The sequence below is a fragment of the Mesoplodon bidens genome (assembly GCF_964165515.1).
Source record: "Mesoplodon bidens genome assembly, chromosome: 18".
NCBI lineage: Eukaryota > Metazoa > Chordata > Mammalia > Artiodactyla > Ziphiidae > Mesoplodon > Mesoplodon bidens.
Window position 1 is genome coordinate 52,587,164 of NC_138175.1, and position 141,767 is coordinate 52,728,930.

At 51.9% G+C, this 141,767-nt stretch overlaps 5 protein-coding genes across 14 annotated transcripts in view; all 5 read right to left on the bottom strand.

Moving 5' to 3' along the window:
- Positions 1–3,112, bottom strand: part of MEIS3 (Meis homeobox 3) — a 13,776-nt gene extending 10,664 nt beyond the window's left edge. For 2 of the 8 annotated variants that reach the window (XM_081217599.1, XM_081217598.1), the window contains exons 1-3: positions 2,144–3,108; positions 663–725; positions 192–373 (exon numbers count right to left, since the gene is read on the bottom strand). In XM_081217599.1, coding sequence (XP_081073725.1) covers positions 192–373; positions 663–725; positions 2,144–2,155 — 257 coding nt within the window. In that variant the 5' untranslated portion in view covers positions 2,156–3,108. Of the gene's footprint in view, positions 1–191; positions 374–480; positions 637–662; positions 726–2,143 lie in introns of those variants that run through there. The other 6 variants (XM_081217601.1, XM_081217602.1, XM_081217595.1 and 3 more) reach the window with 6 other exon arrangements.
- Positions 3,113–16,181: 13,069 nt separating this feature from the next.
- Positions 16,182–42,141, bottom strand: SLC8A2 (solute carrier family 8 member A2; the record flags this gene model as incomplete). 3 transcript variants are annotated; one of them, XM_081216404.1, is made up of 9 exons in its annotated part: positions 16,182–16,626; positions 18,367–18,645; positions 23,027–23,126; positions 23,430–23,554; positions 24,940–24,957; positions 25,106–25,209; positions 29,780–30,202; positions 36,030–36,694; positions 41,464–42,141. In XM_081216404.1, 9 exons carry the CDS (start codon positions 42,139–42,141, stop codon positions 16,250–16,252), a joined length of 2,769 nt encoding a protein of 922 aa, XP_081072530.1. In that variant the 3' UTR covers positions 16,182–16,249. The 3 variants fall into 3 exon arrangements, with proteins under 3 accessions (XP_081072530.1, XP_081072529.1, XP_081072531.1); XM_081216403.1 differs by having other exon boundaries at positions 36,030–36,709; XM_081216405.1 differs by lacking the exon at positions 24,940–24,957.
- Positions 42,142–48,625: 6,484 nt separating this feature from the next.
- Positions 48,626–55,905, bottom strand: KPTN (kaptin, actin binding protein). Its single transcript, XM_081216821.1, has 12 exons — positions 55,623–55,905; positions 55,148–55,230; positions 54,960–55,044; positions 54,812–54,866; positions 53,488–53,563; positions 53,293–53,366; positions 52,970–53,079; positions 52,794–52,871; positions 51,929–52,004; positions 51,033–51,168; positions 50,764–50,946; positions 48,626–49,044 (listed from the first exon to the last, which is right to left on the bottom strand). The coding sequence occupies exons 1-12, from the start codon at positions 55,843–55,845 to the stop codon at positions 48,916–48,918; spliced, it is 1,308 nt and encodes a 435-aa protein (XP_081072947.1). The 5' UTR covers positions 55,846–55,905; the 3' UTR covers positions 48,626–48,915.
- Positions 55,906–58,527: 2,622 nt separating this feature from the next.
- NAPA (NSF attachment protein alpha) lies at positions 58,528–84,093 on the bottom strand. The gene is made up of 11 exons (XM_081216527.1): positions 83,856–84,093; positions 73,090–73,169; positions 69,975–70,091; positions 64,902–64,948; positions 63,381–63,458; positions 63,131–63,186; positions 62,959–63,043; positions 61,998–62,102; positions 60,749–60,817; positions 60,253–60,303; positions 58,528–59,296 (listed from the first exon to the last, which is right to left on the bottom strand). Exons 1-11 carry the CDS (start codon positions 83,972–83,974, stop codon positions 59,195–59,197), a joined length of 909 nt encoding a protein of 302 aa, XP_081072653.1. The 5' UTR covers positions 83,975–84,093; the 3' UTR covers positions 58,528–59,194.
- A 4,266-nt stretch (positions 84,094–88,359) lies between these two features.
- ZNF541 (zinc finger protein 541) lies at positions 88,360–113,674 on the bottom strand (the record flags this gene model as incomplete). Its single annotated transcript, XM_081216058.1, is given in 17 exon segments — positions 88,360–88,659; positions 89,505–89,579; positions 89,583–89,691; positions 89,809–89,990; positions 90,174–90,314; positions 94,049–94,137; positions 94,696–94,771; positions 96,010–96,113; positions 96,519–96,661; positions 97,256–97,319; positions 101,340–101,664; positions 102,558–102,725; positions 102,883–103,042; positions 103,254–103,312; positions 105,049–106,918; positions 108,563–108,806; positions 113,368–113,674. Coding segments are annotated over 17 exon segments (4,416 nt in total).
- Positions 113,675–141,767: the final 28,093 nt, after the last annotated feature.

Sequence of the window (141,767 nt, forward strand, 5' to 3'; positions counted from 1 at the left end):
GAGGGGAGGGCGGGGGGCTGGGAAGTATGGTGCAACCGGAAGGTGGAGAGGAGACCCAGAGGGAAGAGGTGGAGAGACAGAGACAGAGTGACACCGAGTCAGAGAAGAGAAACATATAAAGAGAGACAAAGAAACAGGGCGGGGGGCACATCCCGAGACCCCGTGGAGCCGTCAGCCTTGTCCCCACTCACCCGTAGATCTCATCCTTCTCCCTCCTCAGGCCATCACTATCCAAGCCCAGGGGTGGGGGCTGGGGAGGCCGGTGGGGGCCGTAGGGCCCGGGGGCTCTCGGTGCCGCGGACACTGCCTCCGAGAAGCCAGCCAGGGCTGCAGTGCTGTCCACGATGCCGGGGTAGTGGGGCAGCTCATCGTACTGGATGGGGGGAGGTGAGAGGGGAAGAGCCCCAGGGAGGTGTCAGCACCAGCAAGAAACCTCCCTGCCCTCGCACCCAGGAAATGCCCCCTCCTTGCCCCAGTCACCTGCCCTCCGGCCCCCAAGTGTCCCAGCCTTGCTCCCTTAGGCCCCATATGTCCCGTGGAGCTGTCTGGGTGGGACTGAAGGCCCTGTCCTCAAGCCTTCCCTTGGACCCGTGGACTGTGAAAAACGTCCCATCAGAGATTCCCAGTGTGTGGGCAGGAGGGTCCAGGGGAGAGAGACTGACCCAGGTCTTGGATCTGAGGGTCAGGGTTGGGGGGTCAGGGAGTGGCTGGCTGGTAACTGCCAGCTTCTCACAGAGAGTTGGGGGGAGAGAGATTCAGAGGGAGGGAGAGAGATGTGAGAGAAGAGAGAGACTGGGAGGGAGATGCAAGAGAAAGACAGAGGGAAGGAGAGATTAGAGGGAGAGAGAGAGAGGGAGGGAGAGAAACGGTGAGAGAGACAAAAAAGGTGGAGAAAGAGACGAGATAAAGAGAGAGGTAGAGTCAGAGGGAAGAGCAGAGAGGGAGAGAGACACACAGAGAGAAGATACAGGAGAAACAGGCAAAGGGAGACGGGGGCAGAGAGAGAGAGAGAGAGACAGAGAAGGGGAGAGAGAGGAGGGGAGAGAAATCGATTCTCGCTCACGGGCACTGCCCATCAAAGCAGTGCATTGTTTGTACACAAATGTACGCATACAGTCTCCCCCGCTTCAATTTCATTTCACAGATGAATATGCACGTCTGAGTGCATGTTAACTTGTCACACTCCACTCCCCATGTGGACCCACCACACACGCACACACGTACACACACACACAGCCAAAAGCCAGGCGCAGGAATGAATGAATGAATCAATGCATGAGACATTTAGCACAGTGCCTGGCACACATTCAATAAACACTTGTTGAACCAAAGTATAACCCGGCTCAACCACACAAACGCACTTGTGCCAACAGCCCCAAAGAGAAATCACGCGTGAGATTTCTGTGTCCTGTCATCACAGAAGCACACGCACCGGTGAAGCCAGGGGACCTTTAAGTCACCCACGTCCAATCCTTTCCTCGGAGATGAAGAAACTGAGGTTCAAAGAGGCACAGGGACTGGAGAGGGGGAGGCACCAGTGTTCCCGCCGTCGCGGGGGTGCGCACGGAGGGCTCTGAGTGTGTGTGTGTGTCTTGCCTTTCCTCCTAACTTCTCCTGAGCACTGAAGTTGAATCCAACTGCCCCCCACTGTTCATCGCACATCTCAGGGTGTCCTCGAATCCTGCGGTATTCCCGCCCCCCTCCACCCCCAAAGGTGCCTGCTCACCTCCTCGCCTGTCTTTCCAACCCCAAGACAGCGGAAGAGAATCCCTTGGCCCTGCCTAGTGAGACCCACCTCTCCCAGCACTGTCCCCACGCCTAAGCCTCTGGAGGACTTGGAACAAAAGTAGACCAGGGAGAAGGATGGGGGAGGGACGAAAAAGAAGCCGGGGAGGGGGGTAGGATAAAGGGCCTGAGATGGAGGGGAGACCAGGGGCAGAGAGGGAAGACTGAGGGGCAGAGAGAGGGGAGAGCCGGGGTTAGGAAGAGGGGAGATTCAGGGGCACGGAGAGCGGAGGCAGAGAAAGAGATGGTGGAGAGAGCGGGATGGGCTGATGGGGGCCAGAGCTCCCCAGGGAGGAGATGGAAGGACGGGGGATGCGACCACCGGCCGGGGCACAGGATCGTCCGCCCTCAGACCTACCCTCCGGGCCATGGGCTGATGCCGGCGGCAGCTCCCGGGTCCCTCCAGGGCCTGGCCGGCGGGGAGGGCGCAGCCAGGGGCAGCGGCCCCAGATGGCCCGCGGGGCCGACGCCAGGGGGTGGGGCAGGAGGCTGGGTGCCCGGCCCCCCCACCCCCACCGCCGTCAGCGGCAGGCGCCGGGCCGTACGGAGGCTCCGCGCATGGACCCCCAGCCTCCTGCCCCCGCGGGGGTCACAGCTAGGGGCTCCTGCCAGCGAGGGCAGCGGCGAGAAGGCGGGGGAGGGCCGCCCGAGGCCCCCTCCCCGGGGCCCCCAGTCCCTCCCCCGGGTCCTGGGAGGATGGAACCAGCCCGAGATCCACAGACCGAGAGGCGGGGGAGAGGGGGGCGCGAGGGGGCCCGGCCCGGGGGGCGGGCGGCGGGCGGCGGCTCCCAGCGCGGTGCGGGGTCCCGGCGTTGGCGGGCCGGAGGGATGCTGGCGGCTCCGTCTCTCCCTCTCTCCCCCTCTCCCGGTCTCTCCCTCTCTCTGTGGTCACATCCGGAAGTTCCACAGCGGAGATGCTTAACCCACTGTCCGCCGGCGGCTCGGCCGCTGGCGAGGCGGGGCGGGGCGGGGCGGGAGCGTCCGGAGCCCCCTCCCCTCCCCTCCCCTCGCCCTCCCCGCTCCCGGGGGCTGCGGCCGCTCCGGGGGCGGTGTTTTGTATCGGAGTCTCACAGCGTCTGGTCTGCCTCGGTCCCCACCCCTCCTGCCTTCCTCTCTCCACGTCGCGCGCTCTCCTCCCACCGCGCTCGGGTCTTCTCCGCCGGTCCCCCTCCCGGCCGCCCCAGGTCCCCGTCTCTCTCTCTCTCCATCTCCCTGCTTCCCTCTTTTCTCTAGGTCTTCGAGTCTCTCTCTCTCCATTTCTTTCTCTCTTTTTCTGTCTGTCTCTGTGTCTGTGTCTCTCTCCCATCTCTGCCCCTCTCCTGGCCGCCCACGCTCCCACTCAGGCCCTCTGATCAGTGCCTCTCCCCCTCCCCCTTTTCCCTGTTCTCTCTCTCTGACTGGGAGACACAGCTCAGCAGAGAACCAGAGGCTGGAAGTAACCAAACCCTATGCTGTACTTTCTCTTCCTTCTCCAGCGCCCCCCGCCCCACAACTTCTCACCCCGGGAGACAAGGACACTTGTGCGCTTGCCTGAAGCCATCTCTGTGTGTGTGTGTGTCCCCAGCTGTGTCTGTCTGTGTGTCTGGTTGTTGGATCAGGCCTGGTGTGGGTGTTGTTTCTGTTTCTGAATATAGTGGGTGTGTAAGTGGTGTGTGTGCGCGCGCATGCGTGCACATGCCTGGAAATATCACTCTGCCCCTCTGCCAGTTTTTCACCTTTGCCTTTTGGAAGTTTCTTAGCCTGAAACCCCCTCAACAGCTCTCAGGGAGTTTGTTATGAAATCTCCAAAATTGAGGGTGAACGATGTGCCTGGTTACACATCTGCTGGAGAGCAGGTTCACAGCTTTGATCTGATTCCTGGAGGAGCCTGGGACCAAGGCAGCCTTTGAAACTGGTGTTCTAATGAAATAAAGATTTCTGCAACAAAAGTTTATTGAGTGCCTACTGTGTGTTGGGTGACGTTCTGGAGATGTAGCAGGGAACAAAAGACTACCGTTCCTGGTCTCCCAGTGCTCACATGCTACTGGGGATGGTGTGGGGGAGAGAGATTAGTCCGGTAAATAAATGTGTAAGTATAAAATCATGCCTGGAGGTGATAAGTGCTCTGAGACGAAGCAGAATAAGGACAGGGGGATGACAAAAGCGGGACAGGGCAAGTTCTCAGAGGAGGTGACATCTGAGCAGAGACCTGAAGGAGGGGAGGGAGGGAGCCACACTGATGTCTGGGGAAGATCATTCCAGGCAGAGGAATGGCAGGTGCAAAGGCCCTGGGGCAGGAATGTTTTGGAGGCCAGCAAGGGCAGGAGAGGGCATGGTGCTGGGGGGAGGGAGGTTGAGACCCCTGGGATTCATTCTCTCACTGGCTTTTCTACAGTAGTGTCTTTAGCCTCTGGTGGCCGCAGATTCCCGAGGGGATGTATAAGTGGGTATCAAGAGGCCTGTGAACTCCCTCAGGTTGTCTGGCAAATTATGGTCTTGGTGCTTGTGTGTTTTTTTAGGGAGATGACCCATAGTTTTCATCCTATGATCAAAAAGGATACCTGACCCCCCAAAAGTTACAAACCATCACTCCAGAGGAAGAGCTCCAGAGAGAAATGAGACAGAGATCCAGAGAGACAGGGACAGAAATTGGAGGAGGGGACAAAGACCCAGAGAAAGGAGGGCAGAGATGGGAGGGGGAGACAGACAGAGAGAGAGAGGGAGAGAGAGAGAGAGAGAAGGGGCTTGAGAGGGCAGGCTGCCAGCCGTACACCCACCCCTGCTGGGCTGTCCAAGGATATTTTTATGACCCTCATAAACAGCTCCACCTCTGCCACACCCTGCTACTCTTACCTCCTCCCAGCTTGTGGAAATTAAACCAAACCACCCAGGCCAGGGAAGTGGGTGAGAGAGCTAGAGCTACAGCATGAAGGACTGAGGTTAGGACAGCAGCAGCACTTCCCAGAGGGAGAGGGCAAGTTGGAGGGCTCTGGCTGAGGACGAGGATGATGGCCCTGGTCCCCCTCAGGCCTGGGAAAGGCCGTTCCTCGTCCACCCAGGATTCAGCTTCACCTCCAGCCCACCCCTCCATCTCTGTCTCTCCCTGGATCTCTTTCTCGCCGGCCCTCACTCTCTGTCTCATCCAGGATCTCCATCCCTGTCTTTCTCTGTGTCCCTGACTCTTGTCCTCTGACCCCCCACCCCCCGGCACACCACCAACCTTCCTCCCTGGCTATGCCTGGGTCTCCTCCAGGAATCTGGGGTCCAGACCCACCTCACACCAATTCTTCCTTCTCTAAGCCTCAATCTCCCCATCAGCTGGATGAGCCTTGGGCTTGAGGAGTGAGGAGTGATGGTGAAATGGTTAAACTGGTAGGTGCCAGGACTCTGGGCACCTTGTCTGAGTCCGGGGTCTTCAAGCCAATGGGTGCTCCCCCTGAAACTTTCCCACGCACTGTCCCTTGGGTGACGCTGGCCCTTTAAGGCAGGTGGAGGGGCAGGGGAGAGCCTTTAATCACTGCCACACACACCCCGCCTCCCAGATAGGGGTTTTGGGGTTTTGGAGCAGAAAATTTATTTAAATCACTTTTTAATTAAAGATGCAAAGCTTTTCTGGGTGCACCCCCTCCCCTCCCCCTACTGCTCCCAGCCGAGGCTTAGGGTGCAGGAGCCAGGGGTCTGAGCCCCCAGCCTCTCTTTGGGTCTTTGGAGGGGATGTTGAGGTCCCCTGGCCGAAGCTGATTCTGAAAACAAGGAGGGTGGCCTGATCTGATGGTGGGGGGCGGTAAGTGGATGGAGGGGAGGAACCAGCTGTGTCTTAACTGGGTGGCGGCCTTGGTGAAGCCAATGGGGGCAGGGCGGCTGGGGAAAGGCAGAAACAGAGTGGGGCGAAGAGGGAAAGAAGGAAAGGGGGTCAGACTGAGGCCCAGAGCGAACCGGACAGAGGAGGGGTTTGGGGGGAGAGGGAGGGGGGAGAGGGAGGGGGAGAGGGAGGGAGAGACAGAGACAGAGAAGACTGGAGGCAGAGACCAGAGTTACTCCTTGCATCAAAGCCCCCAAACAAGGAAGAGGGGCTTGGACTCTTGGGCATAAATCTTTTTAATTAAAGAGAAGAGCAAGGGGAAAGTAGGAGTGTCTGGGAGAGAACCTGCTGGGGAAGGCAAGACACTGGAGGGAGGAGGCAGGAAGCCGGCTTTCTCACTTCTGCTGCCCCCGTTCTGTCTGACACACACGCAGACACACACTGGCCCGTCTCTCCCCGACCTCAGGCCTCCTCTGCAGAGCTGTCTCCCTTAATTGGTCCTTGGTTAGACATTTGTACCCTTCGTCTCAGGCAGGAGAGGGTGCACATGGGTCCAGGCCCAGCCCTTTGGTTGGCGGGTGCCCTGTAATTGCTGGTCTCGCGTTGGTTGCATCTGTGAGGGGATGTTTGGGCCCCTATGTGCAGGGATCTGGAAGCATCCCAAGTGCACTGGGTGCGTGTATCTGGGTGCGTCTCTTGGTGTGTGTGTGTGTGTGTGTCTGTGTGTGTCTGCGTGTGTGTGAGAGTGTCTGTGCATGTGTGTGTGTGTGTCTGTGTGTGTGTCTGTGTGTGTCTCTGTGTGTGTGTGCATCTCAGCGGGGGCACAGACCCGCACATGAACACCAGCCCCAGGATGGGGTCTCACCCCCTAGCCCCACCCTGCCCCCATTTTATAGATGGGAAGGCCCCAAGCCTAGCCCACCCCATTGAGACCTGCATGAATAGATCTGGGGGACCTCACAGGTCTCCCCAACACCAGTTTCCCCCAGCGTGGCCACCAACCTCTCAGTAGCTGGGCGGGACCCTCTTGCTCTCTTCGGTCCCCCCACTGGAGTGCGAGCCACTGGGACTGTGCCCACCAGGCAGTGGCGACCCCCAGGGAACCCCAGTGGTCCCCAGGGTCTGCGCTCCGAGGCTGTGGGAGCCGAGGGAGTGAGCGAGAACCAGCTCAGGGCCCCCCATCTTCCTGCGAGCTCTCCACCTCAGTTTCCCCTCTTTCTCATCAGCTGTGTTTGCCTCTCCCTCCTCCCCGACTCAGTCTCTCTCCAAGGGTATCTCGGGGGTGGGGAAAAGTGGATCCTATACGAGGGGGCCTCTGTGTCTCTGTTTCGGTCTTGGGTGTCTGTCTTTCCAGCTGTTTGCCTCATGTGTCTCTCCCTCTATCTTTTTGTCTCTCTCTCTCTGTGTCTCTCTTTCCCTGGGTGATCTCTCTGTGTCTCTGTCTCCATCTCTCTCTCTCTCACTCTCACTCCCAGTCTCTCCCCTTCTCTTTCTCTCAGGCCTCCCTCCCTCCCCCACCTCCAGTCCGTCTCTGGGGACCTGTGTCTCTGGGCCTTTGTCTCTCCACCTCTCTGCACCCCCATCCCTGTCCCCGGGTTTCTGCCTTCCTCCACCTGGCTGCCCAGGCCTTTCATAGATGCATCGCACCGAATCCCCAGTTCCTCCCCCTGTGCCTGGCCTGGCTCCAGGAGAAGGAAACATTTATGCTGGTGGGCCCCCTCTCCTCCGCCCCCAGGTCGGCCCTCCGCCTGCCGCCCAGGCCCATCCATCACCAGAGCTGGTGACTCCGGAGGCTCATTTGTCACCCGCTGCCTGCCGCCCCACCAAGCAATCATACCATTAGCCATGGCTGGCCAGAGGCCACCGGGAGGACCGGGCCTGGCGCGCGCGGGGGAGGGGCACAAGGCCGCCGCTCCCCACCCACTTCCCGTCTCTCCGGCCTCTCTCTCCTTTTTCTCCGCATCTGCCTCCCCGTCTCCCCTCTTCACTCCTCTTTTTGCCCATCCCCTCACCCCCACCCCCATTCCTCTTTCACTGTGTCCCTCCCTGTCTTGGGTGTGTGTGTGTCAGTCCATCCATCCGTCTGTCTCATGTGTCTCTCCCTCCATCTTTTTCTCTCTGTCTCCATCTCTCTCTCTCTCTCTCTCTCAATCTCTCCTCTCCTTTCTCTGTCTCTCCCCCCTTCCCCCTCCCCATCTCTCTCCATCTCTGGGGACCTATTTCTCTCCTGTCTCTGTTGCCCTCCCCCCACCCGATGTTATGTTCTGGACCACCCCTCCCCCGCTCCCTCCTCTCCTGACCCCAGCTGCCCCTTTTCAATCCATCATCCTAGACGTTTCCTTCCCTCTCCCCGCAGGGGGAGAAAATTGCAGGGAGAAGGCAGGGGGAGGAGGACGGGTGCCCTGGGAGGCCCGTCCCTTCTCCCCCCACCGCCAGCCTTGAGTGCCTGGAAGTCCCCCCTAGAGTCTGACTTCCGTCCTCAGGGAGACAACAGGATGCAGACGCGGTGCCAGGAGCAAGTCCTCCCTGTTCCCTGGAGGGACCAGAAGCTCTGTGCTCCCAGGTGCGAGGCATGGAGAAGGGGGCTGGGGGGCGTGGGGCAAGCGGAGGGGGAGACCTGGGCACAGTTGTGCCTCCCCTCGTTCCTTGGTGCCCACAGATTTTCCCACGGGAACAGGGATGCCCCATTCACACCCCTCTGACCCAATAGCAGTCCCCACGCCGCCACCTGGGACGCCCCCCACTGAATGAAGCGGCCGTCCCCCTCAGCAGCCGGGGGTTAGTAAATAAACGCCCCAATTTCTTCACCCCGTGTTGGGCCCCCAAAGAGGGTTCTACAGAGTCCCCAGCTGGATCTCATTGTCCACCTGTTTGTCAACACACCCCTTAATGGTTTCCTTCCCTGTCTCCCCGCCAGTGTTTCCCGGAATCGCCTCCCAAACAAGCCACTTGCCTTGGGCTGACTTCTCTGGAGCCCAGCCTGAGACAGCGGCCAGCCAGGGACATGGTGGACGGGCAGAAAGGTGGGCAAGGCGAGAAGAGACGCCCCCCCCCCGTGATGGTTAATTGTATATGTCCACTTGGCTAGGCTATGGTACCCAGTTGTTTGGTCAAACACCAGCCTAGATGTTGCTGTGAAGGTATTTTGCAGATGAGATTCACACTGAAATCAGTTGACTTTGAGTAAAGCAGGTTATCCTCCACAACGAGGGTGGGCCTCACCCAATCAGTTGAAGGTCTTAAAAGGAAAAGACTGAGGTTCTTTGAGAAAGAGGGAATTCTGCTTCCAGACTGCCTTCAGATTTGAGCTGCAACCTCAGTGCTTCCCTGGGTTCCCAGGTTTGGACTTGCCAGACCCCACAATCACATAGCCAGTTCTTTAAAATAAATCCTTTACTATTTGTCTGTCTACCTATCTATCTATACATCCTATTGGTTTCATTTCTCTGGGGAACCCTTACTAATATACTTCCAAAATCTAAATTGCTATGAGCATGTGAGGCATGACAAAGAAATAAAAAGAACATAAGGGTTCAAGATGTAGCACCCTTCGGGGCTTCCCTGGTGGTGCAGTGGTTAAGAATCCATCTGCCAATGCAGGGGACACGGGTTCGAGCCCTGGTCTGGGAAGATCCCACATGCCGCGGAGCAACTAAAGCCTGTGCGCCACAACTACTGAGTTTGAGCTCTAGAGCCCGCGAGCCACAACTACTGAAGCCCGCGGGCCTAGAGCCCATGCTCCGCAACAAGAAAAGCCACCACAACGAGAAGCCCGCGCACCGCAACGAAGAGTAGCCCCCAGTCGCCACAAATAGAGAAAGCCCGCGTGCAGCAACGAAGACCCAACGCAGCAAAAAAAAGAAAGAAAGAAAAAAAAAAAGATGTAGCATCCTTCAACAGATGAATGGATAAGCAAAATGTGGTATTTTCCTCCAGTGGAATATTATTCCTCCATAAAAAGGAATGAAGTTCTGCTCCATGCTACCGCATGGATGGACCTTGAAAACATTACTCATGCTGAGTGAAAGAAGCCAGTCAAAAAATACCACACATTGTAGAATGCCATTTATGTGAAATGTCCAGAATAGGCAAAACCATAGAGACAGGAAGTAGATTAGTGGCTGCCTGGGGGTGGGGTGGGGGGCGAATGGGGCGTAACTCCTAATGGGTATGGGGTTTCCTTTGGGGGAGGTGAAAAAGATCTGGAACTAGATAGTGATGATGGTTGCACCACATCGTGGTGGTACTAAATGCTACTGAATTGTGCCCTTGAAAATGGTTAAAATGGTACATTTTATGTGTATTTTACCACAATTTAAAAAAAGAGTTCAAGATGTAGAGATCCATAGAAACCCAGAGACAAGAGGCAGTGGTGAATTAGCTCTAGAGATGGTGTGTTAATTTCCTGCTGCTATTGTAACAAATTAGTGCAGTCTCAGTGACTTAAAACAACACAAATTTATTCTCTCACAGTTCTGGAAGCTGCAAGTCCAAAATCAGTCCCAACTGGCTAAAATCAAGGTGTCAGCAGGGCTGCAATCCCTCCAGAGGCTCTAGGGGAGAATCAGTTCCTTGCCTCTTCCAGCTTCTGGGGGCTGTGGCATTCCCTGGCTTGTAGCCACATTGCTCCAATCTTCAAGGCCAGCATCCTCAAATCTCTGCCCCGTCTTCACATGGCCTCCTCCTCTGTGTGTAGTATAATCTCCTCTTTGCCTCCCTCTTCTAAGGATCCCTGTGATCCAGGATGATCCAGGATCATCTCCCCATCTCAAGATCATTAATGTAATCACACCTGCAAAATCCTGTTTTGTCATATAAGGGAACACATTCACAGTTTCTGGGAATTAGGATGTGGGTTACTTTTGGGGGCTATTATTCAGCCTACCATGAATGGCCACCGACAATTCCTCCCCTCCTTCTAGGGTGCCCTCTCCATCCACCAAGAGGTGGTGTCTATTACCCTGCCCCTTGAATCTTGCGACTTGCTTTGACCCACAGAATATGGCAGACGTGGCCTTACAGCTTCCACGGTGGCTCTCTTGGAACCCGGCCACCATGCTCCAAAGAAGTTGGTCTAGACAGCTAGGGGAGGAAGGGGGGGCTCCAGGGAGAAGTGAGGTGGCCCAGCCCACAGACAGCGCCCACTGCCAGCCATGAACGAGGGCACCTGGCACATTTGAGCCCCAGCCAAGCTCCAAGATGACTGCAGCCACACGATGACGTCAGCCAACACCACCGCCAACACACAGAATCGTTAAAATCATTGTTTTAAGCCACCAAGTTTCAGGGTGGTTTGTTACTCAGAAATAGATAACTGAAACACACAGACACAGACACAGGGGCAGCAGGCAGGGGCCACTGACATTTGGAAACAGAGAGATAAGGTGTGGAGGGTGGAAGACACAGATCGAGGAAGCAAAGCAGAGAAACAGAGAGAGGTGAAAGGGTCAAAAAGAGACAGAGACCTCTGGAAAGAGACGGGTCAGGGGAGAGACAGCGGTGCACAGACAAGATACAAAAAAAGAGAGAAACAAATTGTCAAGAAAGACAGGGGCTAAAAAAGAAGAAAAAAGAAAAAAGAAAGAAAGACACGTGCTCCTGTCAGCCCCAGCTAAGCTTTCAGCTGACAGCCAGCATCAACTGTCAGCCATGTGAGTGAGTTATCTTACGAGTTAGTGAGTTGCCTTCAGATAACTGTAGGCTCATCTGACAGCTGATTGCAATCGTGAGAGACCCCAAGTCAACCCGTAGAGCCTAAGTCAACTGGAGCCGACCACATAACCATGAGACAATAACTTGTCATTTTAAGCCACCAAGTTTTGGATGGTTGTTATGTAGCAACAGATACCCAGAACAGGATGCATGGAGTGTCACAGAAAGGCAAGTGAGGAAATTGGGGGAGTAGGGGAAGGTTTTAAGCTGAAGATTTAGTTGCAGGAAATAGATTAAGAACTTGGGAAACTGTTAGAAAGATGAAGCAGAGGAAATGTGCATTTCAGAATTTGGGGAAGGTTAGAGGATCAGGACTGGATACAGATGAGGACCTGGATCTCAGAACAGAAGATGCAGAGGATCTAGGGCCCCTTGGCGTTAATTTCAGTGGTGATTTCATCCAGTACCCACAATCTGATCGGTTTTTGGAGCATCAGCTCTGTGAATTGCCTCAAACCTTTTTGCAGAAGAGACTGTTTATTGCCTGATAACCTCCAATTACCCACTTTTCCTTAAAAATTCTCTATGATTTTAGCATAATGACTCAGAATTAATACATTTCCCCCAGCTCTTCTTGCAGCTCAGTGTGGCCAGATGATTCACGTCTGGACACTGAGATGTAGCAGGAATCGCTAAGTGGAACTCCTGGGTCAAAGCCTTACAGAGGACGGTGGATCCGGGACCTCTCCTTCCCTCTCCATCCTTCTGGTTGGAGGATGATGACATGGAGGTGCACCATCCTGGACTAAACAGATGCGGGTCATATTCTAGCTATGTCAGAGCAACAAGGTAGAAGCAGGTTCTGTATTGCTCCCCTGAAACAGGGGTGCCATACCAGACGTGAACTGTTACATAAGAAACTCTTATCTTATTTAAACCACTATTATTTTGGATCCTTGTTATTCACATCTAAACCCATATCTAACTGCTATTAATAAAAATCTGATTAGGAAGCTCTTACGAGGTCTTACATACACCCACCCTCTTCAGGTTCTGGAAATCACCCCCTTCTATTGCCCAGCAGGCTAGGGGTAGTAATAGCTCCCACCTCTGCTAGCCGCAGGGTGCCCCACCATCCCTTGTCTGTTTCCCTGCACTCTGCAGAGCCTCGTTAATATCCCCTTTTACAATTGCCTAAGTCACCCGGTTCAGCGCCATCAGTGTCCTGCTGTGCCTCGCTACAGAGTTCTGGCCCTCACAACTCCCACTGTGACCACCACCTCTGGCACCCTGTTTGGCGTATGTCCTGCCACTACTGTGTAAGCCTCGGGAGAACAGGGCCCAGAGACATTGTGGTCACTGCAGTGTACCCAGCACAGCGCCATACACAAGGCGGGCACCCAATGGAAAAGTGAATTAAAGAAACCCAGGGTCTGGAGAGAGAGAGAGGAAGGAGTACTCCCCCTTGTCTAATTCTTGTCCCCTGGGTTTGGTGACTTAGCAACTGGGACTCAGATGGCAAAGCAGTTCATGGGGAATCTGCATTGCTCTGTCCTTCTGAGGCTGTCTGTTCCAGGATGGCAATGGAGGGGCGTGTGTGTGTGTGTGTGTGTGTGTAAGTGAGCAAGTAAGGGGGAAATACTTGGAAAATAGAAATATTCCCATCTGTTAAGCTCTTACTATGTGCCAGGTGTTATTCTGAAAATATATATGTATCTATTTAATACAACAATTCTGTGAAACAGGTACTATTAGTTCCTATAATTATTATTATCCCCGTTTTCCAGATGAGGGAACTGAAGCACCCGGAAAGTAAATCATTATGTTATGTTGCATCCCATGACAAATAATTCAAATCACTCCCAAGCCGCCCCTTGGATCGCCTTGCATCCCGGTGAGGATCATGGCATTTGGGGTGGGATGAAGGGGCATTTGTAATGTTCCTTGTCTCGTCCACATCCCAAGCTCTGGAGACGGCCCTCTTGGAAGCTGAGACCTCACTCCTCTCCCTGTCCCCAGACTCGCACCTTTCCCTGCTCACGTCTGGTAAAATAGAGGTGTCCTGGTCCCGTTCTGTACCCTGGATGTCATCCTCTTCCATCTCTGTCCTTCCTCGCTGTGACACTCGGGGCAAGTTGCTTCGCCTCTCTGAGCCTCAGTTTCCTCACTGGTAGAAGGGGGGTACTCCGGGGACTGGCAGGGCACTGGACGAGGCTGTGCCCTGGGAAGCCCAGCACAGTGCCGGCATCGTGGGTGCTCCCTAACTGCCCGCTGCCGTTGACACTGTTCTCAAGAGCTTCAGCCCCCTTGCATTCAGTGCCCTCCTGCTTCACACGTCTCCCCACCTTGCAGGAAAAGCCCTCTCAGGTCCCGTAGCTTCCTCCCTTTCTCTCAAGATTCTCCAAAGCGAGGTCTATATGCTCTGACTCAGTTTCCCCAACTTCCACCCCCTCCTCACTCTGTATCAGCCTGACTTCTGCTCCCACACCCTCCCCCTAACTGCTCACATCAAAACCTAAACCCAAGGGTAGCCTCTAAGTTCTCATCTGCCTCCACCTCTCCATGGCCTTGGGTCCTGTTGACCACACCTTCGTTCTGGAAACTTCTCTCGGCTTCAGGTGCCCCAGTCTCCTGGCTTCCCACCTACTTCTCTGGCTTCTTCTCCATCCGCAGGTCTCCCACCTTCCACGTGCCCCTTAGATATTGGGGCTGCTCAAGGCACTGCTTTCTTCTCACACTACCCACGCCCCCGGCAGCCCAACCCCTCCTGCAGCTCGGTAACACCTCATTGCCAACAAATCCCAAATCTCTCTCAAGTGCAGCCTCCTCTACTGAGCTCCAGGTGTCCCCTGGCTGTCTCCCCACCCTGACATCTCCTCTGGATGTCACACAGGAATCTCACGTTCGGCATGTACTCACCTGAATCCAGCATATCCTTCAAACCTGTTCTTTCTACTTGCCCCCCACTTGGCCCCCCAAGCCCCGGGGAGACCTCACTCTCTGGGCTGGAAACTGTCCACAGTGTCCACCCCCTCCCAGATTCACTCCACACTACCCACGTGCCCACACTCGATTCTTGCTTGCAGGATTCAACCACTTGCAAGACTATGAAAAAGTCATTAACTCACAAGGCTGCACACCTTTACATAGGCTGTGCCCTTTACCCGGACACACACACACACACCCCTCCTCTGAGACAGTTACCTGCTTTCTTTAGGAAACCCGCATCAAGCCCGGCTCTCCTGCTCAGGCGACTCAGGGTCCTCCTCTTCTGCGTTCCCAGGATACCATATGAAGCGGAATAGTTTGTGGCTGAGGGAATGGGGGTGTGGCTAGGGAAGCTACTGGGTGATGGATGAGGGCGTGGCTAGTGCAGCTCCTGGGTAATGAGTGGGGGGTGTGGCTAGGGGGAGCTTAGGGCTGATCTTCAGAGTGGCTGGTGCATGCCGGTGTGTCCTGGCAGAGGATGAGGGGAGCATGGAAAAACCCAGATTATTTGGTGTATTTCACAGTTGCCCAAATCTCCATCAAAGACTTCATTAGCCCTCCCCTCGTGAATCCCAACTTCCCACGGGGAGGCTGTGTTTCCAGGCAGGATTTCAAAGTTTTATGGCAACTTTTACAGAAATCACAAAGAAAAGAGACAGCAACTGGTGCTGATGAGCTAGGAGTAGAGAAGGCAGGTGGGCAACAGGTCTGGGACGCTGGGGCCGATGCACGGCAGGACGATAGGACTCTAAAAACCTGTGGGAAGAAGAGTGCTACGGGGGTTGCGGGGTCCTCCTCAGGGTCCCAAGAAGTGGGCAGCACTCCTCGCACCCCAAGTGTGTCCTTTGGGCAGGAAACATCAACAGTAAGAAAATGCACATGGCCGACCAACAGACAGGTGGCCTCCAAAGTTAAAAATGCCCGCCCAGACGCCCTGGCCCCAGCCCCACCCTCCCACCCGCCCCTGCTCCCCATCAGGCAGAGACGTGGCAGCATTTGCTGGCTTAGCACTGGTCCTCTGGGACCCTCGGTCTCCTCTTCGAGGGTCCTGCCCGGATTGGCTGGCACTGAGGGCAAAATGAGCCTTCTAGATAGTCAGGGGAGATTGGCTGCACTCCCGTGGACTCCTGGCCTCCTGCCCAAAGCCAGTTCTCACGGCTGGGGGAGTCTGCTGCCCTCTCAGGAGAAAAGTCTGTCACCCTTTCCCCAAGTCATGCACCCTCCCACGTCCCCCCTCCCCCAAACACACTATGTACACACACAGCCCCCCCACCACCACCTCCAAGGCGTGGCTGGGCTCTCAGAGGTAGTGGAGGCAAGTGAGGGCGCTGGAAGGTGAGAAGTTACAGGTCCAAAATGTGCCTCCTCCAGCTCTGGAACCCCCAATTTCCCCCTCCCTTCTCCAAGCCTTGAGAATTAGTGTCCTCCCAAGGGCCTGAGTGGAGAAATCAGGGAAGGTGTGCCCCCCCTGTGCACATACCCATCTGCTCCTCCCCCATCCCCCGAAGTCCACAGAGCTCCCTGAGGGTTGGGGGAAAGGGCTGAGATCTGTGACCTCCTGGGATGGATCAGCCTCCTTCAAGGGCCCCCCGGGCAGGGCTGAGTTCTGAGGCCCTGGGGCACAGGTCCGTGGAAGTGGTGAGGCGGTCCTCTAGAGGAAGGGGGACTTATGGCATGGAGCAAGGCTGGGTGTCTAGGGAGACACATGGGAGACTCTGTAGAGGATTAAGGATGAGGGAGGGTTCTCTGGGGAGGGGCCTAGAGGTGGAAATTGCTCCAGTAACAAAGTCAGTACCGCACAGGGACGGGCGGGCTGGAGTTGCAGGTAACTGAGGGGGCTGTTCTTCGCAGGAGGCCCTGGGGAGGCTCCCGAGGGGAAGGGAGGAGGCTGTAAGTGGGGACCGAGGAGGGGGGAGATGGCTTCCCAGGAGGAAGGGAGGCCGAGTCCCAGGAGAGGAGGCTGAATCTCTGGAGGACAGAGGAGAGCCAGTCCAGCACGGAGGCGGTGGTCTCGGGGGGCAGGCCGAGTCCCTGGGGAGGACCCTAGAAGCCCCGGATGTGGCAGTAAGCCTCCAGGCTGGCGAACAGGATGTAGAGGAACCAGAGGCCCAGGAAGAGCGCGGTGGTGGCGAGCTTGGGGCCGCGCGGGCCGCCCAGCTCGCCGCCGATGTGCGGCCGGCGCCGGTACAGCAGCACGGCGATCCCCACGAAGGCGAAGACGGTGAAGAGCGTGACGGAGAAAGCCAGCGTGCCGGTGCGCACCTCGAAGGGGCGGCCCTGCACCGCCCAGTACACGGCGGCCACAGACCAGGCCACGCCCAGGCCCAGGAACACGTTCACGGCGTTGGAGCCCGTCACGTTGCCGATGGAGGCGTCGGCGCACTGGTCCTGCAGCGCCGCCACCTTGCTGGCGAACGTGTCTGCAGGGGCAGAGACACCGCGGGTCAGGGGGGCCCCGCGGGCCCCCCCCCACGAGCATCCGCCTGGCTTTGTCAGTCACTTGCTCCCCAGAGACCCACCAGCACCCCGCTGGCCCAAGGATCCAGACTCCGCGCCCCAGTGTCGCGCGGGCCTCGCCTCCCACTCCTGGAGTTCTGTGCCCTTGACCCCACCCAGGGGGCAAAGTCGATCGCCATCTCTGTGCCTGCTGGCTACAGGCCCCGCTGCCTGCTTTCTATGGAACGTGTCTGCATCCAGTGGGATCCACTACCTACTCTCTGGAACTCAGCGCCTCCCTCAATGGGACCTGCTGCCTGCCTTCTATGGGACCCACTACATGGTTTCTATCAAGTCCTCACCTTATTTCTATGAGACCCCTCTCCCATCACCTGTCTCTTCAATGCCCTGCCACATTCTTTCTATGGAATCCATCGTCTGGTTTCTACCGTTTCCCACCGCCTTAGTTCTACAGGACATCCCATTTGTTGCTTTGGGGGAGGATTCAGTTGACATGTTGTATCTGTGGGCCCCCCTGCCTAGTTTCTATTATTCCGCACCGTTGCCTATGTTCTATGGGGTCTGCTGCTTGCTCTCTACAAGACTTGTTGCCCGCTTTCTGTGGGACTCAATCTGCTTTCTGTGGGACACACACACTACCTGATTTTTGTGGAATCCACTCTATTCTATGGGGCTTGCTGCCTGCTTTTGCTGGGAATCACTAGCTGTTTCCCATGAACCCACTGTCTGTGTTTCTACAGGCCCAATTATCCCATTGCCACCTGGCGGGACAAAATAAATGTTAGGCCCCAGCCACGGGGCACCCCTTGCCCATCAAGTCCCCACTTGGCTTCTGTCAAGCATACGGCTTCGCTTCTCTGGCCTCCACCCATTCCTGAACATCTTGCCAAGACTGCAAGTCTCTGGTGTGGAGGGCAGGCTTCACAGACCCATTCACCAATGGTTGCTTTCTACAGGACCCATCACCTGCTGTCTGGGCCTACAGCGCCGCCACCTGGCTGGTGAACACATTGATGTGGAAAAGCAAGGCGTCTGCCTCCACGTGTGGTCTCCTCCCTCCTACAGGAATTTCAGTCTCCTCCACCTGGTTCCTAAGGGACGCTCCCTCAGATTTTGGGGAAAGAGGGGATCACGTACACTGTAGTCTCTGAGGCCTCACTATCTTCTTTCTATGGCACCTCCTCCAACATGTGGTTTCTACTCTCTCATCTTAGTTAAAGCTCTGAGATTCATTGGCCTGGTTCCTATCATGCCCAGCAACAAAGGTCTATGGAATCTTTCATCTGGTTGCTTGGCAGGGGGAGGAAAGGGAAAACGAACATCTTGTTTCTGTGGAACTCACTGCATGGTTTCTATGAAGTTCCCACCTTATTTCTATGCGACCCTCCTTCCAAGACCTGTCTCTTCAATGTCCTGCCACTTTCTTTCCCTGGAATCCATCATCTGGTCTCTACCATTTCCCACCATCTTAGTTCTATGGGACATTCCACCTGCTTGCTTTTGGGGAGGATTCAATTCACATATTGAATCCATGGGTTCCCTCCGCCTAGTTTCTATTATACCCACCTGCCTATTTCCAAGGGACCCACCATATGGGTTCTGTATGATTCCACCACCTTATTTCTGCAGGGCCTTTCTCTTAGGGTCCACCTGCCTGGCTTCTCTGAGACACTCCCCCAACAAGTGGTCTCCTGAGGGGTTACCGGGGATGGAGGTGCCCAGGGCCACGAAGACGACAGCGTTGACAGAGTCCTTGAGGCCAACGGTGCAGCCGAAGTGGGAGGCGAGGTCCCCAATGAGGGCGGTGAGCAGCCCAATGACCAGGATGCAGACACCGAAACAGGCCCAGCCGTGGCAGTACTCGGTGGGGGGCACGCAGGCGAACAGAACCTTCCAGAACACCGTCAGGAAGTGCATGACGTAGTCAAAGCATGACGGCAGTCGTTCCTCCCGGGACCCGTCCTCCTCCTCCTCCTCGTCCCCTGTGGGCACACGACCCAGCTGGGGCACACACCCATGCCTCCTTCCTCGCCTACAGAGCCTCCCTTTTGTTCAACTTCTAGGCAGCCAGTCCCCAACGAATTGCTTTCCCAGAATCCCTTGCAGCTAAGAGAATGTATGGGCCCAGGTAAAAATATTCATTTTCTCAGAATCATTTGAAGCTAAAGGAGGCCATGTGCCCAGATAAAAATATGCAGTTTCCCAGGATCCCTTCTGCTAGGGGTGGCCATGTCCCTAGCTAAAGATATGCCTTTCCCAGAAGCCTCTACAACTACTGACAGCCAGGTCTGCAGCTAGAAATATTCACTTCCTCTGATTCATTGCAGCTGACAGTAGCCACATGCTCAGCTAAAGGTGCTCACTTTCCCAGAATCCCCTGAGCTTAGAGAGAACCATGTGCCCAGCTAACATTAGTCACTTTCCCAGAATCCCTTGAGGCTAGCAACAGCACTGTCCTCAGATAAAAATATTCACTTTCCCAGAATTCCATGCAGCCAACAGCAGTCAGTTCCTCAGCTAAATACTTGGTTTCCCAGAATACCTTGCAGCAGTGGTCGTGTGATCCAGTCTGGCCATGAGACATAAACAGAGGGTTTCTGGAAAGCTCTAGCTTTCCTGATAGGGGTACTGCTGTTATAGATGTGTTTTCTGAGATTTGTAAAGGATGCATCATCCTTAGAGCTGTTTGTGTTACCTACTGTGACCGAATTTGACCCACTTTTGACCTGCAGTGACTTGTGTAATGGGAAAGTGCAAGTGAAATGTCTTCCTACCTCACCTGAAACATAAGCAGAAAGCAATGAATGAGAAGCAATGAACATACTTGAGTGTGCCACGAATTACATCTGGAAGGATGCTGATAAGAAACATTGTAACCCCTGACCAGTTGCTCACAGCAAGTCAGGAAATAAAAGCCAGACCAGCCACCAAGTCATGAAGCCACTTTCCACAGTCCCACCCAACGGTTCCTTGGAACGTCAGGGAGCATAGGACAGCTGGTGGCAGTGGAGGCAGAGAGAGACTGATGGATTTGGGGATTCAGGTGATATATCCCTTTCCCACTTTTCTAGCTCACTTAGCCACTTGGCTTGTTAAAGAAATAAATGGTTGAATTTGTAAATGCTTAACTACGTGGTTTGTGAGGCTTCTCGGTTCTGCATGTTGCATCACAAAGAAAATGTTTTTGCCGCGACCCCAAGTAAAATGCACTTGGAAACTAGAACTGGAAACTCAAACGCAACAGGCACTCTGCCCCTTCCTGCTTCCCTGCTTCCTTTCTTCCTGCCTGGAATGTGGACTTGACACCTGGAGGTACAGCAGCCGTCCTGCAACCATGAGGACAACAGCTGGGAATGGAAAAGAGAAATAAAGAAGGGGCCTGGGCCTTTAATGACATTACTGAGCTGCTGCTAACTCTTTTTTTTTTTTTTTTTTTTTTTTTGCAGTACACGGGCCTCTCGCTGTTGCGGCCTCTCCCGTTGCGGAGCACAGGCTCCGGACACGCAGGCACAGCGGCCATGGCTCACGGGCCCAGCCACTCCGCGGCATGTGGGATCTTCCCAGACCGGGGCACGCACCCACATCCCCTGCATCGGCAGGTGGACTCTCAACCACTGCGCCACCAGGGAAGCCCCTGCTGCTAACTCTTGATTGCCTCCTACAGATTTTTTTTGTTCCGTGAGAAAAAATAAAGTCTAGTGTGCTTAAGCCACTTATGTTTGCCACTGAACGCATCCCTAATTGACCATACTGAGACATGGCGGAGGTCAGAGCAGGGAGGACACACTCTTGGGAGGGAGGGGGCTGCTATTACTCCGTCTCTTGGGGCTTCTTCCTGCCCTGCTCCAAATCCTGCCTTGGCTCCCCCATTGCCCTCAGATCCAGGCCCACACTCCTGAGCCTGGCATTCCAGTACCCACAGGCTCTGGCCTCTGCTGACTTCTCCAGCCTCTCCCATCTAGAGGGAGCCTCACGGGTATGCCTGTGGTTCTGGAGCCGACTCTTTGGTGTCAAACCCTGTGTGACCTTGAATCAGTGTCCTAACCTGTCTGAGCCTCTGAATGTCTATTTGAGAAATGGGAATAATAATCAGACCTGCCTCAGGAGAGGGCTGTGATGACTGCACGAGTCAGGCCATGTAATGTGCTCTCTGTGGGGCCTGGCACATCTCCACTGTGACTGTCATTGCTGCAGCCATTGTTGAAGGCCCCCTCCGGTGCCTGGGGAGGGGGGATTCAAAGATGCCTGAAACCAAGTCCAGCCTGCAAAGAACTTTCCATCGGGAGGTAAAGGAAATACAAAATCACCTCTTAGTGCAAGATGGGACATGATTCATTCCCTAAGGAAGCGAAAACCACCCTTGTTCAGCACCTCAAAAAGCTTTGTGCTCACTTGAAGAACCAAAAGGAACAAAGTACAAAATGATCAAGCCCCAACCCAGGTACTCGGGATACATTCATTAAATGAGTTCGTACAGGAAGTGGACTTCAAAGCTGCCTGGCACTCAATCTGTCTTCATCGTTGTCATCATCGTGATGATTATTACTGTTATTATTACCATAACGGTTTTATTCTTCCTCTACTACTTCCTCTGATCTAATCACTTGCTTTCTATAGACCCCTGGCCTCCACGACCACCATCTCACACCCACAGTTTCAGTTTCATGCAACCCTCTTACATTCACTAAGCCCCTAGAGGGACCTCTCTGGCTCCCCACTGTTCTTGAAGCTCAAATTCCTCACCACATCCTCTCAGACCCTGCAGGACGCATCTCCTGCCAGTTCTGACAGCCTCAACTCACGCCCCATCCCACCCTCTCCCTCTTCCTCCCACAGGCTCTCTCCACTTCCAGGAGTTCCCCTCATTCAAAACACACTCCATGAGGAAAACAAAAGAAAAGAAAAAAGCTCCATGGCTCCCCCACTGCACCTAAAATGACACCCAAGCCCTCTCCTGTGGCCTCTAAGGCCTTTGGGGTCTGAACCCTGCTCATCTCTCATGCCTCATCCCATGCCTTTTCTTCATGCCTGAAACCAATCACCCTCCCTAAATGTGCCATAATCTTGCACATTTCCAGACTCTGGTTTTCCCTCTGCCTGGCTCCCTCCTCCTGGCTAACTCTTATTCCTATTTGAAGACTCAGATCAGAAGGCCCCTCCTCCAGGAAGCCCTCCCTGACCTTCAAGTTGGGTCAGACACCCGATGTGGTCTCCCATAGCTCCCTGGGGACCCCGTTCCAGTCCTGCCCTATCTGGGTTGTCACTCTCTTGTGACAGGTTGTTTCCCCCACTGGACAGTGAGCTCTGTCAGGACAGGTCCTGAGCTGTCATGATCATGTCTTTGTCCCCAGCAATGGCCCTGTATAGGACCAGGTCCAGAGGATCCTTCAGAAGTAGATGTTGAAAGAATGTGGCTTCAGGGGGAGATGCCACTCCATTTCTATTAGGCCTACAATCTGGTGTCTCTAGGCCTGCTACCGGGTACTTTTCCATCCCTGATGCCTGGTTTCTTTTGATCCCACCGACCAGTTTCTTTCCACCCACAATTCCTCGTGTGTTTTCAGTTCCCACCAGCTTGGCCTCCCTGAAGGAAACCTGATGTTATTCAAGGGACAGAAGTCCTGAGTTCCACCCTGGTCCTTTCTGGATTCCCTGAGGGACTTCAGGCCAGTCCCTCTTATGTCTCTTGGCCTCAGTTTCCCCAATTCCTATCACAGATGGCCAGTGTTGATCTCCAAGATTGTGTCTGTGAATCCATGTCATCATACATCTGGCCACAGGGGGGCAGTGTGAGCCTGTCTGAGGCCCAAGTGGGTGAGAACCCGCTCAGGTGGGAGAGCTGGGTGCCCTGGAGACTGTCTCCATAGCAACAGAGGAACCCAGGCTGTGTGGAGGGGCCATGCCTTTTAACCTGTTTCCACCCTTCGATTACCTGAGGCCAGGAGAAAGCCCGGGCTGGGATCCCACCGCCTCACAGCTCTCCACCTCTGCCCGTCTCCACCAACTTTCTGTGTCTGTGTGTCTACCTGCCTCTCTCTCTCTCTGGCCCACTGCGTCTTCATTTTCTACACCTTTCGTGCTTTCTCCGCATCTCTGTCCTTCTCCGGGATTCTGTGTGCCTCTCTGCGTGTCTATCTCTCCTATTTGTATACTTTCCCTATCTTTTCCTTTGTCTTTCTGTATCTGTTTCTTAGTCTTTTTCTTTGAGTATCCCTGTGTCTTTCCTGTCTTCTTTCTCTTCTCTGTTGCTCTCCGTCCTTTTCTCCATGTCCCTCTTTCCCTCTCCCTTTCATTTCTCTTCTTCTGTCTCTTTGTCTCTCCACCCCTCCCTTCTTTCTTCCTCTCTCCTCCCTTCCCACTTACCTGCGCTCACCGTAATTGCCTCTAAAAACTGCTCTCTCCACGAATGGGTCCCAATCACCAAAGCCAAGTTCGTTTTCTTGATGAGTTTATCCACTGTGTTCTGGGGATGAGAGGGTGGGAAGAGACCATGGCCCATGATCACCCCAGGGCAGCCCCACGAAGGGTACTGGGGATGCGGGCTCACACCCCATGCCCAGGGGTCCTCAACCTCCCACATCCCAGTTCTAGCAAGAAGGGACAAGGGAAGCGTGTGCTGTCCATGGTGCTAACGGAGGGACACAGACGGTGGCCTCGGACCTTGGTTGCCCTTCCCTTGCGACCCTCGTGGTTGATCCCCTCCTGGACTCTCCCCGAGGAAATGACCCAGGCAAGACTCCAGGAAGGTGAGGTCCCAGAAAATCACCTTAAAATCATACGACTCCTCAATGATGACCTCCAGTCGACAGTTTTCCCCAAGAACCGGCTTGCCCATTTCTGCTATCCTCCGAGCCTCTTCCTCCTCAGCCGTCAGTTTCCTATCCCCATCCCCTGCAGCATGAGGGATGGGAGTTAGACTCCAAGGAGACCTACCGACCTGGGCCTGCGATGCCTTTACTACCTGTTCCCATTGATAAAGAAAACCCTGTCTGCTCTTCTCTGGGATGCCTCCTTGGTGATGCTTCCCCACCCTGCCCCTGCCTTCCATCTGACCACCAGCCTCCCCAACCTGAGAGCCAGCTCCCAAGGGCTGGTCCACGAAGTTCAGTTGGTGGGCTCTGAGGTTCATGTGGTGGGGGCTGTGTGACCTTGGACAATACCTTAGTCTCTCTGTGCCTCAGAGTTCATATCTGTAAAACGGGCACAATAACAGTACCTACCTCATAGGGTGGTTTCCTATTAACTCCTAGTTAAAAGAGTTAATTCATGTGAAGTGCTTAGAAGAGGGCCTGGCACACAATAACCAAAAATGTTACTTTATTATTATCACCACTATCGTCATTTCCATCACCACCCTGTGGAAGAGGCCTGGTCTTTATATCCAAGCTCTGAAAACATCCTAGAGTGTGTCTGAGGTGGTGAGGAGAGAGGGGGATTCCCGGTTTTGGTACAAATCTTGGACCCAGACCATCTACAGTTGGCTCTGGGCTCACTGACCTCCCTGAAGTATGTTGATCCTTTGCTCCAAGTCCAGCACCAACCCAATCCTAACTCTCATAAGAAAGCCACCCGTCAACCAGGGACAGTCTCAGAAAACTATGCCTGAGTGAGAAATGACTTTTATTGTGGGATTTAGGGGCCTAAATGACTGGGATTTAGGGGCCTATTTGTTATAGTTGCTTGTATTACTTACCTTGACTAATATAATCTTCAGTCTATCCTTAATCTTAACCCCAAACCCCAATTCTGATCTCAGCTCCAAAACTACTCTGTCACTATCTCCAAGCCCCTGACCCTAGTCCCGACTCTCACCCAATCTCTGACCTTGGCCCCAACTCTACCCTCAAATTCCTCAAACTCACCTCAAATTCCGACTTTAGCTTTGACCTAAATCTGACCCCAGTTCTAATCGGATTCCACCACAAACCCAGAAGCCAATCTCCATCTTAATTCTAGCTTTGACCCAGTTCCTAATCCTGATTCCAAATCCCAACCTCAACCCAGTCCTAACCAACCTCAAACCTGGTTCCCTCTGACCCCACCACAAACCCAAATTGGATTTTATACTTACTCCCCCCCCCCACCTTAACTACAACCAAAACATGATCTTGGCCTTTAAACGTCTGTCACCCCCAATTCACACTGGCTCCATCAAATTTATCTCACCTGCAACCTGCCTCAAACCTGACCTTGAGGGGAACTTGAGGCACTGACCCACCCCCAAGACCCTCCCTCCAGTGCCCCCCCCGCCAAAGTCTGGAAGTAACTCCACTCACCTTGATTGAGTAGCAGAGCTGGGGAGAGACAAAGACAGGGAGAAGGTGAGATCTTCCCTGGGAAGCTCAGATCCACGAGCTTGAAGGATTGCCCACAACTGAGCCTCCAAGGGTCCCCCCACCCTGGACCCCTTACCTCTCCCGCAGCCCACCCATCACCCCGTACCTGAAATCCCTCGCTTAAGCCACTGTGGCTGGCCCAGCTCGATGAAGAAATTATCCTTTTTCTCATATTCCTCATCATCAACTATCTTCACCTGAAGAGTTTTCCTGAGCAGAGAGGGAGAGCACGCAGTGTAAGACTCCCTCCCCCTGAATCGCCAATAACCCGCCCATTAGCCACCCAGTTTCTTGAGCACTCGCTCCATCTCAGGCTCTGGAATCTCATTCAACGTCCACAACAACCCCTGAGGGGGAGGCTCTCTTTTTATCCCCATTTGACAGAAACAAGCTCAGAAGCATCGGACGAAGCTGAGTTTGTATTAAGTATCAAGCTGAGGGGGCATCCCGATGAAACCTAGGTTAGATTGGGCGCTTCCTCTGCTCAGAACATTCACCTGGCTCCCATCTCACCCAGAATAAGAGCCAAAGACCCAAGAATGGCCCACAAGAACCCCTGCCATCTGGCCCTTGTTCCCTTTCTGGCTTCCCAGCCCTCTCACCCTCGCTCACTCCCTCCAGCAACGCTGGCCTCCTCGCTCTTCCTTGAACCTACCAGGCCTGCTTGTGCCTCAGGGCCTTTGCACAGGCTGTTCACTCCACCTAGAACACGGTTTCCCCGTGCTTACTCCCTCAGCTCCTCCAGTTCTCTGTTCAGACTTTACCTTCTTTCTCAATGAGACCCACTCCCACCGCATTCTTTAATATTGAAATCCATCCCTACCCCTATCCCAGCATGCTTGGCCCCCTTCCCCTGCTCTATGGCTTCCTTGTTCCAGATCATCTTCTAATACGCCGTCTAATGTGTTTATTTTGTTTATTGTTTGCCATTTGCCTCGTCACATTAAAATGTAAGTTCCACCAGGGCAGTGATCTTTGTTTATTTATGTTCTTTGCTGTATCCCCAACGCCTAGAACAGTGCCTGGCGTATAGTGTGCCCCCCAAAAACAGTTGTTCACTCAAAATTTTCAGTCCGGGAGACCCTTGGCTTCCTGTTCCCTGTCCTGACCACGTTTGGTGTAACAGAGGGCTGACTGATTTTCTCTGCGTCCTCGCTGCCACGGTAACCAGGACGGTGGGCGGGGAGAAACAGCCAAAAGCTATCCATCCCCTTCAGGCATACAACCGACCCCCCTCTATTACGAAGACCCACGACCCCCCAAAGCCCACAGCTCTGCCACTAGCGGCTCTTTCAGCTGTGGGAACCACAAGGCCTGGCCCCAGAACCCAGAAACACAAACACCCAGCCCACACAGTCACCCAGCAGAGGAAGCAGAGCCAATCACACCGCCCACACCCACACACCATCATACCCCGCAGCCATTCCCTTTGCAGTGGCAAAATCACACGGACCAGATGCCAACTAGCGCGACACCCCCTCCACAGCCTGGGCGACATCACCAACCTGTAAGACCCCTGCTGTGGTTCCATGTAGATTCTCCTTCCTTACACCTCACTCTTTATGCCCCTTGGTGTCTGCTTATTCCCTTCAACGTCTCTCTGCATCACAGTCTCTCAATCTTCCTTTGTCTCTCTGCCCATCTATCAGCTTCTCTGTGTCTCTCTCTCTCCATCTCTCTGACCTTCTCTGTCTCAGTCTCTCCCCAGCTCTCTGCATTCCTTTCTGTGTCCTCCTCTCCCCACCTCCGTCTGTCAGTGTCCGAGAGACTGAATGGAACAGAATGGAATAGCCAAAGTCAACACAATCTAAGCAAAGGGGTCTGTTGATTGCAACAGACCTATCTCAACACACGAACGCACAGGACACAGTGACACCCATGCAAAGACAGACGCACACAAGACGGTCACGTGGAGACATACGCCTACTTCCACCTTCACCCACTCCCAGTCTCAAGATATTTAAAATTTTCTGTGGGTGGAAAAACTGGGTGCCCCCCACCTCAGGAGTGGGCTGGGAGCTGTCCGCGGTGCTGAAACACCAGAGCAAGGAGGGGGTCTCCTGACACACACAGACAGCTATTGACACGTTGACACACTGACAGGGTGATACACACACACCTCCGACGCTCACTCTCTCGCAGACACGCCGTGATCCACTGACACACAGTGACTGACACGCAGTGACACACGCGCCAACTGGCGCCCAGACAAGTGTGCCCTCACGGGACCCAAAAGGAGGAGAAACCCAAGTAGCAAGGGACAGCAAGAGGGACTCGAGCTAGACAAGGGCAGGACTTCCTGAGATCAAAGGAAGTAGCCTTAGGAGTATGGGATTAACGGATACACACCATTATATATAACACAGATAAACAACAAGGATTTACTGTATAGCACAAAGGAACTATATTCAATATCCTGTAATAATCTATAATGGAAAAGAATCTGAGAAAGAATATATATACGTATATATACATATACATGTACCTGAATCACTTAGCTGTACCCCTGAAACTAACACAATATCATAAATCAACTATAGTTCAAATAAAAACTAATTAATTATTTTTTAAAAAGGAAACAGCCTTCCTCCCCAGCCTGACATTTTGTCATCCTCACGCCTGCCCTCCTCGTTTCCTGGGAACTCCATTCTAATTGCAGACCCAGTCTCTTTCTTATCCTGTCTCCCATCCTCTCTTGCTGACCCAAACTCTTCTCTGCAGCATCAGGAGGACCTTTCCTTCCCCGAGTCCCACTGAGTTCCTCTCAGTGAGAAGAATGTCTCTCTTTATCTCCCCTGCATGTCTCTTCCTTTTAGTCTTCCTCCCTCTCAGTCTCCCAATCCCGTTTTCCCTCTCTTGATGGGCCTCTGTCACTCAGTTTCTGGCTTCCTTGGTATCTCTAAGTGTGTGTCTTTCTGTCTCTCGTGCTCTCTCTCTCTTCTCTGTTTCTCTCTCTGACTCTCCCTTACTCTGGCTCTGGCTCTCTTTCGCTAGGTCTCTTTTGTCTCTGGGTGCCTCTCTGTCTGTCTCCCTCTCTTGCATATCTCCCCGCCACCCCATCTCTGGGTGTCTCTCTTCCATCTCTGTGTTGATCCTGCCTGGGGCCAACCCTCCAGCCCAGCTTCTTCGAAGCATCTCTAATTAGCGCCTGCCTGTCAGAGGAAGGATGTGTTTCCCTAAACGCTAATTAGCCTCCTGTTCTCCGTCTCCCGAAGCCACAGCTGGAAGCTTGGGCGGGGGTGGGGGACAGAGGGTGTCCCAGCCTGGGGAAGCCATGCGGGGGAGGAGAGGGCCTGTGGGTTTGTGGTGGCAGGCGGGAAGTTGGTTGGAAGCGACAGACTACAAGAAGGACTGGAACAAGTAGAAAGATAACACCCTCCATCCCCTCGGCCTCTTGGGTGGGAGACATGGGGCCTGGAATGGTGCCCTCAGCCCCCAACCTAAGTTCTCAACCCAAGTCAGACAGAGAGAGAGATGGAAAGGTATGGAGAGTTCGTGACTGAAATACAACCCGAGTCAGAGAGCTAGCTGGATACTGGGGACAGAGATCTAGAGATTAACAGAAACCCGGAGGGGAGGTGCCAGGAGCGAGAGACGCAGAGATGCAAACGGAGAGATGGAGAGATAGAGCAGTGAGAAGCTGAGCGGGAGGCCAAGCCACAGAAGCTGGGAGGCGGAGAGGGAAGGGGAGCGCGGTGAGGGCTCTGCTAGGTGGGAGGCGCGTGGGCGGCCGCAGGAGAGAGACAGACTGGCGTGCGGGGGCGGAAGGGAGCGGGCAAAGGAGGGGAGGCACCTTCTGCCTCCCAGGCAGGCGGCCGGTGGGGGGGGGAAGGGGGAGGGGGATGTGAGGCTGCAAGCACACATGGGGGGAACTCGGGCATCTGTGTAAGGGGTGGCCGGGTGTCTGGGCGTGAGAACAGCCCTGACACTGTGTCTTTGACTTGTGTGTGTCCGTATGTGCCGGTGTGCGTGTTGGTTGTGTCTGTGTGTCTACATACGTATTCCTGTGTATCCAGCTCACCTCCCGAGATTCCACACCACCCTCCCAAATCCCAGCCCTCCAGTTTCCCGTGTCTCTTCCTAGGCCCCCAGATTCCTACTCGGCCTCTTCCCAAAGCCTCTCCCACATTCCTCTTAGGTCTCCTGCTATTCCCCCAGGTTCTTCCGCCTACCCAATAGCTTCACCCCTTCCCCCATCCACCTCCTCAGTCTCCGCCCCATCTCCTTAGACCCCGCCCTCTTCCGCTGTCCTTGTCCTTTTCCCTGAGTCCCTACCCAGACCCCACTCGCCCTCCATTTCCACAGACACCTTCCCACCTCGAAAGGAACCTCAGGCCACACTCCTCCCTTCTACAAATTAAGCCTTCCACATTCCTCTCCCCAGGCCCCATCCCATTTCCTCTCCTCTCTCCTCACTTGGCCTTTCTTCCTGGGGTCCCACTCTCCTCTCCCCAAACCAGCCCAGTTCTCCCAAGCCCCGCCCACATCCCGTCCCAACGTCTTGGCCACGCCCCGTCACTCCAGTCTCCTCCCTCCTCTCCCCTGTCTCACCTCTTCCCTGGGCCCTGTCCCACTTCCCCTGACCTCTCCGTTTCAAGAGCAAGGCTCCATCAAGGCCCCACCCCTTTCCAAGACCACGCCTCTCCGAGGTCCACCCACTTCTCGACCTCTCCTATCCAGGCCCCGTCCCGCCCGGGCACAGTTCCGTCCTGGTCCCGCCCCTCTCGCGGGCCGCGCTCGGTCTGCCCCGCCCCGCGGGCTGCCCGACTGGCGCGCTCACATGGTCTCGTCGTCGCCGAACTCGAGCTCGCCGCACGCGTCTTCGTAGTGCACGCCGCCGCCGCGCGCCGTCCCGTCCACTGTGCGGTAGGGGAGGCGCACGGTGCCGCGCGCGCCCGAGCTGCGCACGACGCGCACGTCCACGGTGCCCATGCACTCGCTCACGTGCAGCAGGCGGTCCTGGAAGGAGAAGATGCCCGCGTGGTCGTCGTCCAGGATGGTGACGGTGGCCAGCAGCGGCGCCACCAGCCGCCCCTTGGGCCGCCCGCCACCGTCGGGCTCGAACATGCCCTGCGCGTCGCCCACGCGTAGGTTCAGCAGCCGCACGAAGAAGTGCTCGTCCTCCTCGAAGATGTCGTCGTCGATGATGCCGATACGCAGCTCCTTCTGTGTCTCGCCCGGCTTGAACACCAGCGTGCCCTCGCTGCGGTGGAGGAGAGAGGAAAGAAAGGGGAGAAGGTCGCTCAAAGGCTGTGGGGGAGGTGGGAGGAGTCGGGGGGGCCTCCTAGAGGAGGGGGCCGCACCACGGAAGAACTTACAGATATAAAGGTGGACAGGCAGTAAACAAGTAATACTGAGGGTGAATGAGGGTGGGCTCCGGGGCAGGAGATGCAGAGGGAGAACAAGACAGAGTTGGCCTCTCCCGACATCATCATCTGATGATGAAGGTCAGATCAGGGCAGGCTTCATGGGAGAAGATTTAGTGGGCAGGAGAGCTCCAGGCAGAGGGCACAGCACATGCAAAGTCCCAGGGTGGAGAGGGAGCGTGGAGTGGTCCACAGCCACGCTTCTCCAACTTCCAGGTGCACACGAATTCCCTGGGGCATCTTGTTAAAATGCAGATTCTGGTTCAGTAGCGCCTGGGTTTCAAGACTCTGCGGTTTTAGTTAGCGCCCAAGGGATGTGAATGGTTCTGGCACATGGACCACACTTTCAGTAGCAGGGACATAGGGCCCAGAATTGACCTTGCCATGCTTCTCATAAAAACCATTCTGTGCTCCCAGGTATACCCAAGAGAAAGTCCACACTCCTCAACTTGGCATCATCAGTCATTCAACATACACTCCCAGAGTGTATACACTGCTGGGCAATGCTGGGAACACGGGAACAGCCCCATGGCAGAGCCATATCACAGTGACAACTACACATCTCGGGATTTAATTACAGTTCATTCATCCAACAAACATGTATTGTGCATCTGCTGTGTGCCAGGCACTGTTCTTAGTGTTGGGGAAACAGCAGCAAACCAGATCAGAGAAAAATCCTTGCCCTGGTGGAGCTTCTGTTCCAGTGCAGGAGACGAATAATAAAACATATAATGTCAGGTGGTGATGATGCTCTGGAGAAAATAGAGGAAAGAGGGTAGAGAGTAGGAGAAGGGGCTGTGTTAGAGTGGTCAGGGAAAGCTTTTCTGAGGAGATGACATCTGAGCAGAGGGCTGAGGGAGGGAGCTACGTGGAGGATATCTGGGGAAGAGTATTCCTGTAAAGGGAACAGCCAGTGCAAATGTCCTGAGGCAGGAGTGAGCCTGGAGTGTTTGAGGAACACCAGGGAGGCCAGTGTGGCTGCATCTGAGGGAGCAGGGGGAACAGGGGCAGATGTCATGGGGCCTTGGTGGGCCACGGTGAGGACTTCGGCCTTTACTCCAAGTGAGATGGGAACCATGGGAGGCCTCCGAGCAGAGGAGGGAGGTGAACTGGCTTAGGTTTAAAAGAGCGTCAGTTGTGTAACTCTCTAAAGCACGTGCAAGATGTTCTACTATGGGGTGGGGGAGGGAACGAGGCAGGGCCTGAGTCAGGGTGAAACTCTGAGGGAACAGGGAATGAGGGGGCTCCTCCTGGCAGGGCTGCAGACATCAAAATGACTCTGGGATGTTAACAGATGTCAAAAATCTATAATATCCCCCCACCCCTCTGTGGGAGGGGCAGAGGGACCCCAAGATTCTGGCAGAGGTAGAACTGGATGACAAGACCTGGATGGAGGGAACAAGGCCTCAACGTTGGGGCAGCCGTCAGCCTAGGGGCGCTATCCATGGTGGCTAAGGCACCCAGCTGGGTGGGCCGACCTGTGCCAGCTGTGTGATCTCCAGGCAGTTAGGATTCTGCAGCCCTCTGAGCCTCGGTTTCCTCATCTGTAAAATGGAGGTAATAACCCTGTCTACCTGTGATACCTGCACTAGCTAACTAGTGAATCCTAAAGTAATGGCATGTTAGAAGCGGAAACTTAAGGGATAGTAGAATGTTGGGTTTTTAGCACCATCTTTACGAAACGGTTAACCTGGACATCACCAGTAACGGGACACGTGGGCGTCATGTGCCTCCCGGCACCATGCACCGAGGAGGGCACCATGCACCGAGGAGGGCACAGCATCACCTCCATGGAGTCCTGCCAGAGTGCATCATCTGAATCTAATCATGAGGAAATATTAGATGAACCCAAATTGAGTCTTGTTCTAGTAAGTGGTCTAACGCCTTCAGAAGTGTCGGGGTCATGAAAGTCATGGAAAGTCATGGAAAGGCTGAGGGATCGATCCAGACTGAAGAAGGTGAAAGAGACATGATGACCAAATGCACCATGTGGTTCCAGATTGGATGGGAAGAGAGGGAGTGAAGACACAGCCATGAAAGGTGAGATAGGGACAACCAGGGAAATGCAAACATAGACTGTAGATTGGATCATAATATTGATTCACTATCAAATGTCCTAAGCGTGACCATTGTATTGTGATGATGGACGAGAATATCATTATTCTTAGCAGATGCACACTTATGTTTATGGGTAAATGGCCATGCTGCCTGCAACCCACTCTAATAAAGTGCCACAGTTATTAATATTATTATATATTTTTCTAAAACAAACTTATGGTTACCAAAGGGGAAAGGTGGGGGGAAGGATAAATTAGGAGTTTGGGATTAATATACACAACTATATATAAAATAGACAATCAACAAGGACCTACTGTAGAGCACAGGGAACTCAATATTCTGTCATCACCTATATAGGAAAAGAATCTGAAAAAGAATGGATATATGTATATGTATAACTGAATCACTTTGCTGTACACCCAAAACTAACACAACATTGTCAATCAACTATACTCCAATATAAAATAAAAATTAAAAAATAGAGTAGCATCTCAAAAAACATATTATTATATATTAAAGAGAGAGAGTGAATGCACACAGGACAAAATAGGAACAATTGGTGAATCTGGGTGGAGGTTACATGAGGGCTCGCTAGACTATATTTGCAGCCCTTCTGTAGGTGTGAAATTTTTCAAAATAAAAAGTTGGGGAGAATCTGCCTGCCAATGCAGGGGACACGGGTTCGAGCCCTGGTCCGGGAAGATCCCACATGCCACGAAGCAACTAAGCCCGTGCTCCACAACAAGAGAAGCCACCGCAACGAGAAGCCTGCACACTGCAACAAAGAGTAGCCCCGCTCGCTGCAACTAGAGAAAGCCTGCGCACAGCAACGAAAACCCAATGCAGCCAATAAATAAATGAAGAAGAAAGAAAGTTGGGGAGAAAAAGAACATGGGGATTTTAGAAACCAGATATCAGAATCATAGAAGGCTAGGTTCACAAGACTCATATTCCAATACTGGGTGCACAAAATCTGCGAAAATGAAAATCTTAGAACCATCAGATCAGAGACTGGGGTACAGATTAGAATATCAAAATGTGGGAAACCTGGAATCTTAGAATTTTAGACCCTTAGCATGTTAGGATTATAGGGGCTTAAATCTCCGAGTCTTGGAAGAGCTGTGCGGTTTGGGGGCCTCAGAGATCATTATTAATTTGAAGAAACTAAGACCCCACAGGACCACCATCGTCTAGTGATACCTGTGGGCAAATTAGAAAACGGCTCCCCTTCTTCAAGACACTATTTCCGCGGATCTGGAAATTGTCATAATAGACACAGAAATCTACAATGTCCACTATATGAATCACGCTTTCTTAGATGTGCTGCTCTTGTGCACTGCACAACCTCAACAACTGTACATGACAGCCCTGTCTGCCCAGACTGAGGCAGGAACTTACACAAGGAACAGGGGGCAGGGCTAAGCTTGGACTGGAGCCCAGGTGTCCTCCCTCCCAGTCCTGGACCTAAGCTGCCTTGATAAGCGATGCCAGGCCTGTGAATATCAACTGCATTGGGAGAACAGGGATGGGTAGGAAGGTGTCAACTCTTCCTGGCTCTTTGGTTCGACCACTGAACAGCATTTACTCCTTCACTTCAAACATCTCCTTCATGACGTCATTGGCAGGTGAGAAGGCAGCCTCTGATCCCAGCAGGTGACACGTGTACTCACTTCCTTCTGCAAAGGCTTGGGGCTTTGATGGGGGCAATGCAGACCCAGAGGTGTGGGTAGGAGGGGAATGGTGGATAGACTGAGTCACAGCAAGCCCCCGAGTAGTGGATACCTTTTCTTCAGTCGAAGGAGGCTGGAGATGTAGGATGGGCAGAGAGGATGGAGGGAGGAGGTCATGGGTGGCCAAAGGGATCCCATGCTTCAGGATGATGGAACAAAGATCCGTGAACAGTTGTGCTCCACTCAGGGAAGGCTGCGGGGGGGCAGGGTAGGAGAGGTGGATGAGGATGGGCAGACTAAAGGATCCTGGACTGACTGAGGTGGAGGGAAAGACCTACAAATGCCCAAAGCAGTGGAAAGATATGTAGATATGATGGGGCAGAGGGGAGCCTGGGCTACCAAAGGTCTTTGCTGAGGCACAGTGGTGGAAGTAAAGATCTGTGAAACAGGGACCTCCATCCCAGAAAGAGAAGAGTTCGCGGATGAGGGGCTGGCTGCTGCCTGAGGGCAGAACCAGAGATCTGTGAACAGTTCAGCTTCAACTTGCAGGTGGAACCCATGAAAAGCTCAGCCATCAACACTCTCCCCCGTATTCTGCTTTATTTTTCTTCACTGTTCTTACCACTCCCTGATACTTTAATGTATTGAATGTATACTTTCTAATGGCCTGTCTTTCCCATGAGAATGTCAGCTGCATTGGGGCAGGGACTTTTACGTCTTTCGTTTACTGCTGGTCTCCATTGCCCAGATTCGTTTCTGGCACATAGAAGACACACAATAAATGCTATTATTATAGAAAACCATGGGAGACTTGCACATCAGTTAACATAACGAAACATACTGTAAACCTATAATTCTTGAAAGAGTGTGGTATTACAGAACTACTGTGTAGTACAGAACTACAAATACATAAAGAATTTCGTGGTCCCATGAGAGCACAGAAGTTACCTATCTTTACTGTTCTCTGTCGAGCCCCTTAAAAAAGCATCTGTCAGATGGATAAACAACAAGGTCTTACTGTATAGCACGGGGAACTATATTCAATATCCTGTGATAAGCCATAATGGAAAAGAATATGAAAAAGAATGTATATATATATATATATATATATATATATATATAACTGAGTCACTTCGCTGTACAGCAGAAATGAACACAACATTGCAAATCAACTACATTTCAATAAAAATTTTTTAAAAAGCATCTGGCACCTAGTAGGCGTGCAGTAGGAGTTGCTGAACAAGATCACAGTTCTGCTCAAAGAGGGGTGAGGAGAGGGACTGGGGCAGTGAGACACAGGAGGGTGCAAAGAGTGCGTAGCTTTATGGTGAAACCAAAGACCCAAAGACAATTTGGACACTGTCTGTCCTCTTATCCCACTTCATTTTCCCCCATCACCTGACGTTTTTATATGTTTCATAGTTTATAACCTTATTGCAACTTGAGGGTAGGGACCTTAGCTGTCTTGTTCACCGGGGTATACACCTGGCATATAGTAGGTGCTCAATAAACATTTTTACTTTAATTGGTGTGTGGGAGGATACTTGTTCTACCGGGTATGATACATATAATGGAGCTATAATAACACAGTGGAGTGTCAAGCACAAGAATGCACAGGTAGAGCATGGACATGGGAGGAGCAGCCTGTGGTGGATGGACAGCCACCGCTGTCTGCCTTGTCCAGCAGCGTTTGCCAAATGCCTAGAACAGTGCCTGGTACAAAGTAAACTCTCAAGAGTGAATGAATGAATGAATGAATGAATGAATAAATGAATACTGCAGGTCTGCCCATAGCAAAGTAAGGATGGGCGCCAGAGGTAGCCAGGAGACTGGGGAGCCTGGAGGCCACTGGATGGCGGAACCTATGACCTTCGAACAGCCAGCCCTCCCTGCCCACCCACCCCAGGCGGGCCGGGGAGCGCTGCCCGGGACCCACCTGTACTCATAGTCGGAGCCGGCCTTGGCGGAGCCGTCCTCCGTGCGGTAGTCCACGTAGAAGGTGCTGTTGCCCTCGCCGCCTTGGCAGGTGACGGACAGCAGCACGGAGCCACAGTTCTCCAGGCAGTGGTAGAGGCTGGGCTCAAAGAAGATGCGGCTGGCGCCGTCGTCCTCGTCCTCGCCGGGGCCCTCGGCCGGGCTGGCCCTGCGCGAAGCGTCCACCGCGTGTCGCCGCAGCACGTTGCCCGCGCCCGTCATTAGCCGCGTGGCCTGGATGCGGTAGAAGGCGCGGCTCTTCTGCTGGTGCAGCAGCGCGTAGTAGTTGGCGATGCCCACCAGCTGCTCCAGGTCCTTGTCCGGGTGCTTCTGCTTGAGGTCCTTGAGGATCTGGATGACCTCGCGGCGGCTGGCGTCCAGCTCGCGGGCCTCGGCGGGCCCCGGGCCCAGGCCGCCCACCTCGCCCGGCGCCTCGGCGCCCAAGAACGTGCCGTCCAGCTCGATGCTCTTGGGGGGGTCGCCCTCGGCGCCGATGATGATGCCGCTGCGCGGGTCGGTGCGGTAGCGCTTGTACACGTACTTGTAGAAGAGCAGCCGCTTGTCAGCCATCCAGGCGAACACCACGCACACCGGGAAGAAGACGAGGGTCAGCAGCGCCTCCCACACCTGCGGGCGGCCCCGCGGGTCAGGACCGCCGCGCCGGGAGGGGGCGCGCTCGCAGCCGGCCCGCCGCCTCCCGGCGCCCCTCTTCCCAGAGCCCCGTCCCGGCCACCACCCGGCGCTCCCCGCGTCCTTCTCTCCTGCATCTGTCCCCATCTGGCTTTCTGTCTCTGCTTCTCTCCTGTCTCTCTTCATCTCTGACTCTCCCCCTTTCTCTTCGTGTCTCTGTCTCTCCCCTTTTCCCTTATCTCCCTCCATCTTTGTCTCTGTCTCTCTCTCTGGCTCTTGTCTCTGCTCCTCCCTGCCTCTCCCCATATCTCGCTCTCTCTGTTTCTCTAGGTCGTTGTCTCTTTCTCTTTCTGCCTCTGTCTCATCCTCTATTTCAGTTGGTTTTTTATCTTTCTCCCTCTGTGTCTTCCTGTCTTGTTGCCGCTGAATCCTTGTCTCTCTTTCATATCTTTTGTAGATACCTACCTCTCTCTCTCATGAAATTCTTCACAGTTTCCCACCCCACCCTTCTTCTCTCTTTATGTCCCCCCCACCTTCCCCCGCCTTTCCTGTCTCTCTCCTGGTCTCATCCATCCATCCATCCACCTTTTGTCACACTGAGAGCCACACTTAGCTACCCCAGTGCCGGGAACCCAGACATCCTATCCCCAGACATACTAAGCCATCACCAAGCCAGAGACACGTCCCCACCGTGTGGTCCCAGCCCCTGTCCAGGGGCAGAGCTGGTGTCTCTTCTTGCCTCTCTCTCCCTCTATCTTTTCTCTCCCTGCTCCATTTCCCCTCTGCCCCTCCTCACCCGGGATGCCTCCACTTCTCCAAAGCCTACCCATCACCCAGGGTCTGCCCTCTGTTCACCTCCCCAAACTGTCGTATTCCCTCCCCCCCAGCCCCCCACCAGTGCATACAGCCCTTGCCAGATTCTCCTTCCTTAGGATTTGTTTGGCCCTTAGGGACAGGACTCTGACTCTAAAAGAAGCCCACGTTTGGCTCGTTGTCTGACAGCCTCATAAAGCGAGTTCCCATATTTACATGCTACCGCCCCAGAGAGACAAGGCAATGCTGAGTTTAGATCCTGGTTCTAGAAGAGGAATGCCTGGCCCAGCCTCTTGTCTGTAAAATGGGAACATCCCCAAGACTGAATGAGCTTATGTACCCCTAGCACTTAGCCTTGTTGGTTATTGACACATGGCAAATACACAAAACATGAAATGACCATTACCATTATTATTATTACTAGCGCTATTATCTTGGGCTCATTGAGGTCTGGGACTCAGTCTGCCTGTGGTCTGGCACAGGCCCAGGCATGTGCAGGAAACATCCACCAACACCTGACAGTTCGCCTTGAAATATTCATGTAAAGACTCATATGTTACCTTTCTCATTAAAGATAAGGAAGAAAAGGTTAAAGAGTATTTACAAATCAGATGGCCCCAGAGGTATATTTAAAATGAGCCTGGTAGGGGAACGATCTTTAAGCTCCGACTGCCACAGGCCCTTGTCGCTGTGTTTACTGATGGTTCAGAGGAAAAGCAGGACTTGGAAATAGTACCACACAAAGCCACCAAGCAGGTTTGTGAAAAGAAACTGAATTTTCCACGCAAGCTGTAAAATGAACTCTTGCCTTGTGCTCATTGAACTGGCCACTGTATATGCTGTGGGCGATTCTCTCTTAATCAGAAGAGAGATCTCAAACGCCTGAGATCGGCTTTCTTCCCTGCAGGTAAACAAAAGGTGATTCTGATAGATTCACATCTGCTTTCTAGGGCATCCCCTGCAAATGGGCTCACGGGCTTGCCCACCCTGGGAGGGGAGCGAGACACACCTTCAGGTCTCAGTGGATAGAACGCCCCCAAGAAGGGTTGTCACAGATCTAGGGATATTTATGGGTTGCCACCATAATTGGGGAGGGGGATATGGTCCCAGCCTGGTGACATCCAGCGACTCATGGGACAGTCCCATACAATGCAGAATTGTCCCACGTCCTGCCTGACTTCAGAACCTCCCACTGGACGTTCACGTCGGCGAAAACCCTGCTTATGATCATTGGAGTCTACACTCCATTCTGTTTTATGTCTCTATGAAGTATTTTCCTGTGTGGTTTAATGTACGCTGAATATGCCTGATTTCAATCTCATGGCTACCCGCTCCTCTGCTGGTCTCTGTGCCTGGGAATGGTTTCTGATTTTTTTTTTCTCTTAAACCCCAACTTGTTCATTATATGTAAGTAGATGCCACCATCTGGCTCTTCGTCATGCCTTTGAAGGTAGTCATGCCCAAGCGTTTACATGTAGAAATGCAGATTGTTCTATTAGATATTACTTTCCTTTATATCACAGTCTGGGCATTATACTGACTTCTGGGAAGCCAACCAGTGTAGGGAAGTTTGTTAACGGGAAGACGAGCTCACATTTACCCTGTCCCAGGCTCGCTGCTCTAAGCCCTTCCACATGTAGCAATTCAACTGATCCTCATGCAGCCCTCTGAAGCTGGTACTAGGATGACCCCCTGATTACAGGTGGGGAAACTGAGGCACAGAGCAGGTAAGGAACCTGCCCAAGGTCATACAGCTAGGAAACAACAGAGATGGGATTTGAACCCAGGCCTCGGGTTCCAGAGTCCAGGCACCAAACTCTGAGGCTAGAAAACCTCTCTCCTATTAGCTAAGAATTTCACACCAGCAGAATAAAGGGGATATAAAAAATTTGTTATAAAAATGGAGGATTGGATATGAAGGGTCAGGAACCAATGGTCTACTTCAACCCCTTCTATGGTCCAGATGTGTAAACGGAGGTCCAGAGGGTACAGGCTTTGCCTGACGTCACAGAGCATTTCCGGAGAAAACCCAGGGCCAGACCCATCTCTCACTACTCCAGTTCATCGCCTCTAGGAGGGACTGGCATCATCTTTAGCTCATGCTCGTTCTTTCGATTATGTCATGAAAACATCCCATAAGTCTGGCCATTTCATGAAAACATCCCAAAAGTCTGGTCTCCATTTACTCCTGAAGGGATCCTCCATAGCCACTTCTCTACCCAGAGCTGTGGCATTTTACACTGTCTTCCCTAGGTCTGAGCCAGCTCCTTCTCAGGGGAAATCTCTCCCACTCCCTATCCCATCCCTATCTCACCTCCCACCCATGGTGTCTAAAATTCCTTTCACAGTTTCGGTGTAAATCCTTGTCAGGGACCACTTTGAAAACCTAAGTCAGAATAGCAACCTTTTTTTTTTTTTTTTTGTGGTACGCGGGCCTCTCACTGCTGTGGCCTCTCCCGTTGCGGAGCACAGGCCCCGGACACGCAGGCTCCGGACGCACAGGCTCCGGACGCGCAGGCTCAGCGGCCATGGCTCACGGGCCACGTCGCTTCGCGGCACGTGGGATCCTCCCAGACCGGGGCACGAACCCGCGTCCCCTGCATCAGCAGGCGGACTCTCAACCACTGCGCCACCAGGGAAGCCCTAGCATCCTTTTTTAATAGTGCCTGAGAACCGTGTGAAGCATCGTTCTGTACTTTTTGCCATGGCAGCCAGGAAACTCAGCATTACAGTAGTGAGTCAATCACATAACTGTCTCATCCCTGTTTTCTGGTGCTACCATCTCCCCTTTTCCTCACTGTGGCTTCTACTCCCTCGGATCTGCCTTGATATCATCTGCAAAGAATTTTTATAGCTCTAACTTTAGATCCTTCCTGGAAAGAAACTATAACTGGCAAAACATGACAGATATGGATGAGTATATTATACGCATGTGTGAAGGAATCCTGGTTAGGCTCAAATAAATTATGCACATGTGTGAATTAAGCCAGGCCCATGAATACATTATGCAAATGTAGGTGGTGGTCGTGGGGGCTGTGGGAAATAAATTGGGCAAATGTTTTAAAGGAAGACTAAGCAGTATGCCCGTTAAGACACTGGATAAATGAGAGGCAAATGATTATGTGAATGTGGGTGTAAATTATGCAGCTGTGGGTCTAAATTTTGTCTCACTATTGGACTAAATTATGCAAAGTGGTCTTTGCAGTGGGCTGGGTTTATACCTAGGTTGGATTGGATGTGAGTATGAATTACAGTGAAGTGGCATAAATTATCCTAACATCAGAAATCAATTATTAATAATGAATGAATTATGCAAACCACGACTGCATATCTGGCAAATACAGAGCTAGATTACGCAGATGTGGGCATGGATCTATGCAAAGTCCATGGGTAAACTACGCAAATTGCACCAAGTTACACCAAGTTACCCAAGTTAGCACTGTCAGAAGACACAAGGCTGGATTATGCAAGTGCAAGGCGAATTATGCAAATGGGGGATGTCTTACTGCCAGAGTGGAAATAAATTATGCAAAAGGCAGGGAGTATAGGAAAACATGTGTGACCATACCTGGCAAATACCTGGCTAGACTGTCGTATGCATTACACAGATCACTAGGGCTCTGTTAGCACATATGGCCCCCTTGTGAGAGTTCTGGATGGGCATATTGCGAAATGGCACCCCATACTGCGCAGGTGAGCCCTTTCCAGGACCTGCAGTGCCATCCATCCAGACCTGGCTTGGGGGCACCCACTGGACTCCAGTCCCAACTTGCCCTCTCTGGCCCAATGCCTTTGTGCAGTGCGTGACCTGCACAACCATACCTGGCGGCCCTCTCAGATGTGAGCATGCATTTCTGCAAATGCAGGCATTGACTCTCCAAGCCTGGGGAGCCATCCCTCTGGATTTTGCTGACATACATGCACCAAGGAGATGTCTGTGGGTCCTTGCTCACCTGGACCACACCCGGGGAAAAGACGGCAAGGATGAGATAGAGCCAGACGTAGGCGAAGATACTCCAAGAAGCGGTGACAAAGAAGACTCTCAGGTGCTTGATCTTGCGGCTCTCACCGGCTGGGATGACGTAGATGCACACGGCAATGACCACAAACATGTTGAAGGCAGCGCTGCCCACGATGGTGCCCGGGCCCAGCTCGCCCGCCTGGAAGTTGTGGCCGCAGACCTCAATAACAGACAGCAGGATCTCAGGGGCCGAGGAGCCCAGGGCCATGAGTGTGAGGTTGGACACGGTCTCGTTCCAGATGCGGACGGTGCCCACGCTGGTCTCGCCATTGGACTTAGTGATAGTGATCTCTTTCTCCTTGGACGTGATGACCTCGATGGATGCCATGAAGCGGTCGGCAATGATGGATACACCCAGGAACATGTAGACCATGGCCACAAAGTAGACCACAGCCCGCGCTGCTTTGTCCCCCAGCGACGGGTCATCAGGCTCCCAAACGGGCAGCAGGACCCCTGGCTGGCAGCGGTTGGAGCCCTGGCAGCCCTCCATGCTGCTGGCATCGCTGTCGTTGGCTGGGGGAGGTGGCAGGGAGGGGGTCGGGGTGGCTGCCCCTGAGCATGGGGGAGTCCCCAGGAGGAGTGCAAACCCCACCAAGGCCAGGGGAGCCATGGAGGGGGTGAGGTCCTGTGGGGGAGGAGGAAGTCTGGGTGAGGGGAGCAAACCCCTCCCTGTTGCTCAGGAGTCAAGGTTCACTGGGGTCGGAGAATGGGGGAGAAGCTGAGGACTAACAGAGGGAGGAGAGAGACTGGGGGAGCCAAAGAGAGACAGTGATTCAAAGAGACAGGGTCACAAAGAGACATAGAGAGCGCCAGGCAGAGACCAGGAGAGAAAGACACAGAAAGATAAAGACGTCATGCACTGCTGATGGGAGTCAAACCACTGCAGGAAACTATAGCTGAACATCAAGCATCCTAGGACTCAGCAATTCCACTCCCAGGTATGTACCCAAGAAAAATAAGTCAAGTGTTCGTCAAAAGACACATACACAAATGTTCACAGCAGCTTCATTTATAATGGCTCCCCTCTTGAAACAACCCAGATGCCTATCAGCAAGAACATGGAGAAGTACATGGCGGAATAGTCATGCAGTGGAATATTATACAGCACTGAAAAGGGAGCGGGCAACTGATACACCCAACAGTGCAGTTGAATCTCACAGACATGCCATGGAAGAGTGAAGTCAGGTGCAAAAGAACACAGACTGAATAAGTTAGTGGGAGAGGCAAGGGGCTGGGGGGCCCTCAATTCATTTTGTGATTCCTATGGTTTCCAACTTGGCGTCAGAGGGCTCCTGCTTGGGATTTGGGCTGTGGCAGGTGCTGGGGTGTTTGTCTGTTTGTCTCAGGTAGGGCTGGGGAGGGACTGCTGGAGGGTCTCTCACTCACATCCTTCCCCGCAATGCTGGCAGGTGTCTCTCTCCAGCATCCCCGGGTCTCTGGCAGGTGCAGGATTCCTTAGAAGCTGAGACATGAGGTCCTAGGCTGGGCTTTTGGACCCCACACTGTGGGTGTGGGGTGAATACTTCTCTTCCTGCCTCTGGTCCTGCGTTCGAGTGGCTATTTCTGTATCTAGGTCTCCTTTAAAAATGCCAATCAGTTCACATCCTCCCCTCTGATCAGAACCTTCCATGGCTCTGGTCTCACTCAGAACATCAAAGTCCCCTCCCCGCTTCATAAGGTCTCGCACAATCTGGCCCCCTCATTCCTTCTCTGGCCTCATCTCTCTCTCTCTCTCCCCCTCCCTCACTTGGCCCCAGCTACACCACCTCCTTGCTGTTCCTCGGGCAAGTTCTTGCTTCAGGGCCTTTGCACCTGCTGTTCCCCTTTCCTGGGACACTCTTCCCCACATATCCGCTCCCTCTTCTCCTTCAGCTCTCCACTCAGATGTCACCTTCCGTGGCCACTCTGTTTGAAATGACACCATCCCACTTTGGGGAGTCCCCAGCCATTTCACAGATGAGAAGACTAAGGCTCAGAGAGGCTAAATAACTTGCCCAACGTTCCCCAGCACCCATTCTGCAGCTCCCAGTTTTTCTCTCCAAGAGTGGTCCTGACTTGCAGCTCCTCTGCCCCACCCTTGTGTTGTCATGGTAACCCCGTAGCCTATAAAATGGGACTGAGAGAGGAAGGCAGGAGTCGTCAGCGCCTCCACCCTCCCCGACCCCTCTCCTGGCCACCAGCCTCAGTTCTCCCGGTAACGTCCATTTCTGTCTGAAAAGTTCTTCTCACGGTCTAACCCACAGCCTGCCCCCAACATACACCCCTGTCCTCACGGATTGGGAGCTGGCTCCTTTGGGGTATGGAGGCAAAATGTTGGCAGAACTTCCCTGAAGAGTGTGTGTGTGTGTGTAGGGGGGCAGGGGGCGGGGGTGATTCTTAAAGGGCCACCGCACAATTAGCCCCCTCGGCAAGGCCCCTAATGATACATCTAATTAGCAGCCCCCTAATTAGCAACGACTTAGGCATAATTACAAACCCACCAGGATCCAAGGCAAAGACTCACGCTCTCTTCTCCCTCCCTCCCCTCCCCCCAACTTTCAGGAGAAACCAGGTCCACCTGGGAGTCAAGAATTCATCTATAGCATCTCACTCCCTCTCTCAGGGAAGGGCCATGGCCTGGGAAGTCCTCCCTCAAGTCCAACCACCTGTCCCTCCCGCCTCAGTCCTCAAGCCTGGTTCAATGCCTTTTCCTGCAAAACCTGGTTTCCTCTCCCTGGGGCCTTAGGGAAGAAGGAGTCAGGGAGAGAAAGCACTAGATAAATATCTGTTAAATGAACCACCAAGAGGTCTGAGCCCTGTCACTGGGACAGCTGGGTTCCCTCTTCTTGAGGCTCCTGCCTCTGCCTCTCTCGCTCCATGAGCAGCCCTGAAACCTAATCTGGGTTTAGAATCCAGGGGCAAAAGCATCAGGTGGAGGCCAGGGTGGGACTCTGGAGGGCAGATGGCGGGCCCCATCTCCTGGGGCCATCTCTCCCCTCCCCCGTGGGCCGGTGGCCAGCTGGGTCAGTGGTGAGTGACCCAGTTCTGCCTCACCCACCTCTCGGGGCCTCGGAGACCTCAACTGTAGGGCGGGACTGCAAGCTTGAGCGGGGTGGGGCAGTCAGTCTGGCAGGCCAGGTGGGACCCCCCTCCTTCAAGTCTCTCATATCGGTAAGGGGGGTGATGGTTCCTGACTGCGCTCAGGCTGGGCGCAGGGGGTGCCTGCTGCCTGCTGTCGGTGGGGACACGGCCTTCTAAACATGCACGCTTACTGCTCCAGGGTAAGCCAGGCTCTCCCGCCTGCACACAATGTCCCAGCCTGGGGATCACACACAGACACACACAGTCTCAGTGTTCAGGCTATGGTACGCTGATGGGTAAACTGAGGTCTGGAGGGGCAAAGAGCTTGGCCAAGTCATGCAACTTCAAGTCAGGGGCAGAGAAGAGATGGAACTCAAGGTGTGGGGCTCCTAAGCTGGTGCTTCTTTTAACCCACCTGGAATCCCACGTGGGCGCTCGAGGACCTCACCCCATCACAGTGTGGGCTACATGCTCAGCCCCACACCTCTCATCTCTCCCGCCTTCTCTGGGGCCCCCTTCCCAACAGAAAAGAAGAGGATGTATCGGCCAGGGAACTCTAGACTCAGAAGGGCCCTCTCAGAGCCCCCAGGGGGCGGTGGAGAAGCTTTTGAGCTCCAGCCCCACTGGGAGACAGGTCTGGGGCTGGCACACCATGAGACGATGGAGGCGAGACTGCAGGAAGGACTGGCCTGGCCCAGTACCTAGAGCTGTGCCTGGAGCAGGAAAGGTGCTCAGTACTTGTCAAAAGAATGAATGAGTCAAGAAATGGACAAACGGCTAAAGAGGTATGGAAGTTAGACTGCAGCAGGGACTGGTCCAGTCAATATGAAGAGGAATGGGAGGTTAGATTGCAGACAGGACCGGTTCAGTCTCCTCTACAAAGGGTACAGGTTAGACTGCAAGAAGGACTGGCCTCAGGACGCCAGAGATAAGGCAGGGGAGAGCAGAGGAGCTCTGTCCTCAGGGGAGGGACGGGCGGACGCCAGCCGGGGGCATGCGGGGAGCTCGGCTGAGGAAGGAAGAGGAGTCTGGGGGACCCCCTGCCTCCTGGGGGAGCCCACTCTGCGGCGGCGGCAGGGGGCGGGGCGGGTCTTCTTCCCCCAGGTCTCCCCTTGCCAGGGGCGGAGACAAATGTGTGTAGGAGGCAGTTAACCAGGGAGAGGAAGCGGAGAGGAAAGAGAGAGAGAAACAGAGACCAGGTCCTAGAGCCGGAGATGGAGATGAGAAGCAGGGAAGATTGAGGAAGATACACGGGGAGATGGACAGAGACAGAGACACGGGAAAGCTGAGACAGTAGAGACAGAGACAGAGGGACACACACAGAGACGGCGAAAGAGGAAAGCAGAGAGGAACCAGGACTTAGAGACAGAAAGCCGCAACAGACCCAGGCACAGAGAGAGACGGAGACAAGAGTGAGACTGAGGGAGACAGGGAAAGGGACTCGGAGAGGCGTCCAGACTCCGCAGGACAGAGACCCCTGAGAGATGTGGAGACACAGAAAGACGAGACCCAGACACAGGAAAGCGGGGGCGGAGAACTGGAGTGCGGGTGCTGCCCCAGACAGGGTGGGGTGTTCTCACCCCCTCAGTGCCCAGGAGGCACCCCCTCCCCAGCCCGCCATGCTCCCTGAAGCGCAGGAGGGGTTGAGGATGTTGACTGCTGGTGGCGCCCCTACCGCACGTTAGGGCCCTGGTACCCGCGCCCGGGATAGGCAGCCCCCCATCCCCTATAACGGAGCTCAGGGAGAAGCGGCTCCGGGCTCCTCAAATGCCCCCCTGCACCCACCTGGGGTAACACCATCCTTCCCCCAAGCCCCTCCTAACTGGGGGTCTCTTACCTGCAGCTACAGCCTAGAACAGGTTCCCTCAGCACTGTATTGGCAGTGGTGGGCGACTCCGCCCGACAGAGGGAGAGAGGGAGAGAGAGGGAGGGATGAGCTGGGGACTGAGAGGGAGAGCTAGGGAGGAGGGGAGGGAGAGGGGATAGAGGGAGGAGAGGAGAGGAGGAGGGGGGAGGGATTCGGGGGAGGGGGAGTCGGCTAGAGAGGGAGGAGGGGAGGCCGGCGCGGGGAGCCGGGGCGGGGCCTGGAGAGAGGAGGGACGGGGGGTGGGGTGGGGGGAGACGAAGCAGCCCAAGCCTCCCACCCACCCTCTGGGTTCAGCACCACAGGTAAGGGACAGCGGCGGAGGGCGCGCACGCGCGCGCCCGCGCGCGCACACACACACACACACACACACACACTCGCTGATCCATACAAGGGCCAACGAGGCAAAACAGCTACAAATAGTCACAGGCTCCCAGAACTGGGGGGAGGGCAAGAATGTTTTTAGCCAGAGTCAGATCCAAATTCACATGCTGTGCCTGCTGACAAAGCCAGCCAGAAACAACCACAAAGGCACCCATTAATAATAATAACAACAGCTGCTATTCACAAGGGGCTTCCAGCCCTTACCACGTGCCAGGCATTGTTATAAACATTTTTAATAAGTGCTTGACACATGTTGGCACAACTGACCCTCCTAAAAACCCTGTGAGGTAAATGCTACTGGCCCCATTTTACAGATGGGGAAACTGAGGCACAGAGTGGTAAAGTGTGGCTTCAGGTTCTACCCTTAACTGCTACACTACACACTGTCCCAGACTGAGGGGCTGGCAAGAAGTTAGGCAGCGAGCTGCGAAGGACCGGGCAGGCGCCGGGAACACAAACTCACGAGTCCTGAAATGGTGAACACACACACACGTGCACACACTTCACAGACCCAGAACATCACTACTTAAATGCCCCAAATCCCACCCTAGGGTCCCACTCCTGCCCAGGACAGGAGGTGATGGAGCACTCAGCCTCTGCAGACGGGCAGCAGGAAGGAGACCCTGATGTTGCCAATGGCCCATGCCCACTGCCAGGAGAGGAGGGAGACGACCCAGCTCTGGCTCCCTGCGATTTCCCACGCTTGGGTTCTGGGAGGTGAGGTGAAGACACGCACGGGTGGCCAAGAACTGGTGGGCTCCAGGCTCCTGAAGACCCACTGTGGGGCACTGGTAGCTCAGTCTTCACTGTTGGTGCAGATGGTCAGACTGACAGGTGGGCTTCCATGGCAGGAGGTAGACAGATGGCTAGAACGACCATGGTGCCTGCCCCTCCCCCCCCGGAAGCAGGGGTCCCACCCAAACCCTGCAGCAGCAAGGAAGGAACTCCCTCCCACAACCAGCCTGGACCCCGCTCAGGAATTGCTCCCCCACCCTCCCGACCCGATTCTATTCCTGGCAAGATTTCTTCTGTTGTCCGCGCCCTCCACTGGTCCCTGTGATGTAGGCCTCAATTCCTTCTCCTGGTGCCACGGAAGTGGCCACAGGAGGGGCGATCGCTACAGCCACAGGGCAGGGAATTAGCCTTGTCTCCCACTTCCTGGTCCCCCAATCCCCTGGGCTTTTCAACTAGGCCCACCCTTAGCCCTTTCCAGGACAGTGTAGCCTGGGGCTCATCTCAGGACCCCTCAGTTGAGATCTAAATTGATCACTTCTGCTGGGTGTTAACCTTGGCTCTTGGCACAAGGTGTAACCATAGTAATTTTTGCTAGGGTCCAACTTCAGTATTACTCACAGGGGGTCTGGCCTCAGACCCCCTGCTACAATTTGACCATGGCTTCCCCACGACAGTCCTTTCCACCCACATCCTCTCCTCTGAGGCTCAATTTCCTTGTTTTCCCACTGAGCCCTGACCTCAGATCTAGAGCTTTCCACTGGGGTCTAACCTCAGTTCACTTGCGGAGGTCTAACCCTGCAGACCTTTCCTTTCTATTCTACAGTCTTTCCTGTGGAGGTTTAACTTCCTGGAGTGCCTAACCTCCCTTCTTTCCTCTGAAATCTATACTACGATCCCACTTCAGTCCGCGGCTGGGTCTGACCTTGGATCCCCCGTCCCTAAAGTCCCCTCCCTCCATGCTTCCGGGTGAGTCCGGCGCCCCACACAGAGCCTGGCAACAGTTGTTCCTCATCAAATGTGTGCCGAACAAAAGAATGGAGACAAGTGCAAGTTTGGTTCCTCTGGACACAGAAATAATCACCACTGACCGAGTCTCAAGGGGATAGAGGCGGGGTGGGGTGGGATCATCCCATTTTCAAATGGGGACACTGAGGCACAGAGAGGGGAGTGGGGGTCACAGGGCACGCTGGGGTGGAGCCAGAGCAGGACCCACTGCTCCACCACCCTGGGGTGTCTGGGGAGACCAGTGCCTCCTTCAGGATGCACCCACCCGCCATGAAGAGCTGGAGGCAGGCACCCCAAGGAACTGTGGCAGGCCTGGGGTGGGCAGCGGGTGGGCGCTCAGGAGGCCGGGGTCTCAGCAGGCCCAGCACCCACCCTGTCCCCCAGCCTCTGTGGCTGACGTCTCCTCTGCTCGACTTGGTGCCGAAGCCGGGTCAGAACCAGCTCCGAGGCCTGGATCAGGCTGTGCTGTGGGGAACGAGAGAGGAGGGCAGAGCTGAGGCAGCTGGAAGGTGCAGGTTACACGCCCCGCCCCAACCCCCAGAGGCTGAGAGCGCAGCCACGGTGGGAGGTCTGCGTGCGGGGTTAGAATGGGTCTCTGTGACGGGGTGAAGGTCAGACCCGGGGGGACGGCCTTCAGTGAATTTCTGGTGGAAGGGACAAAGCCCAGCCCCAGATGTGTGGGTCTGAGGTTAGAACTCGGTGGAGGAGACGGGGATGGATCAAAACATAACGGAGATAACACAACAGTGTAAAACAACTATACCCCAACAAACAAACAGAAAAACATAAAAGAGAGCTCGCGTTATATGGGGGTGAGGCTTGACTACCCGAGAGAGGCTGAGGTTAGTCCACAGCAGGGGGAACAAAGGTGAGGTCCTGGCAGAAAAGGTTAGGCCCACAAGACAGAGAAGGAGCAAACCAAAGTGGAAAAGAGAGGAATATGTCACCACACAAGGGATGGAGCCAGACCCTGGCTGGAGGGTCTGAAGTTAGCCCCTGAGAGAAGGGACGGAAGGGAGATCACAGTGGAATGGCTTGAAAGAGATGACAGTGAGGGATGCTGGGAGGCTGAAACCACAGCAGAAGGGAAGCCCCTTCTCCCACAGATGGACCACAGCCCTGTCCACTGTGGTCTAACCTCAGACCTCTCCTCATTCCGTTTTACTCGAGGGTCTAACTTTTGTCCCACGTACTGTGGTTCAACCTCAGACTTTTCCACTGGGGTCCAACCTCTATCTCTATGAAGTCTAACCTGGACCATTCTGCTGATGACTAGACTGAAGGAAAAGGCCCCAGCAAAGCCTGCAGCGGAGACAGTAAGGTTAGACTCCAGTAGAAAGAACCCAGGTTAGACCACATGGGAAAGGGGCCTAGAGTCACACCAGAGGGAAGGGGTGGGCAAACACCAGATCAGGAAACAGAGGTACATCATAGCTGAAGGGCTGGGGCCGGGCCGTAGTGAAAAGGTCAGAGGTCAGACATATTAGTTGGAGGTTAAACAGCAACGGAAGGTTCCAGGCTGGACGCTGGGCCATTGGAATGGTTGGATATTAAACCGTAAGGGGCGGTTAAGCTGCTGTCGGAGGGTGAGAGGTCAAAGTACAGGAGAAGGCTGGACATGAGACCACAGGTCACGGGCGTGACCACAGTAGAAAGTTCAGTGGTTAGACCAAAGGAGAAGGGTTTGAGGTTAGACTATGGCAGAAAGCTGGAGAAGGAGGCTGAAGGTTAGACCACAGGCAGAATGAAGCCGGTCCCACAGGTGGAAGAAAGGGTGGATGCAGTAGGAGGGCCAAGGTTAGGGCGCAGTGGAAGAGTGCAGGTCAGGTCCCGGGGGCAGATCCAGGCTGGGCCACAGGGAAGGGACACAGTCAAAGCAGGAGGAACAAAGTAGAGACGTTTGGGAGGCTGAGGGAGGCCAGGGGGCTGGGGGTGACGGATGTTGCGGCTGAGCCCCCTTCACCCCTGGCTGTGAGTGCCCCCAGCACCTCCCTTCTCCTTGACCAACAGGAACCGCCTGCCTCCCCCAGGAGAGGGCCTGCAGCCAATGATCCCCTTGCCCGAAGGGGGGCCCAGGCTCCAGTTTCCAGAGGGATCGGGCCGAGGCCTGACTGCCCCTCTCCCGTGAGAACGTGCCCTCAATAAGGCGGGTGTTAAGGCCCCGTCTCAGGGGCCCCTGTCTACCTGCAGGATGTGCACGCCCTTCAGGGAGACCACAGCAAGCTCGCGCAGCCCATCCCTGGTCAGGTCCACGTGCGCCATGGCCAGCAGGGGGCTAGAGAAGCTCCGCTGCCACAGCAAGCGGAAGCCACGCTGGGCCCCAGGGAGCCCGCGCTCTGGGCTGCAGTACTTGTAACAGAGCAGCTCCTGCAGGGGCAGGGGATTGGGGTCACATGGGGAGAGGCAGGAGGCAGAGGACACAGGCCACGGCAGCCCCATCCCTCCGGTCCCACCTGTCCGTAGGTGGCCACCAGGACCTCCGGCCGCCCATCCAAATCGATGTCGGTGACCAGGCCACAGAGGACGCTGTCAAACTGGTCGCTGCCAGGCAGGAGAAGCTGGTCCTCGAGGCCCCGGCTCAGCAGGTCCCTGAGGGTCAGACCACAGCGGGGAGACTGAGGTCGACCGCGGTGCCTGCCACCCTTAGCACCGGACCCTCACGGGTCAGGTCTGGACGTGCTGTTCCTCCTAAAGCCTGGACACCCTCGTTTCCAAGTTAGACATCCTCATATCCACCAAGGGGAGCTCAAACTGTCTCTGATCTGGACACCCACACCGTCCCCTGGAGGTGGGACCGTCTCGCTCCCAAATGGAAACCCACACCGTTCCTTCTGGTGACCCCCTTGTCTCTAGTCTGGACACCCACGAGGCCCCCTGAAGCCTGAGAGCTCAGCCCCAGCCCGGACACCTTCACCGCCCACCAGCTGTGCACAGCTGGCTCACACTGGCTCACGGGAGCCGATTGGGAAATTTTCAGAAACTTTGTAAGCGGCTTGGCATCACATTGGTGGCTCAAAATCCACTGAGGTGGGAGTGCTGACACCACGGAAATGGGCAGATCCTATAAACCAGGGCTTTCTCCCACATGGAGCCTGTGGTTAAACACTTGCCAACATGCTCTGTCCACCTACCCCAGGGGGACTGGACATCTCGGTTCCCACCCGAGGCCTCAGCACATGCCCTACAAGTTCTAGACTTAAACACTCATGCTCCTCTCCCTGGGACACCTTTACCTGCCCAGCCCTGAACCACTGCACCCAAAGCTTTACTCTCTGTGGAGAATGACAAGGTTAGATCACCGTGCAAAGGCACGGGGTCAGCCGACACCCACGTGCCCCGTGGCCCTCACCGATACACCACCGCTGGTTCCAACATGCTGGCCACCAGCACGCTGTACTCCTCCCGCTGTGGCCTGTCCTCGGTCTCTGGAGAAGGAACGTGAATGGCGGGGGAGGCGTGAGGGGCCAGGTTCCAGGCTCCTCCTCCCTCCCCCCCATCCGTCCATTCCTGAGAGGAACACACGTTAGACCCCTGAGATTGGGCTACAGGCGGAGGGTTAGAGGTTAGACCACGAGCGAATGACGGAGGTCAGATGCCAGGAGGGGGGAGGGGTGTTGGATGACAGTTTAAGAAGTCCAAGGTTAGACCACCAGGGTAGCAGAGACAAAGGTTAGGTGACAGCAGAGAAGTCCGTGGTTAGATCACAGTGAGAGCATCAGGGGATAAACCACAGCGGAAGGGGCAGCAGACAGACCGCAGAGGTCAGGCCACGAGAAACGCCAGAGAAGGACAGACCGCGGTAAGAGGAACAGATCAACATGTGGGGCGAAAGGGGAGACCCCGAGTGGGGGGACAGCGCTGAGTCCGTGAGAAAAGGCTGGACTTGGATGGCAGCAAGAGACAGAGTGAAGAGGCCACAGACGGGGGGTCAGAGGAAGTCACAGTGTGAGCGGTGAAGGTCAGACCACCAAGGGAAAGGCAGAAGTTCAACTCCAGGGTAAAAGCTCAAGTCAGACCACCACGGGGGCAAGTAGCTGGAGCTGAAGTTCAGGAGCATCGGGGGGAGGGAATGGGCACACGGTAGCTCCCGGGCTGGAGTGGGGCACACAGCGGGGAGGGAGGGACGGTGGGGAGCTGGGCATGTGGGGAGAGGGGTACAGATACGGCTGGAGGAGCCGAGCCCGCAGCCCGGCCTCCCCCTGCCCGGAGCTCACCCTCGGGGGCCGAGAGGCTGAACAGGATCACTCGGGAGATGGGGCCGTCCTGCAGGATCGTCCAAGTCTGCAGAACCTCTGTGTGGAGGGCGAGGACTCAGGGCCCAGCCCCGAGCACCCGCACCCGAGGCCGGCCTCGCCCCGCCCCGTGTCTGGGCCCCCGCCCCAGCCATCACCTCGACTCTGCTGGTCTACGTGGGCGACACGGACATAACCGCTCTGACAGCCGAGAGCTGAGAGTCGCCGGGACGTGCCAGGCAGGTTGTGCACGTCAAGCCAGAGGACGCTGGGGGTGGACGGGTGGACAGAGGGGCCTGAGGGCCGTCACCAGGCCCCAGCCCCCACCTCCACCTCCCTAGAAGCATCCACCCCACCCCACCTCCGGTAGAGCCTTGGGCCTCCACTGGGCCTGATTTCTTTAGGGGTCAATTCCCAGCACCTGATTTCTCTGAGGCTGCCTGCCCCGGTTCCCACTGGCCTCTGTCAGGGCCTCTCCTACCTACTGGTCAGGTTCGTGAGCTCTGGGAAGAGGTTTTCCACGGGCTGTTCTTCAAACTGATGCAGGCCCTCGTTCTGGGGGAACCAAGACCCGCCCCAGCTTGGAGTCAGTGGCCAGCCTCACACACTGCGCCCCGTGCCAGCCCATGGTGGCCCCAGCAGGGCTCTGCCCACCAAGCCTCCCCCCTTGCCTCACCTCCTTGTAGAGATGAATGGCCGGGTCATTCCCACTCAGGAGAAACACGGTCTCCAGTTGATCCCCGACCTGGACCCTGAAAGCAGAAAAATCTAGAATGCCAGTATGGTAGAGTCCATGTGTTTTAAAACCGTCCTCTTGCAGAAACTCCTGCCTGCGAGAACCCTAACATTCTGGGTTCTAGACACTGGATCCAGAGCTAGGATCTCAGGATGTAGAATTCTAGAAACCAGCCCTCACAGAATCTCAGATTTTAGAACTTTCCAGTCTCAGAATCACAGAAACTCAGCACGTTTGAACCTTCTGTTTCTAGAGCCCTCACTTGCTAGAATCTTCATTCTGGATGTGGATTCAGGAATGAACATGGAGCTCTAGAATGGGCTGCAGAACCTCAGAACACTAGTACCTCTTTACCCTAGAACCCCAGTGTTCTGGAACTTCTGTTTTCTGTCTCCTTTGAAATGCTAGAACTTCTGGAAATTGCCATTATGGATATTCAGATTTATAGAATTGGTAGAATACCCAGATCGTAGAACCCAGAACATTAGTGCTTTAGAAACTTCAGTTTCTAGAACTCTCATCTGCTAGACCAGAGGTTGGCAAATTATGACCTGCAGGGCATATCCAAAACCCACGGCCTGTTTTTGTGAATAAAGTTTTATTGGAACACAGCCACACCCATTCATTTACACAGTGTCAATGGCTGCCTTCTTGCCACAGTGGCCAACTTGAGTAGTTGTGATAGAGATTATTTGACCCCGAAGCTGCACCTTAAAAGAAAAAGTTTGCCAACCCCTCTCCTAGAACACTGGTGTTCTGGAATTCAGAGCTCTAGAATGGGATTCTTATACTTTGGGATTCTAGAACATCAGTATTCTAGACAATCTGTATTCTATCTCCTTGGAATATGACAATGTTAGGGCTTTAATATTACAGAATCTCAGAATCATCAAACTGTAGAACTTTCAAATCTTGGAATCCCAGAGCTTATAACTCTAGAAAAATTGGCATTTCTGGGTCTTGGAATGCCCAAATCTAGATCGTTAGAATTTGAGAATCCTACACATCTGGAGCACAGGTGCTCAATTCACTCTCAAATTATCTAGTTCAGGGATAACAAAATGGTAGCCCATCAGCCAAGTCTGGTCCATGGCTACCTTAAATGCACGATGCTCTAAAAAACAAACTAGTCTGATTGTCTATAGGCAGGTTTGTGGTCTCCAGTTTGCTACAGCCTCTGCCCTCCCAACACACACACACACACACACACACACACACACACACACACACACTCCCTATTATATCACACCTGTGGCTTACTTACTCTGCGTGGCACAGTTGGAAAGGAGTGAACTGGAGCTCCAGGTTCAGGCAGCTCTCTGCAGGGGGAGCACAGGCAGATGGGCACAGGAGACCTGACAGCCCCCCCCAACCCCCTTCCCCATCCCTCCTTCCCTCCAGGCCACACTTACGGGCAATGGAGTCCAGGTTGTACTCAGAGCCAGGCTCGTAGTCACAGTAGATGTTAAGGAAGGGGCTGCCCTTGTCCCCTGAATCCTGGGAGAGGAAACTGGCCTCAGGGGAGAGTAGGGGCAGCAAGAGGGATATGGGTCAGACTCAGTACAGAGGAGAAAATGGGTAGGTGGAGGGCTCTGGGTACCTTGATGAATGTGATCCCCACCACCAGGCCCTGCTTTGGGGGTGACTTGTTGAAGGTGTCGATGGAGACAATCTCTGCGTCCACTGGGAGAGGATAGTTCAAAGTTCACGTTTCAGGCAGACCCGTGATCCCAATATTCCCAATCAACAGTAAGCCCTGACCTCTAGGACTCAGTCATCTCTGACCACCGCAAATTATCATGACCTCTGGGACGGTGTGAGTCCTGATCACCATCACCATCACCATGGTAGCAGGGATCCTGGTTTCTGAGTCTGAGGAATCCTGAACCCTAACTACTTCAGGCCCCTATTAGCCCTGTCCTCTGACCCCAATGCCTCCAGATTACCAGCCTTGACCCCCTTCGATCACCATCACCCTGATCCCATTCTCCCATCCTGGTGACCTGGCTCAGACAGAGCCTCAGAAGCCTTCTCAGCACTACGTTCCAAGCCCCCAGCCCCATGGCGCCACGCACCGGGAATGTAATTGAACTGCAGCTCCTTGGCCACGGGCCGGATTTTCTGTCGGAGGTCTTGGTAGCGGAAGCCTAGCACCTTGCCTTTAAGGGTGGCGGCCAGCAGCTCCCCGCGCCCGCCCGCGCCGCCCGCCAGCCCGTACACATTGCTCTGAGACGAGAAGCGTGTGAAGCTGTCCTCGCGCAGCGGGCAAGGCCCCGCGGCCACGGCCGCCTCCCCCATCACGCCCCTCAAACACCGGTCCCCGTAGCCCCCGCTGCTGCCCGCTCTACGCCATGGACCGGCGGGCACCGGCCGGTCGCGCAGACTGATTACGTAGAGAAGCTGTCGACGCTGCCCTTTACCAAGATGGCTGCCAGCCGGGCCGCTTGGGCTTCCCACCGGACTTTGCCTCAATGCGCCTGCGCGCTCCTGCCTGGTCCTTTTCAGGGCCGAGGTGACTACCGCCGGCAGATTAAGGCCTGAAGATGGGAGGTGGTGGCCCCTGCTGTGGGCGGTGCGGAAGGCGGAATAAGAACCTTAATGCTCAATATAGCCCTTACGTGCCAGGAACTGTTCTAAGAGCTTTACAACTATCAATTTTTAGTTAAAACTCACAGGCAGGCTTGAGGTAGGTACTATGATATGTTTTACCGATGAAGAAACTGAGGCACAGACAGGTAAAGTAATTTGTCTAAGATCACACAGCTAGAAGCAGCAGTCAGTATTGGACCCCAAACACAATAGCTCCATAGTTTGTTTTAATCACATCACCTTTAAAATGGTGAAATGCATTCTTCTTACCCCAAGGAAAAAGTTCTAGCTATCTGTCCTGGCCAATCACCACCACCTTCTTTACTGAAAGCCTACTTTATCAGTCATGTTGGCTGGTTATCTCATTGAATCTTCACAACTACGCTGCTCTTGTTACCCCGCGTTCATTTATTCAGCATTTATTGACCACTGTATGAATTTATCTCCATAAACTGTTGCAACAACTTTGGAAAGAGGTTTATTATCCATTTCTGGAGAATGAAATTGAGGCTCGGGGAGAATAAGTCCCTTGACTGATACGATAGGAAGTGGTGGAGACAGGGTGAGGTCTTCTGGGATTCCTGTATATACTTTTTTGTCTCCAGAAGGGCATCAAGGGTTTGGGGACTCTATGTATACCTGTATGTTATTTCCAGAAGACATGAGTTGGCTGTCCTGGCCACCTTGAGTAATCTTCTGTCACCCCCTTCCATGCAGAAACACGCACACACACTGCAAGATCTGTGAAGGCAGTAACTGGATCTCCCTTGGTCACAGTCAAATCCCCGACGCCTGGCCCACAAGGCCTGACATGGAACGAGCATTTGGTAAATATGTTAAGAACCCAAAACTATGTACCGGGCCCTTTGCCAAGCACCTGGGACACTGTTGCAAAAGAGACCTGAGTGGAGAGTTCTCAAAGGCAGACTGGATCTGGAGGGTGGTGAAAAGAAAGGAGTGTGTGTCCACTCCAGATCTGGTTATGCTATTTAGTGCTGTAATCCCAGGGTTTGAACCAGGGCGTGGTACACAGTAGGTGCTGAGTGGATACTTGCTGAGTAAATGGGGGTGGGGTCTGGTTCTGCCGCTTCTGAACAATGTTTTCTTCAGGCTTCTTCTACCTCCCTTGGTAAGCGCGAAACCACATTCCCTTCATATTTGAGTGAATGAATAAACAAATGGGGTTGGAAAGAACGGTCCTGTTCAGTGGTTTCCAACCCTAACTACACATTTGGATCACCTATGGAAAAAAACTCCAAAACCAAACGGGTGGGGAACCTCAATCAAATCACGATTTATCAGAGTGCAACCCAAGCTTGAGCACTTTTAATATGATTTTAAAGCACAGCCAGGGTTGAGAATCACTATTTAGGTCATGGGTGGCACAAACAGATTCTCACACTACTTACTCTTCAGCCTGTGCCATGGCAGACACTGGTAATCAATCTGAGATCTCAGGAGTCTTAACTGAGCTCTAGGCAGTCGTTATCAATCGATTAGAGCTGTGGGAAAAGCTGAAAGGGACAGAGGGGCAGGACAGGGTGTCATATAGAGGCCACTCTCTTGACACACACTGAGCCTGAACCTTTCCTGAACTCCTGAACTCCTTCCAGGCTCTAGGCTGGAGCACCTCTCCGAGGAGCCTGCCCTGGTTTCCCAGGCAGCACCTCCTCTGCAGCCCCTGTTCACTTCCTGACGTCATGCCACATACTGTGACACTGAGTCTGCAACTGGGCACTGACCCTCCTCCAGCTGTTCCCCTACTCCAAAGTGGGGAGCGCCTGGCCCAGCCCAGTGCCGGGTGGAAGCACAGGCACATCAGACTGTCCACCTGACTGGCAGGCCCACGTGCTGGAGTGTGGAGGAGGTGGCTGATTCTTGCCCTCCTTTCCCGGGCAAAGGGCTCCTGCTGTTTCCTCTCCCACTCACCATACCCACTCGGTCCTCCTTGTACTCCGCCCGCCGAAGCCGCTCCCTCCCCAACCCTTCGACAGATGGAACACTGCCACTGGGGCTTTCCGCCCTCCCTGCAGGGAAATATGGACGTGGGGTGTGAGGCTGCAAGACTTGGTGGGCCTCCTCCACCCCTTCTTATCACCAGTGATGCACCCATCCTCCCGCCAGCTCTGGGGGAGGGGCACTGGCACCCACCATCCCAGCTGAGGAAACCAAGGACCAGAAAGCCCAGAGCTCAAAGATCCCAAGCCCATGGCTCCCAAACCCACCAGCCCTGGGCCTCCCCTTCTCTAGGCCCTGACCCAGCCCATCCTCCTGGTTAAGCCTGCCCTCTTCTTTCCCAAAAGCATGCCCAGAGCCCAAGGCAGGAGGGCCAGGGAGACGGGACACAGGCCCTGAAGGGTGAGGAGGGAGCACAGGTGAGGAGGAAGAGACTCATGCACAAGTGTTGTCTTTTATTTCCTTCCTCAGGCAGCTGCAGCTTCCCACCAACAACACTGCGAAGCACAGGGTGGAGATGGAGGGGTGGGCATGGGGATGACCCTCGGAGCTCCAGGGCCTGGGACTACCTTGAGAGGTGAGGGCTGCAGGAGGCTGGGAGGCTCCCGTGCTGGGTGGGGGAGGAGCCCACCCCCAGCGGTGACAGCAAATCATGGTGGCTACGTGGGCTCAGAGCTCGGCTGAGGGACAAAGGTGGAGAGACAAACACCAACCTCACGACTCAGCTGGTTGGGAGATGGGGGGCCAGATGCTGACCCTGACCCCTGGCAGCACCCACAGCAAATAGGTCTGCATCAAAGATTCTGCGTATCGGCGGCGGGGAGAAGGGTACCTCCGGGGGCTTAAATAAAGGGGCAGGGGGCAAGGGATGCGGCGGGAACAGAGGGTGACCGTCTGGCCAGCGGGCCTGGCCTCAGGGGCCCCCGAAGCAGTGTGGAGCCTGCACTGTGGCTTGCGAGACCCCTTGGCGGGGAGGAGGGAAGGTCTCACAGCCAACGTCTCGGGCCCCACCTCTCTGGGCTCTTCGCGATCCTCTGGATCCTCACTGGAGGGCCAGGCTCGGGGAGAGCGCACGGGGCAGGGAGACGGGCGCCAGGCGGGCCTAGCGCAGGTCCTCCTCGTCGCCCTGGATCGTCTTCTTGATGCGCAGCAGCATGGTGGTGAGCCACTGGTCCAGCCGGGAGATGGCGTCGTACTCCTTCACCTGCGTGCGCCGGGGAACCAGTGTCAGGAGGGGCGGCCCACCCTGCGCCTGGCCTCGGCTCCCGCCCTGTCACCAATCCCAGCCCACAGTCTCTGTTCCCAAGATCCTCCAGGTGTGTCCCTGTCAGCCTCAGTCCCGGAGGAGGAGCAAGGGGAGGCGTGGACCCCGACCCAAGCCGGAGCGGCTCCCTTCTGTGTCTTTACTGGCCTGGGTGTGAGGCTTCCCTTGGGGGGAAGAAAGATTTTATAGCTGAAAAAAAAAAAAGTCCAGTTTTCTTGTTTTACGGATGGGAAATTGAGGCCTGGAGACATGAAGAAGCGGCGGGGTGGACCTGACGAGTTTGGTCTCTGTCATCATTCAGAGGCCTACGATTGGTGATGGGTACCCAGGGAGAGACGTGCTTGACAGATACAGTCTGGAGGACCTAATGTGGGCCTGAGCTGAATGTAACTGAGTTCCAGAAAGCTCAGAACAGGGTAAGGAAAAGGGGAGAAACATCTCCGTGGGGCGGTTCTATCGGAGAAGCTGCCGGAAAGGGGGACCCTCCCAATGCTGCCTCTCCGGCACCCTTTGCTCTTCCTCCCTCCTGCTTTCGGGGAGGGGAGGGGGAATGATGCGACTCATTCCCTCCCTCCCTGCACATCCAGGACCACCCAAAGTGCCCGATGGGAGACAGCCTTAACTGCTCACCCAGGGGGACTCTGAGTGGTGCAAAGACCTTGGCCTTCAGGAGCAGACAGATATGGGCTCCAACCCCAGCTCTGGCCCCGAGAGGCCTCAGTGCCATCATCTCTAAAACGGGGAGAGCACTCCCCGCACCTCTTGGGGCTACTTGTGAGGATTCTGGAGCGACTGGAGAAAGGAGTTCATGGCCTGGGGCCGGGGCTGGAGATAAAAAAGGGTGAAATTCATGGGACCACATCTGACAAGGGCAGCCACCCCTGCCAGCCACTCACCGCCTCGGTGTAGCTGTCCACATTCTGTTCCTCGTGGGCTTCTAACAATTTCTGCAAGAGAATGGCAGGCGGGGCTCAGGGGCCCAGGCTGGCCTGAGGCCTGACCTGGATGAGATTCACACACACACTATCCGGGTGAGTGACAGTCGGGGGGATCCCCACGCTGACGGGAAGAAAGGGGCTATGTTCCAACCCTGCCGTCCGCATCAGAAAGTCACTAACACAGAATATCACGTGTGCACGCGTGCCTGTGTGCATGTGAGATCCCGCAGCCTCCCAGCTCTGCCCCCAGCTCCATCGTTGACTGAATCGTACTTGTCTCATCCAGAAACTGGTGACCCAAATGGCAGATGAGGGGGAAACAAAAGACCCTTGAAAAGTACTGTACAAATCTCGACGATCGTGCTAAGCGGAGCCAAGCCTCCAGACGCCCGTCCACACGCCCTGCTCCAAGCGCACATGCAGGAAAGGGGTGGCCTGAGCCCCTGGCACTCACTTTCATCAGCTTGCACTCCCGGGAGTCGGAGAACGCAGGGAATAGTTCCTCGTACTTCTGGACAGCGAGCTGAGTGTTGGCGAGGGTGTAGGGGAGGACGAAGGGGACAAGTTAATAAAGAAGGGCCCTCGGAGCAGCTGGCCCGGCAGCCGAGGGGATCGGGGGCCGCTCTGGCCCCGAGTCAGCTGTCTGTGCACCCCACAGCCTCCAGTGACACCAGGCTCTGTGCTTGGCGGCAGCTTCACAGAGCTGAGCTCAGTGCAAGCCTGGCTGCAGAGACAGCTGCAGGGAACGGGGGGCGGCGGGGGCCTGGGGGAGGGAGGAGGGTTCCCCAGGCCGGTGCTCAGTGCCTCTCCTGCACCCGGTCCACCCAGGGTAGGGGCAATGGCAACAACTGCCTGGTACCGCCTCACAGCAGCACATCCTATGTGTCAGGCCTGACGCCAGGCACTTCTCACGTTTAACCCTCACGAGGACCTGGGGAGGGTCAAACGATGGTGACCCTATTTTGAAAGTAGGAAACAGATCCAGAGGTGGTAGTGACCCGCTCAGGGCACAGGGGACGTGTTGGGGATCTGAACTGGCCTGACCCCAAAGCCCAAGCTCTCACCTGCCCTGCTGGATGCTGGCAAAGGGAGAAAGGGTGGGGCTCAGACACACCATGTGGCTGAGGATGGGGCAGCTGGAGACCCCAAGAAATCCCAGACGCCAGCAGAACCCAGCTCCTCTCCCTGGCCATTCCCCAAACCCTCACCCAGCCCTGACCCCTCTCTTGCTAAGATGCCCTGAGAACGAGCGGGGCTGGCATTTAGGCTCTGGTTCAAATCATGACACTGGGAGTCAGAAAGATCCGGAATTCTGGGGCTGCAGTTTACTAGCCACGTGCTTTGAACAAGGGACTCTGGTTTCAGCCTCAGTGTCTTCATCTGTAAAATGGGGCGACCATGGTATCAACCTCATGGGGTGTGGGAAGGACTCAAAAAGTGCTCCCACAAAAGAAAAAGCCTGGCAACTGAGCAAGTCGGGAGTTGGAAACTCAAAGGCTACAGGGACTGAGCGAGTGAAATCAGGGATAGAAACAAGCATTTCCTGCCCAAAGGCCAAATGCCAGGGGCCAGACATGAGTGAGGGGCTTACCCTCCAAAGGGGTTAAGAGGTGACTCGGCCTAGTGACAGACACTGTGCTCCAAGGGCAGTCACCCTGTGGGGGTGGGGTAAGCTCTGGGTGGGCCCCTGGGCCTGGGCTCACCTTGGCGTTGAGCATGTCGATGCAGAAGTGGCAGAGAGCCGCCTTGAAGAAGTAGTCCTTGGCGCTGTACTTGAGCAGCGGGCTGTCCATGGCATTGGTCCCCACCTGCAGGCACGAGGAGGCGGGCAGCCAGAGGGCCAGGGCCACTGCCAGGCACTTGGGGGCCAGCTGGGAAGTGGGTTTGTTCTCCAGTGGGGCCCTGTTAACCCAGGACCCCAAGGGCAGGGAGAAGAGAGACCAGCCCTGGGGCAGTCAGCAACCGGTCTGTGAGTGACCGAGGACCAGGGCATGATGGGGAGTGGGGGTGTGGCCACAGGGCTGAGGCCAGGTGTCCGTGGGCTTCCCAAGGCACCCGCGATGGTGGAGGGAGAGGCGGCCCTGCTGTCAGGCCCGACAGGAGGCTGGCACATCGGTGGGCAGAGGGGTGGCAGGCTGCGGGAACATGAGAGGCGGTGCCCGCCCCGCTCTCCTCTGAGGCCAGCTGCCTGCTTTTCTCCTGGGCAGGCTGAGCCCACCAGGGAGGCCGGGCCCCCCCGCCAGCCCTCCCCACCCAGCAGAGGGGAGCCTGCATACCCAGGGGACACTCCCTCCCGGGCCCCTTCTAGCAGGCTCCTCAGCTGCCTCTGGCTACCCCGGGCCTCGCAATTCTTTCCACTCTCTCCCTGACTCTGGTTCTTAAGAGTTGGCCTCACTCTGGGGCCGCCTGGGAAGTGCCCTGTGAGGAGTGTGGGAAGGGCCTCTCTAGGAAGAGGGCGGTGACACCGCATGGGGTCGTGGGTGGAGAGTGTTCATCCAGGCTGAGTACATGGTGAGGGCGTGGGGATGACCGAGGAAGTGCAGAGAATGGGGGCGGAGGGCAGGGCACTGGAGAGGGTGAGAGACAGATGAGGGGCACTGGCAGGCGGGATGGGGCGCCGTGCCCACCCCAGAGAGCAGGGCTCGGAGCCCCGCCTGCCCCCACCTGTTCGTAGATGTCAATGGCCTTCTGATACTGCTCCAGCTGCGCAGCGTAACCAGCCACCTTCAGCAGACACTTGTTGGCAGAGCTGAATGGGGCAGAGCGAGGGGAGGGAGGTCGGTGGGAGCCAGGCCCGGGGCCCTCACCGAGGGGCCGGGGCGGGCAGGAGGGGTACCTGTTGGACTCCTCGCCTTTGTAGTAGTCTGCAGACTGCTCGTAGTGGGCGATGGCCTGGGGAGACACGGGCGGGGGCGGGAGGGCGAGGGGCCAATGCAGCCTTCATCACCTTCGGGCGTGATATGGCCCGGGACTCACCGGAGCCCCTTACCCAGGCTCTGGCGGTGCCCCGTGCTCCTGTCCTCGTCTCAGAGGACTGGCCGAGGCAGCCCTCCCCGGCCACTGGCTGGGCCCCACCTGCCACTGACCTTCTCGATGTCCACCAGCTCCGTCTCGTAGATCTCAGCGATGGAGATGTGATGCTTGGCCGCGATGGTGAACCGGCCCTGGGTGAGACGTGGGAAGGAGCCCTCAGTGACGAAGGGCGTCCTGAGTGCCCCGTCCCAGCTCAACCACACCCCTCCGGGTCCCCGAAGCTGGATCCTCAGCCCTCAGCCGCCCCTGGGAGGGGAGGTGCGCAGAAGGTCCCAAGAGACAGAGGGGCACGGGGCTTAAAAGGGAGGCTCTAGCATGAGCGGCCTGGGTCCGAGTGCTGCCCTGACTGGGTGATGGCAGGCATGTCCCTCCATATCCAGTCTCCATGGGGGCCCAGGCAGATGGAGCAACACCGAGGTAACGTTTGCACAGGGACTTGCCAGAAGCTGTGGCCCAAGGAGGCATGTGACAGATGGTCCAGAGAGGCGGAAGGACCAGCCCAGAGTCACCTGGCACAGGCTCCCCGCTGCCTAAGAGACAGCCTCCCTCCCGGCCTCCCTGTCCCATGTGGCCACACAGCCCTTCTCACACGTCAACCCCTGCCCTCCAGCTTCCCCTACAGGCGCCCAGAGCTTTCCCCAAGGATGCCTTCCAGCTCCCAGAGGGGCTGAGCACCTCCTACCTGCCTCCACCCGGTGGGGGTCCAGATGCCTGGCCCATGGCTACCTCCTTGCTGAGGGCAGCAGGAAGGGGCAAGGCTCTGGGCTCAGCCAGGACTGGTTTTGGGTCTCAGCGACTCCTGTTGGTAGGTGTGGGGCCCTGAGCGAGTCAGGTCTCTTGTCTGGGACCCTCTTTCCTGACTGTCAAACTGGATGACAGTGCCCACCTCACAGGGCTGCTGTAGGGGAGACTAAACCACCCAGCTCAGAGCATCTGCTTCAACACATGGCAGCTGCTACCACTGCTGTAACGACACTACTACAGCTTGGCCCTGGACCCGGCAGGAGGCAGGGCCCATGCTCCTGCCCGAGGGAGGGGTCTGATAAAGGTAGAGTGTGAAGGGACAAAAAGTGGAGTCGACAAGAGCCAGGGCCTGGCTTTGGTCCACTGGCCTGGCTCCCTGGCCTCAGATCAGCAGCCGCCTCTCTGGACCTCATCTGTCGACGGGGATGCTCCCTGGGGCAGGGCAGGGGCTGAGCTGACTCTGGGCCCTGCCTACCCTCCCCAAATCAAATGGGATGCTGGCGGGGGGTGTCTGGGTAAGGGGAAATGCACCGGATACGCGAGGACCCCAACAGCAGTGACATCTATGAGTGGGGACAATGACAGCCTGTGGGGGGCCAGAGGCAGGACCTGGGGAGGGGCCGTCAGCCCCTGTGACATGCTGGGAGCTGCCACCAGGAGCCAGGCTGGTGAGGAGCTGCATGAGGACCCAGACAGCCCAGCCCGGCTCCAGTGACACCCCTCACCCTGCCAGTCTCCCGCCTGCTCTCAGGGCCGGAGGAGGAGAGGGGAGGCTGGGGCAATATGGTAGGACTTGGAACGGGGTGGACAGGACACGCAGTGACCCTTACCATGTCTGTGTATATCTCAATTGCTCTCATCAAGCAGTTAATGGCCTCTGGGGAGAGAAAAAGGAAGGCGGGGAGGAGAAATGAGAAGGTGAAGTCATTTCAGCAGAGGCCGAGGAGAGGAGGAAGGGGCAGGGCTATGCTCCTGAGCAGGGAGGGAAGGTGAGGGGACCCGCGAGCCGCAGGAAACCTGGTCAGGCTAATTTATTCTGCTGACTGTGACTTGCCGGGCACATGCTTTCGGGGGAGCCCTGCTGATACAGCTGCCCCCTCCCTCGGGCCACCACCTTCCCAGCAACCCCTGGGACAGGGCATAGCCAGCTGGTGGTCAGACTCCCGTGGGTGTTTTGGGCCAGACCTGCCAAGGCCCTGCCCTTGAGGATGAGCTGCCGGCAGAGGCAGCAAAGGCTGACATCAGAGGAACGACCAGGTCCCACCTGGGCTCTGCCACCCTTTCATGGTGGGACCCTGAACCAGCTGCATCCCCCGGCCTCCGTCTGCGGCAGGAGGCGGCTGGGTGCCGTGATGCTGCGGCCCGTGCGGTTGGGGTCTCCACTATTCTGCCTATATCCCAGCCTGCAGCGGAGCCCTCTGAACCCTCCTCCACCTGGCACTGCTGCCTGCTGGCTCCTCAAGCCACAGGTTTCACCGACAAAACACACACACTGGGATGGCACCTGGGAGGAAGAATTGGGGTACCTTTGTTGTACCACCTTTTCCAAGTTTTTAAATTTGGAAATTTGGGAAAGGCATTTTTTTTTTTTGATAAGTTATTTGGAGGAGAGAGAGAAGCATGAGTGGGTGGCATTTTCTAGCAGATAGAGATGAGCTCTCGGGTGGATTTTTTTTAAAACACCATTTTAATGCATCTCAGGAGGAAAGAGTGTTGGGGGAGATGGAGGGAGACGGACAGAGAGCCTGGACAGACCACAGCAGGTGGGCTCTGAGCTGGGGCAAGGCTGAAAATTCACCCCGCAGTCCGGCATTCGTAAGCCCCCTGGTCTGCCGTCGGGGTCTCCAAAGTCAGCAGGGCCCACTGGGCTGAGATGCTGCAAAGAAGCCGCAGGCCCGGTGTCTGCTCTCAAGGGGCTAATGGTCTCATCATGCAGGGAGACATGTGAACAGAGGCTTTTAGGCCCAGACCTGTGGCTGGCCCTTCAGGGAGTCCACAAGCCCCCTCCCCAAATTTACAGGCCAAAAGAGGGTGTCTGTGAGCACTACTCTGGGGGAGGGAGGATTGGTAGGTCGGGTCCAATTCTGAAAGGCCCCTCGGGACCCCTAAAATAGTCAGAGAGCGTACACCACTGAGTCAAGGTTCTGAGGCTGATGGGGGAAGCCTGAGGCAGTAGAGAAGAGGGAAAGAAAGCAAAAAGGGGCAGAGAAGGAGAAAAGGGAGAGAACACCACAAACAAATACGGCCTGAAGCAGTGTTACTTTCACACAGACACACAGGTTTTGTGACGGAGCATTTCTGGAAGTAACTGATGAGCTGGCAACCCAGTGGTAAGGAGAAGGAACTGGGGTTACGGCTGCAGTGCGTGAGCTGTGTACACCCCACCCTGCTCCATTCTCCACCCGGGGGTGGGGGGTGGGGGGTGGGGATGCGGCCAGCAGGTCCCCCCTGCAAGCGACTCACAGGCTCCCTCTCCTGGAACGAAGGGGCACACGAGCAGCCAGCTACAGGCAGAGTGGCAAAGGGTGCCCAGGTGAGGTTAGCAGCCCTGGAGGGGGAGAGGCCGGAAGCTCCCCTGGCAGGACGGGCTCCCCTGCAGCGGCCGCCCCGGGCCTGCTGGCACTTGCCTGGAGTGTCGTCAGCAAGACGGCCCTTGCGGTGGCAGTAGGGGAAGAAAGCTTACCCACAGGCAGCAGCGTGGATTCACAAGGCTGAGTCCCCTGGCTCCAGGACAGCTGTCCCTGAAAGCGGCAGGCTGCCAGCTGCCACCCCAGCCAGAGCACTAGAGGATTACCTGCTGACATACTGGCTACAACCAGCTTATCTCCGGTCACCAAGACCCCGGGAACGAACAGCCTGTGCACCCTGGCACACCAGCCCCCGACCAGCCACCTGCAGAAACCGGGAGCCAGAAAGGGGCTCTGGGAATGATCCAGCCCCAGAAGGTGGGCGGGGAGGGCTGAGGCCCAGAGAGGGGAAGGCGCTGGCTTAGGGAGACAGGTCTCCTCAGTACAAGGGGGCAAATCGCAGAACCCTACGAAGAAGCGGAATGGGTAGAAGGAAGACGCCACGTGTCTGGTACACAGCAGGTACCCAGTGAGGCTGGCAGTGAGGTTGGGGGAGCACACGGGGGAGGGCGAGCGGGGGTCTGGCCACTGCCCTGCCCTGGGTGCATGTGTGTGCACACACGCACCCCTGGGCCCAGCTATCAGGCGGGCAGGGTAAGAGGCCTCCCTGGCCTGAGTCTACCCATAGCGGCCGGCAGTGGCTGGGAACCAATGACAGCTGCGGTCATCGCCTCCCGCCTCTGCCCTCAGCCACCAAGGCGGGCAGCAGGCCACCCTCGGCCCACACTCAGGGAAGACGCGCAGAGGGAGAGCGGTGACAGGCGCCCGATCGCTTCCTTCCGCCCTGGCAGTCCCAGGCACAGACAGCTGCCTGTCGGTGGTGGAGAGGGGGGCGTTTCCAGGACTCCTGTACGAAGTGCTGACACAGGGCGAGGCCTCTGAGGCAGGTGAGGCAAGCAGCGAGGCCCCAGGGAGCTGGCCACCTGCTTGGGGAAGCCGGGCAGTGATCCACATGAGCCCTCCGGCTCTGCTTCACAAGGCAAGTGGCCAGAGGGGAGGCAAGGGGTGTCCAGGCCAGGCTCCCATCTGATGGGAGCCGAGGGCTGCCCCTTACCGGACGTTTATCACATGCCAGGGGCCATGCTGGGCACGTCTGTGCTTTATCTCACGTGTGGTCTCTGCTTTACCAGACCAGGAAATGGAGACCCAAAAGATTAGGTGTCTCCCTGAGGTCACAGGGGAGCAGGCTCCCCCGGGCCTCAGAGACCACAGTGAGCCCCACCCTCCTTGACTGGGGTGGGCAGTCGAGATGCGGTGGTGCCGGGACGCTGCCGCTCCAACACCGCTCCCGGCTCTGCCCACACTAGGCTCTCCCCTGTGCCACAGTGCCTCCTATTCCCTGAGAGCCACCGCCAGTACCAGATCCACCCCTTCCCACCCTCAGCATCCAGGGCAGAGAACCAGGCTCACTGATCTGATCCCTAGAGAAACCAAGTTGGCCTCTGAGCCCCAAGATGGGCACGTCACCACACCTAACCACTACTGCCTTCCCACCGACGCCTCAGCCACCCACCACGCTTCCGGAGGCCAGGCACCGGGCCACACCCCTGACCCGGGCCCTAGCACCGCCCCCACACCCTGCAGAGCATCGCTGCTAGCTGAAAAGGCTCAGGTCAAAAGCTGGGGAAGGACGCGACATCACGGTGCCAGGTGGGGCCTGTCCCCCGGAAGCGCGGGGGCTTGTTTGAAGAGCAAGTGGCGCTGTGCACGTGCCATGAAGCTGGCCTCAGCTCCCGCCCCAGACATCTGTCCTTCCAGTCACTCTGGAGCAGCAGCTGAACATCACAGATGCTAGGGCAGCATCTGCAGGTCGACCAGTTCCCCAGAGAGAAGGCAGGCTGGGGGTGGGGGCCCTCTGCGGGGGACGCACAGACTTCCCTGGGTGATTCGAGCTGAAAACAAACCCAAGGTCACCCCGGGTCATCATCACATCACCACATGGCCTGCCGTGGCCCAGCGCTGCCAGCCAGGCGCACCTGGCTTTGTGCAGAGCGACGACGGCCCACCCAGTCACAAGGCCTCCCCTCGGTTCTTGCTGAGCCTGAGCTCACACGTGTGAGACACCCGGCTGCACAGGAGCCACCTGTCAAGTCTGGGAACAGAGAACAGCTACTTGGTCCACACAGACGTCAAATCCTCCACTAGGAACTAGATGTCCTGATGGTGGTAACGAATCTGCCACCAATTCCCCAGCGCTGGTGTGTGAACCAGTGCTCACAGATCCTTGGAGAGACCCCCGGGCACTGGTGCCAACTGCCCTCTCTTGGGAAGGATAGGCCTTTATTCCAAGGTGATGCATCTCCTTTAAAAAAAATTAATATTCATATATTTCCCATTCTCTTATGAGTGAATAGTGACAGTACATGGTCATTTAAAAAAAATGAGCTTCTTAAAATTAAAAGTTGGCAACCGATGTCTGCCACCATGGTTAAAAAAGAAAATTCTGGACTTCCCTGGTGGCGCAGTGGTTGAGAGTCTGCCTGCCGATGCAGGGGACACGGGTTCGTGCCCCGGTCCGGGAGGATCCCACATGCCGCGGAGCGGCTGGGCCCGTGAGCCATGGCCGCTGAGCCTGCGCGTCCGGAGCCTGTGCTCCGCAACGGGAGAGGCCACAGCAGTGAGAGGCCCGCGTACCGCAAAAAAATAAAATAAAATTCCAGCTCCACGAAGTCCAGAAGTCTGGTACCCACTGGGTTGCGCTTCTACTTCAGGATGAGCCCAGGGGACAAAAACGGTTTCCTCACAGTGAGTTAGTCCCAAACTGGGCTTCTGTCCCCAGCACGCCCTCATTTTAAGGAACTTGTTCTCTGTAGCTACATCTCTGGGATCGGTTCTCTCGGACCCCATCCCCCACCCCCAAGGGGTAGGGAAGCCAGGTTAGGATAATTTCCGCTCCTTTTTCGGCAGCAACTCCTACCTGGCTGGTCTCTGAACCCCCTCCCACCCCCGCTCGCATGTTAATTCTGACAACAGAACAGACTTTCCTCTCTCCTTGGCATGCGGTGGGTCTGAAATGTAACTCCCACTCCCAAATGCTCGCAGGCTCCAGCAGGGGAGGGGAGCCATCAGCTGCAGGCACAGAGCAGAAGGGGAGGCGGAGGCTCGGAGCGGGATGCAAACGCCGCCAGAAGGGAGCCAACGCTGAAGTGAGAGCGCCAGCGCCTCCAGGCCAGCCTGTTGCCTACTACCTTGGGCCGGAAACCTGAGGCCTTCTCTGGGTTGGGGCTCAGCTGGCGCTCTGGGCCGCCAGCTCCAGTGGCCCACAGAGGCCCTCACCTTGGGGGTCGGCTTTCTTGAACGCGTTGCCGGCGTCCACGAAGCAGGTGGCCGCGTCGTGCTTGCTCTGGAGCTGCAGGTGCAGCTGGGCTGCCTGGCAGAAGGCGTTTCCGGCAGCTGGAACAGAAAAGGGGGATCCCCGTCTTAGGGGGGGCTCCACGCTTTAGGTCGCTCAGACAGGGCCCGGGGAGGTGGTCGAGCTCTCCAGGGGCAGACAGAGTCCCCGAGAGAGGAAGAGCCTGGCCGGAGTGAGCCGAGGTGCAGGCCTAGACCTCGGGCCTCCTGACCCGGAGCTGTTGCCCGCATCCCTGGCCCAGGGGAGCCTGGAAACAGCATCCCCGGCAGAGTGCCGGCTGAACCGTGGGATGGGGCTGCTCGGGGGTGCTGGGGAAGAGAGTGGCGATCAGGATGCAGCTACCCCAGATCCCCCACTGCCTCTCCCCTTCCAAGCCTGAAGTCTCCCTGCACGGCCCCCAGCCCTTCCAATCTAACTCCCCGGCTCCCCTGCCTCCGTCCACATGCCGGTCCCTCGTCCAGAGTCGCGGCAGGTTGAGTGGCAAGGAGGCCTCACGAGGTCCACTCCCCCAGGGCTTCACGTCCAGAAGGGGAAACAGGATGGAGATGCCACGAACTTGAGAGCATGGGGACCAATGAGCATGGGTGCAGCGAGGCGGAGACCACACCTGAAGCCCAGGCTGTCCTGTACTCAGCTGCGAACTGCCACCTTCCAGGTGCCCCAAGCCATCCTGTTCCCACGTCTCCGGCTCCTAATCTATCTGACTTGTGGGAGACAGCGGGACCCCTCCTCCTCAAGGGGTAGGTAGGGGCTGTGCTAACTGGGAGCTCCAGTGGCCAACTCCAGCTCAGTCCTGAGCCCCCTGCCCTTCATCCTCCTCCAGCTGAGTCCGAGTCACAGAATTCCTGAGCTGGAAGAGGACAAGAGGGCCTGGCCCCCATCCTGTACCTTTAGAGCAGGAGGCTAGACAAAGCCACCCAGGTTTTCACTATGTATGATTTCTTTCTTGTTTTTAAGGGCTCCAAACTTGAGTGCAGAATTTCCAGAAAAGTAGTATCATTGGGAGAAAAGTTAAAAAAAAAAAAGGACTAAGACTTTTGTTTGAATATTTGGGGGAAGGAGGGAGGTGACAAATTTTAGGAGAGAAGCACCATCTATGCGATTGAAAAAGAAATATTCTTTCTCTAATGGTATTGGCACCTTAAGAGCATATAAAAATACACATAGGATCTGGCTCTAGGCACAATACATGCTGTGAAAGCTTAGGAAAAAGCTCTTCTAATTTTCAGGACACCAAAAATATTCTCAGAAAACGATAGTCCATTTTGCCCTGTGCCTCCACACCCTGACTTCACAGCCCCATCCCAGGTTTCATTTCCTTTGTAGTCAGAGAGCTCCTCCCTGGAACTTTCAACACTGTCTTTGCTTGATATTCTTGATCCAATCTTCCTGATGTTTGAAGCCATGTTATGAAGTCAGCCCCCAAAGGGCTCGAGCACTGGCTTTTTGAACCTCTCTTCCAGGCCTGCAGGTAGCTCCCAAACAGATCTTCGGCCCCTTGGACCTCCAGGAGCTCCTCCCCGGACTTTCCTGGCAGTCCAGTGGTTAAGACTCTGCGCTTCCACTGCAGGGGGCACAGGTTCAATCCCTGGTCTGGGAACTGAGATCCCGCACACCGCACGGTGCGGCCAAAAGATTAAAAAAAGAGCCCCTCCCTGCCCACCCACCTCTCCTTGGCCGACGCCGCCCAAGCTCCAGTCTTGCCAGGGTCTGACCATACCCCTCCTGGCCAAGTCAGAAGGGCCACTCCGCCCACCAACACAGCCTGTGAGCGTCTCAGGAGGCACGTGACCTGGGATGCCCTCTTCCGGGAAGAGGCTCTTCCAGTATACTATGATACTGTCTGTGTGTGTGTCTGTCTTGCCCCAACTGGAGTGAGAGCACACAGATGGCTGGGGACCTTATAAGTGCTCCTGCAGTCTGCCAGTCTGTTGACTGGAGTCCTCTAAGGGCTTCCCCTCCCACTCTAGAGGGAGGGGTGCTGCTAATAGGAGTGGGAAATGGAGCTCGCAGCTGCCACTGTGCTGTGCTGACAGCCCTGCGTGGGGACGACTGATCTCCATGAACCCACAGGACAGCCCCGCAGGGTCAGGACCGTTCCTTTCCCTGTTGCCGTGCTAAGGAGGAAACAGTTTTGGAGAGGCCAGGTAACCTCCCTGGGGTCACGTGGCCAGCCTGAGCTGTGACACAGATCCAAGGCACTCTGGCTCCAAAGGTCAGGAAGCCACATGGGGCAGGTTAAGCCCTCCAGCTCCAGAGTCAGAGCTCTGGTTTCTGAATTCTGCCTCAGTCACTCACTAGTCGTGGCGTGTTGGGCAAAGGGCTGGGCCAAGCCTCAGTTTCCAAATCTGTGAAATGGGGATGTTAATGGTACTGACCCTCATGGTGTTGCTGTGATGATTCAGTTAAATAATGCAAGCTTGGTGCTTAGGAGAGTGCTCAATAAATGGAGCCGTGATGAATGTTATTATTGGAACCACCTGAATGATCCCCAGCCCAGAATTCAGACTCTGATGGAAGTATTAGGGAACTGCTTCCAGGGAAACCTGAGATTCTTTCTTTCTTTTTTTTTTAGTAATAGTATAGGTGATTTACAATACTGTGTTAGTTTCAGGTATACAGCACAGTGATTCAATTTTACATATATATATTCTTTTTTCCGATTCTTTTCCATTATAGGTTATTACAAGATATTGAATATAGTTCCCTGTGCTACATAGTAGGTCCTTGTTGGAAACCTGAAATTCTGAATTTAAGGAGAAACCCCTCAGAGAGCTCATCATCTACATGGGTCTATCTGAATTCAATAATCTATTTATCCTTATCCTCTAAGTTCTCATTCCAAGGCCCTGTGACCCAAGTTGTAAAATAACCCAGTGGGCTCGGAATGACCAGATGGCAGGCCAGTGGGTTTGTAAAGCTGGAGATGGCATTGATGGGGGAGCTGCAAGGCTGAGGCCTCAGCCAGGCCTCTGGGACTGGAAGCTGAGGGGAAAGAGGAGAAAGAGCCATGGAGGCGCTCTAGCAGGGATCACATACCACTCCAGTTTTTGGCCATCTTGAACATGTTTGCTGCTCTGGCGTAGATTTCACATGCTTCCTCTATTTTGGATGAGCCTCTGGGAAAAAGGAAAGGAAAAACAGGTAAGAAAAAGATCTAATCTGGTATCAAAGAGAAAGCAAACCAGGACTTCCCTGGGGGTCTGGCGGTTAATTAAGACTGAGCTTCCAATACAGGGGGCACTGGTTCGATCCCTGGTCAGGGAACTGAGATTCCACATGCTGCACAGTGAGGCCCAAAAACAAAAAGGGAAAAGCAAGCCTTCTGCCCCAGCGACAGTGGAGATGTGTCCTTACATCGCCGCTGGATGGTGGCCCGAGCCCCAGCCCCAGCATGTCCCCGTGAAGCCAGCTTCCCAAGTCCAGCTACAGCTCAGGCCTCTGCCTGGGCTCAAGGGAGATGGAGTCGGTGGCCCCCAGCCCCCAAGCAAAGGCTGGCTAGGCCCTCGCTGGGCAGGTCTGGGCTGGACCCTCATTGCGGGGGGGGGGGCCCTTCCCGACCACCCGCAGGGGCCCTGCCTCTGACAGTCTCCTCCACTTCCTGCTCAGATGCTCGGTGCTGACCACTGGATCCCAGGCTCTCTGCAAATCCCTCTTCCCCACGAGACTGCAAAGCACTCTGGGGGAAGAGTCCATCCTTGGACACCCTGTCCTTTCCTCAATGCCCTAACCCTGTCCCTTGCACACTGCAGCTGTCCTATGAAGACGTCTCAACCCTAAAGGCATGTTGCTGCCAATTCACGACTAGGCAGACATATAATAATACAGACATGTGAAGAAATATCGTTTTTAAATATGCACACCGAAAGTTCCCATTTGTGTTAAAACAAAACAGAAAAAGAGGGTGAGAACAGAAACATGCATGTAAACATAGAAGATTTCTGGAAAAATACACACACAAAAAATAGTTACAGTATTTTTCTCTAAGGTGGGGTCTGTAGAACTGGGTGCCAGGTGTGGGAGACAGACTCATATCCCTTGTTAGTACTGTCTGGATTTTAAAATCGTCTGCATATTTTACCTATTCAAGAAAAAATATATATATATTTTAAATATTAGCATTTACATTGGGTTCTGTGATCCAGCAATGAATTACATTCCTAGCAATTTATCCTAGGAAACTAAGCAGAGGGACTTCCCTGGTGGTACAGTAGTTAAGAATCCGCCTGCCGATGCAGGGGACACGGGTTCGAGCCCTGGTCCGGGAAGATCCCACATGCCGCAGAGCAACTAAGCCCGTGCACCACAACTACTGAGCCTGCACACCTAGAGCCTGTGCTCCGCAACAAAGAGAAGCCACTGCAATGAGACGCCCGCGTGCAGCAACAAAGACCCAACGCAGCCAAAAATAAAAATACATAAATAAACTAAAAAAAAAAAAAAGAAAAAACAAAGAAAGAAACTAAGCAGAGAAGCTACGAGGGTGTTCAGCACAAGATTATTTAAAATGGCAAAATAATGGGAATTCCCTGGCGGTCCAGTGGTTAGGACTCGGTGCTTTCACTGCCAGGGCCCAGGTTCAACCCAGGTTGGGGAACTAAGATCCCGCAAGCTGTGAGGGTGCTCACCGGCCCCCCATCCCCCCCCCAAAATAAAGCCACACAAATAAATCATCTTCACTGTCCTACCCCTCAGCCCTGTGTCAAGGGACCCTGGAACCTCGCCGACAGCAGTCACAGAGGGTGAGGGCCTCCGATGTAATTCTGGACACAGTATGGGGAGCACCCCTGCCCTCTGCACTGCTGGTGAGGTAGGGCCAGCTTGCCCATGCTTTGGGTGCACATCAGGTGTTTGTTATAATAATCAAACCAGAGCCCCGGAGCCACCCTCCCTGGAGATCTCACTCAGCAGGTCTGGGTGGGGCCTGCAATCAAGATTTGTAACAATGGCCTCAGATGATTCAGATGATCAAGCGAGTCTGGGAGGGAAAAAGCTGACCTAGACTGACCTCTTGGGAAGCAGCCACCAGTGACTTGTCCCATGTCAGGTAACTTCGGAAGGCAATACCCCCAGGGCGGGCTGGCAGGGTGGCTGGGACTGGAATCCCGGCTTCCTGAATCCAAATCGCACCAGGTAAGCTTCTTCTTTAGATGAAAAGTCTCCCCTCTGCCTTCTGGGGCTGTGCTGACACTCTGCACCCACCCTCTGCTGTCCCCAGGAAGCAGCCCTGAGGGATGTGGTGATGCACACTTCCCACACTCACCCTGCTGGGTTCCCCCATCTTCCCACCACAGCTGCACAAGACGCCTTGGGCCTGGGGCCCCTGTTTGGAGTGACTTCCTCAGAACCCACTCCCGGCCCTGGAGAGGTGAGGGACTTTCACAAGCTTTGGGCAGAAGAGATTTCAGAAGGGTCCCTGGGGGCCAGGCTACAAAACCCCCTGGGGGATCTTCTCTGGAAGGTTCTCTGAAAGGAGTCAGGTGCATTCACAGGCTGAACCACAGATCTTCCCGCCCCACGGATCCCCTGGCTCCTCCTTCCCTTCCTCGTGGGTACAACTAAATCCTCTCCAGACCCATTCTCTGAAAAAGCTCAGGTTCCCGGAGGAGCAGGAATGGCCCGCCCCCCCACGGAGAGGCCCAAAGCCGGGTGGTAACAATGAGCAGAGTCAGCCTCGGCTGGCTTGTCGCCGCTCAGTGGGACGGGGTGGACTCAGAACACAAGGCCTGTCAGCTGCTGGGCTGAAATCCTATGATCCCAGATTAAGCTGGGCCAACCCCATGCTGGCTCACTGATTCTAACTGCGGGTGGAAAAGCCAGAGGGATTAACATCTGCTCAGGCCTCCAGGCCTGCCTTCTCCTTCCCCTCAAAGCTCGGGTCCTGGCCACTCCTATGACCAGGCGATGACAGGAGAATCTCTGGAGCTCCAGCCTCTTGCTTTAGGGATGAAAGTGGAGTCATCAAAGGGGAAAGTAATATGGCTCAGGTCCCTGGCAAATCCTGAAGCAGAAGCCATTCACATAGCCATTTATTCAACTGGGGAGCAAATATCTGAGCATTTGTTATGTGCCAGGCACTGCAGATAACAGCAGCAAACAAAGGAGAAGGACCTGACCCTCAGTAAACAGGACATCAGCAAGACAACTGCAGAGGGACTGGGGGACGAGGGGCTTCTCTGAATGGGCAGGTCAGGGGAAGCTGCTGTGACTATGTGAGATTTAAGCTTAGGCCCCAAAGATGACTAAGGAGCCATCCATGTGAAGCGGGAAGCACATTCTAGGCAGCAGTCACAGCATGTGCAAAGGCCCTGAGACAGAAACAAACTTGGCCAGTTCAAGGAAGAGAAGGGGACCAGGATGGCTATGGTCCAGGGAGTGGCAGGCACTGAGGCTGGAGAGGTGGACGGGGGACCCCACGCTGGAAGCCAGGAGAAGGGTTTAGGCCTTATAATAAGGAGCGTTCTGCAAGGAAAGAATGGGCAGAAGGAAGAAGAGCCCAGTTCCTCTGCTTTTCCAAGCTGTCTCCCCGTGTGATAAACCTGCATGGTTTACGACAGGATTTCTCTCCTTGGTCAGGTCACTTCATGTCACTTATCTAAGAGTGGCCTCCCCAACAAACCCCACAAACTCACTGAGGGAAAGAAACCAGGCCTCCCTCAGACCCCTGCACAAGGGCCAGAGGGGCTAGCTGGCCCTGCATCTTCTGAAGAGCCCAGGTGGCAGCGCCTGTGACAGCTGACTGTCCCTCCCTGCACTGATCCCCCCAAGCTGCCTCTGCTCCGCCCTTCCCATCACACAGCTCCGAGCCACACCGGGAATAGAGGCAACTGGTTTGGGCCGGGCTGGTGCAGGGCTGTCTATAATTACCCCACTCAGCTTTGCTTTCTCCCCTCCGCAAGGCGGAGGAAGCAGTCTCAGGTCTCCCAGGCACAGCCACCATCCTCCAGCGGCTGCCATATGGAGGAGGGAAGGGTGCGGTGCCAGGCATGCACAGATAGCCCGGTGGGACCCGGGCCAGGGGGTCTGCAGGGCAGAGTCTCAGCCTCCCTCCTTCCTTTCTCCATCCCCTGGGCACTTCCCGGCTCCCAGAAACAAGCCCCCCACCCAACCTGCAGTCTCCTGAGGGCCTCAGAAGGCAAGGCAGGTGGATTAACTCCCATGTTAGGTCCCCGACACTCCCTAAACCCCTGTCCTCCTGCGGTGCCATAGACACCTGCCCTCAGCCCCCTCTTCGGCCTGAAGGTCCCCACCCTGATTCTCCGTCCACGCCCTGGGTGGGGAAGAATGGACCCAAGGGCTGGTCCAGCCCCGACCTCCTCTCCTTTGCTGTGCATCCTCACGACTCATTACAGCGGCCTGCCAGGTGCCACCTGAAGCAGCACAGAGAACCTCACAGTCACCCTCTAGGTATGACCCTGGCTTACAGAGGAGGAAGCTGGGTCTCACAGTGGTGAAGGGGCTGGCCCAAGCCGATGCTGCCAGGAAGATGCTGCCCAATGGGGAGAGAGAGAATGCACTTGGGGGCCAAGAGACCTGGGCTGAAGTCAGCCTCGGGCACTTTGCTAGCTGTGTGGCCTTGGGCTAGTGATCCCTGAGCCTTGGTTTCTTTATCTGTAACACAGAGACAATGAGCCTGACCTGGGAGGCGTCCTCCTCGTGAGGATGAGAAGGTGCAGTACCTGGCACACAGCACAATGAGGCCTGGAGCAGGCGCTCGAACAGTTGCTATTATATGAAGGAGGAGAAATACACCCCAAGGGCTGCCGGCCACCCGGCAATGGGAATTCTAGAGTCGCTCGGGGTGGGTGGAAAAATCGAGGACCACAGTCAGCCAGGCCTGGATTCCAGTGCTGGCTCGTGGCGCCCCAGCCTCTGCTTCCTCAGCTGTAAGTGGGGATAAGACGCCATAGCTGGCAGGCCTGCTGGAGGCATGAGGAACACCCCCTGCCCCTGCGGGCAGCAGCCAGGAGAGCGCCTGCCACACAGCAGGTGCTCAGCCAACGAGAGCATCACTCGCTTCAGGCGGGCGGAGAGTGCAGGTTCTGGAAATGTTCTCTTTCGCATCTCAGTGTGGGCTTCATCGCCTTACCTCCAGATTAGCTAAGTGGCGCCCCTCCCCTGGCTTCCACAGAGCCGGGGGCCTCCCACCTACCCCACCCCCTACACACCACACTGATGGGGCTGGTTCCCGGGACATCGCCCTCCTGCCCGTGAGCTCAAAGGCAGAGGCCACGCCTGCCACATGGACCAGCAGGCCTTCCTGTGGTTCTTATACGGATGCCCTCTGCAACCCAAAAGGATTCCTTCATCTCAGCCAGAGCGCCCAATGGTTCCTATTTTTTTTTTTTTTTTTTTTGCGGTACGTGGGTCTCTCACTGTCGTGGCCTCTCCCGCCGCAGAGCACAGGCTCCGGACGCGCAGGCTCAGTGGCCATGGCTCACGGGCCCTGCCGCTCCGTGGCATGTGGGATCCTCCCGGACCGGGGCACGAACCCGTGTCCCCTGCATCAGCAGGCGGACTTTCAACCACTGCGCCACCAGGGAAGCCCGGTTCCTATTCTTAAAAGATGTTTCGGAAAGACCCTTGCCTCTCAGTAGCCCCACTCCAAACAGGAGTGTCGAAACCTCTGTGTGAGCAGACAGCAGGGTCCCATCCATCAAGAGAGGCAGAATCGGGGCTTCCCTGGTGGCGCAGTGGTTGAGAGTCCGCCTGCCGATGCAGGGGACGCGGGTTCGTGCCCTGGTCCGGGAAGATCCCACATGCCGCGGAGCGGCTGGGCCCGTGAGCCATGGCTGCTGGGCCTGCGCGTCCGGAGCCCGTGCTCTGCAGCGGGAGAGGCCACAGCAGTGAGAGGCCCGCGTACCGCAAAACAAAAAAAAAAAAAAAAAAGAGAGGCAGAACCCTCAGACTGCGGCGAGATGACGGCTGGCTTCCTTGGAAGCCTTGTGTCCCCTCAGGAAAGCCTCCACTCTGAGCCCGGGCAAGAGAGGCTGAGTTTGAAGTTGTGGATCTTGGCAGCTGGCAAGGGACAGCGAGTCACCTCGGTGCCCAGCTCACCGGCACCCCGGGGTCCTGCGTGCTCTGCAGGTGGAAGGTGGTCTGGAAGCCGGCACTCCTCAGCCGAGGGCCCGGGGGGGTCCTGGATGGGGGACACCTACCCGGAGGACCTTGGCCGCAATCTCTGCCTCAGGAAAGCCAGCCTCCAGGGCTCCCAGGGGTTGCTGGTGCCCAAGAGTGGTTCAAGCAGGAACCGTGTCAACATGTGATCTGCAGGCTGCTGTCTGTGCACAGAAAGCACCCCGTTACCTCTAGTCCTCCAGCGCCTCGGGCTCAACTTCCAATCACAATACCTAATACTAATACTGTTGGTAAAAGTAAGCACTTGACAAGCCCTCACCATGGTCAGGCTCCGAGCTCGCAGCGCTTCACGTGCATAACCTCATTCTCTCTTTAGGACAATCCTACAAAGTAGGTGTTACTATGATCTTCAGTTCACAGAAGAAAAAACTTGCTAAACACACTGGTATCTGAGTGGAAAGTTGTTTTTATTTTGGATTTGGGGGAAGGGGTCACGGGGGAGATGTCAGGGACGAGGAAAAGCACGGGAACAGAACCACCGTTTGGAATCTGCACAATCCCGCAGGGGTACAGCAAGAAGTCTGGATCCCTCGGGAGACAGGCAGCAGGAAGGAAGAAAAAGCGCATCTTGCATCTCCCCTCTCCTTTTCCACAACTGCATCGTCTTTGGGAAATCGCCACCTTTCTGCTTCCAGAGCAGAAGTCTGGGCTGCTCTCCCATCTCCTGAGCCCGGCTGGGGAGCTGAGGAGGGGAGGGAGGTACAGAAGCAGCTGGGATCTGCGAGCCGGCTGGTACAGCCTCCCTCCCAGGCTGCTGGTGCACCAAAGCCCCCTAGTGTCTGGCAGCCCAGAAACAACGAAGAGCAAAGAAGGCCTTAACAGCCAAGGTGACGGGGCTGCCCCCGATCCCAGGCGGGAGCAACCCGCCTTGGCCCTTGTGACATGAGCAGAGACCTCTCAGTGTGGCCTGCTGTCATCGCTGAGGTTCCTGAAAGGGGAAGGAGGAGCAAGAGGGACAAGCTGAGCCCCGACACTCCCCCCTCCCGTCCTTGGAAGCCACAGGGGGGTGTGAAACGCTGAACCCCAGCAACCCTGGCTCCAGAGGGAAGGGGTCAGGAATGGTTCCCGCCCATGAGGCAAGTCCTCTCGGGCTGGCCCCTCCGGCTCTGGTCAGACAGGTCTCGGTCTCCGTCTGCATCCCTGTCCTGTGTGCTAGCCTTGCACCATGGCAACCGCTCTTGGAGCTGAAGGGTCTGGGATGAATGCACCTGCTTTTTCTTTCAGATGTTTGGAGAAAACTGCCACGTGGGTGGGGAAGATGGGGGAACCAGAGGAAGGAAGCTCCCTAAGACGCCTAGTTAGTTTGCCAACATCTTCCCTAAACGGAGTGCCCAGAAATGGGCCTGAGCATCAAGAAGAAACTTCGTGTGGCAGCAAGAGGGCTTTGGGATCAGACAGGCCTGTGTGTGAACGCGATCTCCCACTCACCAGAGGACTGGGCAAATATACCAACATCTCTAAGCCCCCATTTGTCCACCTCCACGGGGATGTCGTGAGGACAACATGTGAGGACGCAGGTAAAGCGCCTGGCCCAGGCCGGACTCGGACTCAGAGTGAGCACTTAATAAACGTTATCAGCTATTATTACTGTCACTGTCTTCACTCTCCCCAACACCAGTTGCTGCAGTCCTTTCTACAAGGCAGATGGGAACCCTCCAGCACTAGCCCTACTATGGATTGAATATTTGGGTCCCCCACCAAAATTCATGTGTTGAAACCTTAACCTCCAAGGTGATGGTATGAGGAGATGGGGCCTTTGTGAGGTGATCAGGTCATGAGGGTGGAGCCCTCATGATTGGGATGAGTGCCCTTATAAAAGAGACCCCAGAGAACTAGTTCACCCCTTCCACCGCCCTTTCCACAATTTGAGAACACAGTGAAACGATAGCTGTCTATGAGGAAGCAGGTCTTCATCAGACACCAAATCTGTCAGCACCATAATCTTGAACTTCTCAGCCGCCAGAACCGTGAGAAATAAATTTCTGTTGGTTATCAGCCACCGAGCCTATGGTATTTTGTTACAGCAGCCCAAACAGACTAAGACAGGCCCCCATTAAAATCCTCAATACTCTCCAACACCTCCTCAAATCCAAGCCCTTTGTCAGAAGACCCTCCAGGAATGGGCCTGGTTCTTGTTCAGTCTCACCCCCTTCTGCCCATTCTACCTTTATGGGCTAACACGGAACCCCCTGCATTAAACCTTCATCTGGGCCTTGCTCAAACTGTCTCCTCTGCCTGAAGCAGTGCTCCCCCGCCAGAGGGTACCCCTGGAACTCCTGTTCATCCTCCCAGATGGAGGTCTCTCCTCTGGGGAGTCATCCCTGTTCCCTTTAGATCTTGGTTCCCCATCATTTCGGGCAGAACCTCCCCTCACACTAGACCTCTGTTCACACAATTCTCTCTGCCTAGAACACCTTCCCCAGCTCCCACTCGCTTAGCATGACCTAGGGTTCCTTGGGGCCCAGCTCACACCTCACCAGAACCTCCCTTCAGCTCATGCAGCTTCCTGTCAGGTCAGGAACCTCCCACAAACGACAGAATCCAGCCCTTAGTCACATTTGACAATTCTGCTTTACTAGTGTTTCAGCAAGCGTTCATCTTCTTCCCAACCAGGTGGCAGGTGTTTCAGGGTCTCACTCAGCTGCTCCCTCCAAGCACGGCCCAACAGTACACTAACCCCCAGTCCAAAGGGACCAGACACCAAAAGCCACCCAGGAAAACCATTACCGAAAACTGAGCTCTTAGCCCCACCCCAGAACACTGCACTTGAATTTCTCCCCTTGTGAAGGAAGCAGACACACATATACCCTCTCCCCACTCTTAGCCTCCAAAATAAAACATTTCTCACCTAATCAATACAGGCCATCAGCCCCGGATGTTTCTCCACACCAGGCAATTCTCAGCCAGGTTACTCAAGTTCTTGCACTAAACATAATCCACCCTCAAATAACAACGAGCGGCTCCCATCTCCTTTCCTGGAAAGAACCCTCCCCTACTTCATTTCTTACCAACCTCCTAACACCATCTCTCCCAATCCCTGGTCCTCCCCGCAAGCCCCTTCCCCAGCCTTCTGGACGACTCTCCCTGCCTCACAGCCCTCCCCAACCTCTGCCTGTCTCTGCTGCCAGGCTCCAGGCGGCCCCCTCCTCACGGTTCCCCCTAGCTCACTACAAGCTCACCCGGCCCGCTGCAGCTCTCCTCCCAGGCCGATGAGCAACACAACCCTCCTCAGTCCTCCGCGGCCTTCTTCTCCCTCCACCCGGGGCCTCAAGCCCCCTCCCCTCACCCTATTAAGTCCCCACGGCCCGGAGTTCCGTTCCCAACCTCTTTCAGCTCCTCTCTCATCACACTGTTTCTCCCTGCTCTGACCCCCCATCCCCACTTCTCCCATCAGACCCCTACCTTGATCCCCACCAGCCCCGTACAGGCTCCACACCTGTTTCCTTCCTGGAAGTCACACTGATGGTAGCTAGCACTCTCAGAGTGATAACCACATCCCAGGCTCAATTCTAAGCAGTTTACTTGCATTCTTATTCAATACTAGTAACAAACACCTGAGACAGATTTCACTAAGCCCCCCTGTAACAGGGAAATTAAACAGCTTACCTAAGGTCATGAAATGGCAGAGACCACTTCAAACCAGGGCTTTTGATACTCCTAAGCCACTAAAATTCCTCAAAGGATGGCCAGCCAAACAACTTTTACGAGCCAACATGAACTTTATGTGAAATGTCTGCCACACTGCAGGTGTTGGTTCTGTCTCCCAGACCCCTTCAGCGGTATCCTGGGCACGCCACTCTCATCCTACTCACAATGCCCACCCAATCCTTACTCAAGGATCACACAGCAGGCCTTCGGCCCCTTTTGGTTTTCTCATCTCACTCATCTCTCCCTTTTATCCCTCCAGTTCCCAAATCAAGCCTCATCCCACCTTAGTCTCCAGCCTCCCAGTCCAGGCTTCTTCAGAAGCTGTAACTCCTTCACCCCAGGGATTCCTCTGCTCAGAACTCAGGGTGTCAGGTCCCCTTACACTACTCACCCGTGGCCAAGGCCATACCCATCCCAGACACCTCACACATCTCAGACTTGGGCTCATCACTCCCAGGATCACCTTAGCCCTGAGTCCTGAGCCTGCGTTCACACAAATCCACCGCCCCAGGGCTTGGAAAGGTGAAGCCCACGGGCAGGCGTCCTCAGTCCCAGGAACCCAAGACGGCCGTCTGGGATCCTTCAAATAGGTTCTCCTAGAGCTCCAAAAGGCTTCTTGACCTGGTTGCCCTCCCAGGCTCCCTCAGTCCCCGCAGGCCAGGTCCCCTTCAAAGCCTGAGACCATACTCCCTCGGCCCAGGTTCTCCTCCAGCCCCTTGGCCCACCTTCAGCCTGGGTCCCCTTCCTGCCTCCAGATGGTGTCGCCTCGGCCTGGGTGTCCTCAGCCCAGGGCCCTTCTACCATCTTGGACAGACTCTTCTCAAACTATTCTGCCAATGCCACAACCCGGGCACCCTGGCCCTCGGCCGGTGTCACCTCTGCTGCCTTAGACCATGTCACGTAATCCCGCCCCCCCCCCGTCCTCTAGGCTCGAGCCCTTCGTCTCTATCGCCGCCCCAGTCTGACTCCTCTGTCCTCTCAGTCTAGGTCCCGGCCGGACCCCTCGGCGCGGTTCTTACCCAAATAAGCCCGAGAAGAAGGACTGTGAGTTCTTCACTTTGCGCTCCGCCTCGGCCAGCAGCGCCATCGCCTCCGCTTCCTTCCCGGAGTTGTCCATGGCGGCCGCAAAGGTACTCATCAAACCGCCCGACCCGGGCCCTCGGAGGACTCAGCTGCGGCCGGGCCGCAGTACACAGGTCAGGTGAGCTTAGTGGTCTCCGCTGACGTCGCACCGGCGCGCGCCTCCTGCGGCCCAGAACCACGTGATTCGCACCGGCCAACCAGAGGCGTCGTAGCGCGGCGCGCGCCCCGTCGGCCGCGCCCTCGCCCACGGCCGCACGCCGCCCCGTGAGTCACGGCCTCCAATTGGCGACCCGATGCTTTAACGCATGCGTATGCATCCGCGTACGGCACCCTACTCTCTTCCTGGTGCTACCGGGACAGACCACGTGACTCCGCATAAGCCAATCGTAGTCCTCACCGCCAAGGACCCGCCTTGAGGTGCTAGCTTGCTGGATCTTCCTCCACCAATCAACATCAGCCCTGGGCTCCTTCTGCACTTCCCGGCGGAATTTGGACCGTAGTCAGTTGACCGTTGATCCTCACGTGACAGGTCCATGCCGGAAGACACGGCCAATCCACGCCTGGGGTTTGACAGTTCCCCTGCGCCGAGTTTAGTCCCCGCCTTCGCTCTTTACCTCCTGACGTTCTCCTTCACTTCGAAAGGCGTAAGTGGTAAGACGGAAAATGGTATCCCTTTTCCTGCGCCCTCTGTCGACCTATGCTGAAATTGGTTTCGGAAGGCCAGTGAAGTAGGCGAACATCATTTTATCGTGCTTTGCTTTCTTGCTTTTCGCAGAAATTATGGCTTTTACAAACTGAAGGTTTGTGGCAACCTTGTGTTGAGTAACTCTGTCCAAGCTACGCTATTTCCCAAACAGCGTCGGCTCACTTGATGTCTGTCAGGTTTTGGTAATTCTTGCATTACTTTAAAGTTTTTTATTACTATATTTGTTAGGGTGACCTGTGATCGGTGATCTTTGATGTTACTGTTACGACTGGCTAAAGGCTCAGATGATGGTTAGCATTTTTTAGCAGTTTTTTTTATAATTTCATTTTTGATTTTTTTTCTTTGACCCATGAGTTATTTTAGAAGAGTGTTATTTAGTTTCCATATACTTGAAGACTTTTTTCTCTTTTTTCTTTTATTTATTTATTTATTTTTGGCTGCTTTGGGTCTTCATTGCAGCGCGAACTTTCTCTAGTTGTGGCGAGTGGGGGCTACTCTTTGTTGTGGTGCGTGGGCTTCTAATCGCAGTGGCTTCTCTTATTGCGGGGCATGGGCTTTAGGCTCGCGGGCTTCAGTAGTTGTGGCACGCGGGCTCAGTATTTGTGGCTTGCGGGCTCTAGAGCGCAGGCTCAGTAGTTGGGACGCATGAGCTTAGTTGCTCCGCGGCATGTGGGAGCTTCCCGGACCAGGGCTCGAACCTGTGTCCCCTGCATTGGCAGGCGGATTCTTAATTACTGCGCCACTAGGGAAGTCTGCAATAAAGTATTCTTAAATTAAGATATGTACTTTTGTGGGTGTGTGTGTGTGGTACGCGGGCCTCTCACTGTTGTGGCCTCTCCTGTTGCGGAGCACAGGCTCCGGACGCGCAGGCTCAGTGGCCATGGCTCACGGGCCCAGCCGCTCCACGGCATGTGGGATCTTCCCGGACTGGGGCACGAACCCGTGTCCCCTGAATCGGCAGGCGGACTCTCAACCACTAAGCCACCAGGAAAGCCCGACTTTTTTTTTTTTTTTTTTTTTTTTTTACACATAATGATACTCCACACTGAATAGACTATAGTATAGTGTAAACATAACTTATGGGCACTGGGAAAGAAACAAACAAAACTCCTATGATTGGCCTTATTCTGGTGGTCTGGAACCGGACCTGCAGTACCTCTGAGGTATGCTGATACTTGAGCGACGGGAGTCAAAACTGAGAGCAGAGGTTCTCTAACTCTGGTTTCATTAAGAAATAACTGGTGAGACTGTGTTAAAAATTCAGGTTCAAACACACCTAGTGCCCAGATCTTAGTTTTTAACACTGTTCTCCAATAAAAGTAACCAGGGCTCCTTGCATAAATGGCTGGTTCTAGGACTGGGCAGGAAATTATACAGGATGTGCTTAGAGTATCTTGTAGTTCCAGGACAGAAGTCTCTCAGCCTCCATCTCGTTGTCTCTCTCTCTCATAGACACACACACACACACACAAATGGGGTATGTCAAAGAGACACAGGAGCCAGCTGAAAGAGCTCCCAATAGTCAAAGCTGGAACAATCTGAGCAACAAAGTAGCACTGGATAATAACCCAGTCTATAAAATCTCCGTGAGCCCATGCTGATATAAATGAATGACTGAACAAATAAATAAATGGCCGCGCACAATTCCAAATAATTTATGTGGCTCTTCTGCCCTCAAGAAGTTGAAGCATGACTCTTCACACCTTACGCATGAACTGTGCACAGTGACTTCCTTCAACAGATGACAGTATTGGGGGCGGGGACTAAGTTTACAGCGTAGAAACATGACAAACATTGTCAGCCAGGTGGTGGAGGTTAACGTCAACAGTGACAAGTCACACTGACACCGTGCACCCTGAATACCATGTGAGGACAGTGGCACTTCACTTCTGTGGTCTTCCTCCCCCTCGGATCATAAGAAACGTAAGACAAACCCCAGCTGAGGCACATTCTCCAAAATACCTGACCACGGCTTCTCATGACTGTCATCAAAAACAAGGAAAGTCTGGGAAACTGTCACGGCCATGAGGAGCCTAAGGAGATGTGACAACTAAATGTGATGTGGCGTCCTGGGAGGATCCTGGCACAGAAGAGGGACATGAGGTAAAAACTAATGAAATCTGAATGAAGGATGGACTTTAGTTAATCATAATATAGCAATATTGGTTCATTAATGGTAACAAACGTACCATACTCATGTGAGATAAGAATAGGGGAAACTGAGTGTGGGGTATATGGAAATTCTCTATACCATCTTCCCAATTTTTATGCATATCTAAAAACTAGTCTTCTAAGAAAGTTGCTTTAAAAAATTTAAGTTCCAGGGCCCTACCTCCAATGATTCAGATTAGGAAAGTCTGTGGTGGGGTACAGGAATTTGCATTTTTTACAGTACCCCTAGATGATTACGATGCAGATAATTTGGGGTTTTCTGGGGGTGGAGTTTGGCTGGGGGGAGGTAATTCACAAGAAACCTTTGCCCAACTCTCTTCTTACATTCAGAAATTCTTCTGGACCACCCACTTGTGGTTGTCACTGTATTCTGACCGCAGATAAGATGGGGGTGAGTTTGGATAACCACAAACAGTTTGGGTTCCCTGCCCCTCTAAGGAGCACTATTGTAAAAGTTTCCATTTGTTTAGAGCCGTTAAGTTTCAGCTTAATTTCTTACGTAGCAAAAGATAACTAAATATACCACCCGACCATGAAGCCAGAGACTTTCATTTCCAGTGTCATCGGGCTTCACTTGTTATGGAGGGTGGGACCCACACGGTGACAGCAACAGCATGAGTGCTCAGGTCATACGGGGCATCTGCCAATATCCGATTTACATTTTTCTCATCAAGGCTTCCCTGGTGGTGCAGTGGTTGAGAATCTGCCTGCCAATGCAGGGGACACGGGTTCGAACTCTGGTCTGGGAAGATCCCACATGCCGCGGAGCAACTAGGCCCGTGAGCCACAACTACTGAGCCTGCGCGTCTGGAGCTTGTGCTCCGGAACGGGAGGCCGTGACGGTGAGAGGCCCGCGCACCGCGATGAAGAGTGGCCCCCGCTCGCCGCAACTAGAGAAAGCCCTCGCACAGAAACGAAGACCCGACACAGCAAAAAAAAAAAAAAAAAAAAAAGTTAAAGGGCATTAAAAACAAACAAACAAACCAGATATATGGGGGGAGGCGTTTTCCATCCCAGTTACAGAATGAGAAAACTGAGACTCAAACAGGGAAAATGACTTGCCCAAGGTGGCAAAGAAGGAAGAAGAGCCAGGCTGTAAATTCTGGTTCATCTGATGCCCGAGTCCTTTCCCCAACCACAGCGCCTGCACCGCTTCCAACTCAACTTCCTCCCCTGCTCCTCCTCCCTCCCCGTCGTCTTGTCAGATGTCCTGAGCTGAAACCTGGCCCTTCTGTGAAGCCTCCTAACACCACCGTTTGCCCTGCTCCCCTAGCCAGTCCCTCCGAAGGCAGCACACGGTTACAGACACAGTCACGCCTTTAAGCCATCAATCCTCTGATGTGTCCCTCTTCCTCATCTCAGTTAACAGCATCTACTCAGTTGCTCAAACCCCAACCTGCCATGCCAACCTCGATCTGTCCTTTTCCTTACCAGCTCTCCCCGTGACGTGTGACCCATCAGCAAGTCTGAATCTACTTCTAACGTGATCCCTAATCCTTGCGCTTCTGGCCTCTTCACTGCTACTCCAGCCCAGGCCACCATCTCCGCTGAGAGCCTTCCAGCTACTCTCCAGGATTCCCGTCTTGCCGCCCACGGCCCCCACACCGCAGCCAGAGCTTTGCACAGCCTCCCCTGGTTCCCGCGGCAGAGTCTGTGCTTTGCCACACCGTGGCCTGGAAGCGGGTCTCAGCCTCAGCAGCCTCCTCAGTGTGGCTTCCCACCCCCGCGCCATCCACCTGCCAGCGTCTGCCACTCCCTGTCACCCCCTCGGACTTGGCCCCCTGCTGTACTTTCCTCATGTCGCTTTTTGGTGGACACAAGGTCTGACTCCCCAGTGGCCATTTCTGCTTCCTCTTCTTTTCCTGGCAAATGGGATTCCAGTTTGGATCAGGTGACAACAAATTTGAGGGAACACACTGGTTCTCCCCAGTCCTGGAACTGGGGAGAACCAGGGGGGAACACAACTTATGCTTTTGTCCTGGAGACAAATCTTGAGGGTCCGGGATAACGGTGGCCACTTCCCTTTCCACTGCCAGGGATCAGTTTAGAAAGAGCACGAGGGGCTACAGTTCTGGCCGAGGAGACGTGAGGGGCGTTCTGTTGGGCGCTGCTACAAGCCTTCCTTTTAAAAAGGGGAACAAGGAAGGGAGGGAGCTGCTCTCTGCCCTGCACCCTCCGAAGGTTTGGGTGCTCGGCGCAGAAGAGGGGATTCTTGCTGCTGCTGCTGCAGCCGACTTGCAGACGCTGGCCACTGCTGGCAGGCCTTGACCTCACCGAGGAGCCACTGGCACCACCACGTGTCCTGAGAGCTTAAACCTACGCTGACTCCTCTGTTATTACGGCCCAAAGCATATGCACTATAGATATCTAAACTCACCTTTTTGCTGCTTTATCACTGCTACCTTCCCGCACCTAAAATGTAAGCTCTGTGAGGGGAGGGGCCTGTCCCTCCATCACTGTGTCCCCATCACGTGGACTGGGCATTGTCTGGCACAGCTACAGCAGGTGCTTGATAAATGCTGGCTGCATTAATGTATGAGGCTCCTCCAGGGCAGGGACTCAGTCACTGTGGCTTCTGGGAGCGGCAGGGGCTCAAAAGCCTTCGCTGGATCAACAGGCAGGGAAGCCAGAAGACAGCTGCTTAACAACCCAATTTAATAAGACATACAACTCAAAACGTACAAAAACAACCTAACAAAGACCCAACAGGGCTGGAGGTGCCCGTCCCAACTAGCTGCCCACGCAGAGGGCCGATGCCAGCCCTTAGCTCGCCCTCCTCCTCCTACAGTTGGAAGGGCTCCACGGGCCACCTTGCCCTGACGGTGGGATCCACGTGGTCCTGAAGCCGGTGCCACTTCATGTGGGCATTCCGACTCTTGATCTTGCCAAACACCCTGAGGAGGCACCAGAGGACACAGGGGTCAGAGCAGGGGGAGGCGGGTAGCCCTGAGGGGGGCACCCCAGGGGGCTGAGGGCAGGCAGTGTGGAAGCATCCAAGGAAAGGGCGGTACCTCTCACACTCCCGGCAGGGAAAGAAGCCCTGGCCCTTCCTGCTCCCAGGCAGCTCAGGGGTCTGCTTCGAGCTGGTGTTTGGGCTGGAGTTGGGGATGGACTTCCTCCTGTAACTCTCAGTAGTCCTCTGTATTTCGGGGGTTGGACGGTGGCTGGGTTTCCTCCGAGGGCTACGAGTGACCTGCAGAGGGGGCAGAGATGATGAAAGGGTGCTGACCGCCCCACCGCCCTTCTAAGGGAGAAGCAGGTGTCCAGAGCGTCCAGACGTCGCGGGGTGCACCCCCCCACCGCCACCCAGCTTGGATGGGCACCGGGCATCCAGATCCGTGCTGAACTCCTGAAGCCCTACCCCGAGACCCTCTACCTTCGCTTCTGTCCTGTCTGCTTCATCCAGCTCTCTCTTGACCTTCTTTTCCGGCACTGGGGCTCGGCCGCAGTCAAACTGGACCCTCTTTTTCTGCGTGTAGTAGTACTCGACACACTGGGCTACTGTTTTTGTCTGGATCTAGTGGAGGAAGACAGAAGCCGGCTAAGGACAGTGCCTCAGGAGCAGCAGTGAGTATGGCCTTGACGCCCTAAATCCCCTCCCCATGGGGCCAGCCGCCACTTTTTGAAAGCCCTCCTGAAACGTCTCTCCCCTACGGCTTGGTATGCTCCTCTGCTACGGGGGACAGAGAATCACAAAGTCCTCCTGGGGATGAAGGAGTTCAGAGAGAAGCCACCAGGGTCAACACCATCTAAGCTCTGCACGCTCTGAGCAACAAGGCTGGCCCAGGAAGGCTTCTCTCCAGGAAAACGCACACAAAGGTACACACGAGGACGCTCACCGTGACATCACATGGAGCCACACGTCTACTGACTGGGACTAATTAAAGCAGAGTGTCCTTATGTGGTGGATACCTCATAGCCTTATGCGACAGCTAGGCAGAGCCCTCCAAAAAACTGAAGAGGAAGGAATACTTCCCAACTCAGTCCGTAAGTTCAACATTTCTCTGATACCAAAGCCAGACAAAGATATTACAAGGAAACAAGGCTACAGACCAATGTCCCTCATGAACATAGATGAAAAATTTTAAACAAAACTTTAATGAACAGAATCCAACAATATATATATATATATATATATATATATATATATATATATATATAAGGACAATATACCATGACTAAGTGGAGCTCATCCCAGAAACGTGAAGTTGGTTTAACAATCTAAAATCAATGTAATTCATCATATTAAACTTAAGAAAGAGAAATCATATGAGCATCTTGATAGGTGCAGAAAAAGCATTTGATACAATCCAATGTCCATTCCTGATGTAAACTCTCAGCAAACTAGGAATAGAAGGAACTTCTCTTCAACCTGATAAATGATACCTACAAAACCCCTACAGCTAACGGTGGAGTGGTTTCCCCTCAAATATCATGAACAAGACAAGGATTTCCTCTCTCACCACTTCTACTCAATACTGTACTGGTGGTTCTAGAGTGCAAAAAGGCAAGAAAAAAAGTAAAGGCATCCAGGTTGGAAAGGAAGAAATAAAAGTGTCTTTATTTGCAGATGATATGACTGTCTATGTAGAAAATTCAGTGGAATCCACAAAAAAGTTACCAAAACTAGTAAGTTAGTTTGGCAACATTTCAGAACACAAGATCAATATAAAAATCAATTTTATTTCTATACATACTAGCAACAAACCATTGGAAACTGAAATAAAAAAGAACTCTAGGGCTTCCCTGGTGGCGCAGTGGTTGAGAGTCCGCCTGCCGATGCAGGGGACACGGGTTCGTGCCCCTATCCCGGAAGATCCCACATGCCGCGCAGTGGCTGGGCCCGCGAGCCATGGCCGTGGAGCCTGTGTGTCCGGAGCCTGTGCTCCGCAACGGGAGAGGCCACAGCAGTGAGAGGCCCGCGTACAGCAAAAAAAAAAAAAAAAAAAAGAACTCTATAACATCATAAAAAACACAAGTACTGGGCTTCCCTGGTGGCACACTGGTTGAAAGTCCGCCTGCCGATGCAAGGGACACGAGTTCGTGCCCCGGTCCTGGAGGATCCCACATGCCATGGAGCGGTGGGGCCCGTGAGCCATGGCCGCTGGGCCTGTGCGTCCGGAGCCTGTGCTCCGCGGCGGGAGAGGCCACAACGGTGAGAGGCCCGCGTACCGCAAAAAAGAAAAAAACCAACAAAAACAGAAAAATACCAAGCACTTAGGGATAAATCTGACAAAAAGTATGCAACAACTGTACACTAAAAACTTCAAAACATTGCTGAAAAATTAAAGAATGAAATAGAGAGATATACCCTGTTCACGAGTCAGAAGACTCAATATTGTTAAGGTAACAACTCTCCCCAGTTGACCTATAGAGTCAAAAACAGTACCAATCAAGTTCCTAGCAGGAATTTTTATTTTGAAATTGACAAGTTATTTCTAAAATTCATAGGGAAATAAAAAGGATCTAGAATACAAAAAATAACTTTGAAAAAGAATAACAAAGTTGAAGGACTAACACTTTCTGATTTCAAGACTTAGAATAAAGCTACAGTAATAAAGACAGTATGGGAATAGCTTAATAAAAGACAAACAGATCAATGGAACAGAATACAGGGTCCAGAAGTAGATGCATATATATATGGCCAACTGATATTTAACAAAGGTACAAAAGCAACTGAGTGGAGAAAGTATGGTCTTTCCAACAAAAGGTATTGGAACAATAAATATCCATATGCAAAAAATGAACTCACCTCGCACCCCATACAAAAATAAACTTACAATGGATCATAAATCTAGAAATAAAACCTAAAACTATAAAACCTCCAGAAGAAAACATAGGGGAAAACCTTTGTGACTTTGGGTTAGGCAAAGATGTCTTAGATACAACACGAGAAGCACAGTCTATAAAAGAGAAACTAGTAAGTTATGCTTAAGCAAAATTAAAAACTTTTCTTCAAAAGACACTGTTAGAAGACTGACAAATGGCATAATGGAAGAAAATATTTCCAAAGCATGTATCTGGATAAAGGACTGGTGTTCAGAACAAAATAAGAACTCCTACAGCTCAATAAAAAGACAGACACTCCAATAAAACCAGAGGCAAAAGATATCAACACACAGCTCACCAGAGAAGGTGCACATATAGCAAACAAACACAAAGATGCTCAGCATCATTAGTCATTAGGAAAATGGAGTCAGAGGCTACTGTACACTCATTAGAATGGCTAAAATTAAAGAGACTTAGCATACCAAGTGTCGACGAGGGTGCGGGGCAACTGGACCTTTCATAACCTGCTGGTGGGAATGGGAAGTGGGAGAGCCACTTTGGAAAACAGTTTGGCAGTTTCTTAAAAAGTTAAACATACATCTACTGTAAGTTACCCTCATTCCCCTCCTAGGTATTTATAATCCCAACCCCGTGTCCGCAAAAAAAAAAAAAACCCAGTACATGTCCGTACAAAGACTTGTATGTAAATGTGCAGAGCAGCTTTATCTGTAGTCATCAGTAACTGGAAACCGCCAACAGGTGGATGATTAAATGAACGGTGGTCCGTCCACACAGTGGTATACTCCTCAACAATAAAGGGATGAACTATGGGTACACACGACAACATGGATGAATCTCAAAATCATTAGGTTGAGTGTAAGAAGCCAGACAAAGCAGATCACATGCTGTATGATTATTCCATTTATATAAACCTCTAGAAAATGCAAACTAATTTAGAGTGACAGAAAGTAGACAAGAGTTGACTAGGGACCCGGGTGGCAGGAAGGAAGGGTTGCAAAGGGGCAGGAGGGAACTTTTGGGGGTGAAGGATATTCTCATTATCTTGATCATGGTGGTGGTCTTACAAGTGTATAAATATGTCAAAAACATTAAATCTTACACTTTGATTATGTGCAATTTTGCGTACATCAAGTTAAAAAAAAGCAAAATAATCAGCAGGATATTAAGTATATGATGTCATCCTTCTTTGAGAAAGTGCATATAGGTGTGTAAAATCCGTATGGGCAGTAAATACCTGTCAGGTTATCAATCAGAAGTAGGATTGTGGGGAGGGGCCTGGAGGGCTTTATTTTGAACATGGGATTCATTTCTGTACTGTTTGGGGTTGTTCAAAGCAATGGCATTTCAGTTGTCAACTGTTCACAGCATGAGCAGAGTATCGCCCTTGACAGGCCCTGCAGTTATAGCGCCTCGGCCGTGTGAAGGAGCCTTGTCTACACCAGCCTGCCATGTTCGTCTTACCATCTTGTGTATCAAGTAGAAGTCCTTCTTGTAGCCACAGAACGCCTTCTTAAAGAGCCTCTTCTCCATGGAGGTCCAGATGTCCGAACCTATTGGAGAAACAGCCAAGAGGAGGAAGGATGTTTCTCCTTCTGGAACCACAGCCACGGCTGAAGTGCAGACTCCCCTCCTTTTTCAGGCCACCCTGCGCCAATTATATGCCAAGATTTCTGCTAAGCCCCTTACTTGCTTTATCTCACACAATCCTCACAAAAACCTTAGCAGGTAGGGGCTATTACCATCCCGACTTGACAGGTGCAGCAACTTGAGGCTTCCTCTGGTTAAGAGACTTGCCAAGGGCAGGCGTGGGCCCCTGGTTGCCTGACTCCAACGCTGGAGTGCTCAGCTGCAGAACCTGAGCCCACCCCAACCTGGCACCCCCCTTCTGGCCAGGAAGAGCCCACGAGGGAACCAGTGGAAAGGGGAAGGTTGGATCCAACTAGAGAACAGCACCCACTGAGTCCCCCAGAGAGGACGGGCCCTTCTGGGAGGGCAGGTGCAGGCCCCAAGAGAACTCCGGGAGGCACATGCAGAGCTTGCCATGGAAACTGACTGGCTCTCGGGGGCCTCAGCCAGGCCAAAACCACGCGGGCAGCCACGCTCGTTACCTGTGTAGTGATAGTTGGCGAGAGGGTGAGTCCGTGGCTTCTGGGGTCCTCTCAGTAAGAGGGTCTCCAGGGCAACCTGGAACGAGAGGAGTGGTGGGCAACTCTCTGAGGGAGGGAAGGTGAGGCAGAGGCCCCCCTTCATTTTTTCATTCATTCAGAAAATATGTGCAGCCCTCCCTAAAGCCACCCCTGCCCCAGGGCGACTCAAAGTGTGGTCGGTCTGTGGACTGGCCACCAGCAGTGAACCACTTGGGACACACTGCCTACAGCACTAAGCGGACTGTTGAGTGCAGCTGACGTTACCTTTTTCATAGCAAGATTTACTTGATGAGGAAACAGTGTGTGGACTTATTCTGGCACAAGCTCCTTACTTCTTCAGGGAGCTGCATTTGGAGTGGCACTGCCCCTGCCCTAACCCATGTTATGGTCCTCATAGCACTAATCATTATCTATCACTTTTAAAAAATGTATTTCATGTGTTCACTCTCCTAAAATGTAAGCCCTGCAAAGAGAGGGCATTTGTCTTGCTCAACAGCGTAACCCCGGTCAGGACTCGCTATGCAGTGTGCAGGACCCAGCGCAAAATGGAAACACGGGGCCCTGTGCTCAGAAACTATTAAGAATTTCAAGATGGTGGCAGCAGAGCATTCAACCAAGAATGGGCCCCTGAGCTGGCCCCAGCCTGATACCATGACATCACCAGGTATCGGGAGGACCCAGTAAACGTGTGCTGATTACTCTGCTGAGCACCCACCACGTGCCAGCCACTGCCTCTCAGCTTGAGAAAAAGCACCGTGTAGCCCTGACTCTTGGGTCTCCAACTCGGGTGACGTGACTTCCTCTCCCACTACACACAGTTGGACTTCCTCATTTTCTAAACTTCAGGATTGTGAGGAGGGTCCTTGGAGGAGGCAGAGGCATTTCTGTTGCATCAGAGGTTTTCATACACCATTTTTAATCCAAAAGTCAATGTTCAGTAAATAAACTAGATTAATGCAGGCCCTGAGTTGGTTCTGCTAGGCACCGCCTCCCCAGTGCCGCGCTGACATGAGGTGACGCTGGAGGAACCCTGGTGCTCTGCTGTCACCCCAGATAAATAACTGATTGAGCCCGTATGTGTGCATTTCCCCTACGTTCAAAAGGACACCACCAGTCCCAAAGCGACCAGGGAGAAGGGTGGGTGGCCAGCCTTTGGTTCTCGTGAGCTGCAAAGCCCCAAGTAGAAGGCACGTGTCTTGCGCCTAGAGCCCCTGGCCCTAAGAGAGCAGGGAGCTTCCCACAGCTCCTCTGAGCCCACCCTCGCCTGCACCTCACCTGGATGTTGCCCTGGGCTTCATGCAGGCAGTGCAGAGCGAGCTCCAGGTTGGTGCCCCCGCCCGGCATCACGCTGGAGCAGGCCACGTTGCAGAGCTCAGTCACTGTTTCCAGCAGGCAGCCCGGCAGCGGGAAGGAGAGGAGACACAGAGGGTCAGCAAGTGCCAGAGAGGAAACCTCCCCAACAGCACAGATGGGGCGGGGGGCTCCTGTCACCATCTCCCTCACCTCTCTGTTACAAGCAGGCTGAGGGAAGGGAGGGACAAGGAGGACGGGCAGAAACCCTGCTCCTGGCACCTGCTCTGGATGGCCTGGCCAGCTACTGGGTGAGAGGAGAGGTGGGGCAAGGGACTGCAGCACAGCAAAGCAGTCCTGCGCTGAAGGCCAGCTCTGCCCACCCCACCCCCGCCTGGGGATCACTGCTTCTTGGTCAAGGTGAGAACTGGGAGGAGAAACCCCTTGGAGATGGAGGAGGGCCCTCGGGAACCTGGCCCCAAAGTCTCAGCCACCTCTATCCTGCGTCTTCGGGTTGGTCATCACATCTCCCCATGGCTTCCAGACCAGAGTAGCTACATGCTCGTCACTTCCAGCCAGTGATCTGTCCTGGAGCTCTGGGATCTCAGCCTGAAACCGGCTTCCTATGTTGATGTGTCTGAAATGAGGCCACACACACGAACATAAAACACATATGTGTGTGACCAAGATAGGAAATAAAAGAGAGATGTGCGGTGAGCCCTGCTCAGCAGGGCTGTGGAACCCACCCTTTGGCCATCTCTCAGACACAGGGAGTGCTCATCAGCCCAGTAGACACGCGCAGGTATTCCAGAGACCTCTTGAGGGATACTTCCTTCCTTCCTCCAATTTGCTTTATCGCCAGATTTCTGGCTTCAGGCGTTTGGGGTCTAGGACAGGGGAGGTATGTGCTGATACCTGGCATTCTTCTGTATCCAAGGTAACATCCAAGCTACAAAAGAGTATCTCACTGTGCCATCACCAATTCTATCTAGAACCCCAGGGTGCTGGGCATTCTGTCCGCAGAGATCCAACTATGGTATGTCTGGACAGAAGGAATAGTGGGGAAACACCTGGAAAAATCCACCACTTCTCTCCTAGAGAGGCTCTGCGTCTAGACCTGACTTTCCCGTGATGAAGGCTCCCTTGGGAAAAACCGACACTGGAATGCAAGGAGGGTAAAAGCATCCCCACATTGGAAGGACCCTCAGGTTCTAAGTCTGTTCCAACTTACGGTTCAGTGCTGATCTTGGTGTTGTCCTTTACCACACAGATGCCAAAAGAGCCGTCCATGTGATCTGGAAAGCACCCAAAGAAGAGCCTCAAGAAGACTGGCTACAACTGACCCATGAGGCCCTTTCTGCCTGCCTTTCCAGAGCAGCTAAAAGCAGGCTCTTCAAGATTGCATGGTATACACACACTACTGTATATAAAATAGATAATCAACAAGGACCTACTGTATAGCACAGGGAACTATACTCAATGCTCTGTAATAACCTATATGGGAAAAGAATCTTAAAAAGAATAGATATGTGAATATGTATAACAAAATCACTTTGCTGTATACCTGAAACTAACACATTGTAAATCAACTCTAATCCAATATAAAATTGAAAATTACAAAAAAAAAGATTGCATGGTATGGAGTTTCCTCAAAAATTAAAAGTAGAACTACCATATCATGCAGCAAACCCACTTCTGGGTACTCATCCAAAAGAACTGCAGTCAAGACCTCAAAAAGATATCTGAACTCCCATGTTCAGTCCAGCACCATTCATAATAGCCAAGATGTGGAAACAACCTAAATGTCCACTGACAGATGAGCACATAAAGGAAACGTGACATAAACATACAATGAAATACCATTTAGCCTTAAAAGGAAATTCTGCAATATGCAACAACATGGATGACCATTGAGGACATTATACTAAGTGACATAAGCCAGTCACAGAAAGAGAAATACTGCATGACTCCACTTATATAACGTATCTAAAGTAGTTGAATTCATATTGATAGAATCAAAGAGTGGAATAGGGGTTACCAGGGGTTGGGGGAGTGGGAAATGGGAGGTTACTAATCAATGGGCATAAAGTTTCAATTAATCAAGCTCTAGAAATCTGCTGTATAACATTGTACCTATAGTCAACAATACTGTATTGCACACTTAAATATTTGTTAAAAGGGCAGATCACAGATTAACTGTTCACATCACAATAAAATAAAATAAAAAGATTGCATGGAAGGGGGATAAGACTTCTGAAAAAGTAGAGTAAGGAACTCGGCAAAACAACAAATTTACTGACAAAAATCAATTTAAAAAGAAAGAACAGTAAGCTAAAGTCTCTGCAAGTTGTCCTAAAAGCATACAGCATTTTAAGAAATACTCATTCAAGAAAATCTACTAAATCTTGGTAAGAACAGTGAGAGTCTGTGGCACTGGAGCCATGGCCCAATCCCTTACCCTCCTAGCCCCCAGCTCTTTGTAATGGAAGCTCTATGCAGGTAGGTGCAGCCAAGGAGATGGGGGCTTCTTCTTCCCCTGGCTCCCATGCTTAAAGAATTAAAGTAAGATAAAATAAAAATTTCTCATCAAAGAGAAAATGCCATCAAGAGATGGAAATTATTTTTTAAAAAGAAACAAAAAAAAAGTGAAAAATTAACGGAATGAAAATGTTACACTAGAAAATACTCACTTAATACAAAAGAGAGCAGGAAAGGAGGAACAGAGGGAGAAAAAGACATGTAGCGTATAGAAAATAAAAAGCAAAATGGCAGATGTAAATCCAACCATATCAATATAACATTAAACAAGAATGGATTACACAAACCAATCAAAAGGCAGAGTTTGTAAGACAGGATAAAAAACACATGATCCAACTAATGGTGTCTAGAGGTAACATGCTTTGTTTTCAAAGACACAAATAGGCTGAAAGTAAAAGAAGAGAAAAATATATACCAAGCAAACAACAACCAAAAAAGAGAATGGAATGGCTATGTTAATGTCAGGCACATTAGACTTTAAAACAAAACAATATTACTAGAGATAATGATAAAATTATTGTAATAACGACAAATGATGTCACAATCACATCCTAATGATAAAAGGTCAAGCCGTGAGGAAGATGTGACAATTACAAACATATACACACCTAAACACAGACCCCCAAAACACACGAAGCAACAAACGACAGAACTGAAGGATGAAATAAACCATTAAAAAATAATAGTTGGAGGGCTTCCCTGGTGGCGCAATGGTTGAGAGTCCGCCTGCCGATGCAGGGGACACGGGTTCGTGCCCCGGTCTGGGAAGATCCCACATGCCGCGGAGTGGCTGGGCCCGTGAGCCATGGCCACTGAGCCTGCGCGTCCGGAGCCTGTGCTCCGCAACGGGAGAGGCCACAACAGTGAGAGGCCCACGTATCGCAAAAAAAAAAATAATAATAATAATAGTTGGAGATTTCAATACTTTCAACAGTGGATAGGGCAACTAGGCAGAAGATCAACAAGGAAATTGAAACTAACTAGACAAAACAGACAAAATACAGCATTCCACCAAACATCAGTAGGATACATTCTTCTCAAATTCACATGGAACATTCTTCAAGACAGACCGGATTCTAGCCCATATAACATGCCTCAATAAATTTTAAATTTTAAAATAAATTTAAGGGAATTCCCTGGCGGTCCAGTCATTAGGACTCCATGCTTCCGCTGCAGGGGGCATGGGTTCGATCCCTGGTGGGGGAACTAAGATCCTGCAAACCGCACAGCACAGCCAAAAAAATAAAAATAAATTAAATAAATTAAACTTAAAAAGAAACAAAGTATGTTCTCTGACCACAAGAGAATTAGATTACAAATCAATAAAAGGCAGCAATTTGGAAAATTCACAAATATGTGAAAATTAAGCAACACACTTTTAAATAATCAGTGTATTAAACAAGAAGTGGAATGATTAATTAGAAAATACTTTAGCTGAATGAATATAAAAACACAACATACTAAAACTTACAAAATGTAGCTAAAGCAATGTTCAGAAGGAAATCTATAGCTGTAAAATGTCTGTATTAAAAAAGAAGAAAAATCACAGATGGTCAACTGATTTTCCACAAAGGTAGCAAGACAGGGCTTCCCTGGTGGCACAGTGGTTGAGAGTCTGCCTGCCGATGCAGGGGATATAGGTTCGTGCCCCGGTCTGGGAAGATCCAACATGCCGCAGAGCGGCTGGGCCCGTGAGCCATGGCCACTGAGCCTGCGCGTCCGGAGCCTGTGCTCCGCAACGGGCGAGGCCACAAACAGTGAGAGGCCCACGTACCACAAAACAAACAAACAAACAACCCACAATGAGCTACCACTTTATACCCACTAGGATGGGTGTAATAAAAAAGACAGCTAAGAAGTGTTAGCAAGGATGTGGAGAAACTGGAACTTTCATACAATGCTGGTGGAAATTTAAAATGACCCAGTCATTTTGGAAACAGTCTGGCAGTAACTTAAGCGGTTAGACATAGTTACCCTTTGACCCAGCAATTCCACTCTGAGGTATATACGCAAGAGAAATGAAGACTTATGTCCAACAAAAACTTATACATGAATGTTCTTAACAGCACTATTTGCAATAGCCAAAGGACGAAAACAACCCAAATGCTCATCAACTGATGAATGGATAAATAAAATGTTGTCTCTCAGAGAATGGAATATCATTCATCCATAAAAAGAAATGAAGCACTGATGCTTACTACAACATGAACCTTGACAACATTATTCTAAGTGAACAAACTAGACACAGAACGTCACGTATTGTATGATTCCAATTATATGAAATGTCCAGAATAGGGAGACCCATAGAAAAAGTAGGTTGGTAGACTGGGGGTTGCCCAGGGCTGAGGAGTTGGGGGCTACAGGGCCTGTGTGTAACCACTCGTGGATATAATCTTCTGGGGTGATGAAAATGCTCTAGAATTAGATTGTGGGATGGGTGTACAATCCTAAGAATACACTAAAAAATCACTGTACACTTTAAGTGGGTGATTCATATGGCATGTGAATTATATCTCAATAAAGCTGTTTAAACAATTACTCGAAAGGGCAGGCAGAAGGGTGGTTAGGCTAAATGGCGTCTATTTTCTTTCTGGCTACAAAGTTATAAGCACCTAGAAGGCTGCTGGTCCCAGATGGTCCTGGGATAGTTCTGAACAGCAACGGGATCCCCAAACCAGACCCAGGCGAAGGCCAGAGAGAATGGCTGGACCAAATTCTACAGGGGGCGGGGGTCTGGCCCCCCGCAGGCCCATCATGGGGTGATCAAGCTCACTCACCAAGCATGGCGCTGATGAGCCTGTCGGGACGGGCCCGGGCAGATGTGGAACAGAGAGTGTTGAAATACAGCCCAGAGCCCTCCCGGATGGGGCTGAGCATTGGGGGCGGCGTGTAGGGAGGGCACTGGGACAGTCCCTTCAGGAGGCTGTCCACCAGGAACACGGGCGAGCGCAGGCAGCTCTGGCGGCATCCTCCCGGGCCCGGCTCCACAGACATGGAGGGCGGAGGAGGGATGAGCAGTGCCTTGGGCCGGGGGAGCTTCTTCCGCTTCCTGTGTTGGCTGCTCTCCTTGCTGTCTCTCTCTTCCCCCTCCTTCTCCTGTCCCTGGAGAAGAAGAGACTTCAGAACCACGGGGGTCACCTGAGGCCACCGGCCCCACAGCTCAGACCTCAAGACGGCCTGAGAGTGGGAAAGGGTACTGACCAGCCAGACGCACACCCAGCATGCCCGCGCCCAGAGTCCTCAGCGCAGGAAGCCGGGCAGGGCCACCACGCCTGAGCCAGACTCCAGACCCTAAGCCGGGCGATATTTGAGCCTGGGGCCTTCTCAGGCACCTACACCCCCCAAGGAGAGGCCCTCACTCAGACCATTTTGGAAACTCACGTCCGTTGTTAAAGTGACTGGCACTTAAAGTGTGGGGGCCAGACGGATGCAACAGCATGACAAAAGGAAAACCTGTTGCCCTCAAAATGACAGCAGCTCCTGGGAGACAAACAGTGGGCTCCGTGCACCCCGTACCCGAGTCCAGCATGAACGTCTCCAGGTGGGGCCTTCCAGCACAGGCTGAAGAGACGACGGCTTGACCTTGCTACACTCTCTCTTACCTCCACGCAATCTCCCCTCCTCTCTGCCCATCTTACCCCTCCTCATCCTCCAGCTCTCAGCTGCAACGCCCCCTTCCTCAGGCAGGGTCTCTGGTGCTCCCGGGGCTCCCACAGCTCCCTCTCCCAGCCTGGCTCGTGCTGGGTCGTCAGTGTCCGGGGATGGGTCTATCTACTCCGCTGGGCTGGGAGCCCCAGGAGACGGGGGGCAGGCCTGTTGTGGTCGCTGCAGTGTCCCCAGCCCTGGCCAGCAAAGGGCTAGACACAAAGGAAATTCACTGGAGGTTGCATGGATGAATGAACACGCAAATCAAGCTCTTCTGGAGTCAGGATTTGGGGGCTTTTCTCACAGCTCCCACTGGCAGCTGGAAAGCAGCTGGAAGGAAGTGCACCCACCTTGCTCCCCGGGGGATGGTTCGCTGGAGCCACAGGCACCGACACAGGGACCACCAAAGGGGCTGCGGTCATGTTGTCCAAGGACTTCCTGGCTCCCGGGGAACTCTGCCTGTCCCCCTCCGGCCTCAGCACCTGTCTTGGTGGCTTGCAAAACTCCATGCCACACACCTACACACAGAGAAGAGCCAGCCCTTTAAGAGACACAGTAGGTAGGGAGCAAGGGGCCCCTCCAGAGCAGCACAGCCCTGACTCCTGGCCCCCAGCCAGGCTCCCCGCAGGAGGACGGCTCCATCCTGAGATGAATGGCAGCTTCGCGCCCCTTCACCTGTGGCTCCTTCTTCCCTCGAGGTGACGGCCACTGGTCGCTGTGAAAACACATGTGGCTGCTCAGCCCTCTCTCTGTATAAAACATCTGGCTGCAATTCTTGCAGACGTAAGTGCTCCTTGGCTCTGCCCAGTCTGTGGGACCACCATTGTGCTGGTTCCTGTGGGGAAGAAAGGGAGAATGGGACTCCATCCCCAAACACTGATCCTCTGACAGACAGCTTTGGACGAACCCTAAAGAAATGGAGATGATGCCCCCGATTCTCCGTGGCCTGGTGCTCGCCCCTTCAGGAGTGAAGCATCCAGAGCTCGCTCACCCAGGGCCAGCACATCAAAGCCACCAGAGGACTCCCGAGGGGCTTCTGAACTTACCAGCCACCCGCCATGTTCTCCTCCTTCATTGGGTGGGGGAGCCGGTAGATATTTCCACCCTGAAGACGAAAATACATCTGAGCCAACATATCAGAAATGAGATGCAAGAGTGAAAACTATAAGACTTGGAAGAAAACACAGGTATAATTCTTGGTGACCCTGGAGTAAGCAGTGGTTTCATGGATGACTCCAAAACCAAACAAAAGACATACGTACTGGACTTCATCAAAACTTACAACTTCTGTGCTTCAAAGGACATCATCAAGAAGTGAAAAGACAGAGTAAGAGAAAAAAGTTGCAAATCGTGTATCTGATAAGGGACTATGTATATTTATGTATCTGTGATACATAATGAACTCTCACAGCTCAAAAATAAAATCACAACCCAATTTAAAAATGGGCAAAGACTCTGAATAGACACTTATCCAAAGAGGATATACAAATGGCCATTAAAAGATGCTCAGGATTATTAGCCATCGGGGAAATGCAAATTAAACCATAATGAGATTATCATTTCCCACCCACTAAGGTGAACCAACTGGACAATAACAAGTGTTGGTGAGGATGCAGAGAAACTGGAGGCCTCATACACTCTGGGTAGGGATATAAAACAGCACAGCTTTTTGGAAAAGTCTGGCACTTTCTCCAACAGAATTACCCTATAGCCCAGCAATTCCCCTCCAAGGTATTTCCCAAGAGAAATGAAAACATATGTCTAAACAATAATCTGTACACAAGTGTTCATAGCAGCGTTATCACAATGGCCAAGAAGGGAAAAGAACCCAAATATCTATCAGCTGATGAATGGATAAATAAAATATGGTGTATCCATACAATGGACAAGTTACCAGCGATAAAAAGGACTGAAGTTCTGACCCGTGCTACAGCACAGAGGAACTCTGCGAACATCATGTGAAGTTAAAGAAGCAAAAGACACAAAAGGCCAGGCAGCGTTATGATTCCAATCACACGAAGTGTCCAGAATGGGCAAATCCATGGAGACAGAAGGTAGATGCATGGTTGCCAGGGGCTGGGAGGGATGGAGAGATTGCGGGTGACAAACAAGGGTGTGGGGTTTCATTTTGCAGTGATGAAAGTGTTTTGGCAAAAGTGGCGATGGGTGCATGACCTCGTATACAGACTAAAAACCACTTATGGTGCACTTCAAAATGGCGAATTAGAAGGCATGTGAATATTAAAGCTGTTAAAAAAAAAAGAGAGGAGGAGGTAGCTGTGGTGTGACAGGAAGGATGCTGGACCTCGGAACATCACGAAGAGACGTGGCCGAGCTCTCTGCGCCCAGGACCTCATGGGCACGATGTGGGAGGACCCAAGCTGCTCCACAAGGGCGGACCAGCGCCAGGCCTGCAGCAGGGGCCAAGTTGGACTTGTGGACCTGTGATTCACAACCAGAAAAGACACAGCATTTCATGTACAAATATCAAGGGCAAAGGAGCTCTGCCTTTCATTCTCTGAAGAAATGAAGGAGGCAAATCCAAAAGGAAGTGAAAGGCAGAAAGAAAGCAAATAGAAAAAGTTTAGTGAAGAAACATGACGCAAAGTGTCTCTGACAACTCTAAAGCCCTGTTCTGTTTTGTGTGGGTGTGTTGCAGGGCGGAGCATGATGGGAGGAACCATCACTCCTCTGGACTTTCATTCCCCCCTCTGTAAACAAACTGCATCTGAGGATTTGCTGAGGTTAAATACAGTGCCTGGACAAGTCAGAAACACGGACACAGGTAAGGATGAGACTCTGCCTCCCGCATGGTCAGGTCCCGTGAGAGGGCCCTGGTACCTGGATCCTGTTGAGTATCGTCAGCTTGGACTTGGAGTCCCAGGGGGGATCCGCTGGAGGCCCGGCCGACGACGAGAAGGAGGCCATGGCTACCTGGCTTGCAGAAGCCGCACAGCACATATCCATTTTCACCTTCTCCTTCCGGAAGCCGGGAAAGCGCTGGGCCCTGGAGTTGCCAGAGAAGAGCCTGTAGCCTCCGACCTGGGAGCAGGCCGGGCCCTCTTCACCTTTTGTGGCCCCGGAAGCTGTGCCATTCTCAGCCTGGGCCTGCGTCCCTGGGAGGTGGGCTCTGGATGGCTCCTCCCCTCCTAACTGGGTCTGACGCAGGCCCCCGTGGGAGATGTCCCCCATGTACAAGGTCCTTTTTGAGGATCTCAACTGCTTGGTCAGAGAGGAGATGTCTGGTTTCCAAGGAGGGTCCAGGGACGATGCTGTGAGGGCAGGTGGAGCAGCAGCCACTTTTGGTCTTCCCTTTGTGTCCTGGCTCACGCTGCTGGGGGAGGCCTCTGTGGGGAAAGCGGGTGTGGATTTTCTCCTGCGGGCTAGGGATCCCTTTGGATCAGGGTTCACGGGGCCAGCATGGAGAGAGTCAACAGTGGGCGCCATAGGTGGGGGCTGCTGGGGCCACGGCCCCTGTAGTGACTTCAGGGCAACTTGCTTGCCGTCGGGTGTGGGAAGCTGGGAGGAGGCGGCGGCCACCTGATTGTGGGAGAAGATCCGCTGGGACTTGGTGATCATCTGGAACACCTGCATCTGCTCGTCGCTCATCAGAGACTCCTGAGACTTCAGGAACAGCTGCCGGAAGAGCGGCGTGGCATCTGACGGGAGGCCGCTGGACTTCTGGCCCTCCTGGGGGCCAGGCTCACCAGGGTTCTGCCATGAGAAGGAGTCGCAGTCGAACTTGCTCTTCTTGGAAGCCCAGGAGTCGTCGTCCCCGCTGGTGCTGGCATATCTGGGGTCACCCGAGGCCTCCCCCGGTGCCCTCAGGAGCGTTGGAGGGAAGGGCGGTGTGTCATCCAGACCGGTGCCCCGGCTGGATGAGGGCTCCCCCGCAGGGGAGTCGCTGCTGAGCCCGGGGCCAGGCTCGGAGCCCTCCTGGGACGGCACTGCAGAGGGCTTGTGGACGACAAACATACTGTTTCCTTTGCTCTTAGGGCAGCCCGACAGGTTTCGGAGCCACTGGAAACTGTGGCTTGATGGCTGGGAACTGGCGGGGACCGTCTGGCCACGGAACAGAGGCAGGCAGGCGGGCAGGGGAGCGCCCTCGGGCCAGCCCTCCAGGGATGATGGGGGCTGGAGCAGCGGCAGCTCCAGCTCGGCTGTGTCGGGGCCGCTGTTCTCCGCTGCCCGCGACTGGATGGCTGTGAACACGTCCGTGGCAGGCTCCTTCCGTGGGGGCCGGGGCTCCTCGGGAACCTCAGTGCCCAGGGCTCCTGGGGCTGCCGGAGTGCTGGCTGGCCCGCAGAAGGAGGACCCTGACGAGCGCAGAGAGGAACAGGCCGTGTTCCTCCCTTTGCCGCTGTCTGAAGGCCCTCCTGGGGCTGGCCCGGGAGAAGGGATCTTCTGGCAGACGATGCTGCTCATGATACAGCGCAGGAGGTCTCGGTTGGGCAAGAGGGAGCTGGGGGATGGGGCTTCCGGGGGCACCAGGGACCACAGGCTCGCAGGTGCGGGCTGGCTGGCCACCTCGTGCGCATGGGGTGAGTTCCCGCAGGGCTCCTCCTCCGGGGGGGCCTCCTTGAGGATGCACAGGCCGTGCTGGACCTCGTAGTGCCGGCGCAGGGAGCGGTAGTCGCAGTAGCTCTTGCTGCAGCCCTGCTCAATGCACACAAAGGGTTTGGTCTTCTGGTGGGTGAGCATGTGCCCGGTCCTGGAATCACATGAGGAGGAAGTTAGCGGGTGTCTCGGCGTGGGTCACCCACTGCAGGAACCCAGGCGTGTCCCCAGGGGGCAGCAGCATCGCAACTCAGAAACTGTGCTCAGACCCTATGAGGAAAGACCCCTGCTACAGCCAAAGCCGTCTGGAAGGGGGAGCTCTTGCCCTCACCCCTAAGCAAACCCCTAATCTGAGATTAAAAAAATCAGTGGGAGCCAAGTCAGAGTTCCCCAAAGTGGGTTCCTAAGGAACACCAGTCTCCAGAGTTGCTCCCTGAGGACTTGGGCTCAGCTGGCAAAGAAGTTTGGAAAAAACACTGTTTACTTCTTGGAGGTTCATAGTAGCAAACTGAAAAGCCACAGAGCAGATAAAGAGAGATCTGTTGAACTTTCCATGTCTCTCAAACTTATTTGCCCACAAAACCATTTTTTTAAATAGACCCTTTTAGCATCCCCGAGAACCAGAGAACCAGAGTTCTGAGAACGCACTTGTGGAAATGCTAACTTGGGGATGATCCTTCCTTGAACAAAGGAGTCTTTGCCTTCCCACAGGAGTCCTCTAGACAGCTACCTGGGAGCCCCACAGCAACAACAACAAAAAGCCAAATGTGCCTATAATTTCTACAAATATAAAAGAATGCAAGTATGTATTATATTTACATCATACTTATACCTGCATTAATATATTATACATATAAACAAATGGGTAAATCACCCTCTGGGTTCCCAACAATCCTACTCCAGATGGTTCTAATCAATGGGACCCAGTAAATAATGAAACCCTTTCCCAAACGTGGACCCTTGGCCTCCATCTGAGGGAAGCAGCAGAGAGGGCATCCGGAGACCCACTTTCTAGCCCTAACTGTTACCAGCTTGTGACAGGAGTAAATCATTTCCCATCCTTAATGGGGAGAGGGGAGAGGATACAATGAAAGTGGGATTCATCGAAGCCTCAGTAAAGGCTGGGCGAGCTGTAAAAATGCAAGGGATCGTCCTCTCCCACTTACGAGTCTCTCAGTTTGAAAGTCTGTCTCTCCTCCCTCGGCAGCAAGAAAAGCTTATCATTTCTAAGACATGAAGAACAAACGGAATTCTGCTCCTCTTACACTGAGCTTGCTTTTTAAAGTCAAGTTTTAAAAAAAAATCGAGTTAATAAAAGGGGGAATTAAAAAAGGAAAAAAGAGAGTGAACACTGCATTGCCACGTTCTAGAAACAGGCATTTCAGAACCCCTCATGCCCTGGTATTATCCCAACATATATTCCTCATGGAGTGCGTATCTGTTCTGCTCAGCACCTACCAGGGACTCTGAAACTTTCTCTACAGAGTTAGCCCAACTCCCTCCATGACAAAATTGCCTCTGGAGTGTGTTTTTAAAGCACACGGGTCCTGTCTGCAAATCACAGCCGCGCTCTCCTCACTGGAGTGAATCTGGAGGCTGGGGAGGGCGGGCTGTCCGGGGCAGTGTAGGCCCTGCCCCCCCCAAACACTGGCCGTGGGAGGAGCACAGGTCGCACACACCTGGGACACCCGACGGTGGGGGGCGGTGCAGGTGGATGGGAGGGGATGCAAAAGAACCAGGAACACGCCCAGCCCCCAGCAGCCCCCTGAACAGACGTCCCGACCAGACTCCTACATACAGGTGGTCCTGACGCTTAAAGGCCTTGCTGCAGATTTTGCACACGTATCTCCTCTCCTGGCTGTGCGTCAGGTAGTGCTTGCTGAGAGAACTGGCGCTGCTGAACACCTTCCCACAGAGGCTGCAGTCCAGGAGTGGCTTCTGAGGGGACCTGTGCTGCCGCTTTCCTTTCCTTGTGCTCCCAGACGTGGCCCTGCCTCCTTTGTTAGCCTCTTTGGGCACCTTGAGCACGCCTAGCCCCAGGTCTAGACAGAGGGAGAAAGCACACGTTATGACATCCGGGGACATCGGAGCCCGGGCGGAAGCACTCTACCACCCTTGGACCAACTTCAGCAGCTGAGTCCAACTCAGGGAGTTGGCCGAGAACCCCAACTTCAGCAGCTGCACTCGCAGAGAAGACCAGGCTTAGCACCAGGTGAGGGGGAGAAGGGACCCTGGTCAGGCCACACCTCCAGGGCGGCACCCAATCTTGAAGCCACACTTGGGGGGTAAGGGAGGGGACAGCAACAGTCTGAGAGCTTCCAGGACAGAGTGACTGGACAGGCAGGACTTCATGACGGTACCATCAACAGCACACTTGCAAGTGCAATCCAGAAATGCACAATGCAAAACCTTAGAAAAGTTTAAGTCCTTTCTCCCAGCCAATTCCACTCTGGGTTTTTTTTTTTTTTTTTTTTTTTTTTTCAGTACGCGGGCCTCTCACTGTTGTGGCCTCTCCCGTTGCGGAGCACAGGCTCCGGACGCGCAGGCTCAGCGGCCATGGCTCACAGGCCCAGCCGCTCCGCGGCATGTGGGATCTTCCCGGACCGGGGCACGAACCCATGTCCCCTGCATCAGCAGGCGGACTCTCAACCACTGCGCCACCAGGGAAGCCCGACTCTGGGTTTTTTAATTAAGGAATTTAACGCAGATCTGTACAAATTAACGGAGATCTCGCAGTGAACTGCAAGTGAGTTAACTGTAGCATTGTTTTTCCTGGTGAAATGTGAGAAACCACCTAATAACTGACACGAGGGCAGGTGGGTGACTGCATTCTGGTCTCAATGGTCTATGGCGCAGGCATTTAAGATACAACTGTAGGAAAATATCCGATGACGTGAAAGGATGTTCATGCCGTACCACTAAGTGCTGTGCCACTTACAAGAGGATTGTTGAAAAACGGAATGATCTAGTCTTTAAAAGGGAAAAATAAATTTGAATACAAACAAACAGAATGGGATTGATTGGTAGTATCATGGATCAACTTAATTTTCCTTTCCCTGTATATCTGAATTTTTCATGTTTCTGTATTCCTTGGGTAAATGATAAAAGGTATTTCCACGAATCACGTCATCAGAGGAACAGGTGAAGAGGCTGGGAACGTCCATGTGGGAGAGGGCGATGTCTTCAAGTAGCTGAAGGGCCAGAATGTGGAGGAGGGAGCACATTGCTTGTGTCTTGCTACAAGGGGCAGAGCTAGATTTGATGAATAAAAGGTAAAGGGAGGGACTTCCCTGGTGGCGCAGTGATTAAGAATCCGCCTGCCAATGCAAGGGACATGGGTTCAAGCCCTGGTCCACGAAGATCCCACATGCTGCGGAGCAGCAAAGCCCGTGCGCCACAACTACTGAGCCTGCGCTCTAGAGCCCACGAGCCACAACTACTGAAGCCCACACACCCAGAGCCCGTGCTCCGCAAGAGAAGCCACCTCAATGAGAAGCCCGTGAACCGCAATGAAAAGTAGCCCCTGCTTGCCGCAACTAGAGAAAGCCCACATGCAGCAACGAAGACCCAACACAGCCAAGAATAAATAAATAAATTTATATTAAAAAGATGTATAAAAAAAAGTATAGGGAAGCTGATTTTAAATGACTAGAAACATAAGGATACAAGACCTAAGAACTCTGCAGGCTTGCTGCTGTGTTCCCAGCTCCTGGGATTCCCATTCTTGTACTCGTAGGCACACAGTAACTGTTGGATGGATGAATCCTGGAAGATTTTTCTACCCCTTAAGATGGATTAGACTGCCTCACGGGACAGCAGGTTTAGAAACTGCCCTTCATCTAGGATGCAGCAGAGCCTGGACCCAAGAATCCAACAGGTCAGGGCGTGGATACTGTACTAAAGGACCCCAAATGCTAATTCTCTGTGGCTGAGATGTAGCTTGAGAGACACAGCAGAAAGGAACCTCGACTCTCATCCCAACTCTGTCTCTGGCCATTTGTCACTTAACCTGTCTGGTCTACATCTTCTTCATACGAAAAGCTGCTGTGTCGAGTGGTCGAATGATTCTAACAGTTTAAATGAGGGAAAATAGGACTCCCATGTGGGAAAGTCCTTGCCTTGCTAACTTACTTTAAAATGTTCATTAGAGGACTTCCCTGGTGGCACAGTGGATAAGACTCCGTGCTCCCAATGCAGGGGGCCCGGGTTCGATTCCTGGTCAGGGAACTAGATCCCATATGCATGTGGCAACTAAGAGTTCGCATGCCACAACTAAGGGGCCCGCCTGCCGCAACTAACACCTGGTGCAACCAAATAAATAAATAAATAATAATAATTTTTTTTTAAAAAGATGACTATTTAAAATAAATAAATAAAATAAAGTAAAATAAAATAAAATGCTCATTAGGACCTCCCTGGTGGCACAGTGGTTAAGAATCCGCCTGCCAATGCAGGGGACACAGGTTCGAGCCCTGGTCCGGGAAGATCCCGCATGCCGCGGAGCAACTAAGCCCGTGCGCGACAACTACTGAGCCTGTACTCTACAGCCCGCGAGCCACAACTACTGAGCCCACGTGCCACAATTACTGAAGCCCGTGCACCTAGAGCCCGTGCTCTGCAACGAGAAGCCACCGCGATGAAGAGCCCGCGCACCGCAAAGAAGAGTAGCCCCCGCTCGCCACAAATAGAGAAAGCCCGCGTGCAGCAACGAAGACCCAACACAGCCTAAATAAATAAACAGAAGTTTTTCTCTAAAAATAAATAAATAAATAAAATGCTTATTAAAGCAACTGTTAAACTAGAAAACAAAATGTGGTTTCAAAAAAATTGGCAGGGACACTGAAAAACAGGCACATTGAGTCACTGGCCCGGGAAGCCACTTGCTCTTCCCAGAAAGCATGTGCACAAGCTCTAAAACTGTGTGTGTTCTCCGACCAGCAAGCCTACAGGGAGGAATATGTGCGAAGAACTCATCCAAGAGAAAAGTCAATGGAAAAGTTATTCACAGATCCACTGTAACAGTCTATCAGGCAAGAATATGTTCCGACAATACAATGGAATAACCATTACAATGACAACCGAATAGTCTACCTTCATATAAGAAAGCAGACTCACTAAGTTTTAGAAACTTCAAATGAATTAGACACTTAATACATCTCTGCAAAACCATGTGTACCCTAGTGGCCTCACCTACGTTTTTTAAAAATCCACGTGTGGGAGCCATGGTGGGGATTTTTCTTGTTATTACTTTTCTTTATTTTCTAAGTTTTCTATATAAATATATATTACTTTTCTAATTAAAAAATATAAGCATATCCATTTGTATGAATCTGAATTTAAGTTAGAGAAGTGTAAAGAGTTAAAATTTAACGTTCAGTGGATTTTTTTAAATAAGGTAACCAAAAAAAAAATCCTCAAGTTTAAAACAAATTAGGAAAAATTGAACTAGATTAATGCTTTGTAACATTCGCTGGGGGGCACAGACCCATATGAAAATCTGGTGAAATATCACAGTTTCTCTGCCCAGCAAAACGCACACGTACTCACCCTAGCAGCATTTTTAGGTAATTTCTGTGGTTCAGGTTGAGAACCTTAATTACTGTAGCCAGGCCTGGCCCAGCACCTGCAATACCAAGGATGTCCTTGGTTTCTAGGATTTCACATTTAGCCATGGTTCCAACACGGGGACAAGGCTAATGGCTTGTCTACATTGTGTGGAGTGCGGGCCTCGGCAGTCTTTCATTCTAGCGAGTATGCAGGACATTTCTTGAGCTGCTGATCCCAATTAACACTGACATTTGTCCTGCAGGGCTGTTCCGGATGTGGCCTTCCACGCGTGTGGTGTGATTATAAATATGAAGGAGCTCGAAGTCAACTCGTCTAAGCAACTTACCCAAGAACCCATGAAGTGGGTTAAAAACAAAAATCAAATTTATCCTATGGCGGAAGTCTGAAGGTAAACCAAAAGGTGATGTAACCAAGGTCTCTGACTGTTCCACTAGTTCTCCCTTTGCTCCTCCGCTGCGGAAGAGAAAGACTTAGAACTGCATCAGTGGACTGTGGGAAGGTATCCTAACAGTACTGGTAAAAATCACGACCACCTGTCCAGTGCTTCCCAGCCCGCAAAGTGCTTTCACTTTCATTTCTTCTTTTGCTTCTTACTGCTGGCACTCTGGGGGGGAAGCAGAGTGGGTATTACTGTCCCCCACTTTACAGATGGAGACAAAGAGGCGTAGGAAGGTTAGACAGCCAAGGAGCGGGTGGACAGGATACTGGGTCATTCTGGACACGCGAAAGGAGCCTCTGAGATGTGGTGATGGATGGGAAAGTGTCCCATCAACTCAAAGGTCTGTCCACACCACACACGAGATTAGGATACCCCCAAACCTCCAAGTTTCTCAACGTTATTCCCCAGGATCAGTGTTCAGGTTCCCTTGACTAGGAAGTTGGGAACAATTTCCAAGTAGGAAAAAAGTGACTGTTCCCTATTTGCCTGTGGAAGAGAAAAATGTTCTTAACCATTCCAGGTACACTCAACCCCTCACCAGCCACAGGAATTCTCAAACAGCCCGCCAGGCCGGGGACCCGGGTGGACAGCCTCACCTTGTAAGGCAGTCTGAGATTCTGGATCTGCATACTCCACCAGCAGCTTCATGGAGTCACTGTCCTTACCTGAATACACGGACAGGGCATCCAAGTTGTCCTCCAGCATCTCGCTGGGCGCGTCAGGCATCAGGAGGCTGGGGTCCAGGTCCAAGCGGCTCAGGCCATCGTACAGCAGGTCTCGTGAGCGAGGCCCCAGATCCCGGTTGAGGGTGTCGCTGCATTTGAGCACCTGGCTCTCGGGAAACGAAGGGAGGTGCATCTCGGATGGAAGGGTGCCCTTGTCCCCCAGGCTGCACTGGTCCATGGCTCTCCACTACCAGGTCTCAGCCAAGAGCTACTCTCTAGACAAGCAAGGCTGTGTAAGGAGTCAGGGAGGAGAGAGCTCTTGGTGGTGTTTATTTCCTGAGAATGAACGAGGAGGAATCACAATTATGAGATGGCAACACACATGGTGGATAGAGCGTGGACTTAGAATTCAAACAGACCTGTATGGGGGTTTGTTCTCGGCCACTTAACAGCCACATGACCTTGGGCAAGTCACTTAAGTTCCATGAGCCCTAGTTTCCTCATCTGTAAACTGAGTGTAAGAGTACCTCCATCATAAGATTGTTGTAAGGAAAAAGCAACCTAAATGTCCATCAACAGAGGAATGGATAAAGAAGATGTGGTACATATATACAATGGAATATTACTCAGCAATAAAAGAGAACAAAATAATGCCATTTGCAGCAACATGGATGGACTTAGAGATTGTCATACTGAGTGAAGTAAGTCAGACACAGAAAGACAAATATCATATGATATCACTTATATGTGGAATCTAAAAAAAGGGGGGATACAAATGAACTTATTTATAACACGGAAGTAGAGTCATGGATGTAGAAAACAAATTTATGTTTACCAGGGGATGGTGGGGGGAAGGGATAAATTGTGAGATTGGGATTGACATACACACTACTATATATAAAACAGATAACTAATAAGAACCTACTGTATAGTACAGGTAACTCTACTCAATACTCTGTAATGGCCTATATGGGAAACGAATCTCAAAAAAAAGAGTTGATATATGTATATGTATAACTGACTCACTTTGCTGTACACCTGAAACTAACACAACATTGTAAATCAACTATACCCCTATAAAAATTTTTAAAAAAAAGATTGTTGTAAGGAATAAATGAAAGGATTTTGGCAACATGGTGGACTAAACTGACCTCTTTCTCCAACTATAAACACATAGAGATATGAGAAAAGACCATTTTTAATACAGAGTCAAGCTCAAGAGACAGGTAAGACCCCAAGTGCCAGCAACAATGAGGAAACTCAAAGCCACAGGTGAGAGCACAAGTTGGCCCAAGGGGAAAGTCAGACTCCAATACAGGGCCTGGAACTGTCATCCAATATGGTGGCCACCAGTCACATGTGGTGATGACACACTTGAAATGTGGCCCCGAATTGAGACCTGCTGTAAGTGTCAAATACACTGGATTTGGAAGACTTAGTACCCCAAATAATTCATTTTCATATTGATTACATGTTGAAATGATAATATTTTGGATCTACTGGCTTAAATGTAATATGTTATTAAAATTAACTTCATCTACCTCTTTATTTTTTAATGTGGCTATTTGCAAATTTTAAATTATATACATGGCTCATATTATATTTCTCTTAAAGAGCACTACCCTGGAGGCTGGGACCTGAGGTTGTAACAAACACATGGAAAAGGAAACAGGGACTTAAGTTCACAGGAAAGGTAGACCTGGGACCCTGGAAGAGCCAAGCCATCCACAGGAAAACTAAATAAATGAAAGAAAAACACTGCACACAAGCCTTGAAAAGCATCACAAGGGGCTTCCCTGGCGGCGCAGTGGTTGAGAGTCCACCTGCCGATGCAGGGGACACGGGTTCGTGCCCCGGTCCGGGAAGATCCCACGTGCCGCGGAGCGGCTGGGCCCGTGAGCCATGGCCGCTGAGCCTGCACGTCCAGAGCCTGTGCTCTGCAACAGGAGAGGCCACAGCAGTGAGAGGCCCACGTACCGCCAAAAAAAAAAAAAGGCATCACAAGAACTAGTTAAAAACAGGACGAGAGACAACAAAACCTAGCAGAGAAAAGAAGAAGACACAAGGGGCAAGGACATTTTTTAAAAGAAACAAATGAAACTTCTAGAAATGAAAGACTTTTAAATTTAAAACTCACTGGGAGGGTTAAACAGCAGATAAACAGTGCTGAAGAGACAAATAATGAACGGGCAGAGCAATCTGAAGATAACTCCCCCCCAGAATTCAGTGCAGAGAGAGAAACAAATGGAAAATACAAATGAAGAAGCAAATGCAAAAGTCCAACATATGACTAAAAGGGGTCCTGAAAGGGAAGAGGAGAAGATGGAGAAGACATGGTATCTCAGGATGGCGGAGGGATTTCCAGAACTGCAGAAACACAGGACTCCAGACTTAAAGATATGATTCTTGAAGGTATATGGTTAATCATGAAGAAGCACTGCAAGGCCAGAGCAGGACAAAAAAAAATGAATTCACTCCTCGACACACAAGCAGAACTGCAGAACCCTAAAGACCAAGAGAAAACCCTAAAGACTACCAGGAAGACTAGGCAGATCATTTACAACTTCTCAACAGAAACGAGACTAGAAGACAAGGACTACCACCACCTGCAGACTGAGGAAAGGCAGGAGTCAGCGCAGAACTCAATGCACAGGAAAACCAGTATTCAAGAGTCTACACAGACTTTTCCAGACAAGGCATAAGACTGTACCTTGTAGACTTTGGCTCAAACACTACCACAGGTTTTGAATCATTTAGTAAAAACAAAAAGAAAGATGAAGATTAACTTCATACTTTAAGTATTCACACTAACCATAACCGTAAGAATCTAACCGTAACCGCAAGAGAAAAGGAATAAACTATGTAACATGTAAACTAGTAGAATTTATCGTAAAAAGAAAAAGAGAGAAAAGATTCAAAATATTAAAATCAGAAATTAAAGAAGGGACATCACTCATGATCTTACAAAATTACAAGGATTGTAAAGGAATACTATAAACAACCGCATGCCAACAAATTAGGCAACTCAGAGAAGAACGGACAGATTTCTAGAAAGATATAAATTACCAAAACTGACTCGAGGAAACAGACTATCTGAAAAGACCTATAAGGGTAAAAAGCTTGAATTACTAATTTAAAAACTTCCCACCCATGCCAGCATAGAAACAGTGAAAAAAATCTACCTTGTCTGAACTGTGGAAAATAGTAAGGTTTACAGCAACCAAGCAAATACTTATCAAGAGAAAGGTGAATGAACCACCCCCACTTCCCCACTCTCCAGCTCAGCAGTGATTCTGAAGACAGCACCCCCCTTCTCTTGTGGGTTCCTGGTGTGGGAGGGAGCAGACAGGACCTTGTTCTCAAAGAACTGAGGCTGTCTGTCCTGACCTGTCAAATAGCTCCTGAAGGTCTAATGAAAAGGTGTTGCCTTTGTGAGTTGCCTTCTGAGTTGTGTCTAACTCAGAATTTGCTCAGAGCAGAGAGTGGCCATAGGGAAGGCATTTGTCAAAAACATCAAGGCAGTCAACCAGTCACTGCAGCCTGGGGCAAGGGATATTAACTGAGGCCGACAACAGACAGCACTGAAAGCCAGGGAGAAAAGCTGGAGAGTGAGATGCTTTGTGGAACAAGGGCTCTGAAAGGGCTCCACACTGGCAGTTTCTTACAAAGCTAAACATAAACAGGGCCTTACCATATACCATCCAGCCATCGCACTTCTAGGTATCCACCCCAATAAGCTGAAAACTTATGTCCATACAAATGTTTATAGCAGCTTTATTCATAACTGCCAAAAACTGGAAGCAACCAAGATGTCTCTCAACAGAAGAATGGATAAACGAACTGCGGTACATCATATAATGGGATATTATCCAGCAATAAAAAGCAAAGAGCTATTGGACTTCCCTGGTGGCGCAGTGGTTAGGAGTCCGCCTGCCAATGCAGGGGACACGGGTTCGATCCCTGGTCCGGGAAGATCTCACATGTCGCGGAGCAACTAAGCCCGTGCACCACAACTACTGAGCCCACGTGCCACAACTACTGAAACCCGCGTGCCTGGAGCCCACGCTCCGCAACAAGAGAAGCCACCGCAATGAGAAGCCCGTGTACCGCAATGAAGAGTAGCCCCTGCTTGCTGCAACTAGAGAAAGCCTGCGCACAGCAATGAAGACCCAATGTAAGCTGTAAGCTGCCTGCTGAATGTTGAAGGCCTGTCCCAACACTCACCCAGATCTCAACTGCAGAGACTGTGAGTTGTTTGATGTGGGGTTTGTTTGTTTTGCTTTGGACATTTAAGGAAATCTCTGTCAAATGTCTCTTTGGACACTTAAGGAAATCTCTGTCAAATCTCAGAAGAGAGACTTCACTGACCACGCGTGACAAAAAATACAGTCTTTATAAAAATAGCCTAGAGAAGTCACTAAATGAACAAACAATTAGAACCCACAGTGGACAACAGCAAAGCCTGGGGTGGAGGTGTGGGGGAGAATCTGATTCCCAGAGTTACTATATTATAATATTCAAAATGTCCAGTTTTTCAACAAAAAGTTATGACGTATGCAAAGTATGGAGAGGGCCATCCATTTCACATAAATGGCATCAAACAATATGCAGCCTTTTCTGTCTGGCTGCTTTCACTAAGCATAGCATTTTCGAGTTCGATCCCCCCCTTGGGGCACATATCATCACTTTATTCCCATTTATGGATGAACACTATTCCACTGTGTGGATAGAACACATTTTCTTCATCCATTCATCTGCTGATGAGTATTCGGGTTGTTTCCATTCTGGGTTATCACGCGTAATTCTGTCCATAGCTAGACATTTAATAAACGCTTGACGACTGACTGATAAATTGAGTGGATCCTAGAATAACTGGAATTTGGGCTAGTTTCCTAGGCCATAGGTTTCGACTGTTTTTAAACCTTTCATGTTGCAATGGAATAGACTAGCTGCAAGTGCAATGTCTGAGTGTCACATTATGTGTCCACCTGTGTGTCTGTGTTAAGTAGCCTACTGAGGGGGCTCAAATTAAAGTTCAGTGCAGGTCTGAAATCCTGTACCAGAACTCCGGGACCCAAGTGAGTTTCAGAATTCAGAATCTGAGGGGTTCAGAAAGGTAAATCAATGCATACGCCACACTGTAAGTAACCGCCAGTGGGTCCAGGGCAGCACCTGGTGACCAAATCATTCTTTCTGCATTGAAACCCTGACAGCTCAGAGTAAACAGAATAAATAAAGACAGGAAAGAGCAATATGTGAGTTCAGGTGTGGCCACAAAGAGGTCTGAGCCACCTCAGCATTTTCAGAGCTTCTGGGGATTCTAAATTGCAGACAAGGGAACTTGGATGACAGAAGTTTATATTTTAAGGCAAAGTGAATTTCTCTGCCAATTCCAAAGTTTCTTCTACAGTGCTGCTCTAAAGTGTTCCCAGCACTCCAAGGGGAAAAGAACCCATCTCCTTCACCTCCCAACTATAAAAGCACGCAAATCATATAAAACATAAAGCATTACTTAAAAGTAACATAAAGCAACATCTTATAAAGTAAAACTGTAAGCGTTTTCTCCTTGTCAGGTAGCACACCAAGCGCTCTTCGGGCCTTAATTCACTCACCCCTCACAACGACCCCAAGGTCGGTTCTATCATTACTCCCACTTTGCAGAGAAAAAAAGGGACTCTGAGAGGGTAAATCATTTGTCCACAGTCACACACCTAACAGGTAGTTGAACCAGATCTTAAACCCAGATTATTATCATTATATATTTTTTAAATATATATATTTTTTGTGGTATGCGGGCCTCTCACTGTTGTGGCCTCTCCCGTTGCGGAGCACAGGCTCTGGACGCACAGGCTCAGCGGCCATGGCTCACGGGCCCAGCCACTCCACGGCATGTGGGATCTTCCCAGACCAGGGCACGAACCCGTGTCCCCTGCATCGGCAGGCGGATGCTCAACCACTGCGCCACCAGGGAAGCCCAAACCCAGATATTTTGACTTTAGAGCATGTGTTCTTACCCGCTGCACAATACTGATTCCCTATAAATTAATCTGTAGACTGCACTGCACCAATTATACTAGAAAACACAAAAGGTGCCAGTGGGGGTGGGGTGGGAGACAGGATTATGTCTCTGGATTTCCCCAATGCCGAAATCGCCTTCCTTCCGACATACTCCTACAGTCCATAGAACAAACTGGTCCGGTTACAACCTCAGGCAGGCATGCCAAAAGTCCAAAGGCTGGGCTTTGACATTTACATCCTTTTCCAGATAGTAAAGCGACGCCCCCCCCCCAACCAGTACTGAACTTGCTCTTGTTCTGTCAACAGATCAATTCAATTCAAGAAGTTTTAGCACCTTCTATGCACAGAGCTCCCCGCTAGTCCCTGTAGGGCAGGGTTTCTGGTCCCCTGGAGACATTCCCAAGCGTCCAACTACTCTTTACAAGAATTTTGTAATTTTGTGCTTTCGTTTTGAGAACAATCTAAAACAAGAAAATCTGTATATCTGGATTATTGGATTACCACTTTATAACCCAGTAATACTATCATTTGGTTTCAATGCCCGGGGTTTGTTTATAATTGCACTAATGCTACTAACGCTGACTAGAACTACTTTAATTGCTGCAGGCTAATGAGAAGAGGATAGAGGTGGATTTAGCTCATGATAATGCTTTTGGGCTCAACTAAAGCCAGCGGGACATCATGGTACAAGTGGAGGTTTTGCTGCAGTTCAAACTGAAAAAGGGATGGGAGGTCTGAGATACCACAGGGTCTGCTAAACCCAAAAGGGCCCAGTGTGGCAGTCTGCAAAGTATTTGTTTCAAGGAAGCAGTTAAATTCCAGCAAAATAGCAGCCCTCTCATTAAATTAATGTTTGTAATTTGAGTTACATTAGTTTGGTTGCTTTGTTTCTATTTGATTGGCAAATTGACTTTGGCTTTATGGTGGCACGAGAGCTGTAAGCTTTAGGAACTTGTGCCTCATTTTATCATCATTTAGGCCTTACTTAATAGTTTAAAAAACAGTTTAAGTCAACACTGGGGATCCAAAGCAATTTTAATTTTTTTTTCTTTTAAAAAAGGCCTATCGGGGCTTCCCTGGTGGCGCCGTGGTTGAGAGTCCGCCTGCCGATGCAGGGGACACGGGTTCGTGCCCCGGTCCGGGAGGATCCCACATGCCACGGAGCGGCTGGGCACATGAGCCATGGCCGCTGAGCCTGTGCGTCCGGAGCCTGTGCTCCGCAACGGAAGAGGCCACAGCAGTGAGAGGCCCGCGTACCGCAAAAAAATAAAATAAAATAAATAAAAATAATAAAAAGGCCTATCATTCCACGACTGGTGGGGTAGGAGGAGAAAGAGATTCTCCTGTGAAATGCTACAACCTCTTGGGAAAGTAACCCACCATAGATTCTAGACCACAGCCATAAATCCACAATTAGGTAAATAATATTTACTGAGGCCTTGTTTGGAGGGAAGGGAGAGAACAATTTCAATATTTACCTGTTCTATAAAAATGTTTTATTCAGCCTGCAGTAAATTTCAATATTTTTCAGTTAGTTACCAAGTTGAAAAATCTGTCAGAGTTTTTTTGGACAGAGTATCACTGTCCAAAAGAACTTTCTGCACTGCTGGAAATGTTCTAAATCTGAATTGTCCAATGATAGCCACTCAGCACATGCAGTTAATGAGCAGCTAGAAATGCAGCTAGTGCAACTGACAAACTAAGTTCTTTATTTTATTTAATTTTAATTAAGTTAGCTACAAATGGCTTGTGGCTACCACCTGGGACACTGCATTGAAAATAAGGTTATCCAACTTCTATTTAAAAACCTGGGGAAAAATATCTGATGCTCTGTCAACACTGAGTCCACAAAGCAACAACTGGCTGGAGCTGAGAAGCCACAGCTGCCTTTAGACACAGCATGCACTCTCCAGTTTGCCACAGTCCTCACCACTCCCTAACCTCTCACACCTGGCCATACCACTCATCTATATGCCCTGCCCAGCCCCTTGAGACATCTGAATTTATGACACTGATTTGTGCCGTTTCCCTTGACCACCTTCTCTTTACTCAGCTTTACCAAATGAAACGCTTCCAAATCAGACCAAAACGCCCCCTCTACTGCAGAGAATACTCCCAACATAACTAACTCTGAGATTATTTCCCCCTCCTCTGAACTCTGATAAGCACTTGTCCGACAATCCATGTAACACTCATCCTGAATGGCTTCAAAATTTAATTATCTTTCAGGTTCTTCTATTTTCCCCCGGACTATAAGCTCTAGGATGACTTTGACTCTGCCTTATGTGTCTATACTTCTTATAGCATCTTGCTGGTCACAGAACTCTGATCAAAGAAGGCTCTCAGCATCCCTTTCCTTATGAGTGACAGGATTCCATTGGGCCACCTCTCTTCCTCTTTGAGCAGCCCTAACCTGTTGGTGTGTCAGCTTTGCCACCTCCCCTTCCCCACCAAGAGCCACCTTCTCTTCCTCTCTCTGCATCAGTGTTACCAGGGAGACAGTGATCATGTCTCAGTAACATCAGGTTGTTGGGAGCTGGGAGGTAGGAGAGACTTGCAGCTTTTACCCCGCCAATGCCAATTCTTTCCTTATTTTCCCACTCCAAACATTGTTGTAAACTACAGGCTTGTTTTGTTTAACCTACACAGTGTTTTTAAAAATTGGATCAGGGAGGAAGATGGCGGAAGAGTAAGACGCGGAGATCACCTTCCTCCCCACAGATACATCAGAAATTCATCTACACGTGGAACAACTCCTACAGAACACCTACTGAACGCTGACAGAAGACCTCAGACCCCCCAAAAGGCAAGAAGCTCCCCACATACCTGGGTAGGGCAAAAGAAAAAAAGAATAAACAGAGACAATAGGATAGGGACGGGACCTGCACCAGTGGGAGGGAGCCGTGAAGGGGGGAAGGTTTCTACACACTACAAGCCCCTTCGCGGGCGGAGACTGCAGGTGGCGGAGGGGGAAAGCTTCGGAGTAGCGGAGGAGAGCACAGCAACAGGGGTGCGGAGGGCAAAGCGGAGAGATTCTGGCACAGAGGACCGGTGCCCTCAGGCACACACCAGCCCGAGAGGCTTGTCTGCTCGGCCGCCGTGGCGGGCGGGGCTGGGAGCTGAGGCTCGGGTATCGGCCGGAGCGCAGGGAGAGGACTGGGGCTGGCGGCAGGAAGAGAGCCTGAAGGAGTTAGTGCACCACGGCTAGCCCGGAGGGAGTCCGGGGAAAGGGTCTGGAGCTGCTGAAGAGGCAAGAGACTTTTTTCCCTTTTGTTTCCTGGTGCGCGAGGAGAGGGCATTAAGAGGGCTGCTTGGGGAAGCGCCGGAGACAGGCACTCGCCGCGGGTAAGGCACGGACCTCGGAGACGGGCGTGGGCCGCCGCCGCCGCCGCGGCCCGCCGCCGCCGCCGCCGCCGCCGCCGCCGCGGGGCCTGTGTGCGAGCGCGGGTCACTGTCCGCCCCGCCTTCCGGGGGGCCTGTGCACCCCGCTACTGCTGGGGTCCCCGAGACCCGGGGACGGCTTTCCCGGGAAAGCGCACGGAGCGCCACGGGCTGCTGCAACGTCACGCCGGCCTCTGCCGCCGCAGGCCCGCCCCACACTGCGCGCCCCTCCCTCCCCTCTGCCTGAGTGAGCCAGAGCCCCCGAATCAGCGGCTCCTTTAAACCCGTCCTGTCTGAGCGAAGAACGGACGCCCTCCGGCGACCTACGCGCAGAGGCGGGGCCAGGTCCAAGGCTGAGACCCGGGAGCTGTGAGAGCAGAGGCAGGGAAATCTCTCTGTGCAGCCTCGGAGGCAGCGGATTAAAGCTCCACGGTCCATTTGATGTGCCCTGCGTCTGTGGAGTGCATGAATGGACAGCGAATCATCCCAAATTGAGGAAGTGGACTTTGAGGACAAGATTTAAGACTTTCCCCCCTTTTCCTCTTTTTACAACGAATTATTCCAAATTGAGGAGGTGGACTTGGAGAGCAAGATTTTTGATTTTTCCCCCTGCTCTCTTTTTGTGAATGTGTATGTGTAATCTTCTGTGTAAGATTCTCTCTGTATAGCTTTGCTTCCACCATATGTCTCAGGGTTCTATCGGTCCGTTTTTTTTTTTTTTTTTTCAATAATTACTTTCTAATTTTAATAACGCTACTATATTTCATACTTTATTCTATTTTACTTTACCTGCTCTTTCTTTTTTTCCTACTCTCCCTTCCTCCCTCCCTCCCTCCGCTCCTCCTTTCCTTCTTTCTTTTTCTTTCCTCCCTCCCACCCTTCTTCTTTCCACTTTCTTTTTCTTTCCTTCCTCCCTCCCTCCTGTCTTTCTTCCTTTCCTTTCTCCCTCCCTCCCTCCTTTCTTTCCTTCTTTCTTTCCATCCTTCCTCCCTCCCTCCCTCCCTCCTTTCTTTCTTCCTTCCTTTCTTCCTTCCTTTCTTCCCTTCTTCCTTTCTTTCCCTCTCTCTTTCTTTCTTCTACTAATTCTTTCTTTCTACTTTTTCTCCCTGTTACTCTGAGCCGGGTGGATGAAAGGCTCTTGGTGCTGCAGCCAGGAGCCAGTGCTGTGCCTCTGAAGTGGGAGAGCCAACTTCAGGACACGGGTCCACAACAGACCTCCCAGCTCCACATAATATCAAGCAGCAAAAATCTCCCAGAGATCTCCATCCCAACACCAGCACCCAGCTTCAGTCAACGACCAGCAAGCTACAGTGCAGGTCACCCTATGCCAAGCAACTAGCAAGGCAGGAACACAACCCCACCCATTAGCAGAGAGGCTACCTAAAAACATAATAAGGCCATAGGCACCCCAAAACACACCACCAGACGTGGACCTGTCCACCAGAAAGACAAGATCGAGCCTCAACCACCAGAGCACAGGAATTAGTCCCCCCCACCAGGAAGCCTACACAACCTACTGAAACAACCTTAGCCACTGGGGTCAGACACCAAAAACAACGGGAACTACGAATCTGCAGCCGGCAAAAAGGAGACCCCAAACACAGTAACATAAGCAAAATGAGAAGGCAGAAAAACACACAGCAGGTGAAGGAGCAAGATAAACACCTACCAGACCTAACAAATGAAGAGGTAATAGGCAGTCTACCTGAAAAAGAATTCAGAATAATGATAGTAAAGCTGATCCAAGATTCTATTTCCATGATCCATAATCTTGGAAATAGAATAGACAACATGCAAGAAACAGTTAACAAGGACCTAGAAGAACTAAAGATGAATCAAGCATCGATTAAAAACACAATAAATGAAATGAAAAATACTCTAGATGGGATCAATAGCAGAATAACTGAGGCAGAAGAACGGATAAGTGAGGTGGAAGATAAAATAGTGGAAATAACTGATGCAGAGCAAAATAAAGAAAAAAGAATGAAAAGAACAGAGGAGAGTCTCAGAGATCTCTGGGACAACATTAAACGCACCAACATTCGAATTATAGGGGTTCCAGAAGAAGAAGAGAAAAAGAAAGGGACTGAGAAAATATTTGAAGAGATTATAGTTGAAAACTTCCCTAATTTGGGAAAGGAAATAGTTAATCAAGTCCAGGAGGCACAGAGAGTCCCATACAGAATAAATCCAAGGAGAAATACACCAAGACACATATTAATCAAACTGTCAAAAATTAAACACAAAGAAATCATATTAAAAGCAGCAAGGCAAAAACAACAAATAACACACAAGGGAATCCCCATAAGGTTAACAGCTGATCTCTCAGCAGAAACCCTACAAGCCAGAAGGGAGTGGCAGGACATAATTAAAGTGATGAAGGAGAGAAACCTGCAACCTAGATTACTCTACCCAGCAAGGATCTCATTCAGATTTGATGGAGAAATTAAAACCTTTACAGACAAGCAAAAGCTGAGAGAGTTCAGCACCACCAAACCAGCTTTACAACAAATGCTAAAGGAACTTCTCTAGGCAAGAAACACAACAGAAGGAATATACCTACAATAACGAACCCAAAGCAATTAAGGAAATGGGAATAGGAACATACATATCAATAATTACCTTAAATGTAAATGGACTAAATGCTCCCACCAAAAGACACAGAGTGGCTGAATGGATACAAAAACAAGACCCATATATATGCTGTCTACAAGAGACCCACTTCAGACCTAGAGACACATACAGATTGAAAGTAAAGGGATGGAAAAAGATATTCCATGCAAATGGAAATCAAAAGAAAGCTGGAGTAGCAATTCTTATATCAGACAAAATAGACTTTAAAATAAAGACTATTAGAAGAGACAAGGAAGGACACTACATAACGATAAAGGGATCGATCCAAGAAGAAGATATAACAATTGTAAATATTTATGCACCCAACATAGGAGCACCTCAATACATAAGGCAAATACTAACAGCCATAAAAGGGGAAATCGACAGTAACACACTCATAGTAGGGGACTTTAACACCCCACTTTCACCAATGGACAGATCATCCAAAATGAAAATAAATAAGGAAACACAAGCTTTAAATGATACATTAAACGAGATGGACTTAGTTGATATTTATAGGACATTCCATCCAAAAACAACAGAATACACATTTTTCTCAAGTGCTCATGGAACATTCTCCAGGATAGATCATATCTTGGGTCACAAATCAAGCCTCGGTAATTTTAAGAAAATTGAAATTGTATCAAGTATCTTCTCCGACCACAATGCTATGAGACTAGACATCAATTACAGGAAAAGATGTGTAAAAAATACAAACACATGGAGGCTAAACAATACACTACTCAATAACGAAGTGATCACTGAAGAAATCAAAGAGGAAATTAAAAAATACCTAGAAACAAATGACAATGGAGACACGACGACCCAAAACCTATGGGACGCAGCAAAAGCAGTTCTAAGGGGGAAGTTTATAGCAATACAATCCCACCTTAAGAAACAGGAAGCATTTCGAGTAAACAACCTGACCCTGCACCTAAAGCAATTAGAGAAAGAAGAACAAAAATACCCCAAAGCTAGCAGAAGGAAAGAAATCATAAAGATCAGATCAGAAATAAATGAAAAAGAAATGAAGGAAACGATAGCAAAGATCAACCAAACTAAAAGCTGGTTCTTTGAGAAGATAAACAAAATTGACAAACCATTAGCCAGACTCATCAAGAAAAAAAGGGAGAAGACTCAAATCAATAGAATTAGAAATGAAAAAGGAGAAGTAACAACTGACACTGCAGAAATACAAAAGATTATGAGAGATTACTATAAGCAACTCTATTCCAATAAAATGGACAACCTGGAAGAAATGGACACATTCTTAGAAATGCACAACCTGCCAAGACTGACTCAGGAAGAAATAGAAAATATGAATAGACCAATCACAAGCACTGAAATTGAAACTGTGATTAAAAATCTTCCATCAAACAAAAGCCCAGGACCAGATGGCTTCACAGGTGAATTCTATCAAACATTTAGAGAAGAGCTAACACCTATCCTTCTCAAACTCTTCCAAAATATAGCAGAGGGAGGAACACTCCCAAACTCATTCTACGAGGCCGACATCACCTTGATACCAAAACCAGGCAAGGATGTCACAAAGAAAGAAAACTACAGGCCAATATCACTGATGAACATAGATGCAAAAATCCTCAACAAAATACTAGCAAACAGAATCCAACAGCACATTAAAAGGATCATACACCATGATCAAGTGGGGTTTATCCCAGGAATGCAAGGATTCTTCAATATACGCAAATCAATCAATGTAATACACCATATTAACAAGTTGAAGGAGAAAAACCATATGATCATCTCAATAGATGCAGAGAAAGCTTTCGACAAAATTCAACACCCATTTATGATAAAAACCCTGCAGAAAGTAGGTATAGAGGGATCTTTCCTCAACATAATAAAGGCCATATATGACAAACCCACAGCCAACATTGTCCTCAATGGTGAAAAACTGAAACCATTTCCACTAAGATCAGGAACAAGACAAGGCTGCCCACTCTCACCACTCTTATTCAACATAGTTTTGGAAGTTTTAGCCACAGCAATCAGAGAAGAAAAGGAAATAAAAGGAATCCAAATTGGAAAAGAAGAAGTAAAGCTGTCACTGTTTGCAGATGACATGATACTATACATAGAGAATCCTAAAGATGCTACCGAAAAACTACTAGAGCTAATCAATGAATTTGGTAAAGTAGCAGGATATAAAATTAATGTACAGAAATTTCTGGCATTCCTATACACTAATGATGAAAAATCTGAAAATGAAATCAAGAAAACACTCCCATTTACCATCGCAACAAAAAGAATAAAATATCTAGGAATAAACCTACCTAAGGAGACAAAAGACCTGTATGCAGAAAACTATAAGACACTGATGAAAGAAATTAAAGATGATACAAATAGATGGAGAGATATACCATGCTCCTGGATTGGAAGAATCAATATTGTGAAAATGACTCTACTACCGAAAGCAATCTACAGATTCAATGCAATCCCTATCAAACTACCAATGGCATTTTTCACAGAACTAGAACAAAAAATTTCAAAATTTGTTTGGAAAAACAAAAGGCCCCGAATAGCTAAAGCAATCTTGAGAACGAAAAACGGAGCTGGAGGAATCAGGCTCCCTGACTTCAGACTATACTACAAAGCTACAGTAATTAAGACAGTCTGGTACTGGCATAAAAACAGAAAGATAGATCAGTGGATCAGGATAGAAAGCCCAGAGATAAACCCACGCACATATGGCCAACTTATCTTTGATAAAGGAGCCAGGAATGTACAGTGGAGAAAGGACAGCCTCTTCAATAAGTGGTGCTGGGAAAACTGGACAGGGACATGTAAAAGTTTGAGATTAGATCATTCCCTAGCACCATACACAAAAATAAGCTCAAAATGGATTAAAGACTTAAATGTAAGGCCAGAAACTATCAAACTCTTAGAGGAAAACATAGGTAGAACACTCTATGACATAAATCACAGCAAGATCCTTTTGGACCCACCTCCTAGAGAAATGGAAATAAAAACAAAGATAAACAAATGGGACCTAATGAAACTTCAAAGCTTTTGCACAGCAAAGGAAACCATAAAGAAGACCAAAAGACAACCCTCAGAATGGGAGAAAATATTTGCAAATGAAGCAACTGACAAAGGATTAATCTCCAAAATTTATAAACAGCTCATGCAGCTCAATAGCAAAAAAACAGACAACCCAATCCAAAAATGGGCAGAAGACTTAAATAGGCATTTCTCCAAAGAAGATATACAGACTGCCAACAAACACATGAAAGAATGCTCAACATCATTAATCATTAGAGAAATGCAAATCAAAACTACAATGAGATATCATCTCACACCAGTCAGAATGGCCATCATCAAGGAATCTAGAAACAATAAATGCTGGAGAGGGTGTGGAGAAAAGGGAACACTCTTGCACTGCTGGTGGGAATGTGAATTGGTACAGCCACTATGGAGAACGGTATGGAGGTTCCTTAAAAAACTACAAATAGAACTACCATATGACCCAGCAATCCCACTACTGGGCATATACCCTGAGAAAACCATAATTCAAAAAGAGACATGTACCAAAATGTTCATTGCAGCTCTATTCACAATAGCCCGGAGCTGGAAACAACCTAAGTGTCCATCATCGGATGAATGGATAAAGAAGATGTGGCACATATATACAATGGAATATTACTCAGCCATAAAAAGAAACGAAACTGAGCTATTTGTAATGAGGTGGATAGACCTAGAGTCTGTCATACAGAGTGAAGTTAGTCAGAAAGAGAAAGACAAATACCGTATGCTAACACATATATACGGAATTTAAAAAAAAATGTCATGAAGAACCTAGGGGCAAAACGAGAATAAAGACACAGACCTACTTGAGAATGGACTTGAGGATATGGGGAGGGGGAAGGGTAAGCTGTGACAAAGCGAAAGAGAGGCATGGACATATATACACTACCAAACGTAAGGTAGATAGATAGTGGGAAGCAGCCGCAGAGCACAGGGAGATCAGCTCGGTGCTTTGTGACCGCCTGGAGGGGTGGGATGGGGAGGGTGGGAGGGAGGGAGATGCATGAGGGAAGGGATGTGGGAACAGATGTATATGTATGACTGATTCACTTTGTTATAAAGCAGAAACTAATTAAAAAAAAAAAAAGAAATCTAGAAACAATAAATGCTGGAGAGGGTGTGGAGAAAAGGGAACACTCTTGCACTGCTGGTGGGAATGTGAATTGGTACAGCCACTATGGAGAACGGTATGGAGGTTCCTTAAAAAACTACAAATAGAACTACCATATGACCCAGCAATCCCACTACTGGGCATATACCCTGAGAAAACCATAATTCAAAAAGAGACATGTACCAAAATGTTCATTGCAGCTCTATTCACAATAGCCCGGAGCTGGAAACAACCTAAGTGTCCATCATCGGATGAATGGATAAAGAAGATGTGGCACATATATACAATGGAATATTACTCAGCCATAAAAAGAAACGAAACTGAGCTATTTGTAATGAGGTGGATAGACCTAGAGTCTGTCATACAGAGTGAAGTTAGTCAGAAAGAGAAAGACAAATACCGTATGCTAACACATATATACGGAATTTAAAAAAAAACTGTCATGAAGAACCTAGGGGCAAAACGGGAATGAAGACGCAGACCTACTTGAGAATGGACTTGAGGATATGGGGAGGGGGAAGGGTGGGCTGTGACAAGGCGAAAGAGAGGCATGGACGTGTATACACTACCAAACGTAAGGTAGATAGATAGTGGGAAGCAGCCGCAGAGCACAGGGAGATCAGCTCGGTGCTTTGTGACCGCCTGGAGGGGTGGGATGGGGAGGGTGGGAGGGAGGGAGATGCATGAGGGAAGGGATGTGGGAACAGATGTATATGTATGACTGATTCACTTTGTTATAAAGCAGAAACTAATTTAAAAAATAAATAAATAAACTTAAAAAAAATGGAAAAAAAAAAAAAAAAGATGCAAATTAAAAAAAAAAAAAAAAAAAAAATTGGATCAAAAGAAAAAAGAAAAGAAAAAAAAATTGGATCAGATTGCCTGAATACCCAAAAAGTAAAAAATAAATAAAAATTGGATCAGCCACCAACATTTTTTTTAATGGGGAGATTACACCTAGAGATATGAATTTCTGGCTTCTCTTGAAAATGATTAGATTTGATATTCCCGGATAGGTAATAATAGGATAGAGTGAGGGACAACGGCCATCTCTGGATGGGGCAATGGCCTCCAGGTCCCACAGTCCCCACTTACCTTCTGGCCTGGGCCCCATAATAACCACCATCATAATACTAAGAATAGCAGCAAACATTTACCAAAGCGTTATCATGTTTCAAGCATCACTGCAATCACTTATATATCACTTCATTTAATTCCCACAACATCCCATTGAAGCATAAACTATATTATTGACCCTATTTTACGGATGAGGTGAATAAAGTCCACAGAAGTTAAGTAACTTGTCCCAAATCAAGGTTAGCATTCAACCCTGGGAAGTCTGACTTCAAAGCCCTCACCCTTAACCACTCACTGTGCTGTGATTCCACGCTTGACGCTGGGATTCCTGCCCTATACTCTGCACTTACATTCTTCAGTTGAACAACCAAGGAAAACTCCTCCTCTAGCCATGTAACCAATATATAATTTTAACCATAAGTTTAACTCATTTCCTCTGATCGCTCATTTAAAAAGCAGATATAAAGCTTATGCTGGAGAACAGAACAACATAGAGGAATCAGAAGGCTATGATTGCACTTGCCAGAGAGACTTCTTACATAGAATTAACTAAATGAGGAAAAGAGACATCAAAGTTTCTCACTCCACAAGCTCTTCCTACCAGAAAATGCAGACAATCGTTAAAATCTAGAATAGACATTTTCGTAGTGAGGACAATGAGAGGACCTCCGGGGTCCTCGAGAGTCTTTCAGGGAGCCTGCGAGGTCAAAATTATTTTCATAACAATATTTAGATGTTATCTGCCCTTCCTATTCAGTGAAACTTTCCAGGGGCTACAGGACTTATCTCAAAAGGCTGAATGCAGAAGCAGATATAAGACTCCAGATGACTCTAAAAATGTAAAACGGGACTGCCCTGGTGGCACAGTGGTTAAGAATCCGCCTAACAATGCAGGAGACAGGGGTTCGAGCCCTGGTACGGGAAGATCCCACATGCCGCAGAGCAACTAAACCCGTGAGCCACAACTACTGAAGCCCATGTGCCTAGAGCCCGTGCTCTGCCACAAGAGAAGTCACTGCAATGAGAAGCCTGTTCACTGCAATGAACAGCAGCCCCCGCTCACCGTAACTAGAGAAAAGCCCGTGCACAGCAACAAAGACCGAACGCAGCACCCCCCCAAAAAGTAAAACGATGCCACTATTCTTGCTAAATTTTTTATCTTCTGAAATATAGTTTTTTAATAAAAATGTCAATTATGTTAATATATAATGGGTTTACGATTGCTATTTTTAAATGAATTAATTTTTAAAATTTTATGTTTAAACTTTTAATACAGCAAATATCAGCAGATACAGTTCACATGCACAAAAATACCCTGAGGTCTTCAATAATTTTTAAGTGTAAAGGGGTCCTAAGATTAAAAAGTCTGAGAACTGCTGCTCTGAAGAGAAAAAGTCCAGCATGTACGCATGGGCCCAAACAGGTGTGTATATGTGTCTAACCTAAACCCCCAATTCCAAACTGGTGGCCAGTAACATGTTTTGCAAGGTCCCACACCTTGGTGTGGTCTTTAATAAGGTCTTTAAATACTTATATTTAAATACTTTAATAATTTAAAATTTAATAATTTTAATAAATATATTAAATACTTATATTTAAATAAAGGTCTTTAAATACTTATTAAATTGGTTGTCAACATTTAAAGATCAAAAAGCTTCACGTAAAGACAGTGTTCTGGTTTCTTCTGGAAAAAAAAAAAAGAAAGTAAAAGTCCTGGCAACACTGCCCTGACATTTCCACTTGGCCATTTCCACTGGCTGGTATCGCTTAGATGGGGAACACAATCTTAGGTTCGCCAGTCTGGGCCTTTACCTGCCCATCCCCTGCAGGTATCTAAGTTGCTGAGCTAGAGGAAAAAAAAGGGTTTCTTTGCAATAAATGATAAAACATACACCAATCTAATAAATGTCTGCATTCCTACAGAGCAGTCAACATGTACGATAAATAACCCTTTTCCTCATCTGACCTCCCAAAGCAGCAACTTCTAATGGTTTCACCATTGGTACAGAGACCCTTGCATTGATGAGAAACCCTTCTGCAAAAGAAAGGAATCCATCTGACAAAGTGGATGTCCTCAGACAAATGCAAAGGGAGGAAACTCACCAGGAGAAGTGCGAGTGAATGAAAGAAACTCGAGGGAACAGGAGGGCCCAGTTTAGGTCGCACAGTGAAGGGGGTTCAGGTGACAGACCATTAGATATTTCCTCCTGGAATGCTGGATAATAAATTCGGGACACTCATCCAACTTCTTTTGCCCTGAAAGCAGGTGGTGGAAAGGCAGGGGCAGTCAGAACTTGGGTCGCCAAAGCAAGGGCACAGGTGTAAAACTGGGGGAGATTGGCAATTTTTGGAAGAAGAAAGCAATACTGAACTGGGGAGATCTAGGTAGGAAAAGGGATTTTGTTGTTAGAGGAGTTATCTTCTTTCTTTCCTTATTTTTCCTCCCTTGGGAAGGAACCTGGAGAGCTTTGCTGGGAGAAGCCTAATAGGGGTGGAACTGGTGATGAAAAGGGGTTTTCGATGGAGAGTTGGGGTAGGCGGTTGGAAAAATAAATATTAGACGAGAGAGAAAATCGAAGGACTGAGCTGGTTTGTTATCAGTGGAAAGATCTTCCAAACAGGGGGACTCTTGCTGGGAAGAAAGAATTTTTGCTGGAAAGTGATCCTCAATGGAGGAGAAATCTGGGAAAGAAAAAATAATTTTTTTGCTAGAGGAAGCTCCTAAAAGGAGCGGGAGGGGCGTAATCAAGGAGTCTGGGAGGGCTTTTTGGTTTTGCTGGAAGATCCTAAAAGGAAACAAATCTGGGTCCCCTAAAGGGGGGGGGCTCTCTTCAGGAGGAAAGGAGATTTTAGCACCAGGGGCCTAAAAAGCAGAGGGCGAATGCAAGGCCGAGATGCAGAAAGTGCGGAGGTCGGGTAGGGCCCGCGGCGCGAGCTGGGGAGTTGTGAGGGAGCAGTTGGGGCCTGGGGGGGCGGGAGAGGAAAGAAAAGTCGGCCCGGGCCTCTAGGGAGAGTCTTCTCCAAGGGGGAAGGGGCTGAGGGGATGCAGAAGGTGCGTGACGCGGTGCGAGGGGCACCCGCCGCGCCTGCTGCGCCCCTCGAAAGGGAGATTGGGGCCGCCTGAAGAAAAAATATAAACGAATTAGATTTTAAAAGGGGGAAGGGGTTGAAGAATGAGGAAGGGGCGGGAGAGGACGGGGTAGGGAGGAAGGGGAGGGGGGCAGGGGCAGCAGCAACCGGGTTTTACCCGACCCTGGGGTCTCGCGCGCCGGGCCTCGTGCCTTGCGGGCCTCCCAGCGGCCCCCGCCTCCCCCACGCCGCCCGCCGGCCGGCCGGGCGCGCACGCGCAGCCGGGCCCGCTCCTGGGGCTGCCCGCGCTGGCCGCCTCGCACCGCCCAGAGAGGCCTCGCGCGCACGCCTCGCGCCGCCCGGGCTTCCGGCGCGTGCCGCCCGGCCGCGCATGCTCTGAGGCTATTAGGCCGCCGCCGAGGGGCGGGGCCACGCGAGGGGCGGGGCTTGGCGTGGTCAGGTGACCAGTGGCGGGCGGGAAAGGAGGCGGTTGGTCGCCATTTTGGAAGGAGGGCGGTTGAAGGCGGGAGAGTGTGAAGGTGCAGCGGGGAAGGAGCTGCGGGGGGAGGGGCCGGCCCCCCACGACCCACACACCGAGGCCGAGAGTCGGGCAGCTCCGGCCATTGTTCCTTGAGAGCGTCGTTCGGACGCAGCATGGGGAGCTCCGGCTCCCCGCGGGCCGCTCTGAGCTGCAGCCTCCCAAGATGGAGGGGAGGGGGTTGAGAGTAGGGGCCGCCCTCGCATTGTCGTGGGGCCTAGCGAGGCAGTCCCCCGTGCTCCCGAGGGGCCACCGAGGCCTTCCTGGCAGTGGGTTGGGAAGATGTGGGGCTGCAGAAGCACAAAGCGGGACGCGATCTGCTCCGCCTTTCTTTAAGCAAACCCTGAACCACCTGTGGGTCCGGCTATGTCCTGAGCTGTGCTGCCGGACAGAAGGAAACCGGGAAGAGCAATGGCCCGGGGTGGAAGGTGGGGGCGTGCTGATCGGCCAAGAAGTCTGAACCGTGGAACGACTTAGAAGGGGAATTCATTCCTTAGAAATTGCGCACTGAAAACCTATGGAGACAGCAGATTTGTGGTTGCCTGGGGGCGGGGATGGGTATCGACTAGTAAACAAACTCGAGGGGATCTGATTGGGGTGATGGAAATATTCTGAAAGTGGGTTGTAGCAATGGCCGCACAACGTGGTGACTTTACTAAAAATCCTTGTATTTTACACTTCAAATGGGTGACTTTCATGTAACTTATATCCCAATAAAGTTTTGATGTTTTAAAAAATTGATCCCTGGGGTAGGTAGAGCAGAGAGGAGAGGAAAAGGACTGGTATTCCACTTTTGGATTCCTTCATTCAACAAATATTGTTTATTGAGTTTCCGTTTTGTTCTGAAATACCGCAGTATATGAGTCAAACATCCCTGCTCTGGTTTATGTTCTAGAGCAACACTGTCTGGTAGAAATATAATACAAGCCCCAAGTGCCAGTCACAGAGTTTTACATTTCCTAGTAGGCATATTTTTTATAGGTTAAAAAAAAGTGAAATTAACTTTAATAATACAATTTAACCCTAAATGTTATTTCAACAGGTAATCAATACAAAATTTTTTAATGAGATAATTTACTTTGGGGGAGACTTTAAAATCTGGTGTATATTTTACATTTACAGGACATCTCAGTTCAGACCAGCCACATTTCAAAGGCTCCATAGCCCAATGCGGCTAACGGCTTTGGTACTGAACAGCAAGCATACCTTTAGTGGGGGACAGGCAAATACATTTAGAATGCAATGTAGTTATCCTTTTTGAAAAATGTAAGGAAAGAAGGTAGAGACTGTCCGAGGATTCTATTTTATATAGGTCAATAAAAGCCTCTCTGGCAAAGTTACACTGAGCAGAGACTGGAAAGCCATGAGGAAGGGAGCTATAAAAATATCTGGGGGAGGAGCAAGTGCAAAGGCCCTGAGGCAGGAAGATGTGGGATCCATTTGAACAGCAGTGACCAGTGTGGTTAGAACGATGTGAATAAAGGAAAGCGTAAACTAGGGGCAGATTATGTAGGGCCTTGTAGGTTATGCAAAGCCAGGGATTAAAAACCTGCCTTCGTTTTAGGAGGGATTCTTCATTTATATAGCAAACACTAAAAAATACTGAGTTTCAGCAGTGGTGGAAGAAATGAGGACCCTGGCCAATGGGTAGATGAGAGTTTAAAGAACAGGACTTAAGCTCCTGAAGGAAACTGACATTTTCCTCTCCTTTGACAAACATTGATCACTTTATGGACAGAGACAAGATCCTTGCAACACATAACACAAAGAAGTAGCATTCAGAAATTATTTTAGAAGACTACAAGTTAATGCAACAGCCCAATAAACAAATAAAAGATATGAAGAGGCACTTCATACAAGAGGAAACATAGGAAAAGGGGCCTAATTATAGCGAGATTTTAATGCAAATTAAAACCACAGATATTAGGTCACACCCACCAGTTTGGCAAATTTTTACATTTTTTCTATCACGCAGAGCAAGGGGAACTCACAGTACTGGTCATGGGTAAACTTGGTACAATCACAGTGGAGTACAAATTGAAGATATTGAATAAAATTAAAGATGTGATGTGTCCCATGCCCCAGCAATCCAGGGATTGATGGTAGAGAAACTTGCTCATATGCACTAGGAGATGTGCACAAGAATAGTCATAAGCAGCAAGGTTTGTAATAAACAAAAACAAACAAAAAAACCAACTTGGATTGGATGATTCTGGAACAGAAAAAGGACATTAGTGGAAAAACTAGTGAAATCTTAAAGACTGAAATTCAATTCAGGGGACACTGGTTTGAGCCCTGGTCTGGGAGGATCCCACATGCCGTGGAGCAACTAAGCCTGTGTGCCACAACTACTGAGCCTGCGCTCTAGAGCCCGCGAGCCACAACTACTGAGCCCACGTGCCACAACTACTGAAGCCCACGCACCTAGAGACTGTGCTTTGCAACAAGAGAAGCCACCGCAATGAGAAGCCTGCGCGCCGCAACCAAGAGTAGCCCCCCGCTCACTACAACTAGAGAAAAGTCCGCGTGCAGCGACGAAGACTCAACGCAGCCAAAAAAGAGAAAAAAATTAAATTATTGATGAAAGTTAAACTAAAATTCGGTAGTCACATTAAACTTAAATGTTAGTGATTAGATTATACTTTTTTACTAAATTTTGATTAAAATGTAGTAAATAAAAGTAAACAGTGAATTAAAATTACATTTTAAATTATAAAATTACATTTTCTGCAGATGATGTTTTACAATTTTAATTCTACAATGAAAGGAATTCATGCAACATGTGTGTGAAGGTACCAAACGCAGGGCCTGGTGCATGGGAGATGTTCTGATGGGTGAGTTTCGAGGTAGGATGTGAGCTCAGGCTTAGAAGCTGGGGATGCTAACCTCTTGCCAGAGACCACATGCCATGGTGGAAGGGGCATGAGCTCTGAATCAAATATTTATCAGAAGCAACAGCATCCCTGCCATGTGCCAGGCACTGTTTGAAGCCCTTTACATATATGAACTCACTTGAATCCTTATAAGAACCCTATGAGGCAGATACTATTCTTATCCCCGTTTTCCAGATGAGTAAACTGAGGCACAGAGACACTCATCGAATCAATGGAGGAGTCAGGATCCAAAGACCTGGATTTGAACCCAGCCTAACCCACAAGCTATATGGCCTCAGTCGAACCTCAGTTTCTGCCCCACAGATTGAGGACAGCGACCCACTGTGTTGGAGGTCACAAAGAGAAAATGGGAATACTTGGAAGAAAGCCCTCACTGAATCATAACATATGCTGAACATATGTGAATGATTAAACAGCCAGGAGGGAGGCTGGCAGTCCTGGCAGGGAAAAAGGCAGGAGCAAAGGTACTGAGGCCTCACCTTGAAGGCCGGGCCAGTATGGCTGTGTGGAAGTTGCTATAGGAGATGGGGAGTGAGGTGTGTTTGTGCCTGAATCTTGGATGCCTCCTGGAGCAGGCTTTTTCCTTCTGGTGCTTAGTGAATGTGCCACTTGGTGGCCACAGGGCAGGGCACTTTTCTGGTAATGCTGGTTCCCATGGGTGGGGGCAGTGTGACTCTGAGGGGGTCAGCTCCTTGGGTCAGGGGCTCCCACCCTGAAGACATGTCCCTTTATCTCTGGTGGAGTCTCAGAATTCCCCCCAAACCCCCAGAGAAAACTCACCTCAATTTAGGAAAGTGAAATAGGTTGTAGAACTGGAAAGGACCAGAGATGTCATCTGGTCCAACCCTTTCAATATACGCAGATCAGGAGATTGAGGCCCAGAGAGGGCAAGGGACTTGCCTAAAGTTACACAGCAAGTCAGTGGCAGAAACAGGGCCAGATGCAGCTATCTTGACTCCTGGACCTGTGCTTTTTCCTCTCCCCCAGGTTTGTGTATGGGAGTATCTGGGTATTCACATGAATTGAACAGATGGGAGCAGGGGAGGGGAGCTGCCAGCCATATTGCACTAAAGGAGAATTGGGTGGTGCTTGCCTTGACAATAAACAACCACCGCCATGCTATTAAATTTTTTTTAAGTTTGACATTCAGCCATTTTACTGAATAAATGATTCAACCAAGTATTTCCTAAGTCTCTACTATATCTCCAGTAAGCTAAGCACCAAAGGAGATTATAGACAAAGACCCAAGGAATTGTCCCACCTTGTTAGGTCTTAATGTTTTTGTCCCCCCTAAATTCATATGCTGAAACCTAACCCCCAATGTGATGGTATTAGGAGGTGGGCCTTTGAGATATGATTAGATCATGGGGGTAGAGCCCTCATGAATGGGATTAGTGCCCTTTCAATTTATTTTTTATTAAAAAAATTTTTTATTGAAGTATAGTTGATTTACAATGTTGTGTTAGTTTCAGGTGTACAACAAAATGATTCAGATATACATACATAGATATGTATATATATATATGTATATATATATATATACATATATATATAAAATGTTCTTCTTCAGATTCTTTTCCCTTGTAGGTTATTACAAAATATTGAGTATAGCTCCCTGTGCTATACAGTAGGTCCTTGTTCATTATCTATTTTATATATAGTAGTGTGTACATGTTAATCCCAAACTCCTGATTTATCCCTCTCCTTTCCTCTTTGGTAACCATAAGTTTGTTTTCTATGTCTGTGGGTCTCTTTCTGTTTTGTATATAAGTTCATTTGTATCTTTTTATTGACTCCACATATAAGCAGTATCGTATATTTGTCTTTCTCTGTCTGGCTTACTTCACTTAGTATGATAATCTCTAGGCTCATCCATGTTTGGAGGCGATTAGATCATGGGGGTGGAGCCCTCATGAATGGGATTAGTACCCTTTTAAAAGAGACCCTAGAGAGCTCCCTCACCCCTTCCGCCATGCGATGTTATAGCAAAAAAAACCCCAGCTGTCTATGAGGAAGCAATATCACCAGACATTGAATCTGCCGGCACCATGATCTTGGACTTTCCAGCCTCTAGAACTATGAGAAATACATGTTTATTGTTTATAAGCCACCAGTTTGTAGTATATTTGCTATAGCAGCCTGAATGGACTAAGACACACCCTTACCAACTTCACAATTGTTGTCAGATAAGGTTGGAGAAGTAAAAAGAGACACATAAAATAATAAAGAACAATTATCAAGGTTAGGATTGGCCATGATTAAAAATAACACTAGGCAAGTCTTTGCTGTACTCTACCACACCTCCATCATCTTATAAGTGCATTTGCCCTTCAGTATCTTCTAGATGGACACCATCTCTTTTTATCTTTGAGTCTCCTGCAGTCAAACATTTAACAAATATTGAACACCTGCTCTGTGCCAGAATACCACAGTAAACAAGCAGACAATCTCCCTGGTCTCATGGAATTTATGTTCTTGTGCAGAAGACAAGCAATAAACAAGGAAAGAGATAACAAGTTAACTCCAAAATGAGATGAGAGCTATGAAAGAAATGAACACGACAGTGTGATAGAGAGGGTCTGGGTGCTTTAGAACCTGGCTGTTCAAAGCACAGTACACAGACCAGCAGCATCAACAGCCTGTTAGAAATGCAGAAGCTCAGGCCCTATCCCAGACCTCCTAAGGCAGGAGGTCTTGCATTTTAGCAAAATTCCCATGGGATTCATGTGTACCTTGAATTTTGAGAAGAACTGCCTTAGACGCATGATCCACGAAGACTTTTCGGAGGAGGTGGCATTTGAATTGAGACCTGAAGGTTAAGAGTCGGGCTGTCAAGCAGAGGTCTGGCGCAAGAATTCCAGGCAAAGGGAACTTCAAGTACAAAGGTCATTATACCAAGTAGAGGTCTGAGGAGCTCAAAGAGGACCCGTGTGGCTATGGAAAGCAAGTTGAGGATACTGATGTGGTTAAAGAAGTGGATGAGGGCCAACCAGAGCCTGGTGGGCCCTGGGAAGGAGTTTGGATAGCATGTGAAATCAACAGAATCCACTGAAGAGCTATATGTGAAGAGAGACACAGTTTGATGGGCATTTACAAAAATGTCCCTCTGGGCCTGAGGGACTTCATACTGTGACAACTTAGCTAAGCTGGAACCACATTTCTCAGAATGCCCTTCCATATATGGTCTGGGTTAGGCTTGGCCAGAGGAGAAATCCACACAACATTAAGATTCATTCAGTGATTTTTTTTTTGCGGTACGCGGGTCTCTCACCGTTGTGGCCTCTCCCGTTGCGGAGCACAGGCTCCGGACGCGCAGGCTCAACAGCCATGGCTCACGGGCCCAGCTGCTCTGCGGCACGTGGGGTCTTCCTGGACCGGGGCACGAACCCGTGTCCCCTGCATCGGCAGGTGGACTCTCAACCACTGCGCCACCAGGGAAGCCCCTCATTCAGTGACTTTTATCTAATGTTAATCCATATTCAGATTTCCCAATCATCGTCCAAATATCTCACCTTAATAATATTAATATGAATAATATTCCCGGTGACAATTAGAGCTGTCCTAAGGTTGATCATACATAATTGCAAAAAAAAAAAAATCTGTTAGGGGTGGCAAACAGCATCTTCCAATGGTTTCTCCCCTTGGAGTGACCAAATTTTACACAACCAGCCCTAAATGGAATGGTGTGATGGGAAATGCACGTCTCATGCCTGGAGATTGTGAATGAATTGACAAGCCCGTGACCAGGGCATTGTTTGGTTTTAAAGCTTCCCCAGGTGATCCCAGCGTACATCCTGGTTTGGGAATCACTGCTGTGGCTGCAGGAAAACTTGCCTGTCCCAGAAGTCAAATCCTCACCATGCTCTCCCTGGGATGTTGGTGGATAAAGCTGCCCCTGGGGTCCTCTCCACCTCCCACCACTGCCTGACCTGCATGCAGACCACCTGCTCTTTTCAACAGGTCATGACAGTGCTTCTGATACTGGGATCAGGAAGGTTATCTGGTCACCGAAACTTTGTAAGGCGTGAGAATGCTTAGGAAGCCCAGGCAGAAAAGGAGAGTCAAGGGGTTGGGGGGGGGGATGAGGGTGGGGTGCCCGGATTTGCACTCGGAAAAGTGCAGGCATTTGAAGAGAAGTCAATCAGTGAGGACACTGAAAAAGAAGAACCAGAGAAGTGGAAGGAAAACCATGAAAAATTAAGCCCTGGTGAAGCAAAGGAAAAAGATGCTCTCCAGAAGGAATGAGGGGTCCACCCTGGCCACCGGTTTCTCCTCTCCACCCCGCTTTCCTTTCCTCACATTCATCCCTTGAATCACTTCCTTCAAGCATCCTCAAAGCCCATGCCCCTCACAATCTGCAGTAGGCACGTGGCCAAACTCTGCCATCTGCCTCTCCAAGCCAGCTGAACACAGCGAAAGGAAACCACCCAGCCAGCCTGGCATGTTTTACCTGAATCACAGAAATCACAGACCTCAAGGGGGCACAGGGCACTCTCTCTCTGTGTCTCTGGGGAGCTTGCTTTCGCTCCATCACAATAGGACTGTTTCCTTCCAGGCCTCCCACCCACCCACCCCTGCCATCCAG

Bases quoted from the DNA above. Each gene is read 5' to 3' on its own strand.
- KPTN (XM_081216821.1), bottom strand. From the start codon at position 55,845: ATGGGGGAGGCGGCCGTGGCCGCGGGGCCTTGCCCGCTGCGCGAGGAC. The intron at 54,867-54,959 runs GTAAGTGTGGCC...CTCCCCCTGCAG, and splicing joins CAACCTGGACTCCATTGCCC to AGAGCTGCCTGAACCTGGAG. The intron at 50,947-51,032 runs GTGGGACCGGAG...CTGCCCCTGCAG, and splicing joins TGGTGGCCACCTACGGACAG to GAGCTGCTCTGTTACAAGTA.
- NAPA (XM_081216527.1), bottom strand. From the start codon at position 83,974: ATGAGTACCTTTGCGGCCGCCATGGACAACTCCGGGAAGGAAGCGGAG. The intron at 63,459-64,901 runs GTAAGGGTCACT...CGTCTCACCCAG, and splicing joins TTGAGATATACACAGACATG to GGCCGGTTCACCATCGCGGC. The intron at 63,044-63,130 runs GTACCCCTCCTG...TGCCCCATTCAG, and splicing joins AAAGGCGAGGAGTCCAACAG to CTCTGCCAACAAGTGTCTGC.